This window comes from Tiliqua scincoides, chromosome 2 (genome assembly GCF_035046505.1).
Source record: "Tiliqua scincoides isolate rTilSci1 chromosome 2, rTilSci1.hap2, whole genome shotgun sequence".
NCBI lineage: Eukaryota > Metazoa > Chordata > Lepidosauria > Squamata > Scincidae > Tiliqua > Tiliqua scincoides.
Genome location: NC_089822.1, coordinates 134,118,038 through 134,238,560, shown reverse-complemented (window position 1 = coordinate 134,238,560; position 120,523 = coordinate 134,118,038). Strand labels below are relative to the sequence as shown.

At 44.3% G+C, this 120,523-nt stretch overlaps 2 protein-coding genes across 4 annotated transcripts; both read left to right on the top strand.

The window, feature by feature from the left end:
• The first annotated feature begins 18,070 nt into the window (after window positions 1–18,070).
• Window positions 18,071–63,911, top strand: TIMELESS (timeless circadian regulator). The gene is made up of 30 exons (XM_066615035.1): window positions 18,071–18,137; window positions 22,649–22,775; window positions 23,441–23,594; window positions 24,266–24,380; window positions 24,758–24,820; window positions 25,057–25,158; window positions 25,741–25,896; window positions 28,868–29,001; window positions 32,316–32,403; window positions 33,130–33,309; window positions 34,224–34,441; window positions 35,254–35,357; window positions 36,842–37,011; window positions 40,116–40,244; window positions 40,508–40,659; window positions 41,118–41,215; window positions 42,642–42,765; window positions 43,101–43,302; window positions 44,935–45,086; window positions 45,419–45,504; window positions 46,453–46,576; window positions 46,991–47,073; window positions 48,914–49,062; window positions 50,328–50,553; window positions 52,197–52,265; window positions 52,524–52,642; window positions 54,466–54,574; window positions 56,576–56,624; window positions 61,649–61,728; window positions 62,813–63,911. The coding sequence occupies exons 2-30, from the start codon at window positions 22,679–22,681 to the stop codon at window positions 62,884–62,886; spliced, it is 3,606 nt and encodes a 1,201-aa protein (XP_066471132.1). The 5' UTR covers window positions 18,071–18,137; window positions 22,649–22,678; the 3' UTR covers window positions 62,887–63,911.
• Window positions 63,912–73,266: 9,355 nt separating this feature from the next.
• Window positions 73,267–119,851, top strand: STAT2 (signal transducer and activator of transcription 2). 3 transcript variants are annotated; one of them, XM_066615873.1, is made up of 24 exons: window positions 73,267–73,291; window positions 81,588–81,758; window positions 82,732–82,891; window positions 85,911–86,009; window positions 87,827–87,919; window positions 89,705–89,783; window positions 90,586–90,671; window positions 90,871–91,019; window positions 91,420–91,578; window positions 91,662–91,754; window positions 92,278–92,337; window positions 92,463–92,483; window positions 93,854–93,947; window positions 96,613–96,675; window positions 97,771–97,854; window positions 99,375–99,473; window positions 102,234–102,369; window positions 108,686–108,735; window positions 108,832–108,920; window positions 110,757–110,896; window positions 111,334–111,522; window positions 114,439–114,496; window positions 118,037–118,281; window positions 118,470–119,851. In XM_066615873.1, exons 2-24 carry the CDS (start codon window positions 81,628–81,630, stop codon window positions 118,580–118,582), a joined length of 2,490 nt encoding a protein of 829 aa, XP_066471970.1. In that variant the 5' UTR covers window positions 73,267–73,291; window positions 81,588–81,627; the 3' UTR covers window positions 118,583–119,851. The 3 variants fall into 3 exon arrangements, with proteins under 3 accessions (XP_066471970.1, XP_066471968.1, XP_066471969.1); XM_066615871.1 differs by having other exon boundaries at window positions 108,808–108,920; XM_066615872.1 differs by lacking the exon at window positions 73,267–73,291 and adding an exon at window positions 73,324–73,464 and having other exon boundaries at window positions 108,808–108,920.
• Window positions 119,852–120,523: the final 672 nt, after the last annotated feature.

Genomic DNA, 120,523 nt, shown 5'->3' with positions numbered 1-120,523 from the left:
TTAATGGCAGGGCAGAGCCTAGGTTTTTCAGTTTCACTCCTCAATACAAAGTGTATAGTTTTTTTTAATCACAGAGATGCCAAGACCTGAGACTGATGTCTCTCTATAAAATCATTGCCAATGACAGCTTTAAATTTTTTCCAGAAGTTCAGACTATGTCTCACTCCAGCCTTTTTTTCATCTCTATGGATGAAACCTGGCAGTTTGACAAGGGCCAAACTGAAGCAAGGCAGTACTATGAGTTGCCAGGTCTCCTGGGACATAGACCCCGAAATATTGGGGGCAGAACCTGGGGGCTCAAGGATGGCCTGTGAAGCAGGGGACAAAGACTGGTTGAAACTGGTGCTTTTGAAAAAGGAGAAAGATCTCAGAACCTCCGGTTTGCCAGTGCAGGATTATTGTCCTCATTCCCATGTGTTTTCAAAATATATGATGTCTTTATTAGCATCTGCCTCTCTGTCATTCTCTCCCACAGAAAGAGAAAGATTCTAAGATTGGAAGAACAATCTGGAAAACGGGTGGCAGTGGCTTAAATTTTAGAATGAGGGAGGAGGCTGGGGATGGGCCCTGTGAAAAATAGCTTCACCCATCATCTGGCTCCTAACCCTGAATCTTAACTTCTTCCCCGCAAGACTATGGACTAAAACCCTGTAACTGGGTCAGATCTTGAAACTGGGCAAATCAGGCAAATGCAAGCAACATTATATTTGACTTTCTGTAAAATGTGTTTATCGCATGACCAGGGAGGTGGGCTGTGGAGAACTGGTTCCTTCATGGATATTCTATCTAACCCCCTCTCTGAATTTTTCGTTTCTTATTGAAAACATTAAGATCTGAGCCCTTTTACATGTGGAGATTACAAGGAAAACTATGCAGGGAGGATTCTGCTCAGTTGCTTTCACTCTGTTGCTACTCAGTTTCATTCACTAAGAATGAAACTTATTCCTGTGTTTCAGTGTTCTGGGCAATTGGTGCAAAGGCACTGGGAAACTGCACGAGCATTAGACCCTTATTTTTAAATGCGATAAAATTATGTTCTATTTGTATATATTTAATACAATTATCTTTAAACATTTTAGGCTTCATGTTTGTAGGTTCTAGCTCAGCATCTTTCAACCAGTGTTCCATGGCACATTGGTGTGCCACAAATGGTCTGCAGGTGTGACACGGGAGTTTGGGGAGCAGTCATTTATTGGTAGGGCCATTGCGGGATATGAGCCCCGCACCAGCAGGATGGTGCCTGTCAATTGTCAAAAAGCTGATAGCATGCCTTGACAATTTTAGTGCCTTGTCAGTGTGCCATGAGACAAAAAAGATTGACTGTCACTGTTCTAGCTATTCTGCAATGATTCCTCACCTCCTTTCCATCACAAAATTTCTGGTTACAGGCCTGGTCTATTGGGTAAAATTATACAGAATAGCAGCAGATGCCAAAATGTCAGCACTTCTAGTCTTCCGCATTCAAACAAAAACACCTCCATTAACCTCCTGTGTTGTCCTTGAGATGCGGAGTGTATTTTTCCTGAAATGAAGGGGGAAAAAACAAAACAAAACATGGGAGGGTGGGACATGGAAAAGTTAACTCAACACTTTTCACACCACTATTAGGACTTCTCAATTTATGTTAAAGACATCCAGCTCTTTGTCTTTTGACACTGGAAACCCTCAACATTGGTAGAGCAGGCCTCCCAAATACAGGATGTCCAATACAAGAATATACGAGCAGTATCCTCATATTTATTGTTGTGCCACTAGTTTACCTGAAGCTGTCCATTCCAACTTCAGTCTTGAATGAAAACATGTATGGGGGTCCTGTAAATTTAAAACAAAAAACAAAACAAACAAAAAAACCAGCTGCATAGGAGACCAGAAAAAATACACCGTATGTTGGAGAGATAAAACAAGCAGATAAAAAACTAGCTGCTGTGCAACCAATGTGTCAGAAAGAATTATAACCACAATCTGTGTTCATGGGACGCACCACAATGAGCTCATCTTCAGCTGGTGAGGAAGTGACTGACTGTATTCATTACCTTTTGTTCATTCTGCAATTCAGTGATACTTTTTGTGTGTTTTTTTTGTGAAATGTGTTTTTTTTGTGAAATGTGTTTTTTTCTTGTGAAAAGTGAAACCTGAAAGAATGACAGCATGTCATGACATTGGTTACAGCAGGGGTGCTCACACTTTTTTGGCTCGAGAGCTACTTTGAAACCCAGCAAGGCCCGGAGATCTACCAGGGGGGAAGGAAGCGTCTGACAGACACCCCCTTTAATGTATGGAGCCCCTGCTGGAGTCTAGTCGGTTTCGTTGCTGCATGCCTGAAGAGCAGCTAAAGTGTCAGTTTCAGTGTCAGTTTAGTGTCAGCTAAATATGTCAGTTTCGTCTAGTCACTAGACGAAACTGACATATTAACAGTTTGGAGAGACAGGGCTCCGCGATCTACTCATTTTGCCTCGTGATCTACTGGTAGATCGCGATCCACCTATTGAGCACCCCTGGGTTACAGTATAATCCCCCCCCCATTCCCTCCCATCCTGTGAAAGGGGTTATCATTTTTGGATGTGGATTATCAGTCACCAACCGAGAATGTTATGTGGCCTCATGAAATTAAAATGTCTAGGGTCTGGTTTCTCTTTATGGTTTATAAATAATCTGAGGGGCTTAATTGAAACACAGGCACATCTTACACCCATGCAGCAAATGTCTCTGATTTCTACAACATTTTGCTTTTGGATCCTTTCCAGTCTGATCAAAACAACTAAATGAATAAAACCCCATTTTCTCCAGTTCTTACCTGGTCATTTAATGAACATGGTGGGCAAATTTTCAGTACTGAATGCCATCTTAGAAATATATTAGTAATCATCATAGAAATTTATTATTAGCAGCGCCAGTGCAGGCTAAGCTGCACCCCACAGCAGAATTTCAACTGCTTGAGATAAGGGGATATTTGTCCCCTTGCCTTGAGATAAGCCCCAACAGCTGTGATAGGTCAACTCAGACCTGCATCACCTATATCACCGTGCCCCACCCCTATGCCAGTCTTACCTGCTCCAAGGGACACCCCTCTGCACACTAGCACCTGCAGGTAGGCTCTGGCCTTCCCATCATCGCATGCAGCCTTTGCACCATCGCAAAGCACTTTACAGCTGGTAAAACACTGCTGGGTGAATTCTAGAAGTAAATGCTTTTAAAAGTTATTCTTTTTATTGATTTGAAGTAAATCCTGAAGAAAAAAAATAGTGCCTTTGAACAGAGAAGACATTTTGTTGAGTTTAAGCATAGCCCCATCCAACAAACACGTATCTGTCCTAAAACGCTTACGACATCAATATCATTATCATCTTTGTTGAAAAGCAGCAAAGCTTTTCAAGCTAAACTATCGGATTTATCCTAAATTTTATCCTAAATATCATCTTCATCTACATACTGCCTTTTACTCTCAAATGGTCATAAGGCCGTTTATGGGCTGCCTTCTCCCATAGGTGCCTTCCCATACATCTCTGTTCAAGCCCTGGTCTGGGTCCACCTGCCAACTGGAGAATATCATTTCTGCTTCCAAAATCACGGGTTCAATTATATATTATTGACTAGCAAAAAAATGTTCAAAAATAAAATATCCTTCCCCCTCCAGCCAAAATATTTTTGTTGTAACTCAGTCGTATTTCATCCAATTTCTTCGACGCTTGGTCTTCTTGCACGCCTTACCAACAAGACTCTCCATAACAAATGGCACATTGTTCAGACAAGTCATATCAGTTTTAAAATGAAAATGAAATTTCTCGCTATGTTAAAAATGATGACTTCCTTCCTTCAGTAGGGCCCAATCCTATCCAACTTTCCAGCACTGATGCAGCTATGCCAATGGGGCTTGTGCGGCATCCTATGGTGGAGGCAAGGCCTCTGAGAGGAATTTTATCAGGGAGTACAAAGTTTCTTTTGGACATCTTTGCAAAAGGGGGTGTGAAGCAGAGTGGGGGAGGGTGGTGACAGGCAAGCTGAATAGGGGCAAGGAGAGGCAAAACAGGGTGGGGGAAAGGTAGAGACAGCTGGAAAAGTCTTTGGAGCCCAGGTCTACCCACCCATGTGGCATCAGTAGTGTCCCCAGCATCTCCAGTCATGGTAGTGTCCCCAGCAGATCAGATCCCAGGAAATTTCTGGGCCCCCTTCTTTGGCTCCTGGGCCCCCCTTTTGACTCTGGGCCCAGGTACAAATTACCCCTTCACCCCCCTCTCCTAGGCCCTGAGTGGAGGGACAGTCATGGAGACCTCCTCAAGGAGCTGCATTGAGGCTGCAAGTTGGAAAGGATTGGGCCCCTTGGAATAAGCCCTCAGAGCATCAGGATTCATGGCTGTCATGGCTGGGAGTAAAGCCTGACCTGTGGAACTTCCTTGTTCTTTGTTATTACATTACTTTTATTGTAACCGTACTGCACTTTGTTTTCCATTGCAAGCTTCCTGGGGCGCACTATGGAGAGGGAAAGAGAGGGATTCATTTCTTCAACTGAATGACAGGCCCATCCTATCCCCACTTTCCTGGGAGTAAGCCCCATTGATTCTAATGGGACTTACTTCTGAGTAGACAGACATAGGATTGGGCTCTGGGGCTGCAATCCTGTCCACACTTTCCTGGGAGGAAGCCCCATTGACTCTAATGGGACTTACTTCTGAGTAGACAGGCATAGGATTGGGCTCTTGGGCAGCAATCCTGTCCACACTTTCCTGGGAGGAAGCCCCATTGACTCTAATGGGACTTACTTCTGAGTAGACAGGCACAGGCTTGGGCTCTGAATGAATGAGGAAAGAAGCAGGCAGTCCTTTTGGCGTGGCCAACCTGTTGCCATCGCCCCTTTAAGGAGGAAAAGGAGAATCTGAGCGCCACTTGGCTACTGGGAGGCGCTTGGAAGCGCAGCCCTTTGGTCGGAAGTGCGGTCTTTAGTCACGCCTCCCGCTCTAAAGAGCGCGGGAAGCTGCGAATGGAGATGGAGAACCTCGCGGAGTGAGTAAATACGTGCGGGGGAAACGCTTGCAAGCCCCTTTCCTAGACTTCTTTGGGAATCGGGTCCTTTGAACTGAGCAAGGCTCAGGGCTGAGTTAAACATCCATCTGTCCCTATGTGGTGCATCGCTTTGGAAGACTTGGAGCCCAGTCCTAGGCATTGTAGCTTGGTCTGCTCAGAAGTAGTCCCCATTATAGTCAATGGGGCTTACTCCCAGGTAAGTGAGAATAGACTTGGACCCTGAGATGCGTTGGTATCAACGAAAACATTCAGCAGGCATGTTTGCTCCGAGCTAAGGTTGCAATTCTGTCCACACTTACCTGGGAGTAGACACCATTGATTGTAATGGGATTTACTTCTCTGAGTAGACATGAATAGGCTTAGGCTGCAATCGTATCCACACTTACCTGGGAGTAAGCCCAATTGACTATAGGTTGACTTACTTCTGAGTAGACATGCTGAATGTCCCCCCCTGTTCAAGGGGTCTCACTCCCAGGAAAGCGTGCATAGATATACTTTCCCAGGAAAGTGCATATATATATATATGCATGCATGCATACATACATACATGTATGTGTGCAGGATCATATATATATATATATATATATATACACACACACACACACACACACACACACACACACACTTGTTTATATCATTGCTACACCATAGCAGTGTGTGTGTGTATGTGTGTGTGTACACACTCATAAGTATATTTGTATCTATTTACATTATTTTAATGCTGTATTCCTTACCTTTTTGTCCATATCTCAGGAGACCCTCAAAATGGATATAGGGCAGTGTTTCTCAATGTTTGTTCTCCGCCATACTACTTCACATGGTCCACCTATTCAAAGTATCACTGGAAGTAACTGGCGCTGACCAGTTACTTCTGGGTTTGGAGGCCAGATGGGATGTGACAAACACCAGTAAGAGGCTCAGGGTGGACAGGAGGGCTTTTTTAAGAGCAGAAAAGCGTGCTTTGGAGCTCTTTCCGCAGAGCTGAGCTTCCTAGTGCTGTTTGTTGTGTCACATTCCAGGTCTCACTGCCAGGTGGCAGGTGTCCAGAGGTCCCACAAGTACTACCAGACACCACCTCAAGTACCACTAGTGGTCCCTGTACCACTGGTTGCGAAACACTGATGTAAGGCTATGTACTGCATTCTAGTACCTATCATACCAGGGTCAGACTATCAGCTGTAGTGGGGTAAAAGACTGAAGTGCCAGAGGGGGCCAGGAATACCTGAAAGCCTAGGGGCCCTGCCATGGGTTAATACAGCCCTGGGTTTAATCAGAGGAAAGTCCTACTTAATTCAGTAGACCTTGTTCCTATGCATGTATGCGTAGGATCAGAGCCTTAAGAGAAGGATTGAACATTTGAGGTGGTCAGAATTTCTCATCTTGGAGCTGGGAGAGGGGGGAGACCTGTCAAACTAAAAAGAAGTCTGTGTGCTAGATTGGGAGAGCAAAGGGCTATCTTGGGCCTGTTTACTCAGAAGTGAGTCCCATTACATTTGATGTGTTGTTGTTTAGGCTGCAATTTATGCACACTTACCTGGGAGTAAGTTCTACTTCTGAATAGACAGGCATAGGATTGGGCTCTTAGTCTGGCTTGGCCCTGAACCAAGTTTGACTGTTTAATGCATTTTTACCCAGCCCACAGGTGTACACATTTGATCCCTGTTGCTGTATGCAATGTTGGGCAGAAATGTCTTTTAAACAGCATTGAAGTTGTTGAGATTTAGGCAGCTGAATTAGGGGCAGGATTGTCATCACCAGGATTTGAAAGCAGCAGCTTGCATCCTCTCCTGTTTGCAAGTTAGAGGTTTTGCCCATCTCCTGCTTTCTCGCTTTTGATCTTGGAAGGTGCAGCAGCTATTTAAATGTAGCAGTCATGGTGAGGCAGAATCCATGCATGATTTTCCTTGGAAAAATACTTCACACTGAAAGGGAGCCACCTCTGTCCATATGCGACAACATCTGATTTCACTTCCATGCCTTTCATTGGCTGCTGTTCTGCTTGATCACTTCTGGGAACAGACAGGCAGCTGCCTGCAAGGTTTGAAAGCCTGCCCCTCTCTGCTTCTATGCCCTGATTCGACAGTGGGCCCTTTCCCATTGGAGGAGACAACAGGGGGGAGCTTCTCTTGCATGATAAAGAAGAAGAAGGCCCTTTCAAAAGGTTTTCTTTGGCTCCATATTAAAGATCCCAAGGTGATTCAGGTAAGGATGGCACATTTTCTTCCATCTGTCTCTTGTCCATGCTGCTGTGTTAGCCATAGAGGTGGCTATTGGTTATGGCATTGCTGTGGCATAGAATGAGTTACCTGGGGAAGATTCTCTCTTCCCCCCCCTAAACCTGGTGCAGTTGCTAACAAATCACTGTTGGCTTAACCTATTTCTACCCAGCCCATAGGTGTACACATTTGATCCTTGTTTCATTTATGCAACATTGGGCAGTAATGCCTTAATGCATCTCTGTGGCTGGTGAGAAAGTACTCGGACACCTTCAGTGTTATTTGCTACAGTACAACACCAGCTGCTCTCAGGGGGTCTTTCTTTTGGGGAACACTTCTGATACTGGGAGGAGATTGTGTTTTTTTTCAACACACTATATCTTATGGGAAAAGAATTGTCATTGCATTTTGTAGACTGTCTTGATTTTTTATGAGGAAGAGTACACTCTACCACGTGCCTTGAGATGGAAAGCACTGGGTTGAATGTGGATGCCTCAGTGGCACTGATGAATAGCAAAACACACTGTTAGAAATGTCTTGAAAGCCTGTGGGCTGAAACTTTAGGTAAAAACAGATGAATTCAAGCTTCCTCCATGGACCCCTGCATGCCTGCCCATTTTGAAATATTGAGAGAAGTATTGATGTTAGTTCTACTCATCTGCATTCTTCAGGAGCCCAGCAGGGGTGTGCACTTAAGTGTACAGCCACAGGTATAGCTCTGTTTTTCACCTGCACTCTGGGGTGCACATTGTTCCACTCAGACTAGTGACATCCAACTGCAGGTTTCTTAAGGGCAAGCTCAAAGATGCTTGTGTGTGTTCTACTCACATACCATGCCTGTATGTGTCCAAGCTCTTGCTCCTCTCCCAGAGAGGTGTGATGGACTCTTCAGGATGACCTCGGAGTAAGTACGAGATAGGGAACAGTGAGATTTGGATGGTGTAGGGAATTATTTTGCTTTTAAGTTTGCTGTAATTGCCTCCTTGTTTTTTTGTACATTTTTGCTCAAACTATTTTTCAAGCCTGCTTGTTTTATTCTTCACTCCTTATCAAACCTCTGCCCCTCGGTCTGTATTTTAATGCTTTATCTATCTGTGGCTGTCTGAACTTAATCGAAACCTTCCCCTTCTAGATCCTGGCAATATGCTGGATACTGTACTAGAGGAATTAGTCACAAAACAGAGGCAGAGGGTTTGGGGGGCAGTGTCTCTTTGCTTTGCTCTATTCTTGTGGTGGGGGGTGGCCCTAGTTTTGATCCTGGCATATGGACAATTCAAGGGAAACACATTCACATCTGCACAGTCATCGAAATGGAACAGTAGGTGCTAGTTGTGGCCCCCCATCTACCCCCATGCCAGTCTCTGTAGATGTCAAAAAAACTTACTCATTTCTACCCTGGGGATGATGCTGAGATACTCTTGGCCAATTTTGAGCAGGCCTGTGCTGTGGACCTAAAACCCCAGACTAATAAAGTTATGGCAAAGTTGCTGCAGCAATGGAACCTGGAGACAGAAATAATTATGCAAGGAATGGTCTAGACTCTGGAGCAGTACCTCTCAACCTTTGTCCCATAACTTCATATGGTCCACCAATTGGAAGTACCACCAGAAGTTACTGTAATGACGTCACCACCAGTTTCTTCTGGGTTGGGAGGCCAGACATGACAAATACTGGTAAGAAGCTCAGGGCAGGTGGGAGGGCTTTTTCGAGTGCATGAAAACCATGTACTGGAGCTCTGCCCGCTGAGCTGAGCCTCCTACCACTGGTTTGTCATGTGATGTAGTGGTCTTGCTGTTGGACGGTGGGTGTCTGGGTGTGCCATACAAACCACCAGACAGCACCTTGTGTACCACCAGTGGGCTAGAGATAGGTTGGGCCTCACTCTGGAATGCTGCCAGCACCATTTTTACTATTTGTGTAAGAGACCCATGAGCCATATTCCTAGCTTGTCAACAGCATTGGCCACTACGTTGAGCTGTGCTCTACTGGCACAGGAGCCCAGACTAGAGAGCAATTAGCACTACTCCTGAAATGGGAAGAATGCTATGACATCATACCAGAAGACCTCCAGCATGCAGTGCAAAACGAAGAATCCTAGTCCATGGCAGCGGTTCACAAACTGGCTGATTGCTTTGCACTTGACACAAGGGGGTAAGCAAGTGGAGCAGCACCCATGAAGAGAGAACCCTGTTGCAAGGGGAATAGCAGCTCCTGCAAGGAGAGGTCCCACTGGCAACTTGCTCATCAACCTCTTCCTTGTGTGGTACACCCTGCCTGTAGTGAGAGAGGTTTACTAGCCAGAGATTTTCCAGCTGCAAAGAATTAGCCCCTAGAAGTGTTGGTGACCCAAGAATAACTAGGAGAAATTCTCCTTTGCAGAATTGCCTGCAGGAACATCCCTAAATTTCACAGGATGGCTTTCATCTTCCAGTGGCTCCTCTGCCAGCACCAGGTGACTATTGAGGTGAAGGCGAGGAGGTGCAACAGTAGGTTGATTCTGATTGCCTCTACATCACAGCTTAATGGGGTTAAACTAAGTGCTACCTGCTGAGTCATTTAAAGTTCAACTGTATGAATGTGAAAAAATATCTATCTGAGAGGCAGAGGTGAATTTAAAGCTCAAAGATTGGAAAAGGAAGCAGGGCATGTCTGTTTACTCCAAGGTGTGTGCTTCCTGGGAAAACAACATAATTAACCACTGGGGGACACAAATGGCCAGTTTCCTAAGAAGGCATCCCCACCATGAACTCAAAAATGAGTATCAGGATGGAGGAAAGAGAGCACCCACCATCCAATCCTTTTGGTGAGACCTCAGGGCTTTGTGTTGCAGACAAAAGCCAAGATCTAGGCGGTGTACTGCCTAAGATCCAGCTCGAGATCTGGGAGAGCAAGTGACATGCACACTCCCACCTTGGAAGATGCAGTGCCTGGTGGACTGGATACTGAGTGGAAGAGCAGTAAGGTCAGAGCCTGTTCAGACATCCCATATGAAAATGTGGAGAGGTGAAGTTGTCCATCCCCAAGACTGTGGTAGAAACTGTGTAGGTTCATTCTCTGTGGATCGCAGGTGTGAGGGTCTCACTCCAGGGAAGAAAAGGGGAGTTGAAGGACAGTTTTCACTGTTTTTTTGGGGGGGTGGGGGGAAGCAGGGTCCCATCCAAGATGACAGGAAGAATGGGGGAAGTGGTAGTTTCTCTGCTGCTCAGCCTTAAAATGCATTCACGCCACGCGCCACACACTTCCCAAAACTATGCAATGGATAAACCTTTTGTATAAGCTTACAAATGCTGTGCTATAAAATTCTGTGTGGTCAAGCAAGGTGGTGGAAACTCAAAAAATCTCAATCTCAACCTTAAGATCAGTTAAACAATCAGCCAAAGTGCAGCCAAAGTGAGTTTGTTGTACTAAGGTGTCAGTTGTGAGAATAGTGTGAAACTTGTAATACAAACTGGGTTGTATATTTTTATAAGTTTAAAATGAGAATGGTGTGCTGTGCTAGTTTTGGCCAGACTCCAAACGGGACAGAGGAGACACTTCTCCACTGATAACAGATTAAGCAATCTTGTGCATGCTTACTTGGGAGCGACATTGGACTTGGTGGGATTTACTTCTGAGTAAATCTGCAGAGGTTTCCACTGTTAAGGTGTACCCTTTTGAGAGAAATGCACACTGTTAAGCCCTTTCTGTCCAACATTGCATATATGCAACAGGGCCCAAATGTGTACCCCTGTGGGCTGGGCAGAAAGGGGTTTTTAATTATGGTGCATTATGCTTCAGTTGTGAAGTGATGGAGATGCTGGATGCTTTTCTGAACTCGGGTTAGCAGTGTACACCTGAGAAAGGGAGCTTGAGCTGAGATTCTCTCCCCCCTTCACATCTGCAGGAACTGTGTGCATACTTCCCCCAGCACCCCTGTATGAGAGTGCACTATAATGTTCAATTGCCAATCAGTTTCTGTCACCTTGCTTACCCTGATGTTTTGAGAGGTTCACGTGGGCCCAGCACATGCTTTTCCTCCAGAGATAGAAGAGCCAGTCACGCTTCCCTTGCCCGTTCCTGGAGCATTAAAAAAACCAGGCAACACACACCCTAGCAGCCCTCTCTAGGGAATGGGTGGCTGGTTGGTTATGTCACATGCTGCTGCCTGGCATCTCCCAGGAGCATCCTTTCCTTGGACTCTGGTTCCCCTGCCGTGCGGCCCCACCATGTGAGCCCGTGCCTCCGAGCAGTGGTCCAGGAGAGCACATGGAACTGGTTCTACCTGTTGCTTTTATGCATCGGTGGGGCAAGGTGAAGGGGAGAAGGGAAGCAGCTCCTGAGGCTTGGAAAGCTTCTAGGCTGCCTCCTACCGCTCTCCACTTAGTGTGCACAGTCTACTCTCCCTGGTGTCAAGTGCCTTTCTCCCCATTCATTCACACTTGCAATAAGCCTGGGGTGCAGACTGAATGGAGTGTGAATGAAACATGCCCTTCTTTCTTGCAGCTTACTCCATCCAGCCTTTTGGACACCTCTACTGTGTCAATTGCTCTTTTAATTGCAGCCCCTCTGCGGCTCTTGCTAATTTAGATTCCAGTCATGGCATGTCTACTCAGAAGTAACTCCCTTTATAGTCAATTGGACTTACTCCCATGTAAGTATGGATACGATTGTAGCCTTAGAGCTCAAGCCTATGCATGTCTACTCAGAAGTAAGTCTCTTGATAGTCAATGGGGCTTACCCCCATGTAAGTGTGAACAGGATTGTAGTCTTAATTCCGTCTCCTCCCAAGCACAGCATGCTCGCAGGAAGAGCCTGGGTGGTGGTGCTGCTAGTGCATTGGAAGAGAGTGATGACTGCATGAAGTGGTGCGCTCCCTCCTTCACTCCCCAGGCTCAAGTTTTCGAGCACCACAACCAAATTAGAGTGCCAATGAATGAATGGCTGTTTGGGATCAACCCTTGGAAGGTGGGACAATTAGCAATTGCCCCCAGTTACTGCCCCTTTAAATTCAGATCAAAGACTGGAATGGAAGAGTAAACGCACATTTATAGGAAAAGAAGCATGCTAGGCAAAGGAAAATTGATTTCTCTGCATCTCTTCTGGCTACTAACTGCAGCCTTAGTTACTGCACACTTAATTGGTCTCGATGACTGTGTAAACATGAGAGTTGTTCTGTGTGTATATGATTGCAGTTAAACCTGTGACTGTCAAATTTCCTCTGTTGGTTTCTGGGTTTATTTAGAGGACTGGGCAGCATTTGTTCAGTGTCATCCAGTCTGCACTGTAAAAACAGGCATAGTTTGCAATCTGATGGACGTGCAGATCTACTTCCCGCCAATGTTCTTCTGAGCAGCTTGTGCCTGGATGACTCATCCCCACCCCCAGCATTGTAAGCTGAATGCTTTTCACAACCTGTTAAAATGCCTGGAGTGAGAGAGCAAAAGCAAGTGCAAGTCTGTGATTGTAGTGCTGGATGGTATTTTTATGGTGAAACACACAGAGGAAAGACTATGTGTGTAGCAGCAAACAGATGGGGGGAGGTGTCATTGGGGGCAGAGACAGCAGTGTCATTTGTCACCCAGCTGCTGGGCTCATGACAATTGCTGCTTTGGTTTAAGCCCAACTTCAATTTTTAAGTTTGTGGTTTACAAGAGAGAAATTTTGAAAATGGACAGCAAAAGAGATCATGAATTCACTATAATCTGACATGCCTCATAAAACTGATAAGTAAATTATGCAAATTACACACGACTAAATATTGCTTGCATATCTAGCAATATTTAGATGCAATCTAGTTTTAGATCAATCTTTAGATCTAGTTGGCTCACACATCTCCACTTCATTATTCATTTTTGCAAGTGATCCCTCCACATTGTATGTAGTCTTTCACAGGTGACATCTAACAAATGTGTGCTAGGATGGTACAGTGACTGTTGGGGTGTCCCAAGTAACAAGGTAGATCATAGGAACAATGTGAATTACGCAACAGGAAATCTGGATTCAAAGGACTTTTTGTTGGCAGACGTGAGTTGTTAGAAATGGTCTGAGTGCGAATTAAATGTTGAGGGTCTAGCTCTGCCCCTTCCCCATTCAGATTCATGCTCCAGGATGCAGAGAAGGCAGTCTCATACTCCCTAAAATGAAAGACCATCTGAGTAAAAACTCAAAACTCCTGCAACTTTGCCCAGTAACACTCTGGTAAGTGTTGTACAGTGATAGAAACAATGTTTTATTGTGCACATGTAGGTCTTATTTCTTTGTCTTAGTACTTCTGGTTATGTTTGACTGTGCACCAGCTGCATTACTTTCCTGAACAATTATTTGAAAGTGGAGAAAGCCCACAGATACTGCTTATCAAGTAGATGTTGTGAGTTAATGCTTCTCTGTTTCCCAAAAAATTGTGGAGAAGAAAATACCGTATCTTCCTCATGTGCATGCCATTTTAGAATTCAGAAGGATGTACTTTTTGTTTCTATTCCCCTATTATTACATCCCTGACAAGATGTGTTTGGAAAATGGTGTGGTTTTTTTGTTTTTTTTTAAATTTGTTGAATTAAAGTACAAAATGGGGCGTTTTGTGTTTTTATTCACAACTGAATACGCAATTCCAGTGTTCCTTATTACCTATGGATAGAAGTGTTCAAAAAATTGGTGTTTTGTGTTTTATTTAATTATCATCAAAAACAAACACCTCTGTCCATGGCTGGCAGCCAAAGAAATAAGGGATTTGAGTGGTAGTTGGATACAAGAACCATAAAGAGGTGTATGCCTGACATTTAACAGCTTGTCATAGTTGACAACTCTCATTTATTTGTTGTGTGTGTATTCATACAGGGGACTGCGCACTCTTCAGTTTTAATTTTGTTCACAGCGTGTGCAAAGATGAATGGTCCTCCTGGTGGGCATCTTGGGAATAATTTCTGTAGTGTTCATTCTTAAAATTTATATGGTGAAATGAGGGCCTCCCCTATACAATACAATTAACAGTCAAGGTAAAAAAAAAATCTAGAAATCCCTTTTTGGGGTGGATGTGTCATTCTTAAGCCCCCTTGAAATGCTTGGTTTGACTTCTGAGAACATGATAAATACCCAGGCCAGTGGTGGTGTGAGTCTAGCTGTGGAATACACTGTAGAACAAAACACACAAACCCTCTTCTTCAGTGTTTTAAAACAGTGTGCAGATTAATACTGAGGGCCTCCCGTCCCCATCCACCACCAATCATGTGCTCCTGAAGTTCTATTCTAGCCCTTCCCATCATCAGCATTGGTCTACAGCCACATATACAGAGTTTGGGGAGAAGTGTGAGCCTGCCACACCTGGCTAGAATGGTGGATGCTCTTAGGCAACCTCACCCAACTCCTTTGCACAGCTGATGTGTCTTTCTAGCCTAGAAAAAGCTAATCTGAAAATATTATCGTGTGGGTTGGTGCTTTCTTGACCTACTCCTTTCATTCATTCGTTTTTGTTAGCACACAATAGTGTTGACAGGAGGCTGGGCAAGAATGAGGTCTGTTATGTAACTCTACTGTGCTTCTTCTGATAGGTGCTTCTCTGGGCCATTCATTTCCTAGTGAACAGAACTGTGTTTAATCAGGAGCCTTAATGGAACTGAGTTCCAGGTACTGGAGGGGAGGGGCAGGAAGACACACATTCACCCTGGCTTATCTTTGACTAAAACTAAGAGTGGCCTTTTTCCTTGCATTACAGTTATCACATCATGGCAGTAATTAATCATGATAAGGTTTTTTTTATAGTACAGAAATTTAGAGGATTCAGAGTAGCTCATGTCCATTACCTTAGTAATTTAGCCCTTTAAAGTAGGTCAATATTTTCACTGTTTAACCGCATGAACAGGTAAGGCTTTGAGACCAGTGCCTTGCCTAAGTTTGAAGATGTTGGGTTCAAGGTGCCAGGTTCAAATTATGGTTTAATCCTAGATCTGTGTCATGTTCCTGAGCCTTGGGCAGCCATTCTCTCCTCTTCCTTTAGTGCATGACTATAGTTTAAAACAAACTAAGATTTGCTGTAACATATAAACCCAGCAAATCACACTTTAAATCAGCCATTTTCAACCACTGTGCCATGGCACATTGGTGTGCTGTAAGTGGTCCACAGGTGTGCCACAGGAATTTGGGGAAAGGTCATTGATTAGTAGGGCCAATGGAGGATGTGAACAATTGTCAAAAAAATTTTGGTATGCAAAAAATTGTCTTGACAATTTTAGTGCTTTGTCGGTGTGCAATGAGATGAAAAAGGTTGACAATTGCTGCTTTAAATCATGAGTGGAACTATCATTCTTATGCAATATCCTGAGATGTGGGAATGTTGTGTGGAGCCAGGATTAACCATGATTCTACATGACATCCATACTCTGCCTCTGTGACGAAATATGTTTTAGGTATGTACAATGTCACTAATAAAATTCAGTTTTTGAGTACCAGTTTGAAGCTCGCGCTCTCTCTCTCTCTCTCTCTCTCTCTCTCTCTCTCTCTCTCTCTCTCTCTCTCTCTCGGCATTTAACCTAAAGTCATACAGTAACAAGGCAAGAACTGTATTGGAGACTCCTGGTTCATGGTTCAGTTACTTTAACATTGGTCACATTACATTGGTACTTCAGTGGCAGAATCTTCCTGGCTTCCTATGAACTAGGACCGAGGCCTTGGAATGCCTGGCTAGTTGGCAGCTACTTTAAATTGTCTTATATTGTGAGTTTTTGTGATGTGTAGTGGTTCACTATATTTATCTGACTATCTTTCTCTTTGCTTTTGTAATCCTTTCTGGGATAGTCTATAGCAGTGTTTCTCAAACTATGGGTTGAGACCCACTAGGTGGGTTGTGTGCCAATTTCAGGTGGGTTCCCATTCATTTCAATATTTTATTTTTAATATATTGGTATGTGACTACATTTGAGGAAATGTTACAGAACTGTACTTTTAGCAGACTACTATATATATGCTTTTAACAATGATAGTCAATGAGATTTCCTTCTGAGTAAATATGGATAGGATTGCAGCCTACGGTTGTTAAAAATTAAACTCAGAATTAAGTTGTAATGATGTACAGTAATTGTTCTAAGAAGAAAATATAAGAATGTCTAAATGGGGAATGATTCATCAGGATCAATTACAACATCTCCTTTTGTCCTCCTGGCTTATTTTGATACCAGCATATATTTGGCAGTCAGATTGCTGTGAGCTGTAGAAGTTTCATCTCCTCCTCTGTCTTCTCTACCCAGCAGAAACCCAACTTTGAAAGTTCATTCCTTTTTGAATTGGATGCTCAGGACATAACCACTGACAGAATTCTGGACTGACCTCCCCATTGCCTGCTTGGTCTTGGCTCTGATATTGAGGACTCTCCAGTTTTTTGTCTTGGAACAACTGAGCTACACCACTCAAGGAGATCTTGGTGTGCATGTTGATGCACTCTGTGACCCCTTTATTTGGTGGTGCTTAACAGTTCATTTCTGCCATGAAAGCAATGGGGTTGTCCGAAAAGGTTCTGTGGTCCTACATGTGATACAGGTTATAAGCTTATATCTTGTGTTTCCCACTGGGTGGCTTGATGGCAATCTGTGGGTGGGATGACTAACTGATTTGATCCTGGAATTAGTAAATATCTCACAGAACAGTGCCAGACACCTTGAAAGAGGCAGTTGTTAGACTGCTCCCCTGAACCCAGGTAAGTGTGCCAACTCTTGGTCAGTTGCAAATCTCCCCTTCTTGATCAAGGTGTACACTCTGTGGTGTTCTCCATGGTGAATTGGGCGTTAGAATATTACAGGATTTTAGTTTCTCCCCCTATGCAATTGAGTATGGTGTCTTCCCCTATAAATTTCTCCCTGTGATCCTTCTGTGGCCTATGGATCCGTGTATTTCCTGCACAGCGTATTTTCTAGAACTAGATCAACAACTACTTTTGAAAGCATATACTTGTAAATGTAATGTATGAATGAGATCAAACATGTATTTGGAAACAAGTACCACAACAGGTATGCTTGTAAGCGAACCAGAGTTGGTGGTAGCTCCCTGTTGAGCTCAGACTCTGAGGGGATTTGGGATTTACTTCCACATACTGGCCTAGTTCAGACAGAGCTGGTTTGATGTAAAAACTTCCACCTCTCTTCTCATCTTCACTCATGTGGGAGATGAGAGGGGGAGGGCGTGAGTCCATAGCTTGCTAATGTAGCAGGAAACCATGGTTTTCTGTTGCATCAGAACCAAGCCAATGTTTAGAGTGGACATTGCTGGGGCTACATGCGCAGTTGACGTGATTCTGTGGTACAATTCTGAATCTACCCTTCCTAGTAGCTATGGTGCAGTTACTTCTGAACCAGTTTGTTGTTTTAGTACAAACTTTAGTATCTGCATAGGGATTTTGATGAGGGCTGGGTGGTCTTTCCTTGCTGTTTTCTGCGGTACTACATTCACTGTGTTCTTTCTGAAGAAAATGAATCTCTAAACTGTTAATAATAAAATACTGTTAATAAATTGAACGACCTGTATTTTGAATGTGTTTGAGCATGGGTTTTGTGATTGCAGGAGGCTTGGGGCTCCTAAATACCTCTTCCTCCCCCTGACTGCTTAGTGACCTGGGTTATAATAGCCTCCTAGAGTTTGGAAAGTAGGTTAGAATCCTGCAGTGCTCTGGGTAAGTGGACCAGTTACATAAACCAGGTTATATGATGTGCCATCTTCCTGGAATATGTGTGAAAAAGCAGAGGGGGTGTTGGAGAGTGGGAGGGGAAACAAGTCTGTTCTCTCCCTCTCTCTTTCTTTCGTGGAAGAGTTTGCCAGCTGTGAGCAGACCTGTCATTCCCAACAGCTTCTCTCACAGCTGCCAAGATTTTTGGAAAGAGTCCAGCTGCATTTTTGTCTGAGGAGTTTGCTGCATGAAGGTTTGCAAGCTAGAAGGATTTGCTGGTAAAGTGAACGATGTAGCAAAAGACTGGCATTCTAGACTGTAGCTCAGGAGCATTTCTTTTTTTCTTTTTTTTGTTCACTGTGCTCTTGCTTTCTGCTTCAGGCTGTGGGAGACCACTTGGTTCTGTATTGTCCTTGCTTAGCATTTTAACTCTATCCTGGGTTTAAGACGGACACTTCTTGCCTGCTGGAGAAATTTAGGTTCAGGGTCTATGTTGATTAGCTGATTTTAGATGTTCTGGCAGTGTCTGATCTTTGTGTGGAAGCTCAGCTTCTGCTTTTATTGGCAGTATGTGTCTGGACACGCCACTGAAGAAGTTTGTTTCCCCGTGGGAGACTCATGTTGGTCATGACGCTGTGAGTTCAGTTTACTTCAGTGTGTTCAACAAATGTACAGTACCCGAGTCCAGAGGTCCACAAATCTTGTTGGGCTTAGAAGTGATCTTTTTTTCTTTCCAAGTGGTTAGTGAGCCTCCACTTTTTGCTTCATGCTTCATAGAGACAAAATATTGTAAGTGCATTTCTTTCTCATCTGCTGCCTGGGAAGGGGTTTTTTTTTTAACAGGTTAGGAGCTGCAAGTGTGGGGTGTTTAGCAGCCCCTCCTCTCTATTTCATGAGACTGTTGCTATTTCCTAGTGCAACCTTTTGCAGAGGCACTCTCTGAATTGCCGGCAGCTTTTAGAAAACTGTCATTCTGTGACGGAGTATACCTGGAAACCTTCCCTGCTGGTTGGCCAGTATTGAATTTCTGGTTGGCACTAATTACCATATTCGTGGATTTCAGTGTCTGAAGCTTGTCAAAAGCATAAGAATAGAATGGGTGTTGGACCGCTCACAAGTTCTAATTTATGAGCTATTAGGGTACTTTGGGGGGTGGGGAGTCATCTAACAGTGGAGAACTTTTCAGATTATTAGGAGAGAGGGCAAATGGACTTGATTATGTATGCTGGGTTGCCAAATTTTTCACATTCCATTGATGTAGTAACTAACAAATGATGTGTATGTATTACGTTGAGAGAGAGAGTGTTCAAGCTGAACTAAAAGCTTTTGTTGAGTTTGATTCCTTGTCCCCCTTCCAACTTGATTGTGGCAGGTATCAGTGTGGGATGTAATGATCAAGGGAATATCAATGGAGGTCTCACACATTCACATGGCTGGTGCACATGTGGGTTCATCAGAAGGCATCAGTTCAGCAGTTGGCATCAGGCAATGATTTGCAGAATGAGCCACCATGGTTGAATTGCCAGAGGCAGACCTGTCATATTTTGACACAATGCTTCTCATTAGTTGTTCTTCATCACAGTTGTGTCCACCCTCCCTCCAAGGGAACTCAAGTAATGAACTGGGCTTATCAACTCACTTATGAACACACTGTTGTAAACTTAGGGGGGTTTGGGGTGCTCAGAGTTCTTGGTTCTCGAACCCTAAAGCCCTCAAGTCCCCCCTATTCAGTAGTACTGCCACCACCCTGTATATGCCAGTGCCTCCCTCTAGGCTTAACTCTATCCCTTGCAGGCACTGAGCTCTTTCTCCAATTAAAGCTTCAGTCCCCAAGTTACTAGACCTCAATGAGCACTGAATGGCTAGGCAGGGTTCTGAACCTTTGTCCCGAACACACAATGAAACAACTTGGTAAAAGAGATTTTAGTTTATTAAGTACATAAGGTTACATAAGGCAGCAAATGCTAGAGGCATAAACATCTAGGAAACACATCAGCAATAAAATAATAAAGCCAACTGGCTATCTCTATTAATCCCTATCTCTCATCTGGGTCAGTTACTCTTATAGATCTTTTAGCTCCAGGCTACCTGTGAGGCCAGATGCCCATGGTAGACAATGGAGCCTGCAGGATGTTGCACCCAAAAGCTCTGTGCAAGAAGGGCCCAGACACACCCCTTGGGGCACTCATTATTATACTTTTTATGCTAATAGTGTTACAAGGCCAAATAGCCACTCAAATAAGCAACTCGAATGACTCAGTACACAAGGATGAAGGTTCACAGGCTTTTATTGAATTGTATACAATTGGTCCACGGGACTCATGTCCAGATCCTGGGCCCTGTCTGAACGGTGGTCTTTAACTTTTATATTACACAATCCTTTGTCTGAAAATCTAGACATCTCATTTGCTGAAGGTTTGACATCATAAATGGGGCTCATTTTTAATAGAACATAGATAAAATACCATTTACATACAAGATGGAAAGTAGGTGGGCAACAAGTGAGCAAAACCACTGATTGGCTCTTATTTACATACAGGTGGGGTTTCATCTTAAAACTTTGCCAAAATTACACAATTTCCGAAAGTTTCCAAAACCAGTAGGGTTCACTGTAACATTATTCTATCCAACACTGACCCCTACTCACATTTATTAATTTAATTAGGGACCTCTTTGAGAAAATATGTTTTCATACTATCCCTATTAGAGAGAACACACAAACATTTAAACATGGGTGTGAAGAACTTAATTTGGCAGAACTTCCAACCCATTTATTGATATATATTCCTTTCAAACCCTTCCTACAAACCTGTGTGAACCAAAGTCTATCCAACTTCCTTTTAACAATTTTACCATATAATTCTATATAACTCGTATTATGACTAGTTACTTTGAGTATATTGGTATTGAGGGCTCTGACCTTTCCTTTTGTGACTGGCTAGCACTTGTTAATGTGTAATAAGGCTTCAGTAGTTTCGTGTGACCTTTCTACTTTCTAACTCAAAAACAAGCTAATTAGTACTCTGCATATGTGAAGGTCACCTTGCCTTAATAGTACTGAGGGGACTTCATACTTATTTAGACTGTCCAATCAGAAACTTTTGAGGACAGAACCTTCTCAGAGTGGGTCTGGTTGCCCTCCTAGTTCTTACCCCTCCCAACTGGAGATCCATAGCTGCATTCTATTCTGCTTGCTCAGGCGCCCCTCAGTCTACTGAGGTGTTAAACATTCCAATGGGTTGTAATTTTTGTTGTCTGTCCTTTCTGGCCAGCAAAGGAGAGACAACAATCTTTGTGTTTGTTTACTCATATTCTTGCAGCTAGGAACTGCTGGCCACTTCTCCTTTACTGATTTAGTGTGGTTCAGCCTTCGCATGCTAAGCTAGGCCTAACATGTACATATTCATGACACGCACGTCTTGCTGCTTGTGGTGCTTGTGAGCAGTGAGTTTTCCCACTGTTGCAAGTTTGGAAACTAGTGAATGGAAGAGTCTTCATAGAAGAAGCTGGCTTGCACTACCATGTTGTGTGAATGTGTGACTTTACTTGGAACTAAGTTCCTGTGTTCAGTGGGATTTGTGCTTTTGTACAGATGTTTAGGATTACAGCCCTACTTGCTGCTTATATTGGAAGCAGGTATTTCTAGGACACAAAATCCATTTAACAACCCTGTTGTACTTGCACATCTGTATAAAATGAAAAGGGGGGGAAAGCAACAACCCAAATTAACAGATAGAAGCAGGACTAGAATCATATTTCAGATGTTGAGGAGCACCTCATTCCTTTGAGAGACCAGCATCTGACTCTGAAATACCATCCACGTCCAGGTCTTTGTAAATATTCACATTCCTGGCACTTGCCTCAGACTTGTAGAAGGCTTAGCAACCAAGTGCCAAGGATTTTGCAGGCTTGGGTGGCAAAGATAAAGCAAATTTCTTTTGCTTAATCAAGCTACTCTCTTTCTTTGTGAAAAACTTGTTAATTTGAGTCCTGTTGTATCCCAGTGGGTGAGCATCAGACCAGTAAAAAGAGATGCACACTCATGACAAAGAGGGGGGAAAATGAGATGATTATCTGACATTGCCCAATGCATCAAATGGATATGCTCATCGAAATATCAATCTGTTTCAATAGTGCAAATATATGAGCACTGACAGGTAAAACCATAGGATGACAAAAGTATACAAAGACTGCACGAACAGTGGATAGATGAATGTACAACATGAGCGGATATTTTGAAATACAAAGCAGTCCTTAATAGCAAACTATCTTTAACAGCAGTAAAAGAAATTTGTAGCAGCTAGTGCTGTTTACAAAACTACGTACATTTCCCAGCAGTTTCACACCTACCCATCAGAAAAGTCTGATGAAGGACCCAATCCTATCCAATTTTCCAACACTGATGCAGCTGCAATGCAGCCCTGAAGTAAGGGAACATTTGTGCCCTTACCTTGAGGAGGCCTCAGTGACTGCCTCCCTACTACAGGATGCATTGTATACCCTGTTGGTATGGCTGCATCAGTGCTAGAAACTTGGATTGAGCCCAAAGTCTCTTAACTAAGGTTGTGGCAACCTCCCGCCTTTCAGAGAGCAACAGTCAGGACCAATTTGCAGAATCCAGCATCTTTAGTTCATCACAGCTGAACTTTGACTCTCAGAACCCCATCCTTGGTATTTCCTGTCAGAATTAGCAGATCTAAAACTTGGGCCTTCTCAAGGATCCCCAAAGCCACCAGGGTTAATGCATCTTGGCACTTGAACAAATTAATTGTACTTCTGTTCCCCATAGGATCCCCTCTTTCACTGAAGACTGAAATTTATGGACTTGTACATGATGAATTGTGAACTCTTGGCAACGTGCAGTGCCCTGGGCTTCTTGGAGGGTGACATATACCACAAAGAACCAGATTGCTTAGGTGAGTGAGCCAGGGTAGAAAGTGTATACTGGGAGTAATTTGTGTCAAAAGCTCTGGCTCTTGGACTGCACCAGCTGAGACATGAAGGAGGGAGTAGGAGGAATTTTAAGGAAGGATACTTGGATCACTTTAAATTATGAAAATTGGGAGACTTCAGCTACTTGTCCTCCCTTGAATCGTCAAGCCATAGTTCTTTTCAGTACAGTACAAAATCTGTTGCAACATTTTTGTTGCAGTCAAATGTGACTAAGAAAAGGAATCTAAGAAAAGACTATGCAAATAGGTTTCTAACGACAAGGGTCACCAAGAACAGGTTTAATATGCACCCTAATGGTATCCCAAGTTAATTCCTTTATTTTCTTCTATGTAAGCAAGTGAATGCCATTCATTATCAGAAAAGAGAGAGCGCTTCATTTGGAGATACAGATGTAAAGAAAAGCCTGTACCTCACTGAAAGTAAACTCTCTGGGAGTGCATTGTGTGTTGTTGTGATACGCACACTGTAGGTGGTCTTGTACTGACAGTACAAAGCAGCTTATTTTATAACCTTAAAACAATGTCCAAAAGCTATTTTTTAAACCTATTTTTAGTTAAACTTTTTTAAATTGTGAGAGGGAATTCCATGTACGTTTTCTTCATAGATCTCTACTTTTTTGTCCCTTTAGAGAGTGTGAAGGATTTGATCCGTTACCTGCGTCATGAAGATGAGACTCGGGATATCCGCCAGCAGCTGGGGGCAGCCCAGATCTTACAGAATGACCTCATCCCCATCCTCATCCAGTATCCCCAAGAAAAGCAACTGTTTGATGCTGTTATCAGGTAACTTGGGGTCAGGGAGAAGCAACGTGGCATTTATTGAATCTTGTTGCTTTAATAAACGCCAAGCATTGTATTTTGTATTTGCATATTGACAATTATGTGTCAATGTTGAGAAGAGCTAGTGCCCATTAACCTGTTTCAGTGTGAAACCTTTATCATGAGGAGGAAGAAAAGCAGAAAATAGTATATGGTGGTACAGTGCTTGAACTGAATTGATGGAGAGGGGCTCTCACTCAGTAGTAGAGGATCCGTATTGCATAAAGAAGGTTCCAGTCCAATCTCTGGCATCTTCAGGTATGGCTGCAAAAGACCCTCACCTCAAACCCTGGAGAGCTGCTTCCAGTCAGTACAGATAGTACTGGGCTAGATGGACCAAATGTCTGATTTGGTATAAGATAACTTCATACGTTAATTATCAGGTGGGTCCCTTTTTGGGAGAAGGGCGGGATAAAAATAAAGTTTTATTATTATTATTATTATTATTATTATCAGGTGTGACAATTGTCGTCTTCTGTGGACTGTGAAAAGAATAATACAAGTAGCACCAATTTTCATAGTATCTTGCAATCATTTGGTTCCTCAAGTTACCCCCATCGTAAATAGTCACTCCAGGTTGCTGCTTGATTTGGACAGATGACAATAACTGACTCAGCCTTTGTGTCTTCTCCTAGGCTAATGGTGAATCTAACTCAGCCAGCTCTCCTGTGCTTTGGCAAACTCCCCCAGGATGCCAGCTTCCGCCATCACTTCCTGCAAATTGTCTCTTATCTTCAGGCTTACAAAGAAGTAAGTAGCTAGTGCTGCCTCCTCCCCTGTTCCAATGCATCCTGGGATTACTGGGCCCAAGGAATACAGAAAATGCTGTGTGGAAGTGGTCTTATGAAAAATGCTGCTAAGGCACACAGCTATCTGGCTGTAATGCTTTGACACATACAGGTGTGTTGGAAGGGCAGGAAGGGCAGGAAGGGCAGCAGCCTTCTGGGACAGAGGGTGATATGAGGCTCGTACTTGGTGAGCATAGGCTTCTGCTGGAGAGTGTGTAAAGGTCAATGTGGGCTGTCTGTCTTGCTTGCTTTGTGGTTCTGCTGGAAGAGGGGTTGGCAGGCTGGTGTGTGCATTGCTCTGTCTTCAGAGGATTCTGATACATTTTTTCCCACTCATAGGCTTTTGCAAATGAGAAGATCTTTGGGGCTTTAAGTGAGAAGCTTTATGATCTGCTGCAACTTGTGAGTACCATGCCAAGCCGCTGCCACAAGCCAAATTCTCCAAAGATGTGGTATTTAAGTGGGGATCAGAAAAGAAGTGGCAAAGGACTTGGACTGGCTGTGGAAGGGGACTTGGAATCACTGGGCAAGGCTGGGTTTGGGGTGGGAATTGGCACAGGCCTGTTCTCCAGCCAGTACTCTCCTGTGCACCTAGAGGGGTCTTAGATGGTATTCTCTTTCTTCCTTCCCACCCCCAGGACTGGGAACAGCGTCAGGAGGAGGACAACCTGTTAATCGAGCGCATCCTGCTTCTGGTGCGCAATGTGCTGCATGTTCCAGCTGACCCTGATGAGGAAAAGGTACCTGTGTGAAGGATGGGGCATTTGGTTGCAATCAGATGGATAATTAGCTAGGACTATGTTATGAAGGGGTGAAGGAGTGAGCATCTGAGTAACTTTTTTTGGTACAATCTGACATTGGATAAGTCCCAAATATTACCACGTCATCGGTGGTTGCTTAAAATATCATGGATGGAGAGCAGCAATTTTCAAACTTCTATCACCAAAACACGCCTTCTCTTATCAATATGTCTGCTAAGGGGCTTTGCCCATCTGCCGAGGAATGTGTGCAGTGGATTCTCGATCACATTCTAGCCCAGTCACTTGATTTGTGTGGGCTATGAAAACTTAAGTGAATGTGCTTACTGTTGTGTAGCTGAACTTGGCGTCTATCATGGCCAGCAGGTTTTCTGCCATTACCAACCTTCTTATTGGAGAACCTCAGTATTTCTTAGAAAGCTGTTTGAACACCCTTGAGAGTATGCAGACCCCTTGGGGGCTATAAATAGTCTTTTCCCTTTGAGATAATTGCCTTTTGGAGTCCTTCAGGTTGAGAATCCCAGTGAAGTCCTAGTGCTCAATCTAATCTGCTTTCTCCCATAGAATGTTGATGATGATGCCAACATCCATGACCGGGTGTTGTGGGCTATGCATATTAGTGGCATGGATGACCTTCTCAAATTCTTGGCCAGCTCCCAGAGTGAGCAACAATGGAGCCTACATGTGTTGGAAGTCATCTCCCTTATGTTTCGGGACCAGGTAAGCCGGGGTGCTCACACTTTTTTGGCTGGAGAGCTACTTTGAAACCCAGCAAGGCCCGGAGATCTACCAGAGTTTTTTTTTAAATCCCATTATAGTCAGTGGGGCTTACTCCTGTGTAAATGTGGACAGAATTGCAACCTCAGAGCCCAACCCTATGGTGTCTACTCAGAAGTAAGTCCCATGCTAGTCAATGGGGACTACTCTCCTGTAAGTGTGGATAGGAGCTTTAGAGCAGGGGTGCTCAAACTTTCAACTTTAGGGATCCTGAACCTTTAAAATTGTGTAGGAGAGAATTTCAGCAGGTGCAGCTTGTCATCTGTGGGATGACAAGTTGCACCTGCTGAAATTCTCTCTTCTATACACTTGTTAAAGGTCCAGCATCCCTAAAGTTGAAAGTTTGAGCACCCCTGCTTTAGAGCCCAATCTTTTGCATGTCCCCTCAGAAGCAAGCTCCATGCTAGTCAATGGGGCTTACTCCCGGGTAAGTGTGGAGAGGATTGCAGCTTGTGTGCCCAAGCCTAAGCCTGTCTCCTCAGAAGTAAGTCCCATGCTAGTCAATGGGGCTTACTCCTGGGTAAGTGAGGAGAGGACCGCAGCCTTGGGCACCTGCATCTCTCAATTGCTGCTGAACTTCCCCAGCCGGAGGCTGCCACCACCCTGCATCAGCGGCACTTCTGAGTGGCCCCAAGCAACTCCTCCAGACAGTCCTGGGCTGCTCCTGAGCCCTTCTGGAGACGCTCCTCAGGTTCTCCAAGGCACAACTGAAGTTCTGCTCCGAGCCTTCCCTGCAAAGTCAAGCCCAACCCTTGTTTAGCTCCACTACAGTTACCTGGGTGTAAGAACCATTGACTATAATGGGACTTACTTCTGAGTAGACAGGCATAGGATTGATCCTATGCACATTTACCTGGGAGTAAGCACCATTGCCTATAATGGAATTTAATTCAGGGTAGAACAAGCATAGGACTGTGTTGTAGGGCTGCAATCCTATCCATACTTTCCTGGGAGCAAGTCCCATTGATTATAATGAGATGTACTTCTGAGTAGACATGCATGGGATTGGGCTCCAAAGTCCATTTTATCAGATGCATAAAGTGTCTGCATTTAGCAAACAGATGCACAGGGGTATACAAAGAAAAAGTTATAGGGGGAAAAAAGCGATTAACAGTACAGTTTTCTGCATGTTTACTCAGAAGTAAATCTGTGTTCAAAGGATTCATCTCCAGGGAAGTGTGAAGTGATGGTACAAAACAACCTCGCAGTTCCATTGGGACTGAATTGAATGTGGCTCAGTTTTAGTTCCACGAAGCCAGAGCCCCATCCTATGCATGTCTACTCAGAAGTAAGCCCCATTAGAGCCAGTGGGGCTTCCTCCCAGGAAAGTGTGGACAAGCTTGCAGCCTCAGAGCCCCATCCTAGGCATGTCTACTCAGAAGAAAGCCCCATTAGAGCCAACAGGGCTTACTCCCGTGTAAGTGGCTAGCACTGCAGCCCCAGCCAGGCTTCTTCCCACACGTACCTCGTGTCATCGGTGAAGAAGCGCGCCTGAAGCTGAGCCATCGCAAGAGCCTGAGCTGGTGATGCGAAGGGCAGAAATCCGCAGCCTGCCTGCTGCCCCCGAAGCAACCTCGCTGCTCCCACATGGCCCGGTTGGGAGAGGTCTAGCTAGAGCTCTGCAATCGATTAGTGAGGGCTGTCCTGCAAAGTCAAGCCCAACCATTTAGCAGCTAAAGGCAAAATGAGTCAATTGCAGAGCCCTTAGTCTATAGACTAGACTAAGGGCTCCGCGATCAACTCATTTTGCCTCGCGATCTACCGATAGATCGGGATCGACGTGTTGAGCACCCCTGAGGTAAGCCATCAAGCTTTTTTGGGTTGAGAACTTTGGTTGGTGGATTTCTGCAGCTGGTTGCACCAGGACTCGTTGGATTGCTAACTGGAGTTGAAGAGGAGGGATTGGATGCAATATATGTGGGGAAAGTGACCCTCCAAGAACTTTGAGGCATTCAAAGCTCTACAGCTGTAGAAGGAGGAAGGTTGAGTATTGGTATAAGATAACAAGAGTTCTATCTTGGGTTAATATCTGACAGCTGTAGGGGAGCAGCTGCAGATGTTTTTGGTGGGATAGAAAATGATGGCCCCTAACATTATTTTTTAAAAGGAGGGCTTGGTGGAGAAAAAGTTGTAAGATTTTCTAAGAGAAGTAATGAAGTTCGACCCCACTCCTTATCTCCTCTTCAGCAGTATCATCACTCTTGCTCATCCTTGGACTGGGCTTTTCCAAAAATGAACAGGAAGACCAAGCATGCTCTGCTCCTCCTGTTCATTTTCCAAAAAGCCCCATGAAAGGATGAGCAATGAGATGGTGCTGAAGAGGAGCTAAGAAGTGTGATTGCCTCTCCCTGACCTCTCAGTTGCAGACAAGTGGGCATAAAGAGCAAGCAAGCGGTAATGGTGGTACCCCCATTTCCTCTAGCACTCAAGAAGAAAATTGTACCAACTGGAGGTGTTCATTGGCTGGTGGAGGGGGGCTGCCTTCAGCTCACTGCCCCTCTCTGAAGCAATGCTTGATGCAACACACTTGGATCATGTAATCTGAGGACTAGCTGTGATTGGGACCAACATGTTCAGTGGGAGTATACCTTTGGTTGCTACTGCTTTGAGGAAAAACTGCATGAGATGCCTGTCTCCAGAATGCTAAATGTATGAGGCACAGGTATTTGGCTAGCCACTGTTGGAGAGAGTTGTAGGTTTGTTGGTCTAAGTTAGCATGACTACTGTAAGATTTACTTTTGCTCAGTTCTTGGAGCAAGACTTCAAACTGGTGAGTGATGAGGCAAAAAGAGAGACTGCCATGTCCCTCTAATGCAGCCGGTGCTGGAGTACCATCTGCTAGAACATGTAGTTCCAGGGGGCTGAATGGGCTTTGCTTGGATTGTGGGAAAGCACTGAAGATTTGTTCCCACAGAATCCAGAGCAACTGGCGGCAACAGGTCAGGTTCGCTCAGCCAAGGAACGGGACACCGATGTGATGGAATTGGAAACCCTGAGGCAGAGGGAAATGGCTGAGAAGAAGAGTCGTGTGCTTCAGCGGAGCAGCAGGTGAGGTAGAATAACAGGACTGTGTTGAGGCCCTGCCATCTTCTTCTTGCTGAGGTTCCCAGACTACCTGCAGAGAATGAGACACAACCTTCACCTACGCAAGTAGGAAATCTGCTGTAGAGTCTAGAACTAGCAGATATTCTCAGCATTGTTTTTTTAATCCCCTGGGGGCTGGGGATAAGAATAGGCCCTCAGTTTGGCTGTACTTGTCGTAAGAGGCGACTAAACAGCCACCGGGTAGATGGGACTCGTCAGCCTGGGAAGGCAGCTCATCTGAGAGAAGGAAAACTCTGATCCCAAACCTCCACTGCCTTGTGGCTACATCCAGTTAAGGAAAAGGCTTCAGGAGTCAACCTCGAGGCAAAATCAGGAGCCGGAGTCCCTGAGGCAGTTCATGGCTGAACACAATCACGTTCTGGCAACTCCTGCGACGCCGCTGGAACCAACCGTATTGGCTTCTGCCTTTCCATTGGACCATTTCAGTGACGTGGAGAGGGGGGATTTGCTGCATGGGTAACAGCCTATCCTCCATACCTACTTTACCCAGGCTTCGCGTACTGGAGAGGACACTGTTCCAGAGCCACCATTCAGAGCGCGATACCATAGTCTTCCGAGACTAAAGGATGCCAACAACATGTTTTTTTAGCTCTTGTGTTTGTCAGGATAAACATGCGGTCATGTGGACGCTGTCTGCCTAAAGTCTATCAATAAAGGAGGGCTGAAGGAGACATTCCCATAATGGGAGGCCTCCTTGTCATCTCTCCTTCCCTCTGACTCCACGTGAAGCTCAGTTTACATTTTGCAGATTAATAGCCCAATCCTGTCCAGCTTTCCAGCACCAATGCAGCTGTGCCAACGGAGCATGCATTGCATTCTGTTGTGGCTGGGTTAGTCAGAGGCCTCCTCAAGGTAAGGGAACTTTTGTTCCTTTACTTAGGGTTGTATTGCAGTTGCATTAGCACTTGAAAGTTGGTTTGGATTGTGCTGTGAGTATATTTATAGCACTGAACAAGCATCTGAACAAGTATTAGCCAGGAACCTTCTTCACTATGCATTGGTGCCCTTTGTTTTGAACTATTCAAGATGCAGAGTGGAGGAAAAAGGGGGCATATTGTTGTCTTGGGCTTCACCCCCAACCCTGTGCCCCTAGCGCCACAACAAATCAATTTTGTTTTTCTAGATCATTCCAGTTAACCCCTGAATACAAGGCAGACACCTGGGGTTTGATCTCCATGTCACCACCCTTGTTGTACTAAGAACGTAAGAACAGCCCCACTGGATCAGGCCAAAGGCCCATCTAGTCCAGCTTCCTGTATCTCACAGCGGCCCACCAAATGCCCCAGGGAGCACACCAGATAACAAGAGACCTCATTCTGGTGCCCTCCCTTGCATCTGGCATTCTGACATAGCCCATTTCTAAAATCAGGAGGTTGCACATGCACATCAGGGCTTGTAACCCATAATGGATTTTTCCTCCAGCAACTTGTCCAATCCCCTTTTAAAGGCGTCCAGGCCAGATGCCGTCACCACATCCTGTGGCAAGGAGTTCCACAGACCAACCACACGCTGAGTAAAGAAATATTTTCTTTTGTCCTAACTCTCCCAACACTCAATTTTAGTGGATGTCCCCTGGTTCTGGTGTTATGTGAAAGTGTAAAGAGCATCTCACTATCCACTTTATCCTTCCCATGCATAATTTTGTATGTCTCAATCATGTCCCCCCTCAGGCGTCTCTTTTCTAGGCTGAAGAGGCCCAAACGCCGTAGCCTTTCCTCATAAGGAAGGTGCCCCAGCCCAGTAATCATCTTAGTCTCTCTTTTGCACCTTTTCCTTTTCCACTATATCCTTTTTGAGATGCGGCAACCAGAACTGGACACAATACTCCAGGTGTGGCCTTACCATCGATTTGTACAACGGCATTATAATATTAGCTGTTTTGTTCTCAATACCTTTTCTAATGATCCCCAGCATAGAATTGGCCTTCTTTACTGCCACCGCACATTGGGTCGACACTTTCATCGACCTGTCCACCACCACCCCAAGATCTCTCTCCTGATCTGTCACAGACAGCTCAGAACCCATTAGCCTATATGTGAAGTTTTGATTTTTTGCCCCAATGTGCATGGTGCAGCCTTTTTATACACAGATTTTTTATCTGTGGATTTATCTCAACGGAATGGGGGGAATTCAAAGTCACACACACTTTGCATCCTTTGCCCCGCACTGGTGTCTTGCTCCGTTTCAAGGCAGCCAAAAACATTGCAAAAAAGCTGTGCCTTGCACAGGCACAGAAGTAGCCCTGGAAGAGGCTCTGGAAGATCGCGCACCTTGTGCAGGAACAGTAAGACTCCCTGGAGCCCCTGAGCTATCAAAGAGGCAAGCGCAGAAGACTCCACAAGAATCAATGAGAATCTTGTGGGGAGAGGGGAAGCCAAGGGGAAAACCTCTGTAGCCAGAATGGGTGCAGCAAAAAGCCACTCACACTTGCATGGTAGTAACAGAGGGGGGATTGCTTTAAAAAACCCACAGAGCATTTTCCTCCAGCTTGTTTGGTTTACCTTTCTCAAAGTTGTAAATGAGAAGGTGAACCAGGCACCCTCTGCCAAATTCCCCCTTCCTTCAGACTTAGATGCTGCAGGCTCTCTGTGCTCCAGCCTACACAAGCAAAACAGCCCAGCAAGCAAGTCTTCCAAGCAATCCCAAGCATTAGATTTAGGCTACGATTCTCTCCACACTTTCCTGGGAGTAAGCCCCATTGACTAGAGTGGGACTTACTTCCAAGTAGAATGCATTGGACTGGACTCTTAAAAGCTCAGCATCCCACCTGCGAAACCAGCGGGGACAGCTGGCAACAGGGAAGGGTTGAGTATGGGAGCAGCACATGGTGAGGGGGGAGGCAATTGAGAACTGCTGCCTTACTTTTCTTCCATCCCCAAGTGTCAGGCTGTAGCGCTATTTGCTTAACTGTATGCAATTTGCATAACTATGCAATTTGTGTAAAATCACATGTTTCTGGTTGATTTGGCTCAACACAGATTTTCCCAATCACGGAAGTTCAGGGAACGAAACCCCGTGCATAAAAAGGTTCCACCTGTATGTCTATTCTGAGATAGCAGAAGCAATCCAGTGGGGATTATGGGACACAGTGCAGTAGGAACCCAGGACAGGGTGGTAATGGGTAGCGCTCATCAGAATAGCGGGGCTCAACAAAGCAGTTTTTGGTGGGGTTCTTTCTGTCCCAGCTGCCTCCCAAAGGTACAGTTCCCCCAATAAGGAGCTTCCATTCTGATATGTCTTTCTCTCCTGTTCCCCAGGCACTCTCATTTTGGTGGTTGCTATGTCATTCAGGGGTTGAAATCTATTGGAGACAGAGATGTTGTGATGCACAAGGGGCTACACAATGTAAGTTTCAAACCACTGCTTTCAGAGCTGATGGGACAGGATTTGTTTTGAATATGCCATGTCTGCCCGGATCAAATGGACTTAGTGTTTACTTTCAGGTGCATTCGTGTTGCACTTGATGAGTAGAAACTTGTTTGCACAATAAGGGAAAACAAAAGCACAGAACGTTGTAAGCAGATACGCCATCTAGCTTGTTTGTTCTGAAATTCATGTCTCGTATTCATAGCCTTGAACTTTGATGTGACTGCTATAGCATCTGGAGCTTGTGTGAGGCAGAAGGGAACTTGATGTTACAAATACTAGTTGTGTAATTGATCTGTTGCCATAACTGTGATAGTCTGTGATCAACCTGTGGAAATAATAAAATCACAGGCACCATGAAGTACTGTTCCTTTTCAAATAACTCCTTACTCTTGTACAGTGACTTTGATTAATCAGAGTCCTATCTGGTGTTACCATGTAGTTGAGGTTCAGTGCTTGCTTTCATTTCATTGCCAGTTGGGGCAGCCAAGTGGCAGCACACAATATCCTTCCCTCTTTTGAAAAACGCCACAACTACAGAGGACAAAGCAGCTACAAATTCTTTTGTAATGCCTTTTCTCTGATCCTATCACTCTTTTCCTACTTGCCAGAGAAAGCAGTACTTAGTAGGCAAAGTAGGCTGTGGAACAGGGAGAGGAGTGGGCAAGCTATTTCTGATTTATTTGTTATACTTTGTCCATTCAGGTGAAGAATTATAGCCATGATTTGGGCAAGGAGGTTCGGCGGGTGCCAAAGAGGCGGCAGCTCGCTCAGGATGGCAAGAGTGCCTCTCGCCGCTCAGCCCTCAGCGTACGTCTCTTCCTCAAGGAGTTCTGTGTAGAGTTTTTGGAGAACTGCTACAATCGCCTCATGTACCTGGTCAAGGTGAGAATGTGGTCCATATCCTGCAGGGAGTTTGGGGATGGCTAATCCATAGTCAGGGTAGTGTCTGCAAGTGCTGCGATGCTGTCCTTTTCCTTGTAAGTTCTGTTTCTGAATGCAGGTATACATTCAGCTGAAGCTGGCCCTGGCAAGACTTTATCCTTATAGCTACCACTGTTGTCCTGTACGTGTGTTATCCCAGACTTGCTCCATGTAGCTGAATAGTGTACATCAGTGGTTCTCAAACTTTCTCGTACTGGGACCCACTTTTTAGAATGATAGTCTGTCAGGACTCATTGGAAGTGATGTCATTAATCTGGAAGTGATTTTATAACCAGAAGTATCATCAATTTCAGTTTTAAACCTAAGCCACAATCGGCCGAAGGTCCCATTACGCAGCACACTCATGCTGTTTTGCATAGCTAGGATTTCAGACATCGCAGCTTGAAACTCAAAAGCAGAATGCAGAGTTGAATCCTTCCCCAACCGCACAGCTCTCTACTCTTTCCAGCGTCCCATCTTCCCACCTATTCAGGGCAAAGCACCATGCCCCCCCCCTCTCTCACAAGGAGCCTGCCCTGCCCAGCAGCTCAGTGGCAACTGAGCTAGGTGCTATGAGACCTGCCAGAAATTGGCTCACGACCCACCTAGTGGGTCCTGACCCACAGTTTGAGAAATGCTGGTGTACATGGTTCATGTATAGTTGGTTGCAAAATGAGCAGTCGGTACCAATTTTCGTCCTCTGTTTTTTTGCTGTAGAACTTGGTTCACCCCTGTTAATCTAAACTCTTCTGGTGTTCAGCATGCACTTGGTAGGAATGCAAAAGAGAAGGGAGATGTAGAATCCTTGACTGCCCATTAATGTGCTGCCTCTTTCTTTCTCTCTTTCCTTTCTCTTCCCCTTTCCATCTTCCCAGGATCACCTGATCAGGGAGAAGGCCCAGCAGCATGATGAGACTTACTACCTGTGGGCCATGGCTTTCTTTATGGCTTTCAACCGAGCCTGCATGTTCCAGCCTCAGCTGGTTTCTGAAACAGTCAGCACCAGGACCTTCCACTTCATTGAACAGAGTCTGACCAACTACTATGAAATGTTGCTATTAGATAAAAAGGAGGCCACATCTTGGTCCAGAAGGTAAGGAGATACATTGTCCCTCTGCAGCAGGGGTGTGCAAACTTTTTGGCAGGAGGGTCATATCTCACTGACTCTATGTTGGGGGCCAAAAAAAGAATTAATTTACATTTCAAATTTGAATTAATTTACATAAATGAATATATTAGACAGAACTTTTATGAATGAATTCAAACCAGTTCATAAACACTTTTTAACACGGGAGGGGGGGATCTTCAAACCATTCATGAGCACTTTCAGAGAGAGGGGGGATGTTCAAAGGTGTTCATAAGCACTTTCAGTGAGGTCTTCCTCACTTTCAGCCTGGTCTTCCCCTGCTGCCTCTGGCTCCACGTGTGTGCTGCTCATGGGCCAGGCAAGTAAAGATGGGCTCAGCATGCATGCAGGGCCTTTTATACTGGGAGGGGAATTAGTTCAAGTCTTGAACGAATTCAAGACCTGCAAGTCTCGCACTTCCTTTCCAGTACAAAAGGCCCTGTGCATGCACTGGGTCCATCTTTCCTTCACTGCCACTGAGCTTCGCAGATGCAAAGCTGAAAACAGTGAGGGAAAGCCAGACCCAGAGCTCGCGTGTCGGACCAGCATGGCCCCAGTGAGTCTTCAGTGAGCCCACTGGAGATGGGGGACCCTGGGGGCCAGATAGGGAGCTCCCGGGCTGGAAGTGGCCCACGGGCCAGGGATTGAGCAACACTGCTCTACAGAATGGACGATGAGCTTCCAGCTCTCATTTTGTCTTTGCTATTTGGAAGAGTCCTGCCCTCTCACCTTTCTGTACAAAGCAGGAAAAATGCCTCTCATCCATCCTTTCTTCCCAGGATGCATTTGGCTCTCAAGGCATACCAGGAATTGTTGATGACTATGCATGAAATGGACCATTCGCAAGAAGAAGCGGTGCGCAACAGCAGCAACATCTTGAAGAGTGAGGCTTTTTATTTATAAATAAATGCAGACCAGCTTTAGTGTCTTGGAGAGCAAGTTTCTAGCTCAGTATTCCAGCTTTTCTCCCTCTACTGCTAGGGCATAATTGAGAACCCAGTTCTGATGTGCTGGGTTTGGTAGGCAGGAATTGAATCCAGGCAGGCTGGATCCAGGAATGGCAGTGTTCTTTGCAGGTGAACATCCAGCCCTTGGGAGAAAATGAACTGACAGTACAATCCTATGCATGTTTACACAGAAGTAAATCCCACTGTGTTCAATTGGGCCTACTCTTGGGTAAGTGTGTAGGATTGTAACCTGGGGACCTTACTGAGCAAATAGAGCAGAGGCGTCCAAACTACAACCCACGGTGCACCAAGAAAAGCCTCTCAGGTGTGGCAAGGCTGTGATGAAGCCTTACCATTCTGCCCTGCTGCCTTCCATCTTTTCACCCGATCTTTGTAGAAACTTGCACCCAGCAGGGTAACCAGATGTCATAACCGCAAAAGAGGGCAAGGCACCCCAAAATGTAGGACATCCAAGAAAAATAAAAGCTAAAAACACTCATATGTTGATTTCTTGTGGTTAATCTAAACACTATATTACTTATTATTAAACTTAGCATATCACATATAACATATTTATTACATATAAATTTAATTATATTATGTATAATTAATTACAAGAAGGCTATGCACTGCCTGCAGGGGCACGCTCACAAACATTTGAGGTCGAAATCCTAACCAACTTTCCAACACTGGCATTGCTGTGCCAATGAAATGTGTCATGCACCCTACAGCTGGGTGGCAGTCACAGAGGCCTCCTCAAGATAAGGGAATGTTTGTTCCCTTATTTCAGAGCTGTGTTGCCCTTATGTCAGTGCTGGAAAGTGGGTTAGGTTTGTGCCCTTTGTGTCCTTTGTGCTCCAGGACACAAAACTAAAAAAGTGGACGTCTGGTCATCCTGATGCTGGGCAGCCAGTTTTGCTGCCAAAAACCCCAGAAGGCTCTATGCCCTAATTTCCTGGAGGAAGTAGCTGCCTGGTGTGGGTTTCTACAAAGATCACACTGCACCTGAGAGGTTTTTCTCTCTGTGCTGGAGCTGGGCTGTAGTGTGGAGGCCCCTGAAATAGACAGTGGAGTGGAAAGGAACTTAAAATCTTGCTACTACCATTTGTATAAATTGCCATCAGTTTCAGGGACCACATGAGCTTAGTGGGAAAGTATTCCCCTAAGAAATGAGGTGATTCTTTCCCCTAAGAAATCTTATGTTCTTTGCCAACCAGAAAATGCTGACTTTGAAGGGAGGGCACAAGGATGAGGTTATCTGGTGTGCTTCCTGGGGCATTTGGTGGGCCGCTGTGAGATACAGGAAGCTGGACTAGATGGGCCTATGGCCTGATCCAGTGGGGCTGTTCTTATGTTCTTATGTTGATTGTTTATTTTTAGAGAGAGAGAAATATAAAATGACATTTTGCTTTCCCCTTAGATAACATTTTCTATGTGATGGAGTATCGTGAGCTCTTCCTCACTCTCTTCCGTAAGTTTGATGAGACAAAGCAGCCTAGGTCATTCCTCAAAGACCTGGTGGAGACCACTCACCTTTTCTTGAAGATGTTGGAGAAATTTTGCAAAGGAAGAAACAATATAGTGGTTCAGGTATCTTGTTGTGTGTGGTCTGAGCCCTTTCTACACCCTTCTGGTTTTGTGAATATGTATCTTTTAGGAATTGGTCAACTGTGTATCATTTCTCCTAAGCACCTTTCAGTCAAGGTGGCAGCTGTTTTACTATTAGGCACAGGATGGTAGAAACCCTGTGGGGGCATTCACCATCTGGCAGGCTGTCAGTGCAGTGAAATATACGGAGATAGAATTGGGCTGTAAAATGATGAGAGACCTTCAGCTTCGTGAAACTCTGAAAATCGGAAAGCCTTATATTTATATTTTATAATCTTTTTTTTTTCAAAGCAGCTTACAAGGAGACAAATATACGTAAATCTAAAAAAATTTGGTGCATTATAATTCCACACAAATGAATGCAATTAAATTTGACAGTGGCAACCACAACTATTTAGATTCACTATGGAGGAAAGAATTAGACTGTGTGTGTGCGTGCGTTGTGTTGCACCTGACTGTTTCAAATTTTGGTCTGTGGTGCGTTAGTTTTGGCAAATATACTCCACAAACAGTGGGCCATAACTCTGAAGGCTTTGCTTAGTCTGGCTCCTTCATTTCACCTCTGCAATGGAGAGTACTTTGGGGCAAAGAATTCTGGGAACTTTACACTTCTTTTTTTTTAATTTTTCCAAAAACAAAAATAACAAACAACATAAACACAGTATTAGAGGGTGCAAGACATCATACCTCACTATAACTAATAAATCATTACATATTTCCTAATCTAATTCCTCTTCTGTTAGCCTCTTAATATCATTTATCATTTATCTATCATATCATATATATAATACATTCATCTGAATACCCTATCTTATACTTCTACAACTTTATTTTCAACCAAGCATAAAATAATTTTCATTACTCAATCTATACATGTTGATCCAAGCTCTCTAAAAATCTGTCCATTTCCACCACATTCATTATTTTCTCTATTAATTCATCTTTCATTGGGATCTTCATGTCTTTCCACTAAGTAGCATATAAAATCCTCCCAACAATTAATATCATAATCCAATATCTAACATACTAAATTCTAACAACTTTTAATATCCTAATAATTACACATATCATTTCTCTACCTATAACATCCAAAATTAATATATCCTCATGACTAAATATCTAAACATATACGTATAGACCCAAAACAATATCACCTAAAATTCTAATTCATTAAACTCTAAATTTCTAACATCTATTAATATCAAGCTAACTAAAATTTTTATACATATTACATATCACCTACAAAACTTATATAAATTCTCATTGACATCTAATAAGCTTTAATTTCTAACATACAAAATTAGCACATTACTATCTCTCTTTTTATCTATTCCCTTGTCTCCAACCTAAATATCCACTGGTCTGCCAAATCTCTTCTCTTCTCTAGACTTTTCCATCTTTTTTTCACATTTCACATTAATTCCTCTTAACAAATCACGATTTAATGTACTCTCTCTTTTTGATAAATCAACATCTTGATGAATCATCTTCTCTTGATCATTCCATTCTATGTCGGTTGAAGTATTTCTTCTTCCTTCACTTGATCAATCCAATCTGCATCAATTAGTCGAAGTATTTCTTCTCCTTTCTGGTCTGGTGACTTTTGAGTCTTTATCTCCCAAGCTATCTCCATTAACATTGTCTCTTCCAACTTGTTGTTTTGTCCTGTCTCGTGTTTTGGATTTATCTTACATTTCTTTGCTCTTTTGTTGATCCTCTCCTGTTTGTTGCGTATTACACTCATTTGTCTGTTGAATTAAGATTTCCAGGCTAATTTGGATTTGTAAATATCGATTTACTTGTTGCTTTCCCATTTCCAATACTTCTTCCATAATCCTTTGTTTTTTCTCATGTGATTCGGCTATAACATCTTTGAGTTGCACACTAAGATAATCTAGTTGTGTAGTTAACACATCCAAAATATCTTGAACCTGCAGATATTGATTTGTTTGTTGCTGTCCCATCACCACTAACTTCTCTATATTGTCTTGTATTGTCTGCTTCCATTCTTTCCCTTCCATCGCCACTAATTTTTCTATATTGTCTTGTAGTGTCTGCTTCCAATCTTTCTCTTTCAGTTCCTCTTGTGTTAGTTTTCCCAAGCTGGACTCCGGGGCAGGAGAGCTCCTAACTTTCACTCCTTTTCCTATCATCCTTTTTCTTCCTTCTTATATATTCTTTCTTCTTACTTCACTTGTCAAATCCTGTTCTTGTCCTTTTAGTGTCCTTTTTAGTCAACTAGATGTCCCTAATGTTCTTATTTCTGTTTATATCTTATTTCTGTTATTTATATCTGTTTCTATGTCAACCGCATTCCTTTCCAAGAGATAATCAAAGGAATGTAAACAATCAATCACTTTTGCAAAAAAAAAAAAAAATACAGGTCTCCAACTGTGCTCTCCACAGGCACTCCACCAGCTCTCCACAGGAAAACGAAACTGAACACTCCACAACAATAACTGTATTCCAAGACGGTTAATTTGTAATCCAACAAATTTTAGATTTATAAAGTTAGAGCTATGCACTCATATTTTCATAACAAGCTCAGCAGATCTCCAAAGCTTCTTCTCACATCAACAAACAAATAAGCAGAGAAAGCCTCCCCCTCCTTCCTCTTCTCCCAGGAGGGGGAAAGTCTGCTCCTCCTTCTCCTTCTCTCTGGCAAAAGCTTAATCAGGCAGTCAATTAATGCCAGACACACATAACGGAACAACACTCAAGTGCTTCTTTCAACTTCCTTCCCTGCTTGGAGCCTTCAGCTTAATTTCAACATTGAATCCTCACCATCACCGACATCGATGGCTGGGTTCCCTTGGAGAAAAAACAGTCCCTGGCTGAACCCTTCTTCTCCGAAACCGTACACCATCTGTAGGACTGAGGCCTCTCCTGACCACTGATCCCCAGATCTCATCAGACCCACGATTTTGGGAAGAAATAGCGTGTTTTCCAAGAGCTTTCCAGGAGCTCAGAAAAACACAGCTACTCAGCCACCTCAGGCCCCGCCCCCCCAGAACTTTACACTTCTGACCACATTCTCTTTCCCTCAAAAGTTAGCTCAAAAAGCTACACGATTTGTTTTACTGCAGAGCAAGACGTTCAAGAGGAAAAAGAAAACCCAGACTCACCCTGCCAACTCAGATGCACAGCTCCGAACTCCTGAGGAGCTGGAGGAGATGTGGCCAAGGCTGGCTGAGCAAATCAGTAAATGCACACAGGTATGATTTCCTAATAATGGCCAGAGATGTGTATAGAGGACATGTACAGAGATCCTGGGATTGTTTATTGGACAAAATAACACATAATTGGTGTAACAATCCCCTTGTGCACCACAATTATTTTTCAAAAGACAGTAAGAGCCTAGTGCTAAACAAGAAATAAGAGATCGGGTATTCATTTATTAATGGCTGCAGGAATGTTGATTTTTTTTTGTGGCTTTTACCCTTGTGGGAACTGATGAAGGAATTCTTCCCTACTTTAGGGCTCTGAGCCGCTTCCAGAGGATGTTGTCCCTTTTGATGCTGCATCAGAAGTTCCACTGGAGGAGCAGCGAGCTGAGGCCATGGTACGGATCCAGGACAGCTTACTGGCTGGCCAGGTACCTGAAGCGCTGTCTCTTTTGCGTTCAGCCAGGTAAGGAAGTGTTCTCAGCATGGTGGGGATGATTGTTCTAAATAACCTGTATATGGATAAACCCAGTTTAGGCCTGATTATTGCCACCTATGCACGTAGTGTGTTTGACTTTGTGGTTGATGTTTTAAATGTTGAAAGCTGATGTTAAGTTTTCAGTATAAAAGGTGGGATATGTCTTTTACTTAAATAAAATAACATTGATTCTAAGGACAGTTCTGATCTGAACCTGAGACTTGGAGAACCTTGGGCCCTAATTTTCTTAGTAGAAGCAGGACAAAATTACGCACACAGTTCCCTCTGGTGGAAGTTTGAATTCTTTGCACATCCTGCCTTTTCTGGTACTTGTATATCAAAAGCTTTACTTGTTTGATACTTTCTGCCTCCAGTAGATTTCTCTAATGTAAGGAAAGTCTTCACTCTACTCACTTAACTGACCCTTCTCCATTGTATTTCCTAAGGGAGGTGTGGCCAGAAGGGGATGTTTTTGGATCTCCCACCCTTGATCCAGATGAAGAGATGGAGCTGCTGAGGCAAATCTTTTTTGCTACCCTCCCTCGTGAGTATCCATTTATGCAGTGGAGTAGAGCAGGAATAGGGATAGCTTTCGGCAATAGCCTAACAATTAGGAACTCCTTAGTAACCATCCACTACTTCCTAGTGGTAACTTAGGTTGATCAGTCAGTGGGTGACTCTCCTGCCTTCTCCAAAACACACAACTTAGAAAGGTGCAAAGAGGAGGGCTTAAGTGGGATTCATACACCCAATTTCACATACACAAAGAATCTTGAGCAATTGATAGAGTTCTCTTCCAGGAGTTGAGCAACCAAGACCACAACTCTTGACATGAAAAAATAATTACATAAAAAGTTGAGCTATCCAAGTTGAATGACCTGAACCTCCAATTCTCATAGGCTATGGAGAAAGGAGATCACCTTCCCAGTCATTGGAGAGAAGGAGCGGGACATCATGGAGAACTCTTACAGCTTCTCTTCTCCTTGGTTTAAAGTTGTGAGGGCCTTATGATTATTCTGAGTTGATAATTCAGAGTCCCATCTTGAGTGTAAATCCTAAATCTCAGGATACTGCCAGCTGCAGGTGCTCTATTATTACAGAAAACATTGCTTCAAAAAGGAGTTTTCTATATATTATATCCACCTCTACTGGGATACAGATCCAAAAGGCAAAGATTTTTGAGTCAGTGAGGTAGACTGGCACCTCAGTGCCTTTCATGGCATCCATTCTTCATGGCTTCTTTCACCAGTTAAGGTTCAATCCTAACCCCTTATGTCAGTGCTTTCCAGCACTGGCATAGCGGTGCCAATGGGACATGTGCTGCATCCTGCAGTTGGGTGTCATTCACGGAGGCCTCCTCAAAGTAAGGGAATGTTTGTTCCCTCACCTCAGAGCTGCATTGCCCTTATGTCCGTGCTGGAAAGGGGTTAGGATTGTGCCCTTAGAGTGAGTGTGTGTGTGTGTGTGTGTGTCTTTTGCTGGCTGAGTTGGCAGTGCAGTTCTTTAAATAATGGTGCTGGAGGAAGGAAGGAAGGAAGGGTGGAAAAAATTGCTGCTGCATCTCATCTACTTAAGAAGCTGGGTGAGCAATGAGAGGTGGAATGCTTTGACATGAAGTCTACCCCCTTATCTCCAGTGTGTCCTCCCTTCCAGTCCTGTTTTAAAATAAACAAGAGATGTTGGTTCATGTTGGTTAAAATGAACAGGTCTGGGAGGCCATACTGAAACTGCAGGTAAAGGATTGTGGGGGTAGGTTCTGGGTTGCCACACTCCAGGTATCTGAAAGGGCAGTGAAATTTGGTACTGCCTTGGGCAGCACTGACATTTTTGACCAACCCTAGTGCAGACCTACCTCTTCCTTTGTTTTGGGGAACCCTTCTGCTCAGCCAGGACTACTGTGGTACTCGAATGTTTTAGAATGGAGCTGGGAACCATATTTAAATGTCATGCATCAATTTCCATGTATGTAGGGCAAGCAGCACCAGAGATGGAGGAACCTGAGGAGGCAGCTGAGGAAGAGGAGGTTGCTGAGGAAGAGATGGCATCTGTACGTGTGTCAGAGAAGGAGTTCAGTTTCCTGGATTATGTGAAGCGGTAAGCAGTTTTTGTGAGTTGGTCAGAAAGGGATCCCATCATTGGTTGCTATCCTCTCATCTCCTATGTGCATGGCGTGTTTTCAAATGTCCACGGTTATCTGTCCTTTTGCATTCTTATTCCATTCACTCCATTGTGCTCTTTTCCCCATCTGTCATAGTAAAAGTATAAACCTGCTTTTCAAAAAAATTAAATCTTAGTTTCCTAGGAAGCTGAATCTGGTGCCAAAAACTGCATTTTGTGCTTCTGTGGAGCTGCAGGACATACATAGTCCTGACTATAGGGATCTCATTGTGGTCTAATACATATCTAAAGTTGTGTATCTTGGGGTGCAGGTTTGCTAGTGCTAACGTAATCAAGGCCTATGTCCTGCTCTTCAAGAACTACCAGCAAAACAGCTCCCACACCAACCACTGTATAGTAAAGATGTTGCACCGCATTGCCTGTGACCTCAAGATGGAGGCCCTCCTCTTCCAGCTTTCTGTCTTCTGTCTCTTCAACCGGCTCCTCAGTGATCCTGCTGCTGGGGCATACAAGGTAAGGACCCTGTAAAGATCACAGTAGCCTTTTCACTGCCTGGTTGATTACTAATCTAGATGTTATGGATTCAAAGTTGTCTTTTACTGAAATAGGTTTTTTTTCTTTAAATGCTGGGCTACAGTACAAACAAAGTACAGGTGCCCCCCCATCCACGGATTCAGTTATCTGTAGTTTTTTGTGTGGCCCTGTGCTCGTTACTTTCATTTTTCTTCTTACCAGTAGCGGCAAGCAAGCATGTCTTCTTTTAAGCAGAATGCTATAAGCAGGCAAGCTTATAGAAGGACAAGCAGGCAGGCAGCCTAAACGCTAGAGGGATACAGGCAGAATATAAGCAGAAAACTTCCTGCTTCCTGTTAATGTTCTGGCTGTCTCTCTCTAGCATTCAGGCTGCCTGCCTGCTCATAGTGTTCTGTTAAAGGAAGTGACATGCTTGGTGCTGCAGAAGAAGAAAAACAAAGGTGGTAGGTGTGGGGGGCCATGGTGGTAGGGTTCCCTCTTATCCATGGTTTCTGTATCCATCAGTTGGTAGTGGCCAAGAACATATCCCTCTGCCTATATATACTTTGCATAGGAAATCTTAGGTGTGGTCCTGGCATCTCTGTTTAAAGGGACCTCAGGTAGTAGGGCTGGAATGCTTGAGAATCCGAAGTGCCACTGCAGTGGTACAACGACTACACAAGACTAGATGACTCCATGTTCTGAGTCTTTGGCCTAAGGTAGCTCCTTGTGTCCTATAATCCCGTCTTGTCTTGTCCTGTCCTGTCTTGATCATCCATCTCTTCTTCAGAATTTCCTTCATTTAGTTCTGGCTCTTTCATTCGATAAAAGTACTGGTAGCAAATCTGTTCTAAGTTGGGCTTTGCTTCTTTTTGGAAAAGTGTATGCTTTAAATCTGCTCTTTTGGTTTTCCTTTGAAGTCTGGTTTACACTAGAGTAGCAGCTTTAATTAAATTTGCTCCCGTGTTGGACATTCCTTTTTTTCCCCCCCTCTTTGGTTAAATTGTGAATTTTGTTTTAACATTGTCTATCTTCCAATTTAATATAGGTCAACTGATTTATGCCAAATTAACCTATAGTTAAGTCTAATATTCATTAAAAAAAATATTTATTTGAAAGCCTTGCTCACTGTTGCTGTATTTACATGATATATCAATGCAGGCTAATCAATGCAAGTGTTTTGAAAGTGCATGTTGGGGTAGGGAAGAACTTTCTGCCTGCGTAGCTTTGTTAAATATGATTTTTTGGGAATAATCAGGAAAATGGTTGGGAAATTTTTTACTCTATCTACAAATTGCTGAAAATAATGTTCAGAGTCAGCTGCAAAGATCATTTGGCAATTTGCTCTTCTAATTACAAAGGCAGCTAAGCCAAAACAAAGTCCCAAACCATCTAATAACTTTCTGTGTTAAGCAACACGTGGCACACCTCCAATCTCCTATTGTGAGGGTACATAATTTCAAAACAGGTCTTAAATGTCTGCTTGGACTAATGGGCTACTTTATACAGCTTCAATTAGGTCTGGGAGAGATTCTCTTTTTAAAAATCGTGGAATATTCTTACAGCATCAGCAGTAGATACTATTGAATCATGACAATTGGAATTTTTTGTTTTTCCCTCTTTCAACTCTAGGAACTAGTGATCTTTGCCAAATATATTGTGAGCAAATTCTTTGCGTTGGCATCCACCAATAAGAAGGCCTACATGGAATTGTTGTTCTGGAAAGGCACAGCTGTAGTACGAGAGATGACAGAGGGGTACGACTTGCTGCGGGAAAGTGAACGGTGAGTTCCTAAAATTCCACCCAACAATTGATTTTCCTGGAGGGTCACTTCTGGATAGAAGCAAGGGGTGCTGAGACCTCAACTTGCACCTTTCCCCCAAATTGCTACTTTTTGCATAGCTGTTGATTTGCCTCTAGGTTGGTGTCCAAGTGTTGGTAGGGAGCAAATTAAGATAGCTGCCAAAGCAAGGCTAAATCAGATCTGGGGAAAAGACTGTTATGTAAAGAGTTCACAGTTGCCTTGCCTCCTTGGAAAAGCATGCCTTTCCCTTGTGACAGGGAGAGTATCCTTAAGAAATATTTCTAAGTGCACACGTGCTCTCTCTGTCTCAGTGCTGATTCTCGCAAGGCATCTAAGTGGACTTCAGAAGAGGAGGAAGAGCTGCAAGAACTCTACTACAAGTTCAAGGAAGTGGAAGGTAGCAAATCATATTTTGAAGAGAGGGAAGAGCACTAGTGGGCAGGCTGAGTGGGGCAGCAGAGCTACAGCAAGTTAGAAACTGCAGAATGCCTGAATTTTACACTACGGCGAAGTATGGTTGTGTGCAGACTTGGGGGGGGGGTAGATTTTATCTTCAGCTCTGTGTGACATGGAGGTGGACTCCGTGGGGCAAAACTACAGTGGGACCTGGGACCCCAGATTTCCAGCTTGTAGGATTGTTTAAGAATGAAGGATCCTAGAATTGTGCGGTCCTTGTATGTAGGTGTTGTGGTGTTGATCTTCAACAGGTGTGTTGTGCCCTGACTGTAAGGTGGCCACTATGTTCTGTGTTTGTGTAGCTTTCTTTTTAAAGAAGAGAAGGGCAGAGAGGGAAAAGGGGGACTAGGTGCAAAGGAGACCAGTGTCCTATTATCTTCGATATTTATGCAGAATAAGATACTGGGTGTGGCCTCTTCATCCTACCATGACAAGCCATAGCAGCTAAAATTCGATCTTTCATAAAACTCTTAGGAATCTAGTGGTTCTCCCCTCCTTTATATCTGATTGCCCTAACGAAAGGAGAGGATAAATTGACAAATATACAGTAATCTACAGAATTAAGGACTGCATGCCTTATTACAATTTGGGATTAGAGGCAGTTCTTGAATCTGAAAAGGATGAAAGGACTGCAGGCCTGTGATGAATAAGGATAGTGCCCCAGCAATCAAGCACAGAAGCTTTACCAAAATTGAGTCCTTCTTTTAAGGCTACTGATGACCAGCACAGATAAGTGGCTAGTGTGTTAATAAAAGTGCATAGGTCAGCACTTGACAGAGAGCTTTTTTTTTTCTTTCTTGGCTTAATTTTTCTTTCTTGCATGAGGTTGGGGAGCCATGTCATCTGCTCCGGTCTGGTCACTGTATGCCTTTTACTTTTCCAATACCAGGTGAGGACATCCTTAACAACATCCTTGCACACCTGAGCACTCGGAACCGAACACGTAAGCAGGTGGCCAAGAAACTGGTGCACATGGGGCTGGCAAACAGTGTGCAAGACTTCCCTCAGGAACGGTAGGTGATCATTATGAATAGCAGAAACCAGAATGAAGATGCATTCTCCCTCTCTGATGGATGACATTTGGACTTTGCACTGCAGAGATACTGTGTTAGGGTGTCTGAGCTGTGTCCAAGTTGCATTGGAGCAGCATTTTTCTGACATTGTGCCAGCTCCAAGGCACATCCATCAGCAGGGAGATTTCTGTGCCAGTGGGGTTATTACTGTGCTAATGCACCAGTGTGTCTTTTGAGGGTAGAATGTTTGTATCTAAGTAATAGTTTACTTAAGATAGCCTAGCGAGTTCCTAATCTTGCTTCTCCTTGCTGCACTTGGGTTTCTCTTTCCCTCTTGCTCCCTGAAAAACCCTGGGTGGAAGTGTGCATCATAGCTGTTAATGTGTTGCAAACATTGTATATTTGCTTCCTCAGGAAGGGGGCACGCATCGTGTTGTGGACGCAGGATCAGGAGCTAGAGCTTCGGCGACTCTTTGAGGAATTCCAGGGCACAGATGGTGAGGAGTAGGTGGTTGGAGAGTTCTTAGTCAGATGCAGAGACCTGCTTTGTTAGCTAACTTAGCAGTGATGAGGGACCTGGAGATGCCTAAGATTCAGTACCTTTTAAGCTATGCTCTCCCACTTCTTTGCTGTGAGCCTGTATCCATGGAGGAACTGCTTTTCAACCAGCCTCCTACTAGAGGGACTACCAACACTCTCAGCCTATCTCGCTTTTCCTCTTTCCCCCAGCTTTGTTATTTATACATTCGGCCCACATCTTCTGTGCACTTTACTTGTGCAGATTCAACTACACATGCACAGCAAACAAACAAAAAAGAGCGATAGAGAAACAACAATTTAAATAGTACAGGTGGTTCCACCTACCATTCCACTTACTTAAATGCAAGTGAACCTGAAATTGGAGGGTGACAGTGCTGTTCTCTCAGGTCCCACATGCCCCTTGTAGTTGTTAAAGCGAGAGTATGCATTTTCAGATGTTGGGGTTTTCAAGATAATTTGGAATACAGTATATACACTTTTAACTTTACGCATTGACTCTGGAATGTAACCCTCAGTAGGAATCAGGCGAACTGTGTATTAATGAGAATGATGGAAGCACTTAAAGTGCTATGTAAATATCAAGCATATGAGGTTTATCAGTATAGACCTAAACCGGCAAGAGAATCCAATAAATGCAGGAAGCAAATATACTAAGAAGAATGAAATAACAATCTGACACATTTCCTATTTTTAAAAAATATAATATTGATTTTACAAACTGCATAGTTGCACAAAACAAAGAATCACAACAGAATGAACATTGAGACCCAATGCATTTTGGACAGAAAATATTGACCTGTATAATAGTTTTGGAAGAAACCCAAAACAAGCCACCACCTCATGAGAACATAATAAGAGCCCCACTGGATCAGGCCAAAGGCCCATCTAGTCCAGCTTCCTGTATCTCACAGTGGCCCACCAAATGCTTCAGGGAACACACTTGACAACAGACACAACCTGCGTCCTGGTGCCCTCTGCTGCATCTGGCAATCAGAGGCAGCCTACCTTGCACATGCCTGCCATATGTGGACTTGTAACATGTGATGAATTTTTCCTCCAGAATTTTGTCCAATCCCCTCTTAAAGTCATCTAGGCAAGATGCCGTCACTACTTTCTGTGGCAAGGAGTTCCACAGACTAATTACATGCTGGGTAAAGAGATGTTTTGCCTGTCCTAACTCTCCCAACACCCAACTTTTGTGGATGTCCCCTGGTTCTGGTGTTATGTGAGAGGGAAAAGAGCCTCACTCTATCCATCCCCTGCATAATTTTGTATGTCTCAATCATGTCCCCCCTCAGACGCTTCTTTTCTAAACTGAAAAGGCTCAAACACTGTAGCCTTTCCTCATAAGGGAGGTGCCCTAGCCCAAGAATAATTTTGGTTGCTCTCTTCTGCACCTTTTCCATTTTCACTATATCCTTTTTGAGATGTGGCAACCAGAACTGGACGCAATCCAGGGGTGGCCTTACCTCACACAACAGTGGCTTACTGGGCTGAAACTATTATTTGATTCTTCTTAATACATCTCTCTTCTGTATTCATTGGGGTCTCCTGTTGGTGTGTGGTGCTGCCATCTTTAGATTGCTATTATTAAAGCCCCCCCCATAAACAATGCTCTCTGAGGAAAATAATACTTAAATAATACACTTGAAAATAATACACACGAATCCTTATGCTATGAAGGTACTAGAAGTAGAGCCTCTGGGTGGGTTAAACCATACTATCATGTTTTGCTAAACTCCCTTCCTTTCCTTTGCCTGACTCGTGCTACTTTTGCCCGTTTCTCCCCCTTGGCAGATATCCTTGGCAATGTGATGAGGCACATTACAGCAAAGCGCTCCAAGGCATGCATTATTGAAAAATTGCTCAGCCTGGGGCTGGTGTCTGACCGTAAGGAACTCTACAAGAAGCGCAAGCGCAAGCGCAAGCCTGGCTCCCTTGGTGTGGTATGGCCCCCACTTTCTATTCTGTGTGCATCTTTGTGCTGCATGTGTATGCTCATGTCTGAGATGGGAAAAAAATTTGTGTGTGCTGCGTCGCATGTCCATTAGAATTGTGGTGGTCTGGTGGATCTCGGGCAGTTTTGATCCCTTTTCTAGGCTGCTGTGCCAGAGAGGAAGCAATGAACTACAGTCCTTGCAAGTACCATTTCACAAGTGCACTTTCTCAAGCATATTTGTGGTGGAAGAAAAGCAAGGGTGCAGTGCCAAAAGGACACAATATCTAGCAGTTAATGACGGCCCCCATTTGCTTTACTGCTTCCCTCTCAACTGGTATTGCAGAATTTGGCAGATCTCGTCTGCCACCACCAAGGCCACTGCTTATCCGCTATAAATCTCTTTCACTGTGACAGGGTTGCTGTGTTGTGGTGTTTTGCTCTCTGTTCATCATTTTGTTTTTTACAACTGTAAGGGTTTTATTTGTTTTTTATTATGTTTTAAACCTTGTATTTTAATATGCGCCATTTGAAATTTTTGCAGAGTAAGACAGATCCTAAATATTTTAAAGAAAACTTCCCTCACAGAGTGCTTCCTGTCAGTGCTCTGTAACTGAGCCTTTCTTAGTAACGAGAACATTTTTTGGTGTTCTATAGTATCACAATAGCTCTACAAATGGCTAGATAGCCAGCTTTTTACCCTCCTCAAGCATATAAAAATACAGGTCATGCCTTGTTATCCACTGGGGTCCTGTTCTGGAACCCCCAGTGGATTAAAAAAAAAAAATCAGTGGATACCAAATTAGTGGAAATATAGCTTTAAAGACTCACTTCTGGGTTTCTTGCTTCTCCACTGTCGCACCAGAATGCATTGGTATAGATGCAATACTGCATTCAACTACTAGATGGGGTGAACAATGGAATCTAATGGAGTGAAATTATAATTTAACAGGGTGAAGGTAGGAAATTTGGATTTTGGTGCTTTTTTCCCTTGTTACAAGGCATTCAAAGCTGAATCTCAGTATCAGTGGTGAGTCAAATCAGTGAATACCGAGGTCCCACCAGTATAGATCTGTGGGCTAATCCAACTAGGCTGAAACTGAGTGTTGTGGTGTAGTACGCTTGTCTTTGTTTTCACAAATGTAAAATGCTTTTACATTTGGGTTCAACCAAGACTGAAGCTACAATTTGATTCATAGTATGGGCTATTGAGGGAGGAAGACAGGGAACTTTTGTCCCTTGCTGCTCTATACAGTTTTGAATTTTTCCTTTCAGAACAAAGCTGTCTGCCCCAGGGACATTGGGGTGCATGACCTGGATGACTCTGAAGATGAGGAGGAAGAAGAGAATTACTTGGATAGCAAGGAAGAAGAAGAGTCCATCTGGGAGGATGGTGGCAGTGATGTGGGCAACAGGCCCCTGGATGGGCAGATTAACAGGAAGGGGGCAACGACACCTAATGGAGATATCCAGGAACTTGTACAAAACCTGAGACAGGAAGGTGAGAATGTGTAGGAGCCCTTCTAGGTAGCGGAAGAGAGATCTGTAGTGCCCCATGACGGTACTGATCAGTGCCCCCTATTGATACAGAGCCAGGATGCTTTTGAGTACTTGGTCTCAAACTTTGTATCTTCAGGCAAACCTTTCCATGTCAATGCTTTTTGAAAAATTGCTGGTATGTTTGTTTGACTGCCTTTACTTGCCGTTTTATTGCCACTGCCTGTTATGTTATTATCTGGATGTCTCTATTGTGTACTATTGCTTTGCTTTTATGTTTTGCCTTTGCTTTTACATTGATTTTTAATTGCCACTTTAATGGGTTGTAGATTTTATGTGTGCTGTAGATTTTCATTATAGATTTTTAAAAAATTGTTTTTCATTTAGTTTGATGATGATCACGTATATTTTTGGTTAGGCCGCTTGGGCTCCCAGGTAAGTGGGTGAAAGACAGGATACAAATGTATCCAATAAAATTGCGTGAAACTGCCACACATCTGCAGCGGAACTTCTCAAGTTGTGAAGCATTCAGTGGTGGGGTAACAGTTCAGGGCAGGCACTCGCCCAGATATCTTGAGCATTGCTGTCATCCTGCATTACTTTTGGGATGTACTCAGCACTTTACCATGCCTGCAGGCTACAGGGGGAGATTGGTAGTGGAGGACAGATATCCAAGTAACCTCAGGATTACCAAGAGCACAGTTTGAATCTTCCTCCTTTGTGGGGGATCAGCTTTGGGACAACTTTTAGAGATGACTGATGGAAATGCTGGGAGCACCTTTACCCTTGGGAAGTTGCCATCCTTTAAAACTGGGAGAGAGGCTTTATTCAGTTGAATCTAGGTTTTTGGAAGCTCTGGGTAGAGCTTTCTCTGTGTAGGCCCCAACTATGTGGGACCCACTAACAAAGCTTGTCACTGCAGATGTTCCATGAAGAATGAAAGCAACTTTTTCTTTTTTATTAAAACAGTCATTCAAAGAAGCTTTGGAAATATAAATATAGCTTTGGAAATTGCACGATTTGACATTTGTTAGGTTCTAATTTGAAGGTTGACAATTATTGAGGAGTTTTGTATGTGTTCACATCATATTGCAGATCCCTGTTTTTTGAAGCTTGTCCGTCCATCAGACAATTAATATTAATAAATATACTGTTATTTAATATCCTTTGCCACAAAAAGCTTGGTTAAACAAGAGACTGCCTTTTGTGGTCTCTGGACTTTGCTGCTTTTCCTGCATGCCCACTAAAGTTCTCTACTTGTCCTGGCTTAGACTGGGTCTGAACATATAGTAGAATGAAGTGGTAGAATGGGCATTACCATTTCAGACTGAAGGTGGGGAAATGCTGTTTTTGTTTAATGAAAACCTACATAAAATATTCCCTGTAGATAGCACAACAAAGCGAAAGGGTGTAACCCATAACCTTCTGGCTGGGTTTTAGAGATTTTAGAGGAGGGGGGGGGGGTTCATTCTCTTCCTCATTCAGACATTTGTTCTCAAGCTATATAGAATCAATTCTACCACTGCATCCTTCTACAGGTGTAGATCAGGCCTTACTTAATACAGAGTGAGCAATAACATGGGACTCTGTCCAGGTTCATTCGGGGAAAGAGCTTGCTCACCACCTCATCTGCCTTTGTCCCCATAGGCTTGTCTGGCCCCTTGCGGTGGCTCCAGAACTGTCTGAACAGAACAGCAGCTGACCGAGCTGAGGAAGGTAAATACAGAGGGGTAGAGCCTGGTGTTACAGATTCCTGGGTCTCAGGGTGAGAGTTGTGCCTTCATTATTGTATTTCTTGTTCTGCCACTGTCTAATTCAATTGTTTGTTGGGGGGTGGGGGGAGCCAGATGTTTTGCCTTAGTTTCCCTTATTGGCTAAGATTGGGATATCCACTAGGACCCTATAGTTGAGAATATTGTCCTTCTCTTACTTGCATGATTAGAAGTTGGCTTGATAGACTTCTGTGTTCGCCAGGTTGTATCCAGCCTGTGCCTTTGGTGCCACTGTCTGAAGAGAATGAAGATGCCATGGAGCACAAGGGTTTCCATAAGCTTCTAAGGAAATTGGGGCTGCGACCTCCAGCCAATGAGCAGGTAACCTTTTCCTAGCATGGAAGAGAGTAGGGGTGCATCAACAGGAGTTACAAGAGGGGTGTGTGTGTGTGTGTGTGGTGTTTTCATTTGTTTTAGGAGGATGTTTTTATTTTATTTATACATTATATCTTGCCTAAAAAGATTCTCAGTGACCTAGTTCAGATGATATTCCCCCCGACAAGCTCTATGTAATAATAGACATGCACACTCATGTGGTAGGCATATCCTAGCTCTTACATCCCATTTATTTTTCCTAATTGGCGGGGGGGGGGGTGAACACAGTGTAGTAACTTTTAAAAATAGTTTTAGCGGCTCATGTTGAAAGATAATGCATACACACATCTATTACCATGTGCAGGTTCAGGAAAAATATTGAAGCAGCCCAGTGTGTTCTTTATATTTGCTTACTCACTCACTCACTTCAGACCAATTCTACTCAATTACTTCAACTCAAGGTGAAAACTTTGCCTCAGCATCTCCATACTTGCATATATTAGGAAACTCCAAATGATGCACCAATAAAGTCATGGTTCAGACTGTACCAAGACATCCCAGAAATTCATGCTTCTCCACTCTCCTGTTGCTTTAAATCTTGGATACATTTTCAGCACTTCTATGTCCCTTTAAGCTAAAACCTTTGCACAGTGATCTTGCATTAAACTGCTGAATTAAATCAAAGCAGCTGTGTATGAATGAAAGTTCAACATTACTTTTCAGCACCATTTCTAGCCAAGCATTTGGATAAGACAAACAGAATCATAGTGTAACTTTGGGCCACAAGGAAGACAGCAGAGCCCTCAAAACCAATGCCTTTTTCCCCAAAGACTCTGGTTTTGAGAACTGCTTGATTTTTCCCCTTGATGTATACAGATAATATATCGCCCTCTGTTAATTGGATAGAGGCGCTTTTTACAGTGCTGCTCTGATATTTAGCAGGGGGAAAATCAACATTCCCTCTTCACCCCAGCATAGTGTCTTTTCCAGTGGTAGCTTGCTGATATTTCTTTTGATAGAGAGCCCTTTTGGGACAGGTTTATTTACTTTGACATTAAGACAGTAAGATTTACTTACTTTGACATTTATTTACTTATTTTGGCTGTATAAACTGGTTTGTGAACTTGTTTGTTTGAAAACCAGTGTGTATATATACATATTCCTAATGGCTAACCTTCCTTGAATCATTGATAAGCTCTCCTGCATTTTAACAGAACACTTCATTCTCACACTACTGTTAGAGTCAGCTATATACTGAATCCAGGTCTTTGATGTTACATAAGGAAAAATTGAGGCCTGTCTTTTATTTCCCTCTCTGGATGAGTAAGATCTACATTCTAGGATTTCAGTGCTTTCTTAGGGGGATGTATTCAATCTTGTACCTTATTTCAGTTTGTATTTTGTATCTTGTGCAATAGAAGATTATTATCATATTAAACATATATTCAGACATTACATAAGCCAAATTGGCCCACAAGACCAGGGATGTCAATAAGGCTCTCAGCACCTCCTGCTGCTTGCCCAGGCATTTTGTAAGTACAAGCACCCAGGTTGCCCCCTCTTAGCGACACAATCCTGGCGCTGCCCATGCCTCTCCCCTGCAAAGACTTACTTAGGGAGTAACACCACCTAAAAGTTTGAGAACTACTGGCCTAGTTGAATGAGGCTGAATTTGACTATTCTCATTCTGGGTAAACCCCAACTCTCAACGCATTTGCAGAAAGAGGCTTGTGTATTTAAGGGTACTGGGAGCAAAAGCAGATGATGTCCTCTTGCATCCAGGAGCTGGCAGTATGTCTTTAAAAACAAATTATCTTTTTTTCTCCCAGGAATCCTTCTGGCGCATTCCTACCAAGCTTAGCCCAGAGCGGTTACGACAAATGGCTTCTTCCATTGCCCAACAAGAATCGGAGGGAGAGACCAAAGGACAGGTAGCTGGTGAGTTGTATGAAAGGAGACAAATTGCATAGTAGACACTGAAGAACTGCCTGCTGAAACTTGACCTTTCCCATTAAATTTTACAAATACTTCAAAATCACTGTTGGGCTGCTCTGTATCAAGTTATTGTTCAGCCTAATTTCCTGTCTGAATTATTTCCCTCTGATTTGCTGTCTTGTTTACTTTCCTTGCATGCTTCCCACAATGGTCAATGACTCCTTCTTTTCATTTTCTGTGAGGTTTTTTTCTACAGTTCTCTGGCTGCTATTCTCTCCCTTTTCTCAATCCCTTGCTTCCTTTAATAACCTTAGGTGCACTGTACCTTCTAAGCTGCCCATCTTGAATTGGAACCCAATGTAGCTTCTGTCACAGTACTCTGGAGCTCAGTGATGATCATGTCCTCACTGAGAGTTCCAGAGCTGCCCCTGCGCAGCTCCATTAGGGGTTCATGTGGCCCTGGTAAAATTACAGAGGACACTGTTTAGGTGCTAGTTTCTCCTCTCCCACTTACTACTTAACCTCTTCCCTTCAGCCACCCTGCCTCTTGGGCTCTCTGCCCTTTTAGCTTTCTAGTTCCGGATATCTTCCGGGCATGGCCTCAAATTTTACACAGGGCTTTTACAAAAGAGTAACATTTTGCTTTGGTTAATTTCTTACCGTGTATGTGAATTGGTTATTGCCTTCTTACATTAAGTTTTGTCTTCCTGTCAGGGAGGGAAAGGGTGGGAGGGAGAAAAGGTTCCTCTGGCAGACCAGCTTCAGTCTGTGCCTAGAGCAGTGGTTTTCAAGCTCTCTGGGAGAGTTTGCACCGCTGTAAGTCCTTGCAGGGGCAGGGGGAAGGCAGCGACGCAATCCCCAGGATCGTGCCGCTCAAGAGGGCTGCAGGGACTGGGATGCATTCACCAGTCCCTGCAGCAGCCTGTCAGGGGTGTGGGGAGTCCTGCGCGAGTGCCTGCAGGGCTCCCCAGCTTGTTAGAAGTGAAAGTGGAGCGATCATGCTCCACTTTTGGTTTTGCGCTCCACTTTCACTTCTAATGAGCTGGGGAGCCCTGCAGATGCTCACGCAAGGCTCCCCGCACCCCAGGTCGGCTGGTGCAGGGACTGGTGAGTGCATCCTAGTCCCTGCAGTCCTCCTGAGCGGCGCGGTCCTGGGGATCGCGTCACTGCCTCCTCCCTGCCTCCCCCTGCCCCTGCCCCTTAAGGGAAAAGAGGCCAGGGCTTTCAGACTGGGGTGTCGCGATGCCCCAGTCTGAAAACCACTGGCCTAGAGGAATTGTGGGCACATGGTGTACATGAGGCTACACTGCCAAGTCACAGATTTTGGAGACGATGCATGTTCCAAACCTACCCAACTTGTGACCCACCAAGAAAGCAAGGTCCACTAGCCAAACGTCACCACGACATGATCAGCCTTCTGTTATTGCTGCCTGCTTGAGACAGAAAAGGCTCAAGCGTCTAGCTGGTAGGCTATGTCCAGTGTAGTAAGTCTCAAGCTGGGGAGACCTGGAATATGCATTCTTCTGCTTACATGCGAGGCAACGCAGCCCACTGTAGGGCTGGCTTCTGCTTCACTGGTTAAAACCAGTGCATATATTCCAAATAGAAACTAAATTCCATGCGTTGGTCCCTTTTATTAAAAAGTATTTTGAGGTCCACCCTAGTTTATAACTGATTTGACAGCCCCGACAATGGCTAAGACTACTGGCTATGGTGCCTTAGGTGAATAAAGCTACAAGCTTCAATCTCTGTAGGTATTGTTATACCTGTGATAGCCTTTTATTGAGGTTTTCTCTGCAGCTATTAGACCTGAGCTATGGTTGCTATTTTGGAATATCTGATGCCTTATTTGAAGATCTCTGGGCCTGGATAAGTGCAGAATTCTGCAGTGAATTACTGTACTTGGGGAAATAACTTGCTTCAGCTGCTTCATTGCTTAAAATCCTATGAAAACTGACTTGGCCTTTCTTTGGCTGACACCTGTTCTCTTCTGTTTGATTTCAGAGGAAGAGGATCTCAGTACAGAGGAGCCAAGGTGCCTGACAGCAGAAAAGTGAGAATTGGGGACAATGTTTATGAAAATGAGGGGAGATGAGGGATGAATGTACAGATTAGGCATCACTGAGCATAATGACTTGCAGAAGCAGAAGACAGTAGCAGGTGCCTGTATTGACAAGAACCTTGCAAGCCTCATCAGGAGAGTTTTATACTAAGTACAAAGGGTGATGGAGTGAAGGCAGAGCTGCTCAGTTCTTATTTTGCCTCCATCTTTGTTTCATAAGGGGAAGGTGGCTCAACCTAACAGTTGCACAGTGAAGAACTGGGGGCCTCATGGCTCAAGAGATGTAAAGGGAACACCTGGTTGCTTTAAATTCATTTAAGTTCCCAAGACTAGCTGAAATATACCCCAGGATACTGAAAGCGTTAACAGATAGGATCTCAGATCCACTATTTCTAGTCTTTGAGAACTCCTGGTGACATGCCTGAGAACTGAAGATGAACATGTCATCACTATCTTTTTAAAAAGGAGGAAAGGGATGGTGCAGGAAATTAGACTGGTCAGCCTGATGTCTATACGTGGAAGGATCCTAGAACAGATTATTAGTAAGTGTATCGTCAGTGAGTGCTTAGAAATTGAGCTGATTCTAGGGGCCAGCATGAATACAAATAAATTGTGCCAGATTAACTTCATCTCCTCCTTTGGTAGAGTGACTAGTCTCTTAGGCTGTAGGAATATCATGCACCTAGATTTCAGCAACATATTTGACAAAGTCTCCCATGGTATCCTTGTGACTAAAATGATACAATGTGGGCAAGATTGTACTACTGTTGGGTGGGTTCAAAGTTGGTTGAACGACTGTTCCAACAAATGCCATTAAAAGATTGAGGACATCAGCCTCAGGGGAGGTATTGAATGGAGTGCCAGTGGGTTCTGTCTTGGATCCTTTGTTCAATATTTTTATAAATGACTGTGATTAGAGGATAGAGGAAGTGCTTGTGAAACTTGCACATGATACAAAAGCTAATAAGGCTAAATCAGAATTCAAAATTATCTTGACATATTTGATCATTGGGCCCATACCAACAAGGGTGAAGTTTTGCAGAGACAAATTAAGGTCCTGCACGTAGGAACAAAAGTACAGAATGAGAGAAACCTGACTTGGCAGCAGCCTATATAAAAAAAGATTTTGGTGTCACAAGCTGAACATGAGCCAGCAAAATGCATTGGTGGTCTGAATTAGAAGAGGCATGAAGAGGATGATAACACTGCACTGATCAGACCTCACTTGGAATATTGTGTCTGTCTTGGGCTCCATAATCACTGTATGATTTTAGAATAGGATCTCAAAACACATAGACGAACAGGCCTTGCTGAGGGAGAGTCAGCATGGCTTCTGTAAGGGTAAGTCTTGCCTCACGAACCTTATAGAATTCTTTGAAAAGGTCAACAGGCATGTGGATGCGGGAGAACCCGTGGACATTATATATCTGGACTTTCAGAAGGCGTTTGACACGGTCCCTCACCAAAGGCTACTGAAAAAACTCCACAGTCAGGGAATTAGAGGACAGGTCCTCTTGTGGATTGAGAACTGGTTGGAGGCCAGGAAGCAGAGAGTGGGTGTCAATGGGCAATTTTCACAATGGAGAGAGATGAAAAGTGGTGTGCCCCAAGGATCTGTCCTGGGACCGGTGCTTTTCAACCTCTTCATAAATGACCTGGAGACAGGGTTGAGCAGTGAAGTGGCTAAGTTTGCAGACGACACCAAACTTTTCCGAGTGGTAAAGACCAGAAGTGATTGTGAGGAGCTCCAGAAGGATCTCTCCAGACTGGCAGAATGGGCAGCAAAATGGCAGATGCGCTTCAATGTCAGTAAGTGTAAAGTCATGCACATTGGGGCAAAAAATCAAAACTTTCGATATAGGCTGATGGGTTCTGAGCTGTCTGTGACAGATCAGGAGAGAGATCTTGGGGTGATGGTGGACAGGTCGATGAAAGTGTCGACCCAATGTGAAGTGAAGAAGTGAAGACAGGTCGATGAAAGTGTCGACCCAATGTGCGGCGGCAGTGAAGAAGGCCAATTCTATGCTTGGGATCATTAGGAAGGGTATTGAGAACAAAACGGCTAGTATTATAATGCCGTTGTACAAATCTATGGTAAGGCCACACCTGGAGTATTGTGTCCAGTTCCGGTCGCCTTATCTCAAAAAAGACATAGTGGAAATGGAAAAGGTGCAAAAGAGAGCGACTAAGATGATTACGGGGCTGGGGCACCTTCCTTATGAGGAAAGGCTACGGCGTTTGGGCCTCTTCAGCCTAGAAAAGAGACGCTTGAGGGGGGACATGATTGAGACATACAAAATTATGCAGGGAATGGACAGAGTGGATAGGGAGATGCTCTTTACACTCTCACATAATACCAGAACCAGGGGACATCCACTAAAATTGAGTGTTGGGCGGGTTAGGACAGACAAAAGAAAATATTTCTTTACTCAGCGTGTGGTCGGTCTGTGGAACTCCTTGCCACAGGATGTGGTGCTGGCGTCTAGCCTAGACGCCTTTAAAAGGGGATTGGACAAGTTTCTGGAGGAAAAATCCATTATGGGGTACAAGCCATGATGTGTATGCGCAACCTCCTGATTTTAGAAATGGGTTAAGTCAGAATGCCAGATGTAGGGGAGGGCACCAGGATGAGGTCTCTTGTTATCTGGTGTGCTCCCTGGGGCATTTGGTGGGCCGCTGTGAGATACAGGAAGCTGGACTAGATGGGCCTATGGCCTGATCCAGTGGGGCTGTTCTTATGTTCTTAGAATAAACTCTCATATGATTGAATATGTTTTGGAATACCTTGATTGAATACATTTTTGCTTTTTGTGAACTACAAACTCACCCACCCACCACTTTTCATTTGGACACTTTTCTGTCCAACTGAAACTTTTGTTCATTTGTAGAATATCTTGGAAGTGAGCAGCCCCTCTCTTCAGGCTCAGTTCCAAGATCTGGATCAGATACCCATCTGAATTACAGGAATTGGAAAAAATGAGTCACACACAGTTCTGTGCAGCCAAGTATCCATTTGAAAGCTTTTATATTTTGAGTAGAAACACAACATGGATAATAGGCACTGCTGTTCTCCTCTGCCCCTTGCTTGGCTGTCTGCCCTGCACATAGCCATATTCAGTTGGGACCATTGAACAGCACTGTCCTGAATAAGTGCATGTTAGGCCTAGGTTGGCAGTAGAAGCCTGAACCAAACTAAGACAGTGTAACTGAGAAGTTGCTAGCAGTTCCTAGCTGCAAGAATGTGAGTAAATAAAAATATGGTTGTCTCTCCTTTGCTGGCCAGAAAGGACAGACAACAAGAATTACAACCCATTGGAATGTTTAGCACCTTAGTAGACAGAGAGGCGCCTGATCAAGCGTGATGGAGTGCAGCTATGGATCTCCAGTTGGGAGGGGTAAAAACTAGGAGGAGTTAGCAACCAGGCCAACTTCGAGAATGTTCTGTTCCTCTAAGAGTCTGATTGGACAGTCTAAGTATGAAGTCACCTCAGTGCTATTAGCATAAGAAGTATAATAATGAGTGCCCAAGGGGTGTGTGCGGTCCTTCTTGATCAGAGTTTTTGGGTGCAACATCCTGCACACGTGTGAGCTCCATTGTCCATCATGGGCACCTGGCCTCATAAGTAGCCCGGGAGCTAAGAGATCTACAAGAGTAACTGACCCAGGTGAGAGATAGGGATTAATAGAGATAACCAGCTAGCTTTATTATTTTATTGCTGATATGTTTTCTAGATGTTTATGCCTCTAGCACAGGGGTGTCGAAAGTTTTTGGCAGGAGGGCCACATGGTCTCTCTGACACTGTGTCGGTTGGGGGGCGGGGGAAAAAAGAACTAATTTACATTTAAAATTTGAATAAATTTACATAAGTTTACATAAATGAATATATTAAAGATGGAACTTATATGAATGAATGACGGTCTTGCAATAGCTCAAGGCCTATAAAAGGCCTTGCACAAAGCAAGGCTGGCTTTTTCTTTGCTGCCGCTACTGCATCACAGACGTGAAACAGCAAGCAGTGGAGGAAGCCCTCATCCCACAACTCACGTAAGAGGTCAAACAGTCGCCCTCACGCTGAGAGCAGTTGCGTCTGGCCAGTGTGGGCTCCAACAAATCTCCAGAGGGCCAGAGGCTCATTGGAGACTGGGGCTCCCTGAGGGCCGCATTGAGAGGCCTCGAGGGCCGCAAGTGGCCCCAGGGCCGGGGTTTGGGCACCCCTGCTCTAGCATTTGCTGCCTTATTGTAGAGTGTGTAACCTTATGTACTTAATAAACTGAAATCTTTTACCAAATTGTTTCATTGTCTGTTGGGGACAAAGGTTCAGAATCCTGCCTAGCTGCTCAGCAAGCTACCAAGTGCTCAGTGAGATCTAGTAACTTGAGAACTGAAGCTTTAATTGGAGAAAGAGGTCAGTGCCTGCAAGGGATAGAATTAAGCCATGAGGGTGTCAGAGTCCCTGGACTGAGGCACTGACACATACAGGGTGGTGGCAGTACTACTCGACGGGGGGGGGGGCTTGAGGGCTTTAGGGTTCGAGAACCAAGAACTCTGAGCACCCCAAACCCCCCTATGTTTGCGACAAGCACTAAAATCCCTTTGATGTGTGACTCTGGCTTGCCTGTAATCTGATTAGTGTGTAGGTTTGCATTTCACATTATATCACTCCAGCATAAACTAAGGAATTGCTTGTGGCAAAATGGTACACCAAACAGCTGGAAAAAAATAAAATAAAATTTGGTTTTCTGCAAAACTATGTACTCCTTTTCCAAAGATAACAAATGTGCATACTCCCCCCCCCCCCCCAAAAAAAAAGGTTGTGCTGCCTGAGCTGGAATGCTTGTTCTAGAAGAGTAGGATGGAATGAAAACAGAGCTACTGGTAGAACCTTTGTCTGGAGTAGGAATGAATGGGAACCTGTAGCATTTTTGCCTTCCATACTGTTTCCGAGGAACACTTCTTCTTTCCCCGTCTTTGGTGGCAAATATACCAAACACTCTTACTTTGTTCTTATCTTTAGGGAGGAACCTATCCAGCACACTCTGGGTCCCAAAAGGAGCCGCTTGGTCAGTGATAATGAGGTGGAAAATGACAGCCAAAGTATGTATCACAATTTGTAGCCTACTTTGACTAGTTTTCTTCTGCATCGAGATTCTCTCACTGCCTACTCTTCCCTACCTCATACAATTATTTCTTTCATGTGTCCCTGAGGTGCTCCTCAAAAGACCTTAAAGACTGTAGTGCTTGAACTTCTTGCTGTTGTAGTACTTGGAAAAATTGTTAGTGTGCCACAAGAAATAAATAAAATAACTAAAGGCTTCTGTGGGTCCAGAACACTCATCCATAGAGAATGTAACCTCTGTGTGAATCGCTACTCTGATTACTTCCTTCCAAGCAGCCTCTACTGGGGATGGACAATTCTGACATATCTCTGCATCAGATGTGATGCGTATCATTTTCTTTCTTATTAAGATATTTATATTTTTTACTGAAACCAATAATCAAGCAACAGTTGAGATGGACCCACTCAGTAGAAGAAAAGGAAGACGACGATACTGTAGGCTTCTAGAACAAGCAGCCAGATTTAGTACAGAGATAAAAATAAATGACCAAATATAGTAGAAGAAATGTGGCAAGGGAAATGGGGTGCAGCAGAAATTGGGAGTAGCTGAAAGACTAGGAGAGCAGCAGAAGAAGCTGCCTGTTGTGACTCAGCTTTGGGTTTGCTTCCTTTCAATCAAGAGACATGCCAAGAATCCCATCACAATATAGAAGGCAAGTTCCATCAAGAGTGGGCAGTTCTTGTCCCAACTCATTTTAAAAGTTAACTTTTCTGGGTGTAAAGAATGAAGTGGGTCTCCATTTCTCCATTCAGGAGAACAAGTGCAACTCAGCTACTTTGAGAAACCCTGTCTAGGATATCATGGAAATATTTAAAACAACAAATAAAAAAAGTTAACAATTTGGTTGTACTGGACAGTATCTGAATTTGCCCATGAATCTTTGGGCTCTCCCCCCAACAACTTGTTTTTCCTCAGAATCCTGAATACTCCATTTTGCCCTCTTTCTAGTCCTTGTGGCTACATACTTTGAATAAGTGACAGTGTGAATTTCTAATGTAATCTTCAGTGGCAAACATTCTACTCAATCTTAACACATACTGCATTTTACTTTGGTGCTGCAGGCTCCAGTGAGGAGGATGCGCCACATCTCATTGCCAAGAGAAAGTGCCTGCGAATTGAGGATGAGGACGATTGATGGAAGGAAGCCCCCTCCCTTACTAGGCCAGCAAGACTTGATTATGCTCACCTTCAGCCCTAATGTTGCAACCAGTCTTCTCAAGCAGAGGAACCTTAGTTGGACTAGATTGCAAACTATCAATCATTCTTGGTGCACAACTCTTTGATGTTGTAGGTTGTAGAAATTTGGACTCAAGAATGTGGGGAAAAAAAGAAGAATGGAATCTGGTGAGGAGGAAGGAGTAGAGTGGAGAAATAAGAGACTGGGCTTGTTCCCATGCTACTTTGCTTATGTCTTACAAGCTGCAAGGGGTATGGGATGAAATACCTTTTAAACACTTACTCATACTGTTTGTGTTTGTAGATCATTATGTGTAACTTCTGATACCTCCCCCAGAAGTGGCATTGCTGAATATATCTGTGGAGGGTCTTCCTTGCAGAGTAGGTTATTAAGCAGAGATTGGGGGAATGTTGGCTCCTCCCATTCTAAGGCTGCTTGACTTGTGGATCTACCTTTCTCCCTTTCCTGTGGGCCTGGCTAACGTCCCATGGCCTGGTCCCCTTGCTTAGTCACATGCTGCCTTAAAATGCTTGCACACACTCTTCAGTCTCTGCTATTTCCACTGCGCCTTGTCTTGCCCTGATATGCCTTCTCTGAAAATGGGTGCCGGAGCCAGAATTGCACAATCCCATTTTGTGTCAAGTGTTCCAGCTGAATAGCATAGTTTTCAACTTCAAAGGCTGCAGCTGTGTTCAGAAGAGGGATTCCTGTGCCACTTTTTGCACCTCTTTGAGCAAGATGCCTCCTTTGCCAGTTTCTGTGATTTCTACTTGCTGCTGCTTTGGTTAGTTATTGGCTTAATTGTTTGGATGGTTCTGATGGGGGCAGTACCCAAGGAGGTTTAGGGATTGTACCCTTCTGGTTGTTGGGGATTATTCCCTGCTGATCTCCTACTACCCCATACTAAGCTTATATGTAACATTTCTGTGTGGTTTATGTGTGTATTTTTGATACCCAAATACCCAAGAATTTGACCCAATGATATCTTGGTCAAATTCTAAAACAAAATAAAATGTTTTGAGGGATTCTCTGCCTTGTTCTACTCGTGGCTAGTCAAAACAGCTAGGGATTTGGGCACGGAAAGGCATAACTGTCATGAGTAAAGGTTTTGTTAAATTCTGGTGGTGCAAGCTACTGACTTCAGTCTTGTTCTGGCTTCTTTTAGATTCTGCGAGCAGTGCCTGTTCATAAGCCCCACCCAACCTGATCCAGACCTGTGTTGTCCTAAATAAATCATTTCTGTAATTTACCAGCGACCAGAACCTACTGCAACCAAAGCAGGACCTCTCTTAGCTTCTGCTTGGACATAACTAATGCTAAAACATAGGGGCCACTATGATTCACTGGGGACATTAGGAGGGACCAGGGTGAGCATTGACACTTTTAAAGCTTGGGGCCTGGTGGATGATTAAAGTATCATCTGAAATGGCCCAATGTTTCTGCTTAACTCAGGAAAAAACAGTTGATCAGGCGAGAATCAGCCTGATAATGCTATTTGCCCTACTGGAATTTGGATGATCCCTAGAAGCACTGACTCAGGGTCCTTTTCATGCTGTTTCTGCCATCTAGAGTGCTTTGTAGCTTCCTAGTCTCTACTTCTTGTCATGCAGGAATAGAACACAAATTTTACTAACAGGAACATCCTTGGAAGAGTTGCCTCTCTGTTGATCTTTGCATAGCACTTGGAATCTTTGCCTCCCTTGTGCTGTTTTTCTGCTGAAATCCCCACTTGAAGCATTTGTTAAATGCCCCTGATTCAGCGATTTTCAGGAAATAGCTATTTCTGGGCAAATAGCCACTTGCAGGGGGTGACTTTTGATAGGAAATTAATGCAAAGGGGAAAGAGTTAACCTCCTCCATGTACCTGATTGTGTCTGCAGGATGTTCTTAATGAAGCACGCCTCTGGCCCAGAGTATACCTTTTTAGCAAGCATTTGTATGAATGTCATGCATTTGATCCTTATTTGTCTGACACTTATTACAAAATACAAAAATTACCAAAAAAAAAAATACAAATTTACAATACCAAAAAAAAAAAAGGCACCAGGCCACGTGACCCAGAGGCTGTTCCTTCCCAGAGCAAATACAGTGAATTCTGTCTTTGATTCAATTCACTGTGACACAGGTCACAAGAACATTTGTTTGTATATTGCATTCCAGTTGAAACACAGCTAGCAGAAAAGTTGGGTGATGCAGCCTGCACTGGTCTCGATGGAAAAAGTGTTCCATGTTCTCTGGAGCCAGTTGTAGGGCTGGGGGGATGTGCTCCTAAATGAGGTGCATATGCCTGTAGTGATCCTGTCTCCTGCAGGCCTGGGAAACAAGGAGTACTTGCTCCTCTCATTCTATTTAGATTACACTATGTTGCAATTACACAAATACTGCCATTCACAACGAGTTCTTGGCTTCATGGAATATTTGACTCTGGGACATCAAAAGGCAGTCAATTAACCACAATTGATCTACATTCCAACTCTACCTACTGAGGCCACCCCATTGTTTTGGCTCCTACTAAGTACCAAATTCTTGTTTCTGACATTGCGGTAGTTCTGGCTCATTGGGGAGACTTACCTTGGATACCATTCTCAGGAAGTCCTAAGCTATCTAGCTGCTGAATCAAATTATGGAAAAACTGCCTGAGGGACAAGAATTAGTAGGAAAGAAGACCCACCCACCCCTTTTTTAAGCCTTCACAAGAATACAGTATGTGGAAATCAATGCTTGAATTTGCCACTGAAGTTGTATGTTGCAATTGTGTCTGCTGATAAGCCTGACCTGATGGGATATATATAAACACCAACGAAACAGCTCCTAACTCATGCCCTGGTATTTGCGCCTCTGGCACCTCTTCTCCAGATTGGTAAGCTGTTTCCTTCTGGTGGCAGAGGAGGGAATGAGCGAGGGTTAGCAAGTTAGCAGATATGGGCCAAAATTTGGGGGTGAACTCCAAGCACATTTGGAAGTAGGGTGGAGGGGAGGAGAGATTGTGCCAGTCAGGTGGGAAAGCGCCCACTATATTTTCACAATGGGGATCAGTATCCAAGGGAAAAAAATACATAGCCAAATTGGTATGATGTGTCCTCTGGAAACTCCTTATATAGGCAAATTTAGCTGTGCACATCTGTTTTAATTGCCCTTCCTAACAAAATTCACTAGTGGGGTTCTAGCACCAGGCTTGTTGCCCGAGAGAGGAAAGGTATCCTGTCTGCTTAAACCTTTGTGTTTGGTGGAACTGTTTAAACAGTTCTACCAAACTTGTTTAAACAGCTCCATGTAGACCTCTATCCTGTACAGCATGCAACCTTTGGAACCCAATATTGCTCTCTTAATGGTGTCCATTACTTTCTCTCCCCCACCACTTCCAATCTTGGATCTGGGGCTTATTTTGCTAGGCGGCATAGAAACGAGCCATTTGTCCCATTCTGTCCCATCCACTGCCCTGTAGAATAGTGTTTCTCAAACTATGGGTTGGGACCCACTAGGTCGGTTGTGAGCTGATATCAGGTGGGTCCCCACTCATTTCAATATTTTATTTTTAATATATTAGACTTGATGCTACTATGGTATGTGACTGCATTTGGGGGAATATGACTCATCTGTACATTTAACAGGCTACCATGTATATGCTTTTAACAATGATAGTAAATGGGACTTACTCCTGGGTAAGTGTGAATAGGATGGTAGCCTTGAATTGTTAAGAATTTTCCTGCTTGATGATATCACTGCTTGATGATGTCACAACATCACTTCCGGTAGGTCCTGACAGATTCTCATTCTAAAAAGTGGGTCCTGGTGCTAAATGTGTGAGAACCACTGCTATAGAACATTCTGCTGCTCCCCTGTGACTCTGCAGTTCAGACTCTCAAAGTGTGGCAAAAGAACCAACTTGCAAGTAACCGTGAAGTAGCAGGTTGGATTGCTACTCCTAGAAACTTAGATTTGAGCAAAGCCATACTCAAGCCTGCAGATGTGCTCCATGGCCATTGTGCTGCCTGGGAACAGCTCTTTCTCAACCTTACTGCCAGCAGATTGATTCCTCAATAAGCAGTCTCCTGGCTTACTCTTTAAGACAGTATTCAGTGTCTGTCCAGATATTGTTAAGAGTGGGGGAGCGAGTTCTTCCCAATGAAATGTATAATTTCCCCCCACCAAATAGTCAAGAAAGCAGAGCACAAACAGTGACTCCACATGGGGTTTTAGGCAACTCCAGTTTATTTCAGAGGAAAAGCTGGTGCAAACATGGCCTTACAAGTGTCTATGTGATTTTGCAAATGCCTTTCATCCCTACAATTCCCTTGCAACCAACCCTCTGTTTCCTGACCACTGCCAATGTTTAGCTTGAAATGCTCACCCTGTAGCTTCCTTATCACATTCATACATGTTTTTGTTGTTATTTTAATTAACTGTATATACTGCTTTTCAAAGTAAAGTTCACAAAGCATTTTAGAGAGAAAGTCAAATAACTAAATGGCTCCCTGTCCCAAAAGGGTTCACAGTCTAAAAAGATGCAGAAGAACACCAGCAGACAGCCACTAGAAAGGACACTGCTGGGGCGAAGAGGGCCAGTTACTCTCCCCCAGCTAAAGAAAAGAGGAGCACCCACTTGAAAAATGCCTCATGCCGCGGAATCCTAACCTGCCCTGGAGCAGGCAGACCGGCGGGCCTGCGCTGCATCCAAGGCAGAATTGGGGCTGAAAGCAGCTCAGCCTGAATCACTTCCCCTTACCCCGGGTAAAGCCACAGCAGCACCAATGGGGCTACTCAGATCTGTGCCACCTCAAGAGGTGGCATGAATCCGAGCAGCCCAGGACTGCCCCGGGCCACTTGGAAAAGGGGTTAGGATCTGACATAACTGTTGGATCTTGGCACCGCCTCCAATTCCCCACCCGCCTGCCCCCGGAAATGCCCGCTGCCTGCCCTCCCCCACCCTGAAATGCCTCCTCTCCACCCTTCCCAGACCCGTGTCAGCTGAGCTCCGCAGATGCCACTCACTCTTTCCCTGGGGCCCATGTTGGCATTGGGAGGCCGGAACAAGTCTGTGCCAACCTAACCCCACTTACAGTGGCACGAAAATGCTTTACGGTACTTTCATGACAATAATGGGCTGGCGCAAGGAACTTGCATCAGCCCAGGGTGTCCTCTGGATTGCACTCTTAATTAGCATGGATTATCTTAATTCAGGTTTCTCTGTTTAAACGTGAAAAATATACTTTTCCTTCTTTAAAAGTACTTTTGCTATACAGATTGTCACTTATCCACACTGCACATAGATTTTCTATATAAGGTCCAGGAATGGAGGGGAGGGGGAGAGAGAGAATCTCTCACAGAGGCCAGGTCTACCTCCCAATTCATTCAATGGCTAGACCTCCCCCTCCACTTCGATCTCCTGAGACTGAGAAAGGGATAATTTGTCGCACATGCCCAAGAAAATGGTTCTAGGTTAGATCTCCCCTGCTCCCCCCAGTAGAACAGAGTTCCGGAATTGCTGCCTTTTTTGGATGTGCTCCTGCAGGCTTTAGGGTTAATTCTCTTCAGGACCTAGCACAGCTGGGGAAGATGCATCCTCCATGTGAGATGCACTGCTTGATAAATAGCATGTCCCCACACTTTCAGGGCACATGCACTACATGCTTCCTTTTACAGTGTATCTGTTTTTGTGCCCTGTTTCTACAAATTACTGTGAATATGGACCCTAAAGAACAGAAAAGAAAAAACTTATGTGAAAAGTGGAAAAACAGGTGGAATGTAAGAGTTGCTCATAGTTTTCAACTAAGGCTGCAATCCTAACCACACTTTCCTGAGAGTAAGCCCCATGGAACAAAATAGGTCTACTTCTGAGTAGACCTGGTTAGCATTGTGCCCTAAAGCTTGCAGTGCTAGACCCCATTATGCGATGCTTAAACTTCTGAAACATTTTTATTGTCACCTTTTAACACTTTGTTGATGCTGTATAATGTTATTAAATGTTTATTATATTTTATTGTATCACACAGCTTTGCCTTTATGCTGTTAGGCATTTAAGGTGATTTGGAATGGCTTTGGAATGCATTAGAAGTTTTTCCATTTAAATTAATGTAATAATTGCACTCGTCCAGATTTTCACTATAAAGGTTGTTTTCAGGAATGATTAGATACATAAAAAGAAGGAAAGGTGTAGTCAATAGTGTCCCTCTTCCTACAGCTTATTTTAATCAACCTCATTGAGAGGAAAAAGGAGTATACTGTAGAGCAGGGTTGGGCAAACTTTCAACTTTAGGGATCCTGGACCTTTAACAATTGTATAGGAGAGAGAATTTCAGCAGGTGCAACTTCTTATCTATGAGATGAGATGAGAAGCTGCACCTGCTGAAATTCCCCCGCTTCCATACAATTGTTAAAGGTCCAGGTTTGCCCACTCCTGCTGTAGAGGGAGAGACCCTCGCCTTAAGGCTCAATGGTAATGTTACAGATAAGTCTCCAGGAGTCTCTCTCCACCACAGAGAAAATTACAGTACTGCTTTCCCTGTAGAAGATACAGCCGTTAAGAATAGCAAATGTCTCCTACCTAGACCTAGGAAACACACTTCTGTACATCCATGAAGTGTGTAAGAAGGATGCATTCTAAATCACGTTACAGAGATACCTGAGGCTGTTTGTCTTTGAATTCAAGTGCTACACATACAGCTACAACAAGCCTTCCACATTTCACCTAGTCCAGCATTTTGGTCAGTCAAATGACCCTTGATCCTGCCAGGCAGGTGTGCTTGTTGTTTGTCTCCCCTATTTGGTCAGTTATCTCTGAACATGTCATTTTCATTTAGCTTTAATGGTAAATAATGGCTTACAGAGCCAGCTTGGATTAACTTCTTTCAGTTGGCTGATTACTGTTTTGACTGTGGTGCCAGTCCAACTACTTTACTACCTGTGCTAATATCAGAATGCAGTACTGCCCTGGGAAAGGAAGCATGGTGAAGCTATAGCAGGAGCTATTTGAGTTCTAAGTTACATTTATATTGTGCTTTTCTTCCATCATTAAATTCAAGGCTGTCTTCCCAGGCACTGAGCAGAGCATGATACGCTTAGCTTTAGCAAGGTGGCTGCATCATAAGCCCTCAGACCACATCCTAGGACATCCAGTGCTATTATCTTCTTATTTTCAACAGGCCCAATGAAAAGATACAACATGTGCCTGCCTCTGTATATGGTCTTGACTTTCTTTGGCCTCTTGACACATCATGGTTTGGAAGGGCACCTGCAGTCCATGGCTGCCCTGCCAGGAAAGACTTCTGAAACCAACCAGTCCACCTCTGATTTCAGTCATGTCACCCTCCAAACCCAGCTCAGGGCCGTGTCCCCTAAATACTTCCAGCTCCTGTTGTCCCAGAAGGGAATTTCCTGTGAGGACTTGATGCCTGATGCCCTTGAGGATTTTGTCAAGGTACCCCAGTTGCTCCAGGTCTTCATTCAAGCTGCACTGGCTCATGTTCTGCAAGGTGCAGGCTGCATCAGGCATGCAGAAAGCCTGGTCCTGCACCTCCACAAGGAGTTGGGAGAGACGGATGCAAATGCCCTCTTGATGATAATGGCAGGTCGTCTGGGCACAGCAAATTCTCGCCTTCGGAGCAAGAGCCGTATTGCTTTGGAGTTCAACTTGGACCAGCTAGCATCCACCCGAGCACTGCGCTGCAAAGGTCTGACACGCATCAATGGAGTCCTCCTGCATGGCCAAGTGCACAGGGTCTACAGAGAGTTTCAGGCAGCAGTCACAGCTTGTTACCAGTTGGGTCAGACATGTGCTGGAGTGTCCTCCAATAGCAACAATTCCTTCCAAGTATTGAAGCGAAGTGGCAGCTACTTCATGCCACACCACGGTGCGCATTCCTGGCTACATCGATGCAGCAGCCTTGCCAGAAGCCGGCGTTCCACCCCAGAGGATTGTGTTCGTGAAAAGGAGCAACAGGTACATGCAGTTGTGGAGTGGCTACCTGCGGTCAGCAGCATTTACAATATTGGAACCAGCATATTCTATGCAGCCCAGAACTGCATGGATCTGGCAAAGGAACGTGCTGTGGAGGGTGCCATGGACTTAGGCTATGACATTTTAATAATTCCAACAGGCGGGGCCGGTCGTTTCATTGGGTTTGCAGCAAAGCCAGGAGTCAAATTTGTTGTGCGTTATTTGTACAACTACTTCCAGCAGGACAAAGAAACTTATCCAGTTCCCAGAAACCACTCTGGCTCAGTCATCATCATGTAATGGGTAACATCACTCTCCCTATGCCCAATTTTGTGTCTCTGGCAATAAAATTGAATGTTTGCAAACTATCCACATTTGGTGTTTTAAGAGCAAGTAAAAGAAACATATGCTACACAGAAGAACCTTCTACTCTAAATTACTCTCAGAGCCTACCTTTTGTGCATCTATGTACATGAAGGTCTATCACACTCTACTTTTTCTATATGTAAATTCCACAATTGTAAAAGTGCTTGGGAATGAACAACTTGCCTCTTACAGTGAGCTCCTATGCTATATCCTAGAAGTAATGGTCTATGCATGCCTTCTCAGAAATAAGTCCCATTGAGTTCAGTGGGACTTACTCCCAGGTAAGTGTGTAAAGGATTGCAGCCTCAGGGGCAGGATCCGCCCAGAGGCTTACTTTGGGGGTACCAGATACCACCTGGTAACTCATGGATTCTCCAGTTTCCTCTTGCTTGTTCTGCTTCTCTTTTAATTGGCATGTTTTTTCATCCTTCTTTCATCTCCCCAGCTCACTTGCTTACTCTTCTTTATTCCATATCCTAATGTTACCCAAAGCTAACTACATAGTACCTATTTAGAACTAAGTGATACTATTTGCAATTTGCAAATACCCTGGGTCTGGCAGTAAAATGTGCATCCACTTTTCATCATGCTTTGTCTGAACTCAAAGCATGTGGGAATCTTGTCATGAGTGTTGTCACAGAACATTAATTTTGCTTGTGGTTGGAGAGGGCCAGTGTTATTTCTCCCATTTCCCCTGCCCTAGTCAAATGTTACCAAAAGCAGATGCAATGGAATGGTGTGGGTGGGGGCACGGTTATGCAAATATATAAACATAGGAAATTAACGGTATTTTTTTCTTTAAAAAGTTACTGTGATGAACAATTCTTGCCAGAATTTTAAAGCGGGAGTTGGAGGATAGGGGTTTATTTCAGAGTAACCTCACAATTGCTTGCTGAGACACATCAAGCAACCTGCTCTGGATTGTCCAGACAGGACATGGCCCTGCAAGAGAAGTACATTCAAGTGCTGTGGACAAGGTCTAAGGACTTTCTTTTCAGAAGCAGGCATAAGCAAAGAAGGGAAAAAACATAGACGTGTTCATTTATCTGCCTTTGGCAGATGTAACCGGGGCCTCCCTGCCGTCCAACAACTCCAAAATTTGTCACCCTTCTGGAGGAAAAGGGGGGAGGGCAGGCAAGTGAGCTAGTGGGAGGGAGAAAGAGGGGTCATAAGTGCTTGCTTTGAAGAAAGTGTGGTTAGGATTGCAGTCACAGATAGACAGATAGATGGGTAGGTAGGTAGGTAGATAGATTTGCATTAACAAATTGCCCAGACAGAGTGCAGAGAAGCCAAACGTTCTTCTGCGCTTTTGTGTTGCATTTTTTCAAATGCTATGAACTGGAAAGAAAATCTGCTTTCGGCCTTTTGAGGGTCATTTCCGTGGATTCCTGTTCTCTCCTCCCACTTCCGTTAATCTTATTAACATGCTATCCCTGGAGCACTTACTACAAGGAGTAAAAACTAGCTGGTGGTGCACGCACGTGCAACACGCGATGATTGCAACATCAAGTGACAACATGCACGTGTGCAGGGGCCGTCACAGATCCAACACCAGTGAAAGGGTCTTGTAGCTATTTTATTTCCCCCCCCTTCGGCTTCTGTGGTTATTTCTATTCACAAATAAAGGAGGGGGGGGGAAATAATTTAAAAGTGATATTTTTCTGCCCCTGGAGCGTTCAGCTGCAAGAAAGCAGCCCGAAGCCGCAACGCCTCTGTGCCAAACCCAAGTAAACAGATTAGAACGCTCGCGCACTCAGCCGCCAATCACATTTCGCTTCGTCCACTGGAAGGCCAGTGAGACCCCGCCTCCACCACTGACGTCATTCCCAGGAAATCGAAATCTTCTCTCCTCGAAAGTTGGCTCTTCTCCCCCCGTTGCTGGAGCGGTCTCAGAGCCCCTTCGGCCAATCAAGGAAAAGGTGGGCGGAGCTATCCTATGGCACTCTTGTAACCGAGGCGTTCGCTCAGTCTGGTGGGCGGGGCTGGTTGGCGAGCTTCGAATTCAGCCCCGCTGGAGGTAGAGCTTCGCGAGGGGGTCTCGCCAGCTGCAGCCTTGACTTGGTAGGACCATCTGCAGCGCGCGTCAGGCTGGGGTGTAGCGTCGCGCAGAGTAGTTAGTCTGTGGAACTCCTTGCCACAGGACGTGGCGATGGCATCTGGCCTGGGTGCCTTTAAAAGCGGGACTAGACACATTTCTGAAGGAGAAGTCCATCGCCGGTTGCAAGCCATGATGGGTTTGTGCACCCTCCTGATTTTAGAAGTGGGCTTCCTCAGCATGCCAGGTGCAAGGGAGGGTACCAGGGTGCAGGTCTCTTGTTGTCTGTGGAACCCCTTGCCACAGGACGTGGCGATGGCATCTGGCCTGGATGCCTTTAAAAGGGGATTGGACAGATTTCTGGAGGAAAAGTTCATCACAGGTTGCAAGCCGAGATTTGTATGTGCAACCTCCTGATTTTACAAGTAGGCTGCCTCAGGTGCCAGGTGCAAGGGAGGACACCAGGATGTAGGTCTCCTGTTGTCTTTTGTGCTCCCTGAGACATCTCATGGGCCACTGTGAGATGCAGGAAGCTGGACTAGAATGGACCTTTAGCCTGATCCAGTGGGGCTCTTCTTATGGAGGAGGGAGGGCGTGTCTGGGTGGTCAGCCCTAGAGCAAGTTCAGGGGGTTTGACAGCAGCCTGGGAGATGGAACTCTGTGCAGAGTGATGCCCTGCGATGCTGAGCAACCTAGTATTAGGTAGGTGGGTGATCAATGCCATAGGAGTGGGAAGGGGTTGAAACTCTGGATGGGGCAGCATCCAGTGAAAGTGGGTGCAGGACTCAGTGGTTTCCTGTTTGTTATAATCCTAATAGTTTATTGGTGTTAGTCTTGCATAATTGTAGAATCCTCATAAGACAGCAGTTGCATAACAAGTCTAGGAGGCATCCTGTGGGGGGAGGGGCTCTGTAAGCATGTGGCTGTGTTACTGGATCCCACTGTGTGAATTGGTCTTCCATAAAATAGGATCTTCCCATTCTTTGCATAGGGTATTTTGAACTTAAAAAAAAAAATTGCGTCTTTGGACTGTCCTTCAAGGGCAACCATCTAGCTGCTTATCAGGTTAGGAGCAGTTTGGCTTTAACGAAATTGGCCATGTGCCTTTCAGAGTTGACCCAGTCTCTTGTGGGTTTAACAGGAGCATGAGGGCCCAATCCTATCCAACTTTCCAGTGCAGTTGAAGTTGCAGTGCAGTCCTGAGATAAGGATACAAATGTTACCTTACTTTGAGGAGGCCTCTGTGATTGCCCCCCTACCACAGAATGCACATCTCATTGGCACAGTAGTGTTGGTGCTGGAATATTGGATAAGATTGGGCCCTAAGTGTGCCTGTATAAAGAGGAGTGTAAACAGGCTGTCACCCTGTTTGGGCTGCATTCAGGCTGTTTGTGATCTTACCCTGGTCTAGTTTCAGCAAGTTTGCTCTTTCTTGGATCAGGCAGTGTATTCGCTTCCTTGTTAGACTGACGCATTGATTTTCAAACAGTGTGCCATGGCATATTGGTGTGCCACAAATTGTCTGCAGCATTTTAGGAGAGGGTCTTTCATTAGTAGGGCCATTGGGGGATGTGAGCCCCCCATCAGCAGTGTGGTGTGCCTTGTTGATTGTAAAAAAAAACCCCAAAAACTGATGGTGTGCCCTGAACATTTTAGCACCTTGTCAGTGTACCTTGAGATGAAAGGGGTTGAAAACTTTGCTATGCTTTCAAGCTGTTTGTGATCTTATCCTGGTCATTTCTGCAAGTTTGTTTCATGGCTCAGGCAGTGCAATCACTTCCTTGTTAATCTGACCCAGTAAAGAGAAGTGGGTGCCAGGAATAAAGTGACTAGATGACAACCTTACTGCAAACATGCAGGGGGTACATCAAGCTTCTGGGCTACAATGAGAGCCTACCCAGAAAATATTTATTGGTTTCAATTCCAGGCCAACTTTCTGGACTTGCACTGTTTACTGTTAAGAAATGAATGGTTGGTACAAGTCTAAAACTTCTATACAGAAGATCCAGAGACAATTTTCTTTCAAAATTGAGTTAGTATACCTTTGTTATTCCTGCTCTGGTAATGTCCAAATAAGATTGCAAGGTACTGTATATGGAGTATGTCTTTTGAAATCTCTACGGAAACTTCAGTTGGTTCAAAAAACAGTAGCTAGGCTGCAGGCTGGCACAATTGATCTTGTAAGTTTTAAAATGACGGCATTGCTTTCCTATTTAGTTCTGGGCACAGAATCAAAGCACTGATCAGTAAAGCTCTATACACCTCCAGAGCCACTTGCTCCCGTACAAACTTATTTGTTTAGCTCATCTGGAGAGATTCTCATTACCTTAGGAGGGATTTGGACCTTCTTGGGGATGGTTTCCCAACTTTGGAAGGTGCTGCCCAGGGCTGTTTGCTTACTTGTGTAGAATTTGGGCGCTTGGTGGAAATGTGTTTCTTTGTCTGTCCTCGTGGAGTGTGCCTTGTTTCTGCGGACAGCTGTGTTTAATTTTGTGTTTATTAATTTGGGTTGTCCAATTTAATTGTTTCATTGCAAGCTTCCTTGGAATACAGAATAACCATTTTAAATAAATAACATTTCGAAGTGTAACAGTTTGCACATTAACCCATACAGAAGGGTTCTCTTCCCATTGCCACCCATGGGGCCAGACCAACTGCACTTGTAACTTTTTGCAGCACAGAAATAGAACTAATTACTGTTCTTGCTTTAGTTAGCCAACTTGTCTTTTGGTCGCTGCTGCTGAAGATTAATCTCTGTACGCTATTAAAAATATTCAAATTGTGTACCCTTTGGTGGCATGGTTCTTTTTGCTATTGTTGTTTACCCAGTCAGTAACTTTGGTAACTTCCCATACTTGAGAAATAACTTGTGCCGTCCATCACACACTTATGGTTGCTATTTATTTTTTTTATTTTTTTGCAACCAATGAGATGGTTCTCTGTCAATAAAACTTACTTTTTGAAAGAACTCTTCATATGCCTGATCTCTGCCTCTCTCTTCCTGTCTTTCTTTACTAACTGCACATAACTTGAAACAAAAGTGATGGTTGAAGAAGGGTTTAAAATCGGGTGCTAAGGACTGTAGAAAAATTCAGACAACCTATCAACATTATTAACATCAACCTATCAACAAAATATTAGCTGGTAGAAGGAAGCCAAAAGACAGAATTAATGGTGCTAACAGGTACATTGTCCTATAGATTTATTTGCAAAACTTATAACCTGCCTTTCCAGCCAAAACCAGTTGCTCAAGATGGGTTTAGTAAAAACCAATGGTTTTAAGGTACATAATGTAATATAAAAATGCAGTTAAAGAATCATAAGCAATATCATAAAATTAGAATTAAAAAAAACACAAAGTCAAGATACAGCAGAAAATACAGCAGCATTGAGGACTAAAAAGCAAACAGGTAGGCCAAGTACCTGCTCAGACAAAGAAAGCAGAAGGCCAAAAGAGGGGATGCTAAACAGAACTCATAGGGTAGGGAATTCCATAATTGGAATGCTGCTGTGGTGCATACGCTTTCCCTTGTTTTCTCCAATTACACCTTGGATGGTGGTGGAACATACAGAAGGGCTTCTCCAGTTGTCCACAGGCAGTTTTATTGTTAGTGTTGTTGCACCTTTTTCCCCCAAGTAGGCAGAGGTGCCTCTCTGTACAATGCATTTGATGATACAGCCTTATCCATTTCTATTCAGAAGTCACACTGTGTTCAATGGGGCTTACTCCCAGGAAAGTACAGGTTGAGCCTCATTAGCAAATCAATTTAAAAAACAAAGTTTCTTTGCTCTGGTGATTTAAAAAGGACTATTCAGTTTTTAAAACTGATTTTAAAGGGGTGCATTTTCTCCTTCTCCAGGGATCAGCACATTCCTTCTCATTTGCAGTGGCATTCGTGTTGAGTCAAATCTGTGTATAAAAAATCTGTGTATAAATAGGCTGGACCTGTATTTACTTATAGGCTTGCAGCCCAAATTGTGGGGAAGGAGTCACACTGTGCTGACAACGAATCAATACATGCTTCTAGCACCTTGTACAGTCTTTCTCTCGCAAACTGCTGCTTCTCCATTTACATCTGTCTTCTGGCTACGTTACACACAGGGCTTCTTTCCATCAAGCAATTATTTTTTTCTTTTCCCTGCTTGGTTCACAGAGAGACTGTCTTCCAACATACAACTAAAGAAGCAGGAGAGGTTGTGTGGCTTCAGCTCTTGCCTGACATTTCTGGTTTGGTTTTCTCTTCCATCCAGATCTCTTTGAGCCTGTTGTTGAGATAGTCCTTGTTTAAAAGCTGTAGGACAATGTAGACTGTCAGAGGTGCTAGGCTCAGCCTTTGCTGCTTGCGTTCAATGGCTCCATCTGACCCCCTGGCCAGTCAAACAGCTCCTTCCCCCAACATGAAAAGGAGGCAGGAAGGAAAAAAGAGGAATAGAAAGTGACTCAGAGCTCACTTAGTTCCAGAGTCTATTGAGAAAAATTAATACGAGTGGAAGCAATCACCATGTATACTTGTGTACAAGTTGAAAAATTCATGCCTAAAATTGACCCTGAAAACCTGGGTTGACTTATACACTGGTCAATGCAGTGAATAAAGTGGGAGCTTCTGGGAAGCTTAGCAGCTGTCTGGTGAGGTGAGGGTGGGACTGGGTTGAGCAGCAGGACACGGGATGGAGAAAAGGAGTGATTTTACTTACTAGTATTTACAGTATTCAGTGATTTTAGCTTCTTTTCCAAACAGGAGGAGAAGTGAAGGCACTTATAGGAATTGTGGTCTGTATGAGGGTTGCTGCTATGGAAGTGCAGCACTTACTCCTCATAAAATCTCCTCACAACTCCCATAAGCGCCTTCATCTCACTTCCTGTATGGAGAAGAAAGTAAAACGCCTTCTTTTTTTCTTTTTGCAGCTGCCTCAGAACATTCCTGGCAAGTCATTTTCAAAGAGTTTCACACACCCCAAGTTTGGGGGTCTGGTTTTTAAAACAGGAGGACATATAACTAGTATGGACGTCATTCTCATTTCCATCTGAAACAAAATCTAGGGCTGCAATTCAGTGAACCATTACTTAAGAAAAACACCCATGGAAAGCAATGAGTAAATTCTTAGTAAATTGGATTGCAACTATGTGCATCTGCACTTGGTCACAGTCATTCCTTGTTGCTTGTGTCTCTGCTGTGCATTGGATTGCACACTCCCAGTTATGTGTTATAAGTTGTATGTTATATGTAGAGCCTCTGGCTTAACACACCAAGCAACTTAAAGAAGGATCTGATTAACGGTGCTACTGGTATGTTGTTTACAGTGCGCTTACTCTGATAGTGTTTACAAAAAAGTTGTGAAGACCAGAATTTAACAAGTTAATGAATAAAAATGTATCTTACAATCTTTTACTACGTTTTTTTAATAAATTAGACTGTACAGTTTTTAGGTAGCAATTACTGGTGGGTTATTTTCAGGATCTAGTCTTGGGTAAAATCAGACAAGACTATAGTCAGACCCCCTCCTAACTTATCCAAGGATCATAGAAAATTCCATGATTTTTGGCTCAAACCCTGCTCTTGACTTATTTGTGAGTGACTTATAGGCAAGTGTCTGCAGTATATCTGGGGGTGTTTGAAAACAGTGTTATTTCAGAAATAAGCCCATTGACTTCAGTAAGACTTATTTATTAGTATAGGCTGTATACTATACTAAGGATAGGATTAGGCTGTAATCTTACTCACTGGAAACACACACTTCTAATGATACAAAATATAAAAGTGGATACACTAAAAAAAATAAACAATATACTGTTATAAAGCTGTTGACAGTAGGCAGTTGTCATTTGTGCTGGTCACCATGATTACTAAAGTTAGCTAGAAGAGAAAAACTGATAAAAATTGTACAGGAAAGAATCAAAGAATCAAAGAATATTGACTGTTAAAATATAGATGAAACGTCTCCCAGGGAAAACAAGGGGGCCTGATAGAGGTAGCACTTAACGGGGGGGGGGGGGGAAGAAGGATGGAAAAATCAAAGTGGCACATAGGTGTGGGTGCCACCTGTTCATGAAACTAGAGAATAATTTTGCTCGAAGCGTGAGAGAAAGGAGTTGCTTGATACGGTCTCCTTCCTACCGATTACATTTTGGCCTATGTTTCCAATCGCATTCTTGCACTCTTGGGAAAGGGTGGTGATAGTTCTCTTTTGAATGAGTTTTGCAGATTATGGTGGTGGGGAGTCAAAGCCTACAGTAGATCTGAATGAGGGCCTGCAGTTAACACTTCATTAACAAGGGGCACATAATTCTTATTTGGCCTACTCCTTGGATTAGAGATAATGGTATCAGGAATATATTATTCACCATCTGTGGAGATGGGAAGTGTTGCTTGGTTAACAGAGACATTCCAATTATGTCTAGTTCTTATCAGACATTGAGTTTAGCTGTTTCTGCCCAAGGTTGCATACACGCAACAGGGTTCAAATTTGTATACCTGTGGGCTGGGCAGAAATGCGTTAAGCTCACCCTGGCCTGGGGTTTACAATTCTCCAGTTGCACAATTATTCAGTCAAAAAAAGGTTGAGGTGATGCAAAACTCAGTACGATTGGCACTGGCTGTTTTCAGCCGAAGGAATTTCAGCTTCAAAGGACCATGTAAGACTAAATTCTCAGAACATCAGGGCACCCCTGTCCCATCTTCTGAAATAAAGAGAAGGCTAGTACTTCTTGCTAACGCAAACCATTCTTCCCATGAGACATTGCAAGATACTAAAGTTTTGTTCAGGGGATCCAGTACCCTGTCTGGGATTTTACTATCATCATCACTAGAACAGCAGCATTAAAACAAATACAAACTGTGCAGAGTTGGGAAGGCCATGCCAAATAAAAATGTTTAACTTCTTCTTAAAAATCACCAATATGGAGGCTTGACTAATCTCTTTGGAAAGGAAGTTCTACAGAAGTAGGGCCACTGCCTGAAAGGCCCTATCTTTTGTACATGCAGTTGGCAAAATTTTCACCCTATGCCCCATAGCTGCTCATTTCCCTTTATCTGTATCTTTTTTCTCATGCGCTCCTCTGGAACCCACCCACCCCCATTCCTGCATGACCATAGTTCCCTATTACACATAGTTCTATACATTTAGGGGGGAAGTGTGTAGAACCTGGTTTCTACCCCCTCATCCAACTGATGCACTGTCTGGAATGAGGAATTTTTATTGTTCAGAATATTTGGATACTGCTTTTCAACTGAAGAAGTTCACAAGGTGGCTTATGTTGCAAAACAAAAGATGCAGAACATCCACAAACAGCTGCTAGACAGACAAGATACTATGACTTGTGAAGAGGGGGAGTTGCTTCCCCTGCTGCTAAGTATAGGAGGAGTACCACTAAAAAAATGCCTCTTTGCCCTGTTAGCAGAAGTTGGCACTGGCAAATTCTTGAGGCAGGCCGTCCTGGCTCCTTATTTCCCCCCTACCCCAGTGTTAGTTGTACTTGGGATTAACTGACATTGAATTTGGTGGAACTTACTTCTGTGTAAATGTGCATCAGATTAGTCTTTTATTGGAATTGAACTGCTAATCTTTTCTGTTAGAAAGTTGTTCAAAATGTTGTTGTGTATGGTTTTGTCTTTGCATGCAGGATTCTTGTATCCCCCCCTTATCCCTGTGGGATGTATTCCCCCCCCCCGATACAGAAAACTGCAAATAAAAGTGAACCCTATCTCCACAGGCCCTTGCACCCCCATGCTCATCTACACTCATGCAAAGCAATGGATAACTTGCTTTTTACAGGACCCTGTAAGCAGAAAGTGTATAGCAAGCGATCAGGCAGGCAGCCTGCATGCTAGAGGGGATGACTCAGCAAACGTTGCTCTAGTATGCAGGCTGCCTGCCCTATTGTCCATGTTTTCTGCTTATAGCATCCTGTAAAAGCAAGATACCAATTGCTTCGCTCGAGTGTAGACAAGGTAAACAAGGGCAATGGGTGCGGAGGGGAATGCAGGGAATCATGGATAACTGGATCCATGAATACCAGGGGATGCCTGTACAAATACTGGTGGATATGTACTTTTGGGGGGGGGGATGTTTGTGTAAATGAGCTGGGAATAATGGATAATGTATGTGGAGGGGCTTATTTTAAGTGACAGCACAAGTGGTTATATTTTGAACTCTTTTTAGCTTGTTGAAATTCCCTTGATGAAGAGTATGGCTGGAAAGGTGTTAAGGATAATATGTTCTCTTCTCCATATAGCCAGATTGTTTTATAACATTGTTTTGATCCCTTTGTTTCTGGCAGAAGGATTCCATTCCCTCCCTTGATGTTCTGACTTGCTTCCTCAGGACCACCAGCGGTGGGGAGAGCTCTGTAACGGCCTCCAGCATGGCCCAGTGGCAGCAGATTCAGATGCTGGAGCGAGTCTATCTAGACCAGGTGCATGATCTATATGCCAATGATTGCCTACCCATGGAGGTGCGACAGTACCTGTCCTACTGGATTGAAGAACAGAACTGGTAATGCCATGCTGTTGCTTTCAAGAGAGGAAACTCTCTTCCTCTGTTCGGGATATTTCATCCTAGGATTTCTACTCAGGGTTCCACAACGGAAGCACGCAGCAAAAAAGAGGGGGTGGTGGTCTGAGTATCAGGATATGCGCAGGTGGAGTTGAACTGAAGCGGCAAAGCAAGTGCCTGGAAAAATTTGGCTTAAAAACCCGGAGCCTGTGGCAGGCAGAGGGAGGAACCTAGGTCATTCATCATTCACCTGATTCCACCAAGATTTGAGACCTGGTATAACAAGGTGATCAGAGGGGGAGGCTACATGGTTCTTCCTGTAGCTGCTGGCTTAAGAGGTTCAAAGGGGCATAGAGCTTATTTAAAGCTGAATTATATGTGTTTGTCTGATTTTGTTTTGCTGTTTTTGGTGTAGTTGCAGGGACCCTACTGAGTATTGCAGGGTTTGGTTCCATTCTCCAGTTGGGCCCACTAGTTTCTTTTCCATGGCTATGAATCTGACCAAAGAGTATAAAATCTGCTAGGCAGGGATATTTAGAAATGGTCAGGTCTCTTGGAAGAGTGTGCCACAGCAGTTTGCCACCTCTGATAAAATCCTGTCAATGAGCTCTACTGGCTCTTATAAGGGCAGTACCTGCAAAAAGACCTCACCAGAAGTTCTCAAAGATATAGAAGGTCCAGTAATGAAATGTTCCACCAAACAAAATGATTAGAGGTTTGAGAACAAAGCCTAAAACACTGTGTGTGACTAGTTTATAAGTTTGAACTGGCATCTACCAGTATAGAGCCTCATATATACTCAGTTCATGGCCCAGCAAACTGAGTCCTGATCAAAAGCTGTTTGCTCCATATTGCATTTTCTAACTTACTTGAACATTTTTTCTACTTGAGTGAGATCTCCTTGTCTGCCTATGTCCCTGCCTTTGTGTTTTGTGTGAATACCTCACCTGCTGCTTCTTCACGTGTATTTTAGGAGCCAAGCAGCACAATCGGATTCGTTGCAAGCCTGCTGTCTTTTCTGTGAAATGTTGAATCTGTTGGATGATGAGATGGGACGCCTTGTATTGGGCGAAGAGAACAATTGTAACATAGTGCTCAAACACAACCTTCGTCGCTCCAAATTCACCTTGAAGGTAGAGGATAGAGTGATGTAGTGGGGAGTTAATTAGTAGTGTGATGTATTGGGTAGAATACTAGAGCTGTTCTCTGATTTAAAGAGCTTAACAGAATAGTCACTTTCCTCTTTATCTATTAATTCCATTAAATTTAAATATATTTGCATATTGCTAAAGGCATGAAGTGTAAGATGATATACAATTAATAAACAAAAGCAGACACTCGTGTGCGAGGGGTGTCTTTCATGTTTATCCCTTTTATCTATTTTTTACAAAAATTATTTTTATTATTAACAGTATTTATATACCAATTTTCAACAAAAAGTTCACAAAGCGGTTTACAGAAAAAATTCAAATAAGTAATGGCTCCCTGTCCCAAAAGGGCTCACAGTCTAAAAAGATGCAACACCAGCAGACAGCCACTAGAAAAGACACTGCTGGGGTGAGGTGGACCAGGTACTCTCCCCTTGCTAAATAAAAGAGGAGTACCCACTTGAAAAAGTGCCTCTTAACCAGTTAGCAGGAGTTATGTAAAATAAACCAGAACCAAAAGCAATGTAAGAACTTGTAGTCCCACCAATTAAAATTTTCTCTCCCAAATTATGATTGGTTTCCACCAAATGGCCAACTAAGGGCCCAATCCTATCCAACTTTCCAGCTCCGGTGTAGCCACAATGCAGCCCCATGTTAAGGGAACACATGTTCCATACCTTTAAAAGGCTTCAGTGACTACCCCACCACCACAGGATGCAGCCCATTTCCCAGTGGCACAATTGTACCAGCAATGGAAAATTGATTATGATTGTGCCCTAAAGCATTAATGGCTTACCGCTTGAAGGTTGCAGCCTTTAAATGTAAGAGATTCATGTTCATATTGCAAATCATTTGTGGCCCTCAGGGAGGAGGGGTGCTTTGAATCAGGGAAGCAGTCACTTCCAGTTATGTCCTGGAAGCCTTCTGAGGAGATGAGGCCAATGGAGTGGGCTGCTGGCCCAGTGCGACTTCTGGAGGGCCTGGCATGACCTCCCAACAAGTGATTGCAGCACTGCCCTCCCCTCGGGGCTCTAGCATCCGTGGATTTCAGTATCCGCAGGGGGAGGTACTGGATCCAATCCCCCATCAATACCAGGGCCCGCTGTAACTGATTTTCAAAATTGTGAGGTTACCCATTTTTAGCTTCTGATAACAAACCAAATTTGCAAGGAGTGCAATGTCATGAAAAAGTCATTGTTAATGGAAGAGGTGCCAGAACTCTTGATTCAATTGCATTAAATATTCATTCCTCTTAATTTTTTTTTTAAGAAAGTGAATTTCAAAGGGGTAAAAATACAAGCAAAGTATTTTTCCAATAGAGCAAATGAAGCGTAAAGCTGGAAGTTGTCACTAAATTTTTCATTCAAAAACTGAAAATGGTCCAGCTTTCTATAATTTTCTAGTTGGCATTCTTTTCTATATAATGAGTCAGGGTTGTTACTGCAGCTGTCTTTCATATTTTCAAGGTATGTTTTAAATTTACAAGGATTTTTTTTATCTTTTTAGGTATGTTTAATGTGGCAGCATATAGAAGGTCTATATTACTTTTAAGAGTGAGCTTTATTTTCATTATTGTGCTTGCATGTAAGAATTGTTCAGTGGTCCATAGGGAGTTTATAGCCTGTAAAACTATCAAACAATAAATAAGCTTATTAAAGGTATCTGAAACAAAAAAGACTCTTGTGTTACCCTAAAAGTGAACAGATAATTTGTGGCATAGCCTTGAGTGCACTACAGCAGGGTTTCCCAGAGTGAAGGTTGCAAACCCATATGTGATGTGTAGTGGGGTCCCTCCCACTCTCCTTTGCTTATGTTTGGCTCCAAATCAGAGCCATTCCGAAAGGGAGGGATGATGCAGTGGCCTCATTGGGAGGCCTTGGAGTCCTCTTCTGGCTTCTGCTGGACCAGCAACCCACTCTGTTGGCCTCTGCAGGCCTCAGAAATACCTGCAGAAGCCTTTGGAAACAACAAACTTCCAGTTTGCCTCCAAAAACCAGAGGTTGCCTTCAAAAACCGGATGTCGCTTCTGGAGGCTTCTGCAGGTTGTTCTGAGACCTGCAGAGGCCAATAGAGTGGGTTGCTGGCCTGGTGCGACTTGGAAGAAACCTCTGGGACCTTCACAGGCATCGCCAGGTGCATTGCATCAGATGCCATGGAAAAGATTGGGAACTGCTGGGCTAAAGTCCATTTCTTCAAATGCCTAAAGCAGTGTTTCCCAACATTTGTCCCCTGCTGTACCACTTTGCATGATCCACCTATTGGAAGTACCACCAGATGATGTCATCACCAGTTGCTTCCAAATTGGGAGGCCAGGTGTAACACAACAAACACCAGTAAGAGGCTCAGGGCAGACAGAAGGGCTTTTTTGAGCACCTGAAAAGTGTAATTTGGAGCTCTGTCCACCAAGCTGAGCCTCTTGCTCTGCTTGTCACATTGCATTACTGGTCGCGCTGCCAGGTGGCTGGGCTCTGGGGGTCCTGCAAGTACCACCGGACACCACCTCAAGTACCATTGATGGTACAAGTACCACTGGTTGTGAAACACTGGCCTAAAGCATTGCTCTCTATCAGCAGAGAGAGATACATACCTGCATACAGTGAGCCCTGCTGGACTGGACAAGAGGCTGATACATTCCAACCTTGTTTCCCTTAGGGAAACCCACAAGCAGGGCTTGAATATAAGTGGTTCTCTTTGGCTGTTGCTTCCCTGCAACTGAAATTCAGGAGCATACTGCGTCTGAACCAGGAGGTAGCATATAGCTCCATGACTAGTAATGGTTGATACACTTGTTCTGATACTTGGGTGTAGAGAGAAATTGTAAGGAATGGGGCCATAAGGCCATGGGATGCAGGACTTAAATAATTCTGCATGGAAGGACCACAAAGTTATGGGTGAACAGTGACTGTGTGATATGAAGTGCCCTCTTTTCCGGAGAACATCCCGTGTAAAGCTGCTGGTGCTGATGCAGCCTTATTGTTTTGTTCTGCTGTGCATTTCCTTCCAGGAAAGGTATGAAGATTGTCCATCAGTGCTGGCCGGGGTCATTGATAATCTGTTGAGAAATGAGAAAGCTATTCTGTTAGAGGCCTTTGCCAACTCTCAGGTAAGGGAACCCTTTCTAACACTGTTCTTCTGGACTGTACTATCTGCTAATCCTCTTTCTTGCTCGCACAATCTTTTTCTACTCCTTTGTAGCAATGTACACTCAGCACAGTCCCTCCAAGACTTGCACTAAAAATTAATCATGGAAGTAATTAAATTATATCTAAAGATGTCTATTTTTGTTACATCTAATGTTCTCAATTTGTAATTCACGCCAGCCTTATTATTGAAGTGGTTTCCAAATCTGGATTTTTGTGTCTGCGCGTGCTGTGGGGGGTGGAAAAACAATTGTAGGTAAGAAAGTGACAACAGTGGTGTATGGGTCACAAAACAGGATGGGAAATGTAAGGTATTCACACTTGGAACAGATAGCCTATTGCTCTGAAAGACCTAGATACTTTCGAAGGTGGTTTCAGATGAATTGTCACAACAGTGAGGACTAGAAGCTTTGTTAAAGTTGGCATTTTTTTGTGCCTGCAGCAGTCTCTCTTCTTTTTCTGCATCAGATTCTGCACTCCAGAGGAGCTGTTCACTGGAGTCTCAGTGAGGGTGAAGCCTTGTTCTCAGGCTTTAGGTGGCTGCAGTGGCCCTGGGAGGTGTGTGCAGCTGTGTGAGGAGGAGCCTGCGGAGAGACTGCTGTCTGCCTGTCCTGTTCATTCCAGGCATGGAGGAGGGAGCTGTGCATTTCCTTGCTCTCCATCCTTCCACTTCTCTCTCAATGGCCAGAAAAGGAATTCCTCACAACTAGCAGGGAGACATATTCATGCCACTCTCCTTTCCTGGTGTTGCAGGGAGAATGAATTAAATTAAAATTGAATTGAACACCCAATACAGTATGGGATGGAATTGAGGCAAGGCTCCTGGTAGATGCTGGTGACCACCACAAGACCTCTGCAAAGGCCAGAAGCCCAGGGAGCATGGCTAAAGTTTTTCCACAGTGGTTTTAAGTCTCTGTGCTCCAAACTCCCGTGGCACACCTGAGTCCCCCTCAGTGCTGCACCACGCCTGTTGAAAACCACTCTTCTATAACATATCACTCCTTAGTACCATGTTTTTCCTAAAATCTTGCTTTAATACCTAGTTTCCCAGTCTGTGTGTTTGGGGGTGGATTTGGCCACTCTTAAATACAGATGTGCACTGCTTAACAACCCTTCGCTTAAAGGACCGCATAATATGAGGGTGGTCAAAGCACAATAAAGACGCTCTTAATGAGGCAATCGCTCTCCCATAGCCTGCAGCAGAGTGTCTGTTTATACAGCAGAGAGGCTCTTAATGCAAAGAAAAGGCAGTCTATTGCTAGTAGCCTGTGCAGCCAGCTGGTGTCTGGCAGGGAGTGTCTGTTTACACAGCAAAGGCAGTAGATTGGACTGAACTGTTCACTTCATGACCTAATCACGTAATAATGGGGATTGGAGAATGTATCTCCTTCCTTAAGTGGTGCACACCTGTACAGCCAGTATCTGTGGATCTGCACCCCTGCCCTTCTTGCACCCATTATCTTTGTTTATGTGGGTTACATTCCCCCAAAGTGATAAGGTGTTTTGCATGACAAACACTATAAGCAAAAGGGTTATAGCTAGACTAGGAGGCAGACAGCCTGCAGCCTAGAAGGGAGACTAAAAGCAAACAGGAAGCAGGTTTTAGTCTCCCTTCTAGCAGATTCCCTCGGTGTGCATGGCAGACAGGGAGAGGGGACACTGAAGAAGGAAGTTTAAAAAACCACTGGCCTGAGGAATCCCTTCCCCAATATGTTGTTTGGGATGGGTGTCTGGCCACTAGCCTTAGAGATCAATGTATTCTCCCTCTCTTCCCTTGCAGAGGATAGTGGAGCTCCCACCTGATGCCTCTGTGGCCACCAGTCCCCAGCACAATGTTGAGGAACGGCTTGCAGAGATAAGGAAAACAGTTCAGGTGAGAGTCCCAACACTGTCACATGGAGCAATCTCACTCACCCACCCACATATTGGAATTCAGCATAATACGTATGTTAAATTTCTTTTTTTTTATAGAGGTTTTCATGTTCTTGGGTGTGTTAATTGAGGGTCAGTGAATGCTATTAAGTTGCACATCCTTATGCACAACAAACCATGATTCTCCCCTCCACTTCCCCTCTATGCATAGTAAGTGTAGGGAAACTAGTCTACATAAGAAAGGAAGATGTACATGTTTTCTACTTTCCACCCACATGACCCATCACAGTTTTTTTCATCAGAGACTCTACTTTTTTCTTCTGTGCACTGAAATATAAGCTGGGAGAAAGAAAGCTTCATCTGCGGATGTACCCTTAGGAAAATCAGAACCAGGCTCTTCTTCCTACAACACTGGTTTAACTGGTGACACTGTATGTAAGAGAAAATATTATGCATTTGTGGTGAGACTCCTCTACCTTTGCCTTGGAATGGGCTTAGAGCACTGTTTATTAAGCTGTGGGTCAGGATCCACTATGTGGGTTGTAAACCAATTTCAGGTGGGTAACATGGCTCCTAGCTCAGCTACCATTGAAAATACAGGGTGCAGAGCTGCTGGGCAGGGCAGGCTCTTGGTGGGAGCTAGGCATGGTGCTTTGCCCTGAATAGGTGGGAAGATGGGATGCTGGAAAGGGGGAGGGGGCTGTGTGGATGGGGAAGAATCAAAGTCTATGTTCTGCTTTGACTTCTGAGCTGGAATGTTTGAATTCCAAGCAATGCAAAATAGCAGCATGAGTGCGCTGTGTAATGGGACCTTTGGCTGATTGTGGCTTAGATTTGAAGCCTAAATTGATGATGTCACTTCCAGTCAAATCACTTCCAGATTTGTGATATCGCTTCTGGTGGGTCCTGACAGATTGTCATTCTAAAAAGTGGGTTCAGGTGCTGAAAATTTAAGAACCATTGTTCTAAACCAGGGGTGCTCACACTTTTTTGGCTCGAGAGCTACTTTGAAACCCAGCAAGGCCCGGAGATCTACCAGAGTTTTTTTTTAACAATGTTCGTGCCATCATAACATATAACATTTATGTGTACAATGTATGTTGGTGTACCTTGAGCCCCACTGAGTATAACAGGACTTACTCCTGAGTAGACATGCCTAGGATTAGGCTGTGAGGCTGCAATCCTAGCCACACTTACCTGGGAGTAAGCCCCATTGAGTACAATGGGCCTTACTCCCGGCGTTTCCTCCCAGAGGCACCTGAAGGGGGGGGTCGGCACTCCGCGATCTACTCATTTTGCCTCGCGATCTACCAGTAGATCGCGATCCACCTATTGAGCACCCCTGTTCTAAACTATTCAAGAACTGTGTTGTAATTTTCCTTATCTCTGCTGTCAGTAGATCCTGGCCTTATCAGGAAAAGGCAGATATCCCCCCCCCCACTTCTGTTAGCGGGCAAGTTATTGCCCTGCTTCCACAAACATGGTGCCTCCTTCCATACCCGATTGTTTTTGGCAACCTCCTGTTTTAAAGTGGCAGCTACATCACTTTGTCATCCCATTTTGGAAATGGGCAGCCGCTGTTTTGACCAAAGTGTAGAATTAAGCAAAGAAGAAGAAAGTTCAGGATGTGGATGTGCATCTGGATGGCAGAAAGACAACTGACAGGGATTTTGAGACAGTGTAACTCTGCTGGGGATGGGGAAAGTCACAGGCAGGGCACTGTTTGCTTTGCCCATTTGAAGTGTTTCGCTTTAACTGAGCCGTGTTCCTTGGGTCTGTTTTGCAGGGCCTAAAATGTTCTATAGGACAGCTTGAGGAACTGCAAGACACTTTTGATTTCCGTTTCAAGACATTCAAGACTTTGGGTGAGGAGTGGCAGGGGAGGCGTTGTTTGGAAGCTCATATAAGGGTGGAGGAAGGCACTTTCCTTTAAATATACTTGATTGTCAGAGACTTGTTTAAGCTCTTTTTAAAAAATTCTCATTGTTCTTGCAAGGTCTCTGATTCTTGGCTTCTTGTCCTGTCCCTCAAATTTATTGCTCTGTGTCTAAAAACAGCTAGGAAGAAACACAGCACCCCTGCTTTCCCAGTTCAGATTCTGTAGATGCCTCAGACTTCCACAAAAAAACCCATGTACTGTTTTCTGTTTACCTGGAAAGACACGCAGAACTGAACTGGCCCAGAACTTAGTGAGAGCTTTTAATGGATCAAGAGTTCTTTCTCTCTCTCTCCATACAACTTTCCCAGATACTGCTTTTCTAAGTACCATTGCTGCCAGAAGTCACTGCTGTTGGATTAGTGGGCAGATTATCCCACTGTAGTCCCTGCAGCAAGGGAGAGGCTTCTCTGGTTGTTGCTGCCTCCTGATCGCTTTTCTGCTTTTCACCTTTCTTGCCCAATCTCTGCTTCTTTTGGTGAGCCAATCTGCCACACAGCCACCCCTCATTACTGGTGCACTGCTACCACATTTTTGGTAGGGCCAAGCAGAGCAGTATCATGCAGTCCCTGTGACACTGGGGCCAAGTATTACGTGTCGTACTGTGAGGTACCACCAGCAATACATATACCGCTGGTTGAAAGGCATGCTAGGGATCCTTCTTTCGGGGGGGGGGGCATTGTCTGCAGGTGTGAGGATACAGCCATCCTAACTGCTTACTTCTCTTGCAGAAAGTGCAGTCCCCTCTGATTCCTCTCTGCCACAAAAAAAACAGGAATTACAAGACATGATAAATAAATTGGATTGTTGCCGCAAGGTGAGTTTGGATACTGACCAGGACAGCACTGTGGTCTTGGGGTTGGTGAGATTAGAATTGGGCCCTTTACTGAACCTAATGTGGATCCTTCTTCACAACCTCAGAAAAGCAGACACCCCAGCATAGAAACTGCACCAGCGGTGCCACACCTCCCACTCCCACATTGGTTCTATAACTACTGTAGGTCTGTTTCTCCCAGGACATCCTGGCCCGAATTCAGGAGCTGCTGGGCCGTTCTGACACTCTGAGGGACCTGCTGTTGGAAGAACTAACTGCATGGCAAGAACGCCAGCGAAAGGCGTGCATTGGGGCCACATGCGATACCAACTTAGGACAACTGGAGAAATGGTGGGTCACACGATTTTTTGGTTGCTGTTTAGGGGCCCCTACCAGGTTGAACAATGAAGGCTTTGCTCTTCATTTAACCAAAGTGTTCTGACAGTAGAGGAAAAGTTTTAGAAGAAAATTATACCTACTGATAATTGAGTAACCCCATCAGTGACCTCATGTTGCATTCAAGTGCTGCTCAGTTAACTTGGCCCTTTGGACAAGGCCACAAACATTTCTGAGCCTATGGCAGGAATCATTCTTTCACTTGCCTCCCAGTGCAGAGACCCCTCTGAACAAACTGCCTGTTTGTTTCTTCAGGAGTAGCTGATGCATAGCAGTGTCTCCCACCCCAAATAGTTTATCTGTATGTCACCTCCTATTGGTCCTGCTGTTCATCAACCTGTTTTGCGTACTGCAGGTTCACAGGGAATGCTGAGGACCTCTTCCATTTACTACAGCTGCTGGAGACACTGCAGAGGCTACGACAGGGTTTAAGCTACGAGCGAGACTCCTTTGCTCTCCAGTTGCCTCAGCTGGAAAGGCGTCTGCAAGAGCAAATCTTCTGCCTCTTGAGAAGGTGCCAAGGGAGGGAAACGAACCATCAGAGTTCTGGCAGGGATTAAAAGTATGCATTCCAACTCATGCCTTCTCTGTCCCCAGTGCGTTTGTGGTGGAGATTCAGCCTACCATGCCCTTCCCCAACCATCGGCCCTTGGTGCTGAGAACCACCAACAAGTTTTCTGTCCGTGCCAGGTGAGAGAGGTCCTTAATTGGCAATGGCCCTTCTTTGGTAACCGTTTTGCAGTAAACTGAATGTCATAAAAAGGACGGAAAGTGATCTGATCAAAAAGGTTCATACTCAGTGCAGCTGTGGCTGTAATCCTGGAAGTGTCTTTGAATTTAGTTGCCACTCTGAGAGCTAATCTAGGCTTTAGGGTTTGCACCATAGAGATGAGTAGTAGAAGATATTGTCATGGCCAGTGGTGGCTTTCTATTTCGTAAAGTACAGGTTGTGTGTTGCTTTACTCCTTACTCCATGGTTGTGAACAGATCAAGGCTAGCACCCATCTTTTCCATGTGGGTGGGGAGAATCTGAAAATCTTTCCCATGCACTCTGTCAGGACTGTGTCTTTTTAAAATGATTCCTTTGCTACTGACTGCAAGTATGAGGAGACTGTGGAACTACATGCATATTACTTTAAATGTTGATTTTTTTACAGCTATATTTACATGTACTTGGCTGAGCAGATTGTAATTGATTTTTGCTACTGTTCAGGCTCCTGGTGAAACTGCTTGATCGAAATCATCCAATTGCGGTGAAGATGGAGATTGACAGGTGTGTTCTTCTATTGAAGGATTTTGATTGTGTATGTGTAGCCCTGGAGATATGAGAGTGCAATTGAGAGGGGGCTGCAACTGGGCCATCCATTGATAAATTTTTGTCTTTCTAATCTCTTATAGGGACTCTGCTAATTTGACTGGGTAAGAGACTGCTGCAGCAAAGCAACAGTGTTAAGCCGTTCTGTTCCGGGGTTGGTATGGTTTCTGGTCTGTTACTGGAGCAGAATGGGGCTTCTCTCATCTGATAGACACAGAAGAGTGATATGGGCTGTGGAAGTTGCTTGCCTGGCAGGAAATGGGGTGTGGTTCAGCTGGGAGACAACTCAATGTGAGCTTCGGTTCCAAGCCTTCCCACCACCACCTTTGTGTTCATGAGCATTATCCAAAGGAAACATGGTGACTGGCATTTGTTTTATTTATTGTTTATTTTATCTATGCGATTTATTACGCTGCCCTTCTTCTCGGAGGGCACCCAAATGGCATTAGAGATTTCCAGCACATGCATGGAATAGAACAGCTATGGCCAGCCTGCAGCACAACATGTGCCATTTTTTATGTAGGGAATCTTGAACATGTCACTCCGCCTTAACTGTGCTTTTAGCAATTACCACAATAACTAAATAGAGTCTCCAAGTTCAGTATGTCTCCAGGTGTTGGTAGGGAGCAAGAAACACGGGAGTACTGTTGCCTACTTGGGGCTGTTGTAAGACACCTGGCAGACTGCTGATGAGAACAGAAAGGTAGCCTGCAGACCTTTAGTCTGGCCCAGCAGGACTCTTTCCAACGTCCACGTAAGGTGCATTCATTCTGACCAGCCCAGTCCCCCTCTGCTTTCCCACCTCCTTGTCCTTAAAGTGGGTAATCTTAGCTGGGATCTCTTTGTGGATGATTTCTCCAAAGATGGTATTTTCACTCAGCTGTTCCACCTGTACTTTGCCAATCTCATCGGCCATCTTTGCACTGTCCCGCTCAGCCCTCACCCCCTTCTGCTGCCAGCCCCTCACCTCTTCAGTGCTCCACCAATCTGGCCTTTTCAGGTAAGCAAGTGACCCACCCGCTAGCAGAATACAGCTCACTAGCATCTGCCCTGTTAGCTTTCTCTCCTGTTCTTCATGCTTTTCCTACCTTTCTCCCCGTTTTTCAAATCAAGCAGAGTAGGTGTGATTGCCCCTGAGTGTGCCTGTTTCAGCATTGGAAACTTGGGGGCATGTTGTGTAAGGAGTAGCAATGAAATCGAGCACGCTGTAAACAGCTGTGGTGCTTTCTTTATAAATTAAAAGTTTTTCAAAAATATGGTGACTGTGTGTGCCATTTAGAAAGTGTCCAGGTGCCACTAGTGAGTGGCACGCATGATTGGCCACCCTGGGACAGAGGAATACTTTGGTGGAGCTGCCCAACCTGCTAGCTAACCTGCTAGCTATGCCTACAAAGTACAACTGAACTTGAATGTCTTGGGTCTGGTCATACCTTTTTGTTTTATTTGTCTGTTTTTAATTCTCTTTCATTTGAAGATTTCGGAGATTCAACATCTTGCCATCAAATACCAAAACTTTGGAGATGGACCGGCCGCAGATAGAGGGGCTCGTTTGTGACTTCAGGCACATTGTATGCACTGGGTGAGAGGGAACTGGTGGTTGGTCCAGAACTGTTGTGGAGGAGAGTGGGTGATTGAAGTTTATGTTACGTCTAATAACGAATAGCCTATCTCTCTATTTAAAAAATGTTCAAGGCAACTTACAACAAATAAAAACCACCAATAAGTATGTATGAAGAAGCAACAATAACAATCAAAATAATAGGCAGATAAAGCAATACCTAGATTAAAAACACAATAAGTCATAGTCCTACACACTCTACTTATAAGTAAATATTTATAAGGTCATAGTTCCAGTTTGGCTCCAAGAAGCAGTTTCAAAGTCCACTTAAGGGCAAGCAATGAAGGGGTTGGTGATAATTCCTTGGCAGAAGGCCATCTTGCAACCTGGGCACCACTACCAAAACGGCCCTCTCTTGTTCTCACACACTGCATACCTGTTGAGAGAGGAAAGAAAAACCTTGGATAAAAACCACAATTATAAATTCTAGAAGAAGGGATTTGCTCAGGGATGACAGCATGCCAGCACACAGGCTAGACGTAGTCTACAGGACAGACTTCTCCAGCTCATGTGACAAAAAGGCGGTCTGCTGTTCTGCCTTGTAAAGAAAATGAAAATACTGTTTTTACCATCCTAAGAGAGTATCTTTCCAGGTCTTCATGCAGTTGACCTTCATTCAGTTGACTTTCATAGCACCGCCTTGCCTCCCTGCCTACCATTAAGAGGGTCAGGCCAGGGCAGTATCAGAAATTCTGTTGTTGTCAGGAAGGTGGCTCTCTTAATGTAAGTAAATGTCACTCAGTTGAAACATAAATACCAGTAATTGAAAGCAAAATGGTAACATGTGCCGTGTGCTTGTAATTCATCGTGGTGTGTTTTAGTTTTTGCTCTTGTTTGCAGAACAGAGGAAGGTACCCTATACCAGGTCAAACTGCAGGTCCATCTAGCTCACTATTGTTAACCCTAATTGAAAATGGCTTTTTAAAGTTTAAGATAGAGAAAAAATCCTATCATGCCTGGAGGTACCAAGGATTGAACCTGGGGCCTTCTATAGGCACTTTCCCCATTGTACTCAAACTCCTGATCTTGGAGCATTCAGGACCAGGACACTAGCCTGGAGCCACCTGATATGCAAACTTGAATGAACTCTGGAAGGTAGGAGCAGGTGTAGTACTGACTGACTTGTTGGGGAAAATGCTGCCTGAATGGCTTTTCCTAGATATCTGGCCCTTTTCCTGAATTACTGGGTCCTTCTTTTCCAGTGACTATTCCACGGATACATTCTAACAATAGTGAGCTAGATGGACCTGCAGTTTGACCTGGTATAGGGTACCTTCCTCTGTTCTGCAAACAAGAGCAAAAACTAAAACACACCACGATGAATTACAAGCACACGGCACATGTTACCATTTTGCTTTCAATTACTGGTATTTATGTTTCAACTGAGTGACATTTACTTACATTAAGAGAGCCACCTTCCTGATAACAACAGAATTTCTGATACAGAATTTCTGAAAATAATGCATTTTCTGTTTTGTAAGCAATGCTTGGGCTATTCTGAGGTGTACAAACCTGTATTGCTAGTTTACTATAGCTCCTTAGATGTATCTGATCTTCTTCTCTCTTCCTGTCTCAGGAGAGAGAACCAACAAGGGAGGGAGAAGGGAGCCGACAATAAAATAGGGAATGGTTGCCATGGGAGTGGGGGTAATTACATTGTATCAGTCTCTTCTGTAAAACTGTTCAAAGAAAAAGCAGTAACATTTTAAATAATAGAGGGGAAAACAGTTTTAAATCTTAATGAATCACTAAATCAGTGGCAAAATACACCTCCTGCCTCTTGGTTTTCAGGTGGAAAACTGAATGACCCCAAATAGTACAAAATATGGCCATGCCTGTTCTAAGTAATGAGGTTTGGGTGCCAAACTGTGTGTTACGTTGGAGCTCCCAATATCACATTCTTCTTGTAAAAGTACTTGTCACCCCCCTCCCCCCCCCCCAAGTGCTTCAATATGGCCCTGAGAGAATATGGCTTTTTCTCCACTTGGCTGTTTCATCTAGGAACTGACTAGATGACAAAACTGGGTGTTGGTACAGGGCAGTCGTGGAGCTGGTTCCTGTGCCGCCCCGGGGCACAGTACTGCAACATACCACCCCCCCATAGCAGACTTACCCAACTGTATGGAGCTTCGTGTGATCTTCCCAAGTGCTCCAAAAGCCTTCTGAGGTCTCCAGAGCACCCGTAAACAATGCTTCTGGTTTTCTGACAAAAACCAGAAGTACTGTTTAAGGGCACTTCAGAAGGCTTTCAGAGCACCTGGGGATGCGGTGCGGACCTTCGTTGGCCCATGTGACAACTCTGGAGGGTGAGCAGAAGTGGCAGCAGCTGAGGCGGCAGTGCTTACCCCCACAGGCATGGCACCTGGGGCTTTTGCCCTCCCTGACCCCCCCCAGACCTTCACTGATAGCGGGAACATGAGTAATACCATCTCTTGGGGAAGGGAGACCTGATGTATCGACATTATTCGGGTTATGGCTGAGAAATGTATGTGAGATCATGGTTCAGGATTTGTGGATCAGAATGGTTCTACCTCACACGAAGGGCTGAGACTTGATGATCTGTGGTTGCTTCCAACCGTATTAGATGTTTAATTCCTCTTTCTTTCACCCGGCAGACGCTGAGAGAGCAGAAAGCTTGTGGCTCTGGAAAGGGCAAGGGGAGCAAAGGGGCCAATGAGGTAGGTTTGTGTTTTAAACAGGAAGTGAGCCTTTCCTCCTTGTTGCTAATAGAACTAAAGTTCCAGGAATTAGATAATACCAATTTTTCTTTGCTGTTCATTTTTTTTTTTTTGATCCCTCATAAAGAGGTACTTGGGAGTTTCTGAAAGGCAACAGGTTTTTGTTTGTTTTCTATACCCCTGTCTCTCTCTCTTCCTGCCAACAGACTAATGCAGAAGATACTGATTTTTTCTAGCTTGGTTCACCCCTGAGCTGCATCACTTCATCCCTCTGTATTCAGTCATGCAGCTAGTAATGCTTCTAACTCCTCCTCTGCTCTTTTGCTTAGTACTCCAGTAGTTGGGCCTGGGAAGTCCCACCCTTGTTTTGGTCTGGGGTGTTTCACTTGTTTTTCAGCTTCTGTTCTCCCATTTGTAGGCGATAATAGGGTTCTGTCTTGCAGGGTTCATCTTGCAAGCATCATAAAGACTGGAAAGTATCTTTCACACTAAAAGTGATGTTACTCTGTGCAAACACAGAAAGTATCTGTGCAACATCTCGGCAATATCTGCAGAGTAACTGATTGTTTTCTGTCTTTTAAATAATTCATGTTTGTATGTAAAATGTAATGTACATTCGTATCTGTGTGTACACGTAGGTGCGCACATATACATATATTTGTGTACTACTTAGGTTTATATTCTCTCTACGGTTTCTGTAGAGTCTTCACCTATCAAATGTTTATGCCTAATAACGGTTTTGTTGACTGCTGACACAGAAAAGAGTCTCATGACAAAGACAATAAAGCAATCCGTTGTATCGCATTTCACCACTTTTAGAACTTATTGTTGACATTTTCACCCTCACAGTGTGTGTGTGTGTGTGTGTGTGTGTGTGTGTGTGTGTGTGTGTGTGTCATATATTATATTTATCAGCTGAGCATAGTACTTCCTTTATCTGATGGGCTGGACTGTAGTCCCTGAAATCTTATACCACAGCACTTAAGTGAGCCTTTCTGGTGCCACAAGACTCTTGTTTTTATTCATATGTGTGCATAATAGTCTGCTAAACCTTGGCAAGTCATAACTTTTATGAATGCTCATTCGCCCCTGCAGGGCATCTTTTCTGTGACAGAGGAGTTGCACATCATCTCTTTTACCCTGGACTACTGCTACCAAGGTCTCACATGCCAGCTGCAGGTATGAGAACCCCACTGCTGGGGGGGCGGTCAGGGTCATTGGAAGAGAGCTGTCATTTATTGGCTTAAGTAACTTCATGTGGGTGAGGAATTTAGCCTATTCCTATGGGAACTGAGCAAGTTTATCCCTGCTAGGTTAGACTGTTTCTGAGTATCTGTGGCTAAGAGGCTCGAGCTTATAGCTCTTATGAGACTACTCTCACTGCCAGGAAAAAAAAAATTAGTTTTTTTTAAAATTCATGCCAACCCTGCAGCTGCAAAATGCAGAGAAAAATGCTGGCAACCTGGGCTCCTCGGACTTGGCAGCCAACTAAACTTGGTGATTGCAATGCCTCTCCCCTTAGAGGAGATGGATAGGGTCATGACTATGATGTGAGGTTGAGTGCCAGCAGTGTTCCAAGCATTTCTTGTTCCCAGTGTGGCTGCATAGACAAGCCCTGGCCCTCTTCTCAGCTTAGTTGAGGGTATGGGGCCTTGTCCCTGTAGTCAGAGGAAACGCTAAGGTCTCCTGCATCAGCCTTGGGAACGACAGGAAAGCAGCAAGCCGCCTCAGTGCTTTCCAACTTTGTCTAAGCCACAGTATGAGATCTAGAGGCTTCTCCTTCCTACCTTCAGAGCTTCAAGAGAGTAGCTTTCTAATTCTTTACAGAGAGTTTTTGAAATCCCCAGTCTTTTTCCTGAGAAAGATGAAAGGCAAGGAATCTTGCCAGAGTAAAAATTGCATGTGCTGGTGGTGAGTCCATTTGTGAACCCTTAGAGTTTTGTTGCTCTGGAGCAGGGGTCTCCAATCTTTTTGGCCAGAGGGCCGCATCAAATAGCTGGCATGGTGTTGAGGGCTGGAAAATAAAATTTAAATATAAAATGTATTTAAATAAATTAGAGATGGAACTTAGATGAGTGAATAAAGGAATGAATGGGCTCATTCATTCAACCTCTCTGGTCCTTGAACACCCTCCAGATGCAACCAGAGCATAGTTCCAGTCATGTTTGGCTAAGTGGGCCAGAGGCTTTCAGGGGACAAGAGGTTGGCTGCAGGCTGGATAGAGGCTTGCCGCGGGCCGCATCTGGCCCCCGGGCCGGGGTTTGGAGACCCCTGCGGTGGAGGTACACCACACTGATTCTCTGTCTCTTTCTGTAGGATTGGTGTTGTAAAACATGGATTGAACATTGTTGTCTGTGTGAATGTGGGAGTTGCGGAAGGATTAACCTTTATGCTAAGTCAGATACAAAAAGTTTTGGCTATCTTTTGCACCCTCTTGTGATGTAATTCTTGAAGGGTTTCACAATTAGGAAAGGATTGCCCTTCTGCCTTTTTAAAATTCCCTTCAGCTAGGAACACAATGGTTCTGTTACCTTAGGAGGTAGAGATAGCGGCCATGTTTCCAGCCACCACAGGGCAACTCACTGTATTGGCAAAATTCCTCACCTTGAGGAGTAAGTAATATTGTTGCTGCAGAAGAGCAAATCGACACTGGGAGAGTGGAAACAAGAGAAAATTCATTCTGGATCTTTCCCCATTAGACATCCACCTTGCCTGTTGTGATCATCTCTAACGTCAACCAGATGTCCAGTGCCTGGCCCTCCATCCTGTGGTTCCTTATGCTGAGTTCAGACCCAAAGGTAAAGAAACAGATCTATCTGTCTCTTATTTGAGAACCCCATCTCTCTGGGGCATGCTTGACTCCTGACCAGAGCACCTATTTTCTTTACAGGTTGGGTATTTGAGTTTTCCCTAGGTACCTCAGCTTGTTAGAGCTCTTCTCGAAGTGAGTCTGCTAAGGATTTGGTTTTTTATGACTTTTTTTTTTGAAAGTGTAATGGGAAGCAGTCGCTGTCTGAACATATTGTAAGCTTTGTGAAACTAAGAGTTGCTTCACATCTTATACAGGCGTGCCCCAGTATTCATGGGGTTATGTTTTGGAACCCCCTGCAGTTAGTTGAAGTCATGGATACTGGGGACAGCCTCCTATCCTCCAGAGGTGAGGGAAGGCCTGGAGGGTCTTCGCAGCCCCGCAGAGGCCATGCACATCCATCCGCGGGTCTCAGAATGGCCATTTTGGCAAAAAAAACCCAACTTCAATTTTTTCGTAAAACCGGAAGTGTTATTTTTATGCCTTTAAAAGGCATTACGAGGGTTGGGGAACCCTGGGGGTTAACCACATCCGCGGTTAACTGAAACTGTGAATATGGGATCCACGGATGGGGGCCCCCGGTACTTCTTACACAGAAGGCACTTTCCTGAGAGGTTGAACGGAAGTATCACTTAGCAGAAAGGGCAGGGGTTGGTGTGGCATTCTAATAGGCAGTGGGAATTTCTCACCCCAGAACAATTAACAATTTAATTAGTTCCTTTTGTGGATGAAGCCATGGTGATTCCTGCCAGTTTGTTCCTCCAGTGCTAAAGTAAACAGCCATAGAAGAAATTGATTTGTATAGTGGGTAGATTTTGTGCCTCCCCCACAAAGTACCAACAAAACTTTCTGTCTGTCAATTTAAAAATCTAGTTTTGGTTCAGCTCCATACACAGGTAAAATTCCAACAGTTACACCATAAGTAGCCCACATTGTGACATGCCCTGTAGTTCAGAGAACAGCTACATAAACCTCTCCTTATCGTATACCAGAGATGCTCCAAAGGGAAGGAAGTTCTGTCCTCATTGCTGGCATGGCCACTAGTTTGCATCTTACTCCAGACTGCTGGCACTGAGGTGGAGTGAGACTGGAGAGGAGATTTACCAGCAAGTGTTCCAGTAAGGAAATGGGGAGGGAGCGGAGGGCTCTTATCCTACAGTTTCCTCAGTGTAATGGGTCAGGGAGCTGGGATGGGGGGGAGTGTTGCTCTCTCTTCCCATTTGTTACAGAACATAAGAACAGCCCCCCCCTCCCGGATCAGGCCATAGGCCCATCTAGTCCAGCTTCCTGTATCTCACAGAGGCCCACCAAATGCCCCAGGGAGCACACCAGATAACAAGAGACCTCATCCTGGTGCCCTCCCTTGCATCTGGCCTTCTGACATAGCCCATTTCTAAAATCAAGAGGTTGCACATACACAGCATGGCTTGTAACCCGTAATGGATTTTTCCTCCAGAAACTTGTCCAATCCCCTTTTAAAGGCGTCTAGGCCAGACGCCATCACTACATCCTGTGGCAAGGAGTTCCACAGACCAACCACACACTGAGTAAAGAAATATTTTCTTTTGTCTGTTCTAACTCTCCCAACACTTAATTTTAGTGGATGTCCCCTGGTTCTGGTGTTATGTGAGAGTGTAAAGAGTATCTCTCTATCCACTCTGTCCATCCCCTGCATAATTTTGTATGTCTCAATCATGTCCCCCCTCAGGCGTCTCTTTTCTAGGCTGAAGAGGCCCTAACGCCGTAGCCTTTCCTCATAAGGAAGTTGCCCCAGCCCAGTAATCATCTTAGTTGCTCTCTTTTGCACCTTTTTCATTTCTGCTGTGTCTTTTTTGAGATGTGGCAACCAGAACTGAACACAATACTCCAGGTGTGGCCTTAACATCGATTTGTACAACGGCATTATAATATTAGCCGTTTTGTTCTCAATACCTTTTCTAATGATCCCAAGCATAGAATTGGCCTTCTTTACTGCCGCCGCACATTGAGTCGACACTTTCATCGACCTGTCCACCACCACCCCAAGATCTCTCTCCTGATCTGTCACAGACAGCTCAGAACCCATCAGCCTGTATGTGAAGTTTTGATTTTTTTGCCCCAATGTGCATGACTTTACACTTACTTACATTGAAACTCATCTGCCATTTTGCTGCCCATTCTGCCAGTCTGGAGAGATCCTTCTGGAGCTCCTCGCAATCACTTCTGGTCTTCACCACTCGGAAAAGTTTGGTGTCGTCTGCAAACTTTGCCACCTCACTGCTCAACCCTGTCTCCAGGTCGTTTATGAAGAGGTTGAAAAGCACCAGTCCCAGGAGAGATCTTTTTCACTTCTCTCCATTGTGAAAATTGCCCATTGACACCCACTCTCTGTTTCCTGGCCTTCAACCAGTTCTCAATCCACGAGAGGACCTGCCCTCTAATTCCCTGATTGTGGAGTTTTTTCAGTAGACTTTCCCCTGCAGACCCCATCTTGCTGCTCTTTCTGCATTTTGTGTGGGTGGGTGGGTATATAGCATGGGAATGAAGCATCTTGTACACATATAGATCATCCTTTGTGATTGTCTCCCAGAAGTAATTTCCACAAGAAAGTCTTTTATGTTTAGGAATTTTGTAATACATGAAATAGCCCTTGGTTGACTGGGTTTGTGTTTTGAGGTTTTCCCTAATTCCAGATTTTCCTTTCATTTTCATGCTTTTTGTAGGTCTGTCTGTATAATGATATTGCATTTATCCCTCTTTTCTCTTTCAGAACCAGCTGTTTTTCTCCAATCCACCAGCTGCTACCTGGTCCCAGCTGTCCAGTCTGCTGAGCTGTCAGTTCTCTGCTGTTACTGAGAGAGGCTTAAATGCAGATCAGCTCAAGATGCTGAGGGAGAAACTCTGTGGTACTGTGGGAGTCTTTTTATGGGGCTAGTTTAGTACTGTGATTTAAACAGAGAAGCCCCAGGTTGGACTTCTTCCTATATCATGAAGCTTGTTGAGTAGCCCAGAGCTAGTCACTTAACTGCTCTGTTTGACTCCAGCTGGGGTTCTCCCCCCACCCCGGCACTGATTATACTGTGTTCATACAGAATAGGTTGTACTGATTAGGACTCTGTATTTAAGCCATATCTGCCCAACATTGCATATACACAATAAGGATCAAATGTGTACACCTGTGGGGAGGGCAGAAATGGTTTAAAAGGTTTCTGTGACACCTTTTGTTTCTTTTCAAGAGACCACCAAGGTGGCTTACAGCTAAAAACTCACAGTGAAACAAACCAGTAGTATTTCAGCAATATAAACAAAATCAATAACACATGAGGCAGAAAACCAGCAGCAAATAAAACAAATGATCAGCAATCATTGGTGGGGGGGAAGGAGGTTAAACTAATGTTTTTCCCTGCTTGCCTAAAGGCAGGTAGCATCAGGGCCAATCAGACCTTACAGGGGAAGGAATTCCATACTGGGGGCTGCCCCAATGACAAACCTGTCCTGTGATCCACAAAACAAAACTTCTGATGGCAGTGGGATATGGAGCAAAGCCTCTGATGTTGAAAGCAGAGTATGAGCAGGTTCATGCCAAAGGAGATGATGCTTCAAGTGTCCTGGACCAAAGTCCTATAGGGCTTAATAGGTAATAGTCATCACCTTGAATTTGGCTTGGAAGCATACTGGAAGCCAATACAGGCCTCAAAGTATAGGTGCAATGTGCTCAGGCTGTGTGGTTCCCATAATTATCCTCGCTACTTCATTTCGCTGAAGTGGAAGCTTCCAGGCTGTGTTCAAGATATCTCCAAGTAGCAAAACCGTAGTCTATCCTAGATGTCACTAAGGGTCTACTTTCTACATTCATGGCTCTCCTTTTCTCAGGAGGAGCAACAGCTGATGCAGTAGCTGAAACTGCACAAAAGCACTCCTGGCTACAGCCATCTCCTGACTTTTCAGGAGTAAAGCTGGGTCTGGGAGCACTCCCCAGATTGTGAATCCAATCCTTCAAGGGGAGTGTTACACCATGCAAAGCGGATTGCAAGCCCACTCCAGAATCCGCTTTCCTGTTGACCAACAGCATCTCTTTCTTGCTTGGGTTAAGGCTGATTTTATTAATCCGCGTCCAGTCTTTCACAACTGCCAGATGCTAGTTCAGGATTTCCATAGCCTCCTTGATCCCAGATGGAAGCAAGAGGCAGCACTGAATGTCCTCTGCAGCTAGCCGTAGAGGATGGTTAGTAGTTGCATTGGTTCTGTCAGTCTCCAAAGGATGAACCTTCTTATAGTTCAGTGTTTCTCCAGTAGAGGAAGGGTGCATTCCTTAGTATGGGTTTGCCCTTGTGTTGCTAGGCAGGGTCTAATCAAGTTACAGGACCTCCACACAGAGGTCTCTCATTTCCCAGTTCGGCCTTGCCTCGCTGGCAAGAGTTCGCAAGTCACTTTGCTCCCTCATTCTGAGGGACTTTTTCACTGAAGTGAACTGTTTTTCTACTTTCCTCCTCCTTCCTCTCCCCTTGAGGGGCCAGTCCTTTAAGGCACTGGAAGGAAAATGCGGTGACGCTCCCTCAGGGGCCGCTTCGGCGGTGGGAGCTTAAATGTTTTCATTAGGCAAATTTGTGCCGGGAGCTTCTTGGCTCCCCTGCATTATTTTTACCCAAGTCTGTCAAGCGGCGAAGGCAGCAACGGTCCAGCATCAGTTAAACTGTTTCATAGTCTACCACAAATTCCACAGGAAAAATATCAAATCGGTTCTGGCTTCCTTGGGGAAGGCAGATTTCCTCTGTTCCATAGACCTTTCAGAGGCTTACCCCCATATTTCATCAGGAGGGCCCACAAGCATTATCTCAGATTTTGTGGCACTGGCATCACTTTCAATACAGATCACTCACACTCAGGTTGTCATCATCCCCCAGGGTCTTCACCAGGATCTTGGTGACAGTTGTGGCTCATCTGCGCCAACAGGGGATCTTTGTTTACCCCTGCCTGGACAATTTTCTGCTCAGGGCACCTTCCAGGGTTCAAGTCTTGAACAATGTCCTGACCATGATTAAATCCCTGGAATTCCTGGGATATGTGATCAACTGTACAAAGAGTTCCCTTGTTTCTTCCTAGACCCTGGAGCACCTCGGGGTTCTCATCAGTACAAGATCCTTTCTGGCAGCATCATTTCAGGAGTGTTGTCTAAAGCTAAAGGGACTCCTGAAATTAGTTCTCACATCCAGCTCCTTGGATGTGATGCAGTTATCCAGGCTGCTAGGAATACTAGTCTCTCTCCAGGAGCTAGTAACTTGGGCTCAGTTTCACACAAGGTGGCTTTAGAAAGTTCTCCATCCCTTTCAGCCACAAATAGAGAGCTGGGTTCACTTACACGTCAGAATTCCCCTGCTTCTCCCCTGCTTCCACAGATGGTTGCAGAAGGAAAGACGCACGAAAAGGGGGAGTGTGGAGTTTCCACACAGAACCATCACAGCCAGCTTATTAGGATGGGGTGCGCACACCGTGGGTCGTTTCACTCAGGGCAAGTGGACACCCCAGGAGGCTCTGTAGAGCATAAACCTAGAATGGAAAGCCATTCACCTAGCTCTCAGAGTCTTCCACAGCTCCCTATAAGATTACCATAAACTTGGCAGAACAGACAATGTATCGGCCAAAGCTTTTAAATCACCAAGGAGGCACCAAGGCCCGAAGCCTAGCTCTAGAAGCCTCACTCCTTTTTCACTAGGCTGAGATGAATTTACTCTCCTGACAAGCAGAGCACCTAGCAGGAGTCCAGTACCCTGACCCAGAGGTTCAGGGAGGTGGAGTGGAGGTTTTTAAGCCCAGGTTTTCAAAGATATGACTCTTCACCTGGGCACTCCAGTCCTGGTTCTGTTCACATCAAGCGACAATGCCCAACTTTGTGATCCTTTTCAAGGTATCAGCAGTAGGGTGCAGAAGCATGGATTATCTAAACACTGAATGGCCCATTCTATATGCCTTCTCCTCCCCTTTTCCGCTTCTCCCTCTGGTTCTCAAAGTCATCTGTCTACTACATGCACAAGTCATTCTATTATTATTATTATTATTATTATTAATGGTATTTATATACCGCTTTTCAACTAAAAGTTCACAAAGCGGTTTACAGAGAAAAATCAAACAACTAAATGGCTCCCTGTCCCAAAAGGGCTCACAATCTAAAAAAATGCAAATGAATACCAGCAGACAGCCACTAGGACAGACAGTGCTGTGGTGAGGTGGGCCATTTACTCTCCCCCTGCTAAAAAAGGAGCACCCACTTGAAAAAGTGCCTCTTACCCAGTTAGCAGGGGTTCTAGTGGCCAAGGGGACCCTGGTTCCCAGATTTCCTCAAGTTATCCATCCAAGATCCTTGGAAATTTCCTCCCCATCAAGATCTTCTCTGCCAGGGGCCCCTCATTTACCCACAACCTATGCAATTCCACCTGACTATGTGGAGTTTGACAGGGTAGGACTAGCTCATCTTGGCTACTCTTAATGGGATTTAGACACCATTCCACTTACAAAAGTTATGATATCTGGAAAATATTTAGACACTGGTACCTCTACGTGGCTTTTTCACCATCCAATCCCAGTGTGCCCACAGTCTTGAACTCCTTATAAGATGGCTTGGACAACGGCCTGCAACTAACACCACAGGCTGCAGCCTTTCAGGGCATTTTAGGAATGGATCTATTGAGTAGCCTATCAGGGCTCCATAAGAGCGAGTCTAGGAACTAAAATATTTCATCTCCCCATGCTAACCACATGTTAAGAGATTCCTGAGAGGCAATAACTCTCCTGAATCCTCCTCCTGTCAAAAGAATTCGTACTGGGACTTCAACAGGGTTTTGCACGTTCTCACTGCCCCACGTTGCAAACCCCTGGCCAAAACTCCTAGAAGAGAAATCATTTTTGAAGTTTCCTTTCAGGTCAAAATCACTTGTACTCTCAGAGTTTCAGAACTGATTTCCCTGTCCGTGCTTCCTGAGCTTTCTGTGTTCCATAAAGAAATGGTAATGCTACGTACTGACCACACTTATTCCCAAAGTAAACTCTTTATCTCATAGAGAGCATTAAATCAGTCTTCCCTTCTTTTGCAACAACCAACCCATCCACGAGAGAAAATCTGGCACCAGTTGGATGTGAAAAGAGCACTCCATTTTTATATCTAACACACCAAGCTGTTTCTTAAGTCTGAAGCTCCGTTCATTGCCTTTCAGGGAAGCTCCACAGGAAAGAAAATCTTCTCCTCCATTTTAGCATACTGGATAGTGGAATGCATAATAAAGTGCTATAGCGTATCGGAGGTCTCTCAGAGGTGTGGCTACCTCAGGTGGGGCTACCTTTGCGAGGTGTGTTGCAAAGCAGCAATGTGGACTTCTCTCCACATCTTCACCAAACTTTGTCAAATTGATACTGCTGCTTCTTCAGATGCCTCCCTTGGGAGAAGCGTTCTTGAAAAGGTCTTTAATCCCTAAGCAAACGTCCCTATCTCCCACCCAGAGGGGGTACTGCTCTCGAACATCCTACTAAGGAATGCACCCTTCCTCCACTGGAGAAAAGACAAATTCCTTACCTGGGAAGTCTTGTTCTCTGTGGAGAAAGGGTGCATTCCACCCACCTCCTAAAACGGGGCGTTCTCTCTCCTTGGGATTTTTGGGGACCAGGAGAAAGTAAAGTCAAAAACCTTTATTGGCATAAATAATAAAACCAGGGTGTTAAACAGAAAAATATTCATATGCATTAGACTCAGCTTCTTAATTCTTGTATAAATGCAATAAAGTTACTTTGCCATGTTAGTTGTTAAAATCTCATTCCTGATGGTTAGTAACTGGACGGGAGATAGTAGGGTACTTCCTCCTCTATTCACCTCTCTTATTCTATGCGCTATTTAACTTGACTCAAGGCTCTTCCTAGTTTCTATTTCTGACTGTGCCTGGAGATTTATTTTCCTATCAGGAGTTACTGTGGATTGGTTCTTAAGCTCTACATACCGTCTGGGAAATGAGAGCCCTCTGTGTGGAGGAGGTCATGTGACTTGATTAGACCCTGCCTAGCAACACAAGGGCAAACCCATACTAAGGAATGCACCCTTCCTCCACAGAGAACAAGACAAATTCCCAGGAATTTGTCTTTTCTCAAACTGTGGGTCAGGACCCACTAGGTGGGTTGCGAGCCAATTTCACGTTGGGTCCCCATTCATTTCAATATTTTCTTTTAATATGTTAGACTTGATGCTCCCATGGTATGTGACTGCATTTGGGGAAATGTTACAGACCTGTACTTCTAACAAGCTACTATGTATATTCTTTTAACAATGATAGTCAATGAGACTTACTCCTGGGTAAGTGTGGGTAGGATTGCAGCCTAGGATAGCTAAAAAATTTTCTGCTTGATGATGTCACTTCTGGTCATGACATCACTTCCGGTGGGTCCTGACGGATTATCATTCTAAAAAGTGGGTCTTGGTGCTAAATGTGTGAGAACCACTGTTCTAGATCCATCACTACTGAAGAGGCTGCCAGCTGCAGTGAATTTAAAGTCTAGCAGTTAACATTCCATCAATGACAAAGAAATGTATACAGTTGCCCCACTCTCCAATCAACTTCCTGCCCAGCAGCAAATACCAAACTCTAGTATATTCTGCACTGTCTGTGTGGCAAGTTATTGAGACAGCCCCATAATTGTCACAGAGACCATGAAACCCTGAGTTGTTGCAGACAAGGAGGCCTCAGTGTGGATGTTGAAATCCCCCAAGGCAATAATAGTCATGGAATCCAACAGCACATTTGAAACTATCTTGGCTCAGGCAGGGAGATTGTTGGACATCTGGGGTGGACAGTGCATTAATACAATCTCTGATTTGTCTGTCACCCACCATTAGGTGCGCACACACAAAACTAAGCATCTGCCAGACGGGATGTTTTCAAGCTGATGGTAGCATGAATAGTGCAATGTAGCTGTGGCCTGCTACTGTAAACGTGACGGACAGAGCTAAGGTCTCTGTTACATATGCCAGGTCAGCATATTCATCCAAGATAAAATCCTGAATGGCTGTGGTCTTACCTTTAACTGCCTTAGCATTAAGGAACAAAATGTTCAGATTGGTAATCCAATTGGAATCCTCTATAACCATTTCAGAAACCGTTTTCTCCTAAGTAGAAAACCAGCCAGCCCACCCTTATCACAGCAATTGATGTGGGACACACTGTCTTTTTTTTTTTTTCATTGTAGGACTGAATTCAACATCACAGAGCACCATCACCTGGGCCATGTTCTCAAAGGTGAGTGACTGTCCATCAAAAGGCCTTCTGTGTCTCCTTCAGATGCCCGCTCTAGCAGTATTCTCTCTTAAGGTTTCTTCAATTCCATCTCCTCAGGATACTGACAGTGGTTTCTCCTTCTGGACCTGGCTTGATGGGATCTTGGGCCTGATTCAGGAGCACTTGTTGCAACTTTGGAACAAGGGGTAGGTAATGGAAAGTGGCACAGGGTGTTAAGAAGAAGAAAGGAGAAGATTTAACCCCTGCTATAGTATGAAATAGACCTTCAGGAATCATTGATCCTAGCTGCCCTTTTATGGCAGCATCCAGACTGTTGCAGTTTAGAGGACCATAGCATCAACTTCATTTTCTTCTTTTGCATGTTAAGTGGAGATCAGATTGGGATCTTGGTGGGGAGAGAGGGTTTGTAACCCTACATCTACCCCCGATTTGGTCCCAGTCCAAATCTGGAGCCTCTACAGGTGCCTTTTACCATGGGGAGTTCTCATTGACATCAATGAGAGCATTTTCCCTCTCTTGGCAAATAGCTGGTGGTAGAAGGGGGATCTGGATTAGGACTGCAGCAGGTGATAGATTAAAGGCTCCCCCCCCCAGCGTAGGTGCTATTTTACTTTTTATTTAAGCCCATAACATCTAGTTTGACCTTTAGTGAGCCACAAGAAAGTTTGCCATGAGTAAATGCATTAAATGCACCTGTCCGTCTGGAGCACCCATTCACGAAGATGCTGAACGCTGTGTTTCAGTATAACTTGCAGCTCAGTCCTGTCTGTCAGCAGGTTATGTGGGTGTGTGTAATTTTGCTGCAACTCTACTTCAGATGCAGTTAAATGATCCAGTCACCTCTGCAGCAGACTTGCAGGCCTTCAGAAGGAGCCTCCAGCACACTCAGAACAGTGACTTGTGCAGAAACACACAAAACAGACTCCTCTGAGGATGTGAAGTGCGCCTCCAATTTGAATTGGGGGTGGGGTATGTGCTTCAATGATCAGAAGTTTAAGAAGCACTTTTTTTCTTGGCCTGGAGATAAGTCAGGCTGGAGCAGTGGCTTCATTCCTGCAGTTGTGGTGAGCAAGTCAGCATAGGCTATGCTTGCGGTGAGAGGACAGCTCGATAGGATTTTTTGCTACATAGTGAGAGCAGAGCCATTGGGCAGTCTTTGGCTGGGATATAGAGCTTTGGCCAGTATGTAGAGCAAGGGTGTCCAAAGTTTTTGGCAGGAGGGACACATCATCTCTCTGACACTGTATTCAAATTTGAATAAATTTACATAAATGAATATATTGGAGATGGAACTTATATAAATGAATGAAAGACTTGGAATAGCTTAAGGCCTATAAAAGGCCTTGCACAAAGCAAAGTCAGCCTTTCCTTTGCTGTTGCTGCTGCATCACAGATGTGAAACTGCAAGCAGTGGAGGGAGCCCTCGTCCCAAATCTCACATGAGAGGTCAAACAGTTGGCTGTCATGCTGAGAGCAGTTGCATCAGGCCAGCGTAGGCTCCAGCAAGTCTGTGGAGGGCCAGAGGCTCATTGGAGACTAGGGGCTCCCTGAGGGCCAAATTGGGAGTCCTCAAGGGCCACAAGTGGCCCCAGGGCCAGGGTTTGGGCACCCCTGATATAGAGCTTTGACCAAGACTGAAAAGGCTTGTCCTTCTCAGAGTCATCTTGGTCCAAAGGTTTTTTCTCACTAGGTGAAGAGTGGGGCACTTGATGCCATAGGAAGGACCATGCAACAGGAAAAGAGAAAAGCAGCAGGCTAAAAGTCCAGACTGGAGGATGCAGCAGCCTGCCAGGATCCAGTGGACTCAGGTTTTATTGAGTAGTGTAGAGCAAACAAGAAGGCTACCATGTTAACGTTTTGCCCCAGGCACCAATTTCCCAATGTTGACTGCCATCCTGAACCATGGGGGGGGAGGCAAAACTTTTGATTTCAGCCAGGGGGGGGGGGGAATTGATGGACAGTTGTAGTAACAACTGTAAAGCAAGGATGTTGAGTGCCTGACATTCACTCCTTCCCCCCAGACTCATCATGGGATTTGTGAGCCGCAAGCGTGAGAGAAGTTTGCTAAAGAAGAAGAGAACAGGCACCTTCCTGCTGCGTTTCAGTGAAAGTACTCAAAATGGTGGCATCACCTGTACTTGGGTGGAGTACGACAATGACGGTGAGCTCCTGTTCTCTTTTCTGCCCCTCTTCCTGATGCTTTAGAGAACACCGGATGTTTACCTGCAGCCCATTAAACCAAGGCCTTGTGTGCACAGTGCTTGACGGCTTCAGTGTCAGGCAATTGCTTTTGTATGTGAGCTTACTATCGTGGATATAGTACCCCAGGTAGACATTTACAGCTTAGCTTGCTTGACCTCAAACTCGTGGTCTTTCAGTGGACTTGGTTCATACATTCAGTTGCCATAGGTGCATGTGCAAGCTAGGATTCTCAAAAATGAGATGATTATGCCCCCCCTCATTTTGTTTCTGTCCAGCTCTGTTTTTCTGAGCTCACTTCATGTACCTGATGCATGCATGCAAATAAATTTTGAACCTTCAAGATGCCACAGGACACTCTTTGGCTTTTGGCTACCAATTTGTTTGTAAACTTTATAGGTACCCCCAAGTTTCGTTCAGTCGAGCCCTACACCAAAAATGAGCTGAAGGTCTTAGCCTTGCCGGACATCATCCATGACTACCAGCTTGTGGCTGCGGAGGACATACCTGAGAATCCACTCCAATATCTCTATCCTGACACTCCTCGGGATGAAGCTTTTGGTCCTTTCTACAGTGAACGCCGAGAAGGTTTTGCTGCCTCCCAGCTCCTCTTGACTTTCTCCCCTCTGTTTAATCTTGCAGTCCTAAAACAAATTTTGAGCCTTTATGGCAGGGATGTCCGAACATTTTAGCAGGAGGGCCACATCATCTGTCTGACACTGTGTTGGGAGCCTGGAAAAAAAATTAATTTACATTTAAAGTTTGAATAAATTTACATAAATGAATATATTAGAGATGGACCATTTGAATGAATGAAGCAGCTAAAGACTTTTCCTTTGCTGTCACTGCTGCCTCACAAATGTGAAACAGCAAGTAGTGGAGGGAGTCCTCATTCTGCAGCTCACATGAGAGAGCAAACAGTTGCCCTCATGCTGAGAGCAGTTGCATCGTGCCAGCGCAGGCTCCAGCAAATCCCTGGAGGGCCAGAGGTTCATAGGAGACTGGGAGCTCCCTGCAGGCTGGATTGAGAGTTGCCAAGGGCCGCAAGTGGCCCCTGGGCCAGGGTTTGGTCACCCCTGCTTTATAGTTATTGGAGAAGGATTATGAGGAGAAAAGTTTGTTTTCACATTTTTATACTGTCATTTTCTCCAAGGAACTCAGGTGGTGTACATAGTTCCTTCCTTTTATCCTCTCAACAACCCTGTGAGGTAGGTTAGGTTGAGAGATAGGGATTGGGGTCATTCCATGTCAAGTGGTCTAGGGTTACCCACATGACCAGCACGGATTTTAATGAAATTTTGTGTGCAGAGTCCCACATGTCTCAAATGAACTTTGGTAAAGTTTTAGGTTTGCCAGTGGAATACTTGTGGAGATATAGCCATTTGTTTGACCCCCTACTGCAACCCTGTTCAGTACGATTGTGAGATTTTGACAACTTTGAGACATAATATCTCCCTTGATATTTTTCCAAAACAAATGAAACTTAGCTACTTTATACAACTTTTTGCGCTCTATTTAATGAAACTAATAACAATCTTTGTTGAGCGTGTCCAAAGTGGTTAAAATTGCAGCAAAGTTGACCAAAAAAATCAGTGCTCCAAAAAAAATCCAAAGTTTAATGTTGAATAGCTCCAGCAATAATTAAGTAATAATTGTGAAATTTAGTGCATAAAATCCCAATATAACCTTGTTTCCAGATATGTAATTTCAGCCTCCTAGCTCTTTCCATTAGTTTACAAATTAAGTATAAAGTTGATGATTTTTGTAAAAAGGCCAAAAATAGGGTATTTTCAACCTGCTTTTACAAAAAAGCACCTTCTAGAAATGCTTTTAAACTAATCTCATTAGAAAGAGCATGTTTCAAACCCCCCAGAAAAATGGGTTTGATTTTCTAAGGCAGGCAAACAGTGACTGAAAAATAGGGACAAAGTTGGGAGACATTGCCATAGCAACAGCCTATATTTCAACATACAATTCTGTCATTTTTCAGGTCGTGTTGATTTTTTTAAAACATTTTTTTATCCACATGATTATAACTATTCCATGGTGACATCATCACTACCAGTTCAAGAATTTGTGAACCTAAAACTTTACCAAAGTTCGTTTGAGACATGTGGGGCTCTGCACACAAAATTTTGTTAAAATCCGTGATGGTCGCTCGGGTCACTTTTCAAAAACTAGACTGTTTGACATGGAATGACCCATTGGCCCAAGGTCATCAAGGAAGCTTCATAGCTTAGCAGGGATGTGAACCTGGATCCAGTCCAAAAAGGGAGATCATAGTGAGTCCTTCAGCTGCTGTGTATAGACCTAGCTTCTTCTCAGCTTTGCAATTAGAATGACAGCTAGGCATATCGTGACTGCTGGCTCATCCACCACTCTTGCACAGCCTTTAAATCAGCTTTACCTTTTCTGTTAAAAAAAGGAAAAAGCACAAATTGTATATACAATAGTTAAAAGCTCCACACAATTTTTATCTGTTCATTCATCACTACAGGTTGAGTCTCGGTATCTGCAAGGGTTCCATTCCCAGAACTCAAGTGGATGGCAATAATCGCGTTAAAGCAAATCCATTTAAAAAACAATGTCCCTTTGCTCAGCGACTTAAAATCAGCCTTGCTTACCTTTGTGATGTAAGACAGAGACATTCGGTGGACGATACATCAATCAGTCTCTCTCCGGCTGCTTAGAAAGGCTTCTCTCTGAGGCAGGGACCCCTCCCTTCACTCTGAGCACAGCGCTGGGAAAGAGTGAAGCTGTTTGAAGTGCCTGGAGGGAGAATGATTGATGGATTGTCAACTGGTTGCCCTCTCTTGTGTTAATGAGGCTATTGTTAAACTACTTTTTTTCCTTTAAATTAAAGGGCCTTTCTCATCGCATGGCAATAAAACCACAGATGAAAAATCCATGGATAATTAGGCTATACCTATATATTAATCAAAGAATGGAAACTTAAAGAAGTCCTGGAACGGCTCTAAAAGTGGGAGAGGGTGAGAGGTTGGGGTGTGTCTTGGTGGCATCACAGAAAGGGGCAGGTGGTTGGTCCCATGGAGAGCCAGGTTCTGCTTTAAATTTGCAGAACTGACCATTTTTTGGTGCTTGGTCCTGGAAAGGATTAATACAACTAGGGCACTTCTGGCATTAACCGCTATTGCAGAAATGTTACTTCTGTTTTTTTACCTTAATTTAAACATGAGCAGATATGCTTGAAATGGTTAGCGTTGCCGGGTGAAATCCCAGAAAGCAGAAGGAGGCTGGGGAGGATTGCCTGTTGTCAGAGAGGAAGGTTCCATCGGCCCTTGGGGTTGAGCAAGCTATGCTCAGGCTCTGATTTCCAGCATGGAACGTCAGTAATGTTAGTGTAGACCTTGGCCACCTTTAGCATAGAATGTAGTTCAGGGTGCTTGAGCCCAGCACAGTCTTTGCCTGCCTTGGTTGTTTGTGAGGGCTGTTGCTGCTGCTTTTTACCCTCCATCTCACACGCCTGTTCTGTCTCCCTTCTAGGAGACCTGTTGGAACACAAGAAATACCTGAACCGCCGCCTGATTAGGGTCTCCGCTAGGTGAGCAATGCTGCCTTCTCTCTTCTCTACCCCTTTGGGAACATAGTTGCTATGATTCTTCCCCAAATGCTCTTTTTGGTGACCCTGAATTCACTTGCCAAATTCAGTCCCCTTTCTTGCTGGCCCGGGTTCTGTGCCTTAGCCTTTGAGAGGAGCATTTGGGGTTACCTACTTCATCCCCTAGGCCAGGGGTCGGCAACCTTAAACACTCAAAGAGCCATTTGGACCCATTTTCCAGAGGAAAAAAAACTTCAGGAGCCACAAAACCCTTTTGACACCTAAAATAAAGATAACACTGCATATATAGTTTTTTTTACCTTTATGCTCTTATAGATCCCATTTTTATAAAGTAGCCCCCTCTTGTAGCTTTTAGTTAGTTTTGTCATACATTCTTGTCCTGTGTTTTCAGACGCCTGGTCCTCTATGATGTTTTGCCTGATTCCAAGGCGATTCTCTGCCTGGAGAATTATGCCCACTTTAAGCAAATTAGCTCCCCTTTCCCCCAACAAATGACCCTGGTTCTGCCCTGCAGTCCTGCTGGACCCCACCTCCAGGGTAGCTCCCCTGTTCAACCTGCAGAGGTCCTCTCTCCTGCCAGCAGCCTCCCACCACTACAGCATACCCTGGGTCATCAGCAGGTCTTGGGCACAGCAGTCCCTTAGTCACAAAGTCAGTCAGAGTATCCAGGGCAGAGTCCAAAGTCAATAAGCCAAGTCACAGTCCAAGGTCAGATTCCAAAGTCAGTCAAATCAGTCAGAGTATCCAAGTCAAAGTACAAAGTCAATAAGCCAGGTCAGATTCCAAAGTCAACCTGCACTCCTTCTACAACCAACAAACCCCTCATGCCTCAGGTGCACTTATATCCCTGAGGGCCCTATTGCCTTCAAGTGGCTGCAGCTGTGCAGCACACTCTGCTGGATGCCCAGGCCTTATCCTTAAAGGGGCCACTGCTGACACCACATCTACCTCCTCACCAGATCTTCCTCGATTCCAATACAAGTGGGGGGGGAGCAGATCTCTATACAGACCAGTGCAAAAACAGGGAGAAGGTGCGGGGGAGGGAAGATCTCTATATAGGTATCACAGCAAGACCATTGCAAAACCCCTTGCACACAGAACCAACAGATGGAAGTTGGGGGGGGGGGCAGATCTCCATACATACCAGTCCGAAAACAGGGGGAAAGGTAAGTCAGCCCCAGTAGAGTCAACGGGGCTTCATCCCAGGGATGCATGGACAGGAGTGCAGCCTGCGAGTGGCTCCTCTCCCTGTCTACTCAGAAGTCAGCCCCAGTAGAGTCAACAGGGCTTCATCCCAGGGATGCATGGACAGGAGTGCAGCCTGCGAGTGGCTCCTCTCCCTGTCTACTCAGAAGTCAGCCCCAGTAGAGTCAACGGGACTCGCTCCCAGGGGAGTATATATACACTGCATATATAGTTTGCGCTCCCCTCTTATAGGTCACAGTTATATAATACACTTCCTTCTTCTAGGTCCCACTAAAAATCAGGTCCAGACCCACAGTTGGAGAACAACTGTTTTAGATTGTGCACAGGTGAACTGCTTGTGAAGGATACTGTCATTCTTTACTGTCATTTACTTCTGTACTTCTGTAAATGCCTTTCCACACAATACTACCTCTGAACAAGACCACTTAGTACTACTTAACACTGTTCACAAAGGTGCTCCTGAACAAACAAGCTAAGAGTTCAAAACTGCATAAAATAAAAGGCATACTAACAGTGATTACTTCCCAACAATGAAATATGCTTTGATGCTACATATACAGTATGTTACACATACAGTATACAAACATATACAGAATACCGTCTGGTGCAGGGGTCTCCAAACCCCTTTCAAGTTTCCAAGTGAAGGAAATGGAGCAGTGAGCTTGTGAGTGAGTGACTAGGGAATGCTGAGTGGGCAGCTTGAAGGCTGTAATCCTGGGCACACTTTCCTGGGATTAAGCACAATGGGACTTACTTCTGAGGAGACACACACAGGATTGTGCTCTGAGCTTTGGAGGAGGACAAAGCAGCTTGCTTTTGCTGTGATCATGGGGGGAAACAAGTGAAGGAAAGGGGCAGTGAGAGGGTGAGTGAGTGATGGGGGAATGCTGAGTGGGCAGCTTGAAGGCTGTAATCCTGGGCACCCGTTCCTGGGAGCAAGCACAATGGGACTTACTTTTGAGGAGACCCGCACAGGAGAACTGAGCAGCTGCACTCAATTGCTTGCTTTTGCGCTGCGGCTCGGGCAGGAGGGAACGGGCGGTGTGGGCTCTTTGGGTAGGAGCTGCTCCGCCAGCCCATTCGCGCCCTCTCCTATGGGGCGCAGCCGCAGGATGCGTGGGAGCTGCGCTAGTGTGCTCAGGCTGGTGAGGGGCAGGTGCGTTGCGGGAGGGGTGAGCCCCTCCCTCCCACAGGTTGGCCCCGCACGGAGCCGCAGCAGAAGGCTGAAAGAGCCGCTTGCGGCTCCAGAATGGCAGGTTGCCAACCCCAGCCCTAGGCGAAAAGGTTTCCTGCACAGACTTCCTGTTGTGGGATCTGGATGTGGATAAATTCTTGGATTTATAGCTGTCTTCATACTTGGCTAGGAGGAAATCTATCAATTCCACCAAGTTCTGCAGCAAAATAAATAAATAAATATAGATCTATATATAGATATATCTATATATGATATAGATAAATATAGATGTATAGTTATATAGATATAGATATATAGTACAGTATATATTTTTTTCTGTTGTGTTTACATGTATGTATGTGTATAAGCACAGAGAATTATTTGTATTAAGCACATTTCCCTGACTTAATGGCAAAACATGAGTGGGTTTGTCTGCCTGAGGTCTTGGAGGGCTACAAAGGACTGTGCTACGTGCTCCAATAGTTCAGCAGGATAAACTGGCTACTTAAGAGTAATATTTATATACCGCTTTTCAACAAAAAGTAGTCCACAAAGTGGTTTACATAGCAGAATAAATCAATAAATGGCTCCCTCCGCAAAGGGCTCAGTCTAAAAAAAACAAAAGGTGCAGCCAGGAAAAGACAGCATGCGGGGATGTAAAGGACAGTTGCTCTCTCCTTAGTAAGTATAAGAGAGCACCACTTTAAAAGTTGCCCAGGAAGTAGGGGTAGGAAACACAAAGCTACTTGGGAAAGGACTCCTGTTTTCACAAGTCTCTTTCCACCTCCAGTAGCATGTAGTACAAACTTGCCTCATGCTCTGTAATGGTATTTCCCTGCACCCACCCTATGACTGGGTGCTGCTGGGGGTGGAGAAAATGCTTGGCATGATGACAGAGCTCCTGTCCTGGGCGACGGCTCTCTTTTGTCTTGTGGAGTATAATTCTACCCATGTAGCCTTAGAGTTGAAGGCTGACGCTTGGCTCTGTGTTCAGGAGATGGCGCTTTCCTTATCCCTTCCCCATAGCTGCTGTCTGCTAGTTACATAATAAATTCTGATGTTTAAATAAATGGTGTTTCCTTAGTGGAAAATTTTGGTCAGCACTCTTCCCTCATGCTAACTAAAGGCTTATGTCTATTTAGACAACCAGGAGAATCTCAAACTCTGGAGGTGAACAGTATCCATCATGTAGAGAATATGTTGTTGCCTGCTGATGTACTTCCAGTGGAACCTGTGCCGTTGTCCAATGGGACACTCCCTGTGGAAGGTGTGCCATTGCCTGAAGATGTATACCATGTGGCGGTTGATGAGCTGTTACCCAGTGGTATAGTCCCTGAACATACAGAGCTGCTGCATGCTCTTCAAGGGCTTATGTTTGAGAAGCAAGGTATGTGGTAGTCAGGGTTCTTTGAGGGTGAGTTGCCTCAGAAGCAGGGGCAGCCCAGCATGGGACAAAGAATTATCTCCTAGGATTACAGATGCCATGCTTCTGTACTCCCCCCCAATGCTTACCCCTACTCCTGTTTCCCTCCCCCAGTTCACAGCTAATGCTCCCCTCCCCTCTTGTTCTTTCAGACCCATTTCTTCCACCACCAGGTGAAGAGCAGCAGCAGCTGCCTCAAGAGTTGTTTGAACCCCCTTATGAGTTCCCAGAGCTGAGTGTGACTGAGGACGATTTCCAGATCTAGATTCTCTTGCAGCATCTCTGCCCCCCCTTGATGGCTTCGAAATCAAAAAATTCTGCAGAGTGTTTAGGGTGTTTGGCAAGGGTCAGGACTCTGTTCCCGTTCTATGGATCATGGCCTTTCTCAAGCCCCTGCATGAAGCAGAGCTTTCTTGTTCATCATCTCCAGGAAGACACTGAGCCAGCTTGGAAGTGCGAACCTCTGTGAATGTCCAGATGGATCTGTGTGATGGAAACCAGAAAGCACCAGAGCATAATATGATGGCAAAACCAGAAAGGCTGACAGGGAACTGCCTCAATGCAGGCACAGCGTGAATGCTGCCCCAAAGGATCTCTAAAAGCAATGCCTTGGAAATTCTAATAGCCAACGCTTGTGTTACAGAAACTGCAGATCATTTTTTTCTCTTACAAATGTTGGAATAGGATAGCTGCCTCCAAACCTGGAGCCATAGATTGACATCTCATTTGAGTCCTGATGATAAGTGGACTGTTAGTGATTGAAGTGTGGTTTAATTTATACCATTATCCCTGAAGAAGAGCTTCCCAAAGTACAGGTCCTGACCCACTGATAGGTCGTGATCAGGGCCTGCCCACCCACCCTTGTATCGGTTTGGTTCTAAGTAGGAGCCATTCCAGAAGACTTCCCGGAGCATCTGGAGCCCTCTCCCATTCCAACAATCTACAGGCCTCCAAATGGCCCTCAGAAGACTCCATAACCCACTGCTGGTTTTGTGAAGCCAGTTTTGCTTCTGAAAACCAGAAGTGGCTCGCAGAAGCTTCTGAGGGCCATTCGGAGGCCTGTAGATGCCTCAGGCACCACCAGTAGTGTCGCATCCTACTGCAGAGGACACGGTGGGTCACGGCACTGCAAAGTATGGAAACCCTAGCATAGCTCAAAGTATATGTACATTAGCTTACTCTTTGGCTCAGTACATTTATTTTTGCTTGCACAAGTTTTTTAAGAAACACTTTTTCTAGAAAGTCATTTTGGCATCTTATTCACACATTCCTGCTTAGTAAGAAAGCTTCAGTCTTGAGTAATAGTCTGGGCTAGTTGGAATAAGTTGGAAAACAAAAGTAAAGAGTTTGTGTTTCAGAGCTGGCTGGGAATGGTTATAAAGATGTGTAACTGGCAGGAACAGTCTTTGGGGGGGGGGAGATCTTGGGACTATGCTGAGCTTATAGTCCTTGAGGACCAACCAATTCTTGACCATGACTCCTTCTACACTGTTCAACATGTATATTTGTAAATAAACATATATTCCTTCCAGCACTCCCTTCAGAGTCAAAGCAACTTTGAAAGCTGTCCTGAACATTTTCCACCATTTGAAACAGTGGAGGGTACAAAACCAGAATGTAAATTGGTGTCCGCAGCTTCATTCAGCACGTGCAGATATGTTCTTGACGATTACTGTTAATCCCACCACCAGACCCACATATCAATTCAAGATTGGTTCAGACACTATAATCCATGACATGTTGCATCTGTATTTGTGTAGGTTTACCTCTTAGGTGTGTTTGTATAGGTGTACCTGTCATGAATATGTACAGTTTAGGCCTAGGTTAACATGTGAAGCCTGAACCAAGCTAAGTCAGTAACGGAGAAGTGACTAGCAGTTCCTAGCTGCAAGAATGTGAGTAAACAAACAACAAAAATTACAACCCATTGGAATGTTTTAACACCTCAGCAGCCTGAGGGGCACCTGATCAAGCGGAATGGAATGCAGTTATGGATCTCCATTTGGGAGGGGTAAGAACTAGGAGGGTTTTATGCCTAATAAAGGTTTGATTGATTGAACTAGGAGGGCTAGCAACCAGACCCACTATGAGAAGGTTCTGTCCTCAAAAGTTTCTGATTGGACAGTCTAAATAAGTATAAAGTCACCTCAGTACTATTAGCATAAGAAGTATAATAATGAGGCCCAAAGGGTGTGTCCGGTCCCTT

What these genes read in the sequence shown, in the direction of transcription:
- TIMELESS (XM_066615035.1), top strand. Translation starts at nt 22,679, where the DNA reads ATGGACTTGTACATGATGAATTGTGAACTCTTGGCAACGTGCAGTGCC. An exon ending in TCTCTTTTGCGTTCAGCCAG is followed by an intron (nt 40,660 to 41,117) that starts GTAAGGAAGTGT and finishes GTATTTCCTAAG; the next exon opens with GGAGGTGTGGCCAGAAGGGG. An exon ending in TTCCTGGATTATGTGAAGCG is followed by an intron (nt 42,766 to 43,100) that starts GTAAGCAGTTTT and finishes CTTGGGGTGCAG; the next exon opens with GTTTGCTAGTGCTAACGTAA.
- STAT2 (XM_066615871.1), top strand. Translation starts at nt 81,628, where the DNA reads ATGGCCCAGTGGCAGCAGATTCAGATGCTGGAGCGAGTCTATCTAGAC. An exon ending in ATCTTCTGCCTCTTGAGAAG is followed by an intron (nt 91,579 to 91,661) that starts GTGCCAAGGGAG and finishes CTCTGTCCCCAG; the next exon opens with TGCGTTTGTGGTGGAGATTC. An exon ending in TGCTGAGTTCAGACCCAAAG is followed by an intron (nt 99,474 to 102,233) that starts GTAAAGAAACAG and finishes TTTCTCTTTCAG; the next exon opens with AACCAGCTGTTTTTCTCCAA.